Below are 144,179 nucleotides of genomic sequence, written 5' to 3'. Positions count from 1 at the left end.
TGCGCCTTATAATCCAGTGCACACCTTTAATCTGGCCCTCGGCTGAGTTTCTACTAAAATATTTGAGTTATATTTTCTATTAAAATATTGGTAATTTTCTGTGGTGTTTATCACAGCAGCGTCTCCAGCGTCTCTGTACGTGGCCCCTCCCACCAGAGCAGCACAAATGAAGACTTGTCTCTTTCCAAACGCTCTTAAAGGACGATCGTTTTGACTGTTGACCGTGACACCCTCATCAGCAAAATGTCAAAAATGAGTAAAGTGGAGCCGAGTGCAGGATTTTCCAAGAAAAACTGACTTATTCCTATTTGCAAACAAGTTCATGTTAAAATATTGTGTTGAATTTACATTTTTCTTAAAGTTTCAGGTTGTTCATAATGTTATAATATTTTGTAAAAGAAAAAGTTTATCTAATAAAAAAGATTTCTGTAATAGATTTGCGTTTCTCTGCACAAATATTTGAACTTATTGTTATTTTTGGGATTTATATGTCATGAGTTTTCTGATCCGGCCCCTTTGGGATTAAAGTATTTTGGATATGGCCCCCGGACCAAAATGAGTTTGACACCCCTGATCTACAAGAGCTATTGTGTGTTATATAGTTACAATTTATGACACTGGTGGATCATTATGTTATAATTTGGACATTTTAAATCAATCATCTAAAACGACTTAATAAAAGACACAAGTCAAACTGACATCAAGCTGTGGACTTTTTTCATTTGTACCAAAATGACTACGCAAATCCTGCCAAATCCTACGTGTGTCATCGATTAAGAAAATAAAATTGGAGAATGAAGTAAGTACGTCACAGTGGTCGTGTACCGGTGGTGGTAAAAGCATTGGCGGATCTGCAATGCGGCGTCTTGAAAATAAGCCATCAAAGATTACTCAAACCCGCACAAATCACTCCAAAACACAAGTTTGGATGAGTAAACGAAGAGCGGAAACAACTACGACATGGCTAAGAGTTACGTAAAAGGTTTGTCAATACACGTTTCGTTTCATTCAGTCATACGGCGTAAATCACATTGACAGTGCTAATCATTGGAACATTTGGTATAACATCTTGTATGACATCACTCTTCCAGACAGTAGCCGTAATGTCCAAAACCGAGATTACAACACATCTAGTTTTACCTGCCTCCCCGCTGCTTTTTATCCTCTGAGTATAAAGTAAATACCTGTGATTTATACTGTCTGCTCAGCTTTTCCTTGAGAGTGTGTCCAATTCTGACCATCCAAGGTAAAAACCCCTCTGTAGTTTTGACAAAGATTTATAGATACCGGGCTTTGAAGAAGATGCATGTTCCAAATGTCTGAGGAGCGGTGTGCGCAGTAAATTTCGAGTGCAGTCAACTGTCTGGAGATAATTCCTAATGCTCTGTTATGAAGAGCTTTGATGTGGGTTGGAAAGACAGAGTTTGGATGAGAATGAACAATATAGAGTACCCGGACCATATGCACTGGTTTGGTCTATAACTAAGTCCATAAATTTGTCTGGTAGATTAGAAAGAAGTAAATGAACTCTGTCATTTTGGACGGTTTGAAATTTGAATAAAGACATTTGTTGTATTCCTTGATTCTGGATTTACATTAGCCCAAGATGCTGCATGTAATCAGTTTTTTTTGTGTTATTTTTTTTTTCTCTAGGGAGGCCACATGGGAATTTGCTGGCCTTCAAGTGTTTCAGGCAACGTTTACACACAGCCGGGTATTTTGAGAAACGAATATTTCCCTCCCTCCGTTTTCCAAAATAACATTGTGCACACAGCATCATTTTCAAAAAAGTTTTCGTTTTTATCAGCCCGCATAAATCCTCCATCAAGCACCGTCAGAACTACACCGAGCCTCTGGGCGGCACCTGGATTAGATTCAAAACTGTAGCATTTATTTCATTAAAGATGTAAGTATTACTCAAAAATAATGAAAAACGTGCATTAGTGAGCTCGCCTCTCCACAGATCTGTTAAAGAAGTGGCAAAATCACTGACCTCCGAGCCCTTGTTCATTTCTGCTCATGGATATGATCCATCAGCTGTGTGCAAATGCAAACACATGAAAAGTGTTTGCACGAGAAGAAATAGATGAGCTGAAGTGGGGAGGGGTGCCTGGTGCCTCCACCTGAGAGGCGCTTTCCAAACAGGATTCATGCTTCTGTCCGGATGCTTTGCATCACCTTGGAACCAGCCGCAGGTCGAGCGCGGAGGACCGGAGCAGCTCACGCGGACCTGTAGTCCACAGTGCATTCTCGCTTTCCCCACAAGGAACCAGCGCACAAATGACGGCATGGAAGCACTCGGATCCAGTCCTTTGTGCGCTGGTCTTGCTCGCCCCCATCTGGAACCATGACATGGAGGATGGAGCCTACGGACCGATCTGACCAACACTAGACCCCCAGCCCGGTCTTGAGGTGACTGCTCCCGTGTGTTTAGCACTGTTGCCCGAACTCGTTGCTTCTGCTCCGGGCTGATGTGCAGTGAGACGATTTGTAAGAACTCCAGAAGTGCACTGGGCAATCAGCGAAGAGCTGTGAAGCCATGATTGTTTACTGTTGTGCTGTACCACAAAATGACCCAAAGCAGTCGAGGTGGATATAGATGAAGACAGACATTCTGTTTTGGCAATGGTTCCCGAGATCGAGGATTTAAAGCCAGAAGAAGGGAATATTTGGTGAATTTTATCAAGGGGAAAGACGTTGTTGTCTTTCTTCCTATGGAATTTGGTGTATTACATGCGCCACGACCAAATAGCAGCACTTGGTTAAATTCAAGAAAGTACCCGCCTTCGAGCAAACGAATCTTAATGCTGCAAGGTCAGACGGTTTCCACGAAGTGAAACCGGCTGATCCTAAGCAAACTGCTAAACTAAAATCTGCCATGTCACATTATATATACATTTATGTACCTCAGAGTGTTTCGCCATCTCGATGTAGCTGATGTAATTCAATGTTCAGTATCATAACTGAATCGTCTGCATTAGCCTACATCACATGGACATTATAACATAGTGACTCATTGATTTCACAGGCCCGTGGAAAACACCCGTACAGTATCACGTTGCCGCTGTACCAAAGCTGATTGAAGCTTCGTATTTCCTTTGCGGTTTTCGTCTAAGTCTTTGCAGTTTTGGTCAAATATAAAACATCATTTATCATTGTTATATGGGCCCTATTAGGCTGTAGCTCCCATTGATTTGATGAATAACTTATGCAAATTTGAGTGACATCCAAAAACCCCTCGGATACCACTGTCACCGCATAACCAGCTCTTGATTGCTCACACACTGAACGCATTACCAAAGAAAATATTTAGTTCTTTGTTCATTTTTCATTCTTTAACCGCACCGCAGTAGCCTTTTGCGATGACTTAGGCTAAAACAATGGTGCCACTGACACGGTGTAGCCCAGAGAGTCCCGTGGGGCGCAGACTCGTTGGAAGGGACCCCGTAAAGCTTTAATTCATGTGGTCGTAATATCTGCTGAGTCAATGATGGGGAGCAGATGGGTTCGGGATCATCAGAGGCCTCGGGTGGTGTCAGCTGAGTGCACTTTTTACAAGAGCGTCTTAATCACTGCGTATTCTCTCTGTGTGTCTATAGATACAGCGTACACAAGACTTCAAACTGTATCAACGGCTCATCTGGGGTTAGAACTAGAGCCCCACCCATCCAGGTTTTTCAGTTTCCAATACCGATACTGTGGCCTTGTGCTTTTCTCAGTGGAGATGTTATTATAGTGATGGGCAAATGAGACGGAGCTCAGGAGCACGTCTCGTTCTTTCTGAAACAAATTGCTCCGAAGCGCTGCCTCGGAGCTCGTCTCGCAGCAGCCGCTCACGTGACCGAAGTGTGGAAGTGTCGGTCCCTCCCCCTACTGCTTCACTCAATCGCGTTTCATTGGCTCAGCGAATGTTCCGCTCTGTGATTGGCTCAGAGTGCTTCAGAGTGTTCAGCGCACTTCCGTGGTTTGACAAGCGCTAAACTGCTACAGTATAAAAGATGCACCAATATTTCTTAAAAATGTTGGGTAGTGAGGAGTATTGTGTGACATTAGTGGTGATTTTGGCGACTTTTGGCATTTGTTTCATTTTTGATGGCATCTACAAGTGGAAAAAAGCGATCCATGGTTTGGGATCACTTTGATCTAATTCCACTGAACAAGGTAACACCTATTTTCTTATTCACAGCTGCTATTTATGTTGCTCTTTACATATTATTTTAAATCATCATTATTATTATTGTTGTTGTTAGGTACGGTGTTTGCTCTGCACACAAGTGTTGTCTTACACTAACAATACTTCATCGATGCTGAGACACCTGCGTGCCAATGGTTAAATTTGTCCACTAGAGGTCAGTGTTTCTCTGAGGCCTCAGACACGTCGAACCTAAGAGATGGGCATTTGATTAAATTTTCTTAATCGATCGTCGGGAGAATTAATGATCGATTATCGATTAATCATTCATGTTTTTTATATTAAAATCATTATTATTGCTATCTGCACTACTAATCTGCATAAATAAATTCAACTTTACGACATATAAACCGGAACGACTCAAGAGCCACATCAGCCCTTTTGACATTATAATGTGTTTAATGCAGATTTGCGCAACTCTCACAGAAACAAAATTTAAAACAGCATGGCTAATTTTCATAAATTAATTGAAGAAAAAAACAGCTCTTGTGTGCTGATGTGACACGACTCAGTGGAATACAGGTTAGTGTGACCATATTTGTGTTTGTCAAAAGCAGGACACCGTACGGGGGGTGGGGCCTCGTCATCGATATTGCGCGACTCTCACCTGGCAAAACTTTTTCCCTCTGGACACTGAAACATATGTGCTGCTTTGTACACTGTGCACATGGTCCTCACATTTGTCCCAAACACAACGGAAAACGTGGAATTTCTTGTACAAATCATCGTTAAATATGCATTTGTGCTTCGGAACGTTTCAGACTGACCGACTGTTTGTGTCTCGCTCCTTCTGAGTGCAGAGAGCTACTTATACAGACCCATGTTTGGTCACGCTACGCACAGCAACCTACATTCGGTTTGTCGATTAAAATGAACGTGATCGATGAAATCCTTAATGATCAATTATCGATTAATCGACTGATCACGCCCATCCCTAATTGCGACTGAGGTGTCAATGCTTAACGAGGCCCCATTCGCCCATCACTACTTGCTTTGACTAGAATGCTCCACAGTATAGATTAAACCAATGGGGTAAGAGAGCTTTCAGAAATGTTTGTGTGCATATCTGGGAAATCTGTGCACATTTGTTTGTAGTTGAGCATAAAATAAATATTCGTAAACTCTCGAATGAGTCCACTTGCACATAAGATGTATTGTGTGTATTTTATCCATCAGAATACCAATTGAAAAGTTACGACATCAAGAATTACAATCACCAAATGAAAATTTACGAGTTTGTTTTCTTCAGATACAAATTCGAAGAAAAAATATGTCATCACTTCACAGGCGTTATTTATTGACCCGAAGAAACATCATTCAAGAGGCTGGACTTTTGCGCCACACACAGACTAAACTATGACTGAACTATGACTGAACCAGGACTAAACTAGGACTGAACCAGGACTGAACCAGGACTGAACCAGGACTGAACCAGGACTGAACCAGGACTGAACCAGGACTGAACCAGGACTGAATCAGGACTAAACCAGAACTGAACCAGGACTGAACCAGGACTGAATCAGGACTAAACCAGAACTGAACCAGGACTGAACCAGGACTGAACCAGGACTGAACCAGGACTAAACCAGAACTGAACCAGGACTGAACCAGGACTGAACCAGGACTGAACCAGGACTGAACCAGGACTGAACCAGGACTGAACCAGGACTGAACCAGGACTGAACCAGGACTGAACTAGGACTGAACCAGGAATAAACCAGGCCCATCTTGACAGTCAGTCCTGGGTCTGTTTGTTTTAGTCCTGTTTTAGTCCTGGTTTAGCGCCGTACGACTGAACTCATTCGAGAGTTTACGAATATTTATTTTATGCTCAACTACAGACAAATATGTACGAATGTCTATCCTATGCAGAAAATATTTCTGAAAACTTTCTTACTCCATAGAAACCGATCTATCACCAGGGAGACCAGCAGGTTACCGCACTACGCTACATTATAGGTCAGATCTGTGGAGAGTCGCCGCTATTCACAGAAGGAATTCATGTATTTTAGAGCAATAGAAACATCTGTAATGAATACATGCTAAATGGATATGTTTAATGTCATATCATGGAACATTCCAGATAAAGCAACAACATCTCCATGGACACAAGTAGGTAGCGGACCCTCCACCAGAAAAGTTGCGCAGTGCACCTTTAAGCATTTGCTAATATTAAAGGGCCCATCTCATGCAAAATCAACTTTTCAGAGCTTTCTACCTTCTAAGAGTGATGTGTGGGTCTTGTATATGTCGCTGAAGTGGTTTTTAGGCATTTTTTTACCAAATTGCAGCGTATTTCTGCCACCCTCCCACGTGACAACGAACTAAAGCTGCTACAACAATGATGACAAACCTATGACACGTTTGACGTAGCAGAAAACGCTTCACACCTGCTCCGTCCCCCGCTCCACCGCCTCCACCCACATTAACACCTCAACAAAAGCAACAGCATAAACTCATTGTTCTACACTGCAGTGAACACGATATAATAAGCTTATCTACTAGTGTTTGTTAATACTTTACCAATCAGTGGGCGGAGGAAGGGCGGCTCACTTGTCACGTTTGGAGGGCGGAGCCTGTGTTTTCTCAGGACGGACGGGGGGATGAGCAATAGTCGGCCTTTCATAGTTCCTGGTCTGTGACTGTCTCCAAGAAATCAGTAAGATTTCAGAACTATTGTGTCATGGATGTTCCAAAACCCAAACTGTGCTTCTTTATGTGCAGAAGATACAATGTGAAAAGAGTTATTTTGCATGACATGGGCCCTTTAACAGATATCAGTGTAGGAATTAAAAATGGCTTTTTTTCTATCTCAAAATACAATCAACTGATTACAAAATGTATCTGATTATTTACGTAACTGTTATGTATCCTGCAAGTAACAACTTTGTATGAATTAACACCACCAGACGTCCTGGGCCTACAACAGCCAGTAATGAGTTCAACCAGGATATCGATGGAACTCGATACTGCAATTTTTCCTGGATCGGCAACGATATTAAATACCAGTAACAGTATCGGTGCATCATTGGTGGACTGGTTATCTGCTTCCAAATATCGGTTCAGTCGATATCCTGGTGGAGCCTTTCATTGGATGTAATGGGAGTATGTACAGGCTGATTTTGACCTAAAATGTTTCATAATGTTTGAACTTTTATTCATACAAAGCTGTTCAGTAGTGGAGACGAAGGATAAATAACAGTTACATAACACAACTGAATCTCTTGTGTAATAATTTAATTGTGTTTTAAGGAAATCAGTGCCACTCCCCGTCCCTGCACTGGTATTGGTTAATATCGGGCACCGACACGTTATCTTCTGATCTATGTTATAATGTTGTGTCCTCACCAAAAACATTTCCAGAGTTGTGTTTTGTTTCATTCACACATGTTTAACACACAAATCCGGCACATCTAGGCTGAGTTCTTCTCTCAAACGGAATACAGGAAGTGCTCCACTGTGTTTTTAAAACGCGTACACGTCCACTATTATTATTATTATATTATTATAACCGGTGATTTTAATTTGCACATAGATAATCCTTTAGATCCTGTTTCAAATGAATTTTTAAATGTTCTTAATTACATGGATTTTACTCAGCACGTCACACAGCCAACTCACAACAGAGGACACACTCTGGATCTGGTCATCACCTATGGCCTGACCACTAGTGTGTCCTCTGTTGTTGACCTGGCTGTGTCTGACCACTACTGCGTGTTTTTTAACATCACTGGTTTTATACAGCGTGAGACGTCTGTGAGAACTGTGAGGAAGCACCGTCTGACCCCTGAAGTGGCTGCAAATTTTATCGAAGTTTTAGATAAAAATCCCCCAATGGTTTTACCTGCCCCTTGCGATTTTATCACCGACTATTTTAACAGTAAACTACGGTCAGCTCTGGATCTGGTTGCTCCACTAAAAACTAAAAGCATAACCAAAATAAAACCTCCATGGAGAACTGAAGAGCTGACAAAATTCAAGAGAGAGTGCAGGAGGGCAGAACGGAGATGGAGAAAAAACAAAACTACAATAAACTACCAATTATTCAGTGATCAACAACGTACATACAACAACGCAATAAGAAATGCAAGAAACCATTACTTTTCCACAATAATCACCAATCACAAGAATAATCCTAAGGTCCTCTTCTCAACCATTAACAACATTTTAAACCCTGATTTTAGCACATTTTACTTAACACCCACTGACTCTCTCTGTGAGCAGTTTGCAGACCACTTCACGGGTAAGATAAACACTATCAGATGTGATATTTTATCTTGTCAAAACTCTGTTTTTAGTACATCTGAGTGTTTGTCTAGTCCAGAGGAAACACTGGACAGTTTTGTCCTGGTTAATGCTGAGATGCTTGACAAAGTTTTCTCCTCAGTGAGGCCCACCACATGTCTTTTAGATCCAATTCCCACTCAATTTTTTAAGTCATTTTATGGATCTTTTAGGGATGAGCTTTTAACCATGATGAATTGCTCTCTTCAGACGGGGGTCTTTCCCTCTGCCTTCAAAGCAGCGGTGGTGAGGCCCCTGCTGAAGAAGAGCAATTTAGATTTTAATGATTTTAACAACTACCGACCAGTGTCTAACCTACCATTTTTAAGCAAAATTTTAGAAAAACTCGTTTTTATCCAACTAAACAATTTCTTAGACGATCACAACATCTTGGAAAAATTTCAGTCTGGTTTTAGGGTGAACCACAGCACCGAGACCGCCCTGGCAAAGATTTTAAATGATTTTAGATTAAATTATGATTCACAAAAGGTGACCGTGTTGGTTCTACTGGATCTGAGCGCTGCCTTTGACACAGTAGACCACACTATTCTTTTAACTCGCCTAAAAGACCTCGGCCTCTCCGGTGCTGTTCACAGATGGTTCACATCCTACCTCACAGACAGAACATTTATGGTGAGTGTAGACACATGCTCCTCCAGGGTCCATAAAATCACATGTGGTGTGCCCCAGGGCTCCATTTTAGGCCCTGTGCTTTTTAACTTGTACATGCTCCCGCTTGGTGGTGTCATCAGGAGACATGGAATTAACTTCCACAGCTACGCAGATGATACGCAGCTTTACATCTCCATGTCTCCTGATGACACCAGACCAATGGATGCCCTTTTTAACTGCATTCTAGAAATTAAGTCCTGGATGGCAGAAAACTTCCTCCAGCTTAACCAGGACAAAACTGAGGTTTTAGTCATTGGTCCTGAGGCCCAGAGAGAGAAACTTTTACCCAAATTCCAAACACAGTCCTTTAACCCATCTCCTCTAGTGAAAAACCTGGGCGTCATTTTTGACTCTGAGCTGACTTTTATCCACACATTAAGAACATCACAAAAATTGGTTTTTTATCACCTAAAAAACATAGCCAGAGTCCGCCCCATTCTCTCTCTGGCCAACACCGAGACGCTGATGCATGCTTTTATCACCAGTCGAATAGACTACTGTAATGCCCTGCTCTCTCTGGTCTTCCCAAAAAGAGTATTTCAGGTTTGCAATTATTACAAAATTCAGCAGCACGTGTCCTGACGAGGACCAGAGGGCGGGACCACAGTTTTAAAATCACTGCATTGGCTCCCTGTGTGTTTCAGGATCGATTTTAAAGTTCTTTTACTGGTTTTTAAATGTCTTAATGGTCTTGGGCCTTCTTATCTTTCAGAACTGCTTTTACCTTACGAACCCTCGCGGACCCTGCGCTCCTCCGGCAGCAGGCTCCTGCTCATTCCCAAAGTCAGGACACACACTCACGGAGAGGCGTCTTTTCAGTATTATGGCCCCCGTCTATGGAACTGTCTGCCAGAGGAGCTCAGGGCTGCAGAGAACGTTCATGTTTTTAAGAGTAGGCTCAAGACCCACCTTTTTTAGCTTAGCTTTTGATTGAAATCTTATACTTTTACTTGTTTTTATTGTACACATTTTACTATATTTATTTATCTTAGGCATATTTTTTTAGGATTTCCAGTGTTTCCTCTGTAGGAGCCCTCTGCATCGGGAGTGGAGGTCAGCTGTGGCTGCTGGGTCTGTCATGTGGGCTCCTGGTGGAGGGATGGTGCTTGGCCTCAGGTGCCTGGGCTTCATCTCTCCCCTGGACCCTGTGGTGGTTCCTGGTGGTGGTGGACGTCTCTCTGCTCCCGGTGCAGACGGCTCCTCTGATGGTGCTTTCTCAACTGGTTCGCCTGTATTCAGCCTCACATTTTATTGTGTCCGGTTATGTATTTTAGCGTGTGAGTGTGAGTGTGTGTGTGTGTGTGTGTGTGTGTGCATGTTTGTGTGTATGTGAGTGTGTGTGTTTGGGTTGTTTGACTATGTGGGGTTGGGGGTGCGGGGGTTGGGTTGGTGGTTGGGTGGTTGGAAATGCGGGACTGTTTTTAATCACTGTAAAGCACTTTGTGTTGCATTTTGTATGAAAAGTGCTTTATAAATAAAGTTTGATTTGATTTGATTTGACTAGAATCATCTGAATAATTTCGGCTCTGGAATTGTCACTGTCTACTGAAACTAAAGGAAAAAGGAGCTATTAACATGACAACCTCTGCTTCACGACATCACAAAGTGGAACAGAGCATTTTAAGCTATGGACATCGAGCACACAGCATCGTATTAAAAAAAACCTGCATAAACACGTATGGAGTAAAAAAGCTTTCAAAATTATTCGTGCACATAGAATAGAAATCTGTGCATATTTGGCTGTAGTTGCGCATAAAATAAGTATTTGTAAACTCTCAAATGAGTCCAGTCGTACATAAAATATATTGCGTGTATTTTATCTATCGGAACACGAACTGAAAAGTTACGACGTCAAGAATTACAATCACCAAATGAAAATTTACGATTACGCTTTCATCAGTACGAATACGAATTCACAGACGGGACTTTACTGTCAAAAATACGTCATCACTTCACAGACATTATTTATTGAGCAGAAGAAACATCGATCAAGATCAAGACTGCGCATGCTCAAGTTTGTAGCAGAGGGTAAAAACAGAGACACAACAAGGAGCTACAACAGCGACCAACAAGTGGGTTCATTCAAACTGATCGTAAAAATGTCTTGTCTTGTCACAATGAATTCAGGAACCGACTGCTGCTGTGTAATATTGTATAGAAACACCTCCTCTGAACGGGAAATTGCACCGATATCTTAGTAGAAACATAGTGGAGCCAGTTGGCAAACATCAGACATCAGTGAGTCTTAACCTTCATCTCAGCTGCATTTCTCGCATGAAATGTGACCAAAAGTTCCCCGGGATGCTGAAATGTCCCAGTTTACACCAAACACTACCAAACTGTCCTGATTTGTATTCTGATGGATAAAATACACACAATATATTTCATGTACGACTGGACTCATTTGGGTGTTTACAAGTATTTATTTTATGCTCAACTACAGCCAAATATGCACAGATTTCCCAAATATGCATGGATTTCTATTCTATGCGCATGAATATTTTTGAAAGCATTCTTACTCCATAAATACACCACTGAGCGCCGTCATAATTACACCAAGCCTCTGGGGAACCTAACCCTGGATTAGATTCAAACCTGTAGCATTTATTTCATTACAGTTGTAAGTGTTACCCACAAATACCTTGAAAAATGTGCATTAGTGACCGAACTCGCCTCTCCGCAGATCTGTTAAAGCCTCATTGGTCTCTGGTCCAATGATCCATCAGCTGTGTGTGCAAATGCAAACACATGAGAAGTGTTTGCACCAGAAGAAATGCGACTGCCGCTCTGATGCTTCATCATCATCATCAGAGCAAAAGGTAAATATTGGACTTTATTGCACTTTTGACACGTCAGCTTCTAAAATTCTGTTTATCTCACTTTACACGCAAACGCCAAACCGTAGTTTTAAAGAATCTCTACTCTAGCCGGAGTTTTCAGAAAGATTTGTTTTCAGAGGCGAACTCGCTGTTTGTGAATAAAAGATGGGAACAAACGAAGGGAAATGTCCCCCTTTTTAAAAAAAATACCCGTGTATGTGTAAACTGGGCCGTAGACAGTCCAGAGGTGGATGAAGTACTTGATTTTGTTACTCAAGTAAAATTACAGATACCAGAGCAAAGAAATACTCAAATGAAAGTAAAAGTATCACATGAAAAAATGAACTTAAAGAGTAAAAAGTAAAAGGATTTGCACATATTTTGAAATCTTATAAATCTTCAAATGTAATGTACAGATTTGTGCTGAATTTTTTCTGAAACTATTTAATCTTGATTTTTTTTTTTTCCCTAGCTGTTTTCATCTGTACATTTTAGTTTAAAAATAAACTCTCAGTCTTTTTAGCAGGTCTCAGACAATAATGCAAATACTTTTACTTTTCAGTCCTGTTGGAGTAGAAAGTACAGATACCTTCTCTCAAATGTCGTGAAGTAAAAGAAAGAAGCATCCACTTGAAAACTGAAAACTTAAGGAAAGTGCAGATACTCAAAGGCTACGTTCAGACTGCAGCCTGAAGTGACCCAAATCCGATTTTTTGGCCCCTATGTGACCTGTATCTGATCTTTTAATGACAGTCTGAACGACACAGATCAGATTTTTTTCAAATGTGACCCAGGACACTTGGATATGTGCTCCTGAAAACTGATACATATCTGATCTTTTGACATGCGACTTCAGTGTGAACGGCCAAAGCGCATTCATCCACCTACACGTTATCAACAAGCCACAAACGTCACTATTCTGCGCTGAAGTCGGCAAAAATTGTTAATGAACTCCGTGTCACTAAAGCGAAGCACATCACCACTCACCACTCTTGGCTCCGTCTCCACATCCACACGTTCCTTTCAACAGACGTCGCTGCCGCTGCCCCACAAAACACCACCGCCAAAAACCTCGTCCTTCTCCTTCTCAATCTCCTCTTTAAAACAAGTAAGTTGTTCATGTTCTGGCTCCGGTACGAGAGGAACTTTAAAATCACCAGGTGCTCAATGCTCGCGTCCATGTTTAGACATCTTCCGTAAACACAGAGACGCTCGCTGCGGTTGACGTCATCGTGTCTCCAGTGCACATGCGGGACACTTTCAGGCCATTTACTGTTCACACAGGGGATCACATACAAGTCACATTTAATTGGAAATGTGAACAACCTCGCAAAAAAATCAGATTTCACAAAAAAATCGGGATTGAGCTTTAAGCCCCGCAGTCTGAACGTAGCCAAAATGTATTCTTAAGTACAATACTTTACTACTTGAACTTCGTTACATTCCACAACCGAGACAGACTAATAATAAAGGATTACTCAAACAACTCCAGGTATGTTTTTGATGAGGTAACAACAATATAAGAGGCAATTTGGTGTATTATAGGACCCCGAAGAACCAAAGTACCTACTAATCTCTCAGTAATGGATCTGTACTGTAGTCATACTTTGCACAGTTGTAAATAATGCTTGCGTGTAAGCTTAAAAGAAAAAAAAAAAGTGGTTTCTTTCATTTGGCTGGAAAAACAGGAACTAAAGCTGCTTATTAAATTCTGCCGAACAAATCCGCAGTCTTTGTGTTGGTCGTAAAAGCATGAATATGTATGGTATTGCGGCACATGTGTTCCTGCGGCCTCCTGGGTAACGTAGTATTACATTTGGTCTGAGTGTGTCACGTCTTGTCTGGGCCTTTGCTTTATGTTTACAGCTGCAGCGGTGTTTAAGTGTGAGGAGGGACGGGGTCGGAGACGCTTTACGGTCTGAAGAACAGGATAAGAACAGGATTAGTGCAGTCTGAGTATGACACGGGGCTACAGGCATTTCTGAGGCTATTTTAAGATACGAGACTGAGCGACAAATGACAAACAAGAGGATTTGGGTTAATGTGTCAAACATTTAAAGTGGTGGTTCTCAAATTCTGCAGGTGTAATGTGTTTGGAATTTAGAATAAAACCAGGTCTATAACAAGACTATTCCAGGTCTATTCTAGGTCTAAACCAGGACTAAAACAGGACTATTCCAGGTCTAATGTAGGGCTAAACCGGGACTAAAACAGGACTATTCCAGGTCTAATCTAAACCTGGACTATTTCAGGTCTAATCTAAGGCTAACCAAGGTCTATACCAGGACTATTCCAGGTCTAATCTAAACCAGGTCTAAAACAGGACTATTCCAGGTCTAATCTAAGTCTAAACCAGATCTACACTAGGTCTATTCCAGGTCCAAACTAGGGCTAAATCAGGTCTAAAACAGGACTATGCCAGGTCTAATCTAAACCAGGTCTATTCCAGGTCTACTCTAGGTCTAAACCAGGACTAAAACACAACTATTCCAGGTCAAATCTAGGGCTAAACCAGGTCTGTAACAGGACTATTTCAGGTCTAATCTGAACCAGATCTATAACAGGACTATTCCAGGTCTAAACCAGGACTAAAACAGGACTATTCCAGGTCTAATCTAGGGCTAAACCAGGTCTATAAAAGGACTATTCCAGGTCTTATGATAGGGCTAACCAAGGTCTATAACAGGACTATTCCATGTCTAATCTAGTTCTAAACCAGGTCTACAACAGGACTATTCTAGGTCTAATCTAGGGCTAAACCAGGTCTAAAGCAGGACTTTCCAGGTCTAATTTAAACCAGGTCTATAGCAGGACTATTCCAGGTCTAATCTAAACCAGGTCTGTTCCAGGTCTACTCTAGGTCTAAACCAGGTCTATAACAGGACTATTCCAGGTCTAATCTAGGACTAAATGAGGTCTATAGCAGGACTATCCCAGGTCTAATCTAAACTAGGTCTATAACAGGACTATTCCAGGTCTAGTCTCGGTCTAACCCAGGTCTATAACAGGACTATGCCAGGTTTACTCTAGGTCTAACCAGGTCTAAAACAGGACTATTCCAGGTCTAATTTAGGTCTAAACCAGGTCTAAATCAGAACTATTCCAAGTCTAATCTAGGTCTAAACAAGGTCTAAAACAGGACTATTCCAAGTCTAATCTAGGTCTAAACAAGGTCTAAAACAGGACTATTCCAGGTCTAATCTAGGACTAAACCATGTCTATAGCAGGACTATTCCAGGTCTAATCGGGGGCTAAACCAGGTCTATAGCAGGACTATTCCAGGTCTAATCGGGGGCTAAACCAGGTCTATAACAGAACTATCCCTGGTCTAATCTAAACCAGGTCTAATCTAGGACTAAGCCATGTCTATCACAGGACTACACCAGGTCTAATGTAGGAATAAACCAGGTTTCTAACAGGACTTTTCCAGGTCTAGTCTAGGGCTAACCAAGGTCTATAACAGGACTATTCCAGGTCTAAATTTATAATTCTTTTGTCAGACATGAGAGCTCCTTAAAAGCGTCATGTGACAGTGTAGTGACGTGTCTTGTAGGCTTTTGTACTTGGTTTTATCAGACAGTGGGGGAATCTTACGTGCCCTACTCTGTCCTACTTCTCCAGGACTGCATGTGTGATGTGAAGGTGTACGCTCCCTCGTCATGACTTTTGGACCTCATTTGCAGATCTGGATGCAATGGCCTTTCTGATCCGGCACTGACATGTGTTGTGTTCCGCATGGCACTGTTCCAGTCCATGTACAGAGTGTTATTACTACACGTGGGCTGCAGTCTTGGAGAAGGTGTCACACAGCAGGGGGCATAAGCTTCTCTCGCTGTCTGACAAAACCAAGAAAAGCAGCCTACAAGACACATCACGACACCATCAGTGACACTTCTGAGGAAGATACAGGAAGGAGCTTAAACATGTACAGTAGTGTGGGGAAACTGGTTCGATGTGGTCAAAGTAAGAGACAGACTTCAGACAAAAAAGTGTCTTCAAAATGTATTAAAATTGAGTTCCAGTGTAAACTAACTTAACTTAATTAAAAATAAACTGTTAACTCAGGTAAACAGAAAATAAGTAACTTAAATTAAATCAAATGCCACAACCAAGTACACCCGACTGCACAGAAGTCTCTTCATAATTGACAAAACTTGCTTTTCTATCCCCCAGCAGTAAGTATCTTCCCCATGTCTCATTTCCTTTAGCGGTAACTTTCAAAACTCTAAAGCAACCCTTTTGTTTAAGAAGGGCGTAAGTCTCCTTAAACAGTGTGTTGAAAATAAAGCAAAATCTCTATAAACCAAAATACATAAAAGCAATGAAACAACACAGAACTTAAACCACTTCTCCCTCCATGTGGTTTGGCCCACATCCCACACGCCCCCTTTTCTGTCTCCAGACCATGTGGAGTAACAGGTCAGTAGGTGGAGTGTATAATTGAAATGAATTAACAAATAAAATAAATTTAAATTAACAGTGTCTGTGATCATTTAACTGAACTAACAAAACAGAATACAGGATTGCTACTACTACTACTACTACTACTACTATTTCTACAGGATTACTACTACTACTTACTTGTCACAAGTAGGTAAACAAACTCTAATGTCTGACAAAAATCAAACTGAAAACAGTATGAACATGTACCAGATCTAATCTAGGGCTACACCAGATTTAAACGTGGACTACATACATTTTGACAGTAGTTCTAGAGAAGAAATGATCAAAAGGAGGAGAAAAAAGTGGATAAGATTATGCAAACTCACACACTGAAGAGCTTTCCAAAACCACCTGAAGGAGCTCCCTACCGCAGATTGAGAAACGCTGGTATACAGTATGTGTGGAATTACATCTGGAAGTGCTCAAAAAGCCAAAAATCGTGTGGGTACTTCCAGCACTTCTAGACAGCATTACTGTTTTTCTTAACTAATTAGCGTGAACAATCCATAAAAATGTAATTGGCGAACAAAAACTTCATTAAGATTATATGTCCAAACATGCAACCATTTAACCAGTAGTGCAACTGCCAATCTTTGTTCATCAAACTTTCAACCACCAACCACAAAGTCACTCCAGAGCCAGGAGTGCATGCACCGAGTGTGTTGCCCGCGGAAACAACAGCAGTATTTCTTTAGCGGGCTTTGGACCACCAGCCGACATGTTTTGCTATTCATTGCAAATATAATTATCGAACATAAGACAGCAAAGCCCCTTCGGCATTTCGCAAAAACAATACAATTTTCGACGATATTGAAGCCACATTTGGTGAGCAGTTGCGGTTTCATACAAGGCCTCGGGAACCAATGTGATTTTCATTTTCTTTCCGAATATAACTTTATAAAGCTGTAAATGAGCGGCAGAGTCATAGGAAGCTTACGGACTTTCATTTAACTTTGGCACCGTCCCATTTCGATGCTGGTTTGTGTAATTATAAAGTAGAACTCCCCTCGCAGAGATGTGGCATAGATAAACACGGATACAATGACTTCTTTGTGCTCGTGAATGGCTCTTAAGTGAAAGTTTTCCCAAATTAACAGCACACAACAGCACATGCACTTCTGTTTACTGTAAACTAAAGACTCAACATTACCGCTTTTTTTTTTTTTTTAATAGAGCGAGACGAGGTTAACCGAGGACACAACGGTAGCTTCGAGAAGAGAGTTTCTACAACATCCTTCTGAAACGTTTAAAGAGTCTATACGATGCTATTTTCTGATGCTTTTTCTATGTTTTTTCTACTAACATAACTTTAGTTGTGTTTTGTTTCATTCACACATGTTAAACACACAAACTCTCCAGATTTAGGCTGAGTTTTTCTCTCAAACAGAAAACATGTGGGAATAAAATAAAACACAACTTCAGGTCTGTTTTTGACGAGGTAACAACATTCAAACGTGGCTTAAAGCTCACAAGAGGCGTGTTTAACAGATAATTCAGATAGGGAGTGTCGCTCTTGAGATCTGAAAACACTTGATCCCATTCCGAGATGTTATCTTGGGGTAGTCCACTAGTGCTCCTCTGTGTTTTTAAAGGTCCTATATTACACAAAATGGACTCTTGTGAGATTTAAGCCATGTTATGATGTTGTTACCACCTTAAAAATATACAGTATATTTCAGACTATAAGGTGCACTTGAATTCTCTCGTCTATTTCCATACATAAGGTAGGGTGACCAAACATTCATTTTTCCCCGGACATGTCTGTTTTTTGCGTCCTATCCTGAGCGTCCGGGTTTTTTTTTTTTTTTAAGTGATGAAAATGTCCGGGTTTTCATGATCTTTCATTGGGGACATTAAATTGAATGGCTCTCGTAGCTCTCTGTGACTCAGAAGGAGCGAGCAGACACAAACAGTCGGTCAGTCTGCAACATGCCGAAGCACAAATGCGCATCTTCGGTTTTCGGTCGAGACAAGTGGGAGGCCATGTGCACAGGTTGCGAGGTGAGTGTTTCGAGTGTCCAGGTTTTCACAAATGGAAATACGGTCACCCTAACATTAACACATTAAGTGAAACAAACGGACGACACTTGAGACTGATCCTTAGCCCAGGCGTCCATGATCCATTGATAGATCGTGGCGTAACTCGCTTGGCGTTGCATCCCTGTCTTGGTGAATAGCTGTAATGCTCCGACAATCCATCAAGTGGTGCAGCTTCGTAATAGAGCCCTGCATTCTTGCAGGACGCAACGCAAAACAGTGCAGTGCGGGACACATTTTGAAAGTTCATTGGGGCGTGGACGGGAACAGGACTGCACAATGCGGGAGTGATAAACTGCAGCCCCACAAACTAAATACGAGTAAAAAGTAAAATATACAAATGATTGATGCATGCCTATCATACATCATTTGTGCTGGATATTTTATTTGGCATTAATTAAAACATTTTAAGCAGCCTAAACTTGCAGACGTGGTCTAATCTCATGCACATTTTAGACAACTCCTTTCTACTTCTCCATGTTTGATAGAATTTAAGAAAGTGAACGTCCACATCTTGCTGGATTTGCGGGCAGGAGCAGGACAAAATATCACAGACACGGGAGGGAGCGGGAATGAAAATTACAATTCTTTGCAGGCGGGAGCGGGACTGAAAATTCTGTCCCACGCAGACCTCTAGCTCGTAGCTTACCAAAGTCGTACTCAAACATTTTGACAGATTTTTGAGCGCCGTGTACGACAGAAAATCAGTTTGAGGTCAGTAAGCACAACCGGAATTAATACATAAGGCACACTGGATTATAAGACGCACTGTCGATTTTTGAGACAATTAAAGGATTTTTTTTAAATGTGCGCCTTATATTCTGAAAAACACTGTACCTGGAGCTATGTTTTGTGTCATTCACACATGTTTGTAATCCTTTATTATTAGTCTGTCTACATCTCCATAGCTCCAAATGCTCTGTTCCACCTTGTGATGTCATGCAGAGATCATTTAAGATTTAAATGTGCAGGGTTTGTGTGTTAAACATGTGTGAATGAAACAAAACACAACTCCAGGTCTGTTTGTGATGAGGAAACATTATAACAAATCAGAAAATAATGTTCATACAACTCAGCGCTCAAATTGCCAACTTCCCTCAGATCTAATCAGATATCGTGTACTTTTATTTGAATAAATATTTTGTATTTTATGGGGGACGATTAGGCTCAGCGATTGGAACATTTGCCAAATCAGATTGGTTAGCGGTTCAAGCCTTGCACGAAAACAGATGCGTCTTTTGGCAAGACACTTCACCCACCTATTAAGAATGTGGTGTGGGAGTGATTGTGAGCGCGCCCCGGGGCAGCTTTGGCTTCAACCACCTCAACAGTAAATAGGGAAGTGCAGAGTGACTTTGACATACCGTGTTATGTAACATTATTTTAAAAAGAACCAGCATACATTTTTTAAAGGGCCCATCTCATGCAAAATCAACTTTTCAGAGCTTTCTGCCTTCTTAGAGTGATGTGTGGGTCTTGTATTTGTCGCCCAAGTGGTTTTTAGATTGATTTGGCTTTTTTTTTTAACAAATTGCAGCGTATTTCTGCCACCCTCCCACGTGACAACAAACTAAAGCTGCTACAACGATGACGCGTTTGACGGGGGTCAGTCTTATCATCAGAAGAGCCTCTAGTCAGAAAAACCATGTTCAGGTAGTGTTACAAATTGTTAGAAATGAAATTGTATTTGAAGTTTTAAATATTTAAAAAAATAAATATCAAAAGTAATAAATATATTAAACCCTTAAAATACAGCAAAAATGTTTGAGGAAATATTGATTTGGGTGGAAATGTCTGTCTTAAGTGTAACAGGGTTAATAATCGTCTGATTTTCAGGCAACAACTTGCAAAATGTTCAGTAATTTGAGCTCTACAAATTTCATTTCAATTTAATTTTAAATCTTTTTCTTTTAATATAGCATTGGTGGGTTTGTAAACCAACAAATTAAGTAATGCTGGCCTTAACTAATACTGTTATGCATGATTATGCGTTTTCCTGTCAGTATCTCTAAAAAAAATTTTTATGTTGCAGCCATTTTTAATTGGTATAACATCCAAAAGTTTACTAATTCTTCCCTGATATCCAGGGATTATTCCCTGTTGCTTTCATCAAATATACATTCAATTGTTCAAGAAAAATGTTGCTGACAAACCAATAGAAGAGGGAATGATTTTCTGACTAGTGGACCTTCTCAGTACAGGGCCTTCTGACTAGTGGGCATTCTGACTAGGGGGCCTTCTGACGATAAGGGTGTAACCCGTTTGACGTAGCAGAAAACGCTTCACACCCTCCCCCGCTCCACCGCCTCCGCCCCGCATCATCTGACAATTCCCACATGAACACCTAAACAACAACAAAAGCGACAGCGACAGCCGTCACGTTTGGAGGGCGGAGCCTGTGCTTTCTCAGGACGGGCAGGGGGATGAGCAATAGTCGGACTTTCATAGTTCCTGGTCTGTGACTGTCTCCAAGAAATCAGTAAGATTTCAGAACTATTGTGTAATGGATGTTCCAAAATCCAAATTGTGCTTGTTTATGTGCAGAAGATACAATGTGAAAAGAGTTATTTTGCATGAGATGGGCCCTTTAAAGAGGGTATTTGACTTCTATGAGGTATTAACTACAGAAGCCGAGAGGGGTCACAACAAACGCAAACGCCACAACAAATACAAATGCGACAAAACAATGAAGTAAAAGTGAAAAGTAAAGGAACGGAGAAGTTGGAAACGTAAGTAAAAGTAATTTATTGTTTTATTATTATTCGTTTCACGTTGTAGTTCTTCTTCTTCACTTGCCACTTGACTGGTCCGTCAGAAAATAGAGTCCCGCGGTCACTTCCATTGTGGCTTTTTAATGTGTTGTGGCTTTTTGATGTGTTGTGGCTTTTTAATGTGTTGTGGCTTTTTGATGTGTTGTTGCTTTTTGATGTGTTGTGGCTTTTTAATGTGTTGTGGCTTTTTGATGTGTTGCCGCATTTGCATTTGTGTTGTGTCGTTTGTATTTGTTGCAGCGTTTGCATTCCGTTGTGGCTTTTTTTGGTTTGTTGTGGCTTTTTGTTGTGTTGTCGCATTTGTATTTGTTGCAGCGTTTGCCTTTGTTGTGACTCGGCTTCTGTAATTAACAGCTAATAGATAACAGATTTAGATCATGGTGTTGCCTTTTATTGTTTTGAAAATGCTGTATTTGCTGAAAAAAACATATTAGAATGTTTTGTTTCTCCTCTTATTACTCGCTAATGAAACTACTACACATCGCACCAGGTTTGTGAAGTTGTAGCGCGTTGTTTTGTGTCATTCTTTTGCATAGGAATGGAAAGATTGGGTGAAGTCAAAGGTTCGTTCTGCAAACTATAAGGAAGGTTCATAAAGTAAAATTATCACATGAAAAAATCTTCTTAAGAAAAAGTATTGAAGTACCTGTTTAAAAATGTACTAAAAAGTATTTTGCTGAGAGTTTTAGGACAATTAAAGGATGAAATGTAGTGAGTTTGAATGAGTTTCGTAGAGTTTAATGATTCAGTTTAAAGCTAGAGTTTCTTTTATTTGAACATTTTTTAAAAAGGTATGAAGGCACAACATTTAGTCTCTGTACTTTCAGAACATTTTTGTATTTTTTTTTCTCACAAATGTTTTTATTAAGATTTTACATAGTGAAACATAAAATGACATTACACAAAGAATAAATAAATAAATACTCATGGGCCCGGTCAAGCAGAAGTAAACAGCAGGGTCAAAAATTCAAGTTAATGCATCTGATATAAAAATGTATTGAACAGATACATATGTACTCTAGTTTATGAAACTGTTGACCTTTTTTCTGTACCATTTTTGGTTCTAAAGTTACATACGTTTTAAACAGACCATGTATGAAACATGGAACAAAAATTATTTCCCAAATTTCAAAGACCTGCAAATCATGTAAATAAATGGATGTATTTCATCATATCTTGTGTTATTCCATCTTTGAACTGCTGATGAAGGTACATAATAAAAAAAAAAAAAAATTTGCTTGGAAGGACTGACATATTTTATAGAAATAGTTTCCTTTCATTTTGAAGTAATATAAAAGTATTAGGAAGTAAAAAGCTGACAAATTATGCGAAATCATGCACCTTCTACTTGCTTGCACAATTTTCCCTCCGTTACCATGACCTTTCTTAATAAAAAATCTCATTACTCAAAAAGTAAGAGGTTTTTCAACCTAATCTTGTACCATATGGTAGAAAACTATATGAAGCAAATATTCAAACCAGTTTGTTAAGGATATGTAAGTGAGAACCAAGAGTTATCACTGTTTGGATTTATTGCCCAAAAAGTGCTGCATATTTCATTCCCTCCGTTACCGACATGAGTTTTTTTTATTTTTTGTCAACAACTTGAAAGAATATCACAGGTTTAACTTGACCCTGTTGGAGTGTAACTCTTTCCTACATTCTGATACTTTACTTATTTCAATAGTCCCTCTAGTTTCTGAATAAGAGACATTTGAATGTCAAAAATCTGCCCCTGTTTCCCTCCATTACCGCTTGACCGGACCCTCATATACATTAAGACCCTCCCCCCACCCTAAAACACATACTTCACTCAATTTGAATGATCATTTCTACATGTCAAATTTCTTTACAATGCACAAAAAGGGCAAACAAATGTCTTTTAAGTTCTCAAATTTTCCTTTAGAAATGTAGCTCAATATGTCCAGTGCCAAATTGCTGGATATTTATTTAATCCACTGGTTTACTCTGGGTCTCTCTGTTTCCTTCCAGTTAAGAGCAATAACATGTTTGGCCTGTATCAAACCAAACAAATACAAGCTTCTTTCTATTTAAATGAACACTAAAGTCATTTATAATCCACATTTAGTTAGATCTGAAATTATAGTAGTGACTCTTTTCCCATTTCCCTACCATATTTTAGGCAATCATCTGGAATATTTGGATGAAAATGGTGAAGTTTCACAGGTGTAACACTGTGTAAGTCCTGTACAAACATTTACTGCAGCGACTTGAATCTGGTGTTGCCTGTTTGTTTTTGTGCCTGTAAACAGGATTTACTCCATTCATCAACCAAAATATCAGTTTCCAAATCTGTTCTCCAGACCTGTAGAGATGAGAAACTATTTCCTTTGAGGACAAAAATAAAATGCGGTAAAATTTCTAAAGGTGGCGTCTGGTTTGGTGATGGTTAACACATACACTACCGGTCAAAAGTTTTAGAACATTGCACTTTTTCCATTTTTTTTACTGTTTGCTGTTGACCAAAACATATTCTAAACTTTTGATTGATGAAAGTGTCCATCTTTGTCAGATATAACAGCTGAACACACTCATGGCTCGTTCTTTTTACAATAGAAATCAAATATTGTTCAGAAAAATTCCTGGAAGCCCAATCCAATTCCACACACTTTTGCATCACTGTATGCATGCAAATTTCCTCCCGAAAAATGCTTGTCTAAACACGGAATAAAAAGTGAAGACGCGATGCCACTTTTGCGTCTTCTGTTCAGACCTTCATCATATAAACGTAGCCTTAAAACTTTCCACTGTGGGGCTGTTGGGACGTGGGGAGGCAGAGTGTTCCAGAGCTCAGGTCCGGCCACAGAGAAGGCCCTACCCCCTGATTTTAAGTCTCATCTTGGGCCCCAGGAGCTGGAGCTGGCCCTCGGACCTCAGAGCGCACAGGGGAGTAAATCTGGAGGAGGTTCGAGACGGTACTGTGGGGCCAGTCCATTCAAAGCTTTAAAAACAAATAATACAATCTTAAAATCAATTCTAAAATAAACAGGATGCCAGTGCAAAGACGCGAGGATTGATGTAGCATGTTCTCGTTTTTTTAAAAAGTTGTCCCGCAGAGTTCTGGACTAACTGCAGACGGGAAAGTGTGTTTTGAGAGACGCCCGTGTAAAGTGTGTTACAGTCGTCCAGACATGACGAAATAAAAGCGTGTCAGACCTGTTCAAAAAGATTAAAAGATAAATAAGGTTTGACTTCGGATAAAAGCCACATACACTACCAGTCAAAAGTTTCAAGACTTTTTCCAGTTTTTTTAGTGTTTACTTTTGATCAAAACATATTCTAAACTTTTGATTGATATGTGTGTCCACCTTTGACAGATAGAACAGCTGAACACACTTGTGCCTCGTTCTTTTTACAATAGAAATCAAAATATTCTTCAGAAAGTTCTTCCCAAGTCTGATGCAGAAGTTTCCATAAATGTGTGGCACTTGTAGGTTGCTTCACTCTTCTGTCCAGTTCATCCCAAACCAGCTCCATGGGGTTTAAGTCTGAACACTGTGCTGCTGGACACTGTGTTTTCAACAAGATGTTTTCCATCTTGTTCTTTTTTCCTGAGGCAGTTTTGGCAGAGCTCGGAATTGTGTTTTGTTCTTTTATCTTTTTTTAACCTCTGTCTGTTCAGTTCTTACCTTTGGACCATTTCAAGCTCTTCATTGGACTTGCACAACTTGAATTTCAAAATATAACTGGAAAAACAAGGGTGTTCTAAAACTTTTGACAGGTACTGTATGTTCTCAATGGTAGAGAGGGAGGGAGAACATGTGCATTTGACAAAGAAATAAATATGAAAGAAACAGGAGTAGGAAGAAGCACATCTTATTTTAATTCTACCCCTAAAGTTTACAATATTTCATCTACCTGATATACATTAGATAAATTAGATGGGAAAAAAGCAAATACATATTACAGATAGACAAGGGTTTATAATATATTATCAATAATACTTTTTTAATAACAATTCATTAATATCTGCTTTCCTGGTGGTACATCTTTAAATGGTTGCCTTTGTAATAATAATTTAAATATATCTATATAGATTTCCTATTTTTCCTAGCTGTTTTGTGTGTTTGATTTGCCTAAAGTTGGGATGTTCACTTAAATAAAATGTGCTAAAAATATGTCTCAGCCTTTTCAGCCTTCTGCAGCTCTCAAACCATAAAGAAAAGTATTGTAATTTTCAGACTATAAGGCACACTTATAGTCTTCTCAAAAATCGACAGTGCTCCTTATAATCCACTGCGCCTTATGTATTAATTCTGGTTGTGCTTACTGACCTCGAACCGATTTTATGTGATATACGTTAAAAAAATCTGTCAAAATGCTTTAGTACAACTTTGGTAAACTACGAAGCTGCACCACTTGATGGATTGTCAGAGCATTACGGCTACTGGAGTCAGGAACCTTGTGGAGTAAATCCCAATTTTTTTATTAAATTTTTTTTTTTATTTAACCTTTATTTAACCAGGAAAAAGTCTCATTGAGATTAAAAATCTCTTTTTCAAGAGAAAAGAGTCTAAGGAGACCAGCTCCTTTAACTTCAAATCATTTTGTAAAAAGTTCCATGCCGAAGGAGAATAAAATTGAAAAGCCTTCTTGCCAAACTCAGACTTTACTCCGGGAACTGACAATAAAAATAAATCATGTGATCGCAGGCTGTAGGCCCCAGAACTTTTCTGAACTACATGCTTTTGCAGATAAGACGGGAGCAGACCAAGAATACATTTATAGACCAATAGGTACAAATGTTTGAGCCTCCGTGTGGCTAGGGAAGTCCAGCCCACACGTGCAGACAGTACACAATGGTGTGTGAGCTCTGAGACCAGTGATAAACCTCAGGGCTCCATGGTAAACTGTGTCCAGAGCTCGTAGACTCATTTATGGTCTTTAGTCCGAAAGAAGCAGACCGCATCAGCGCACAAGGAGCGAGCTGTTTTTTTCAGTTTCAGTTTCAGTTTATGCAAATGAACCATGTGGTTTTAAGTTTTGTTTCTGTTAAACATGTAAACAAATGTGCACAAAGCTGCATTAAACACATTATAAATCAATGTATATTTGAGTCGTCCTCGTAGGAAATAAAAAATCAAACTTGAATGATCCACCCACACTCACATTCATAATCCACATTCACCAAGACAGGGAGGCAACGCCGGGTGAATTACGCCACGATCCACGCCTGGGCTAAAGATCAGTCTCAAGTGTCGTCCATTTGTTTCACTTAATGCTCCTTATAATCCGGTACATCTTAAGTATGAAAATAGACGAGAGAATTCAACATTACTGATATTGCGCCTTATAATCCAGTGCATGTTATAGTCTGAAAAATACTGTAATTTTTACTTTTCAGTCCAGATCTAAAATGTAGTGGAGTAGAAAGTACAGATACAGTACACGCTCTCAAATGTAGTGAAGTAAAAGTAAAAAGTATCCACTGTAAAATGTACTTAAGTAGTGTACAGATGCTTAAAAACTGTACTAAAGTATTACTCTTTTACTTTTGTACTTCATTACCTTCCACCACTGCTTGGGAGAGATCACTAGATTACCCAAACATGCACAGATGACATCTAAAACCTCTCCAGGCACGTTTTTGATGAGTACAACAACGTTATAACCTGGTAGAAATCTCCAAAAAGTCAAGTGTGTACTGTTATTTTCGGCCTCGCGGGGCGTGAGTCAGTGAGCCGTATTTACAGTAGCGCCGCGCTCTCTATACTCGCTAATAAACGGCTCTTAAGGGATTTGAACGCCTCATAACCCTGATCCCCCGTCTGATTGTTGCGAGGAAACGTCACTTTTGTTCCGAGAAAGCGGCAAACCCCAGTCTGCGCCGTATCCTCAGTTCCCCTTTACAAGCAAGACATTTGTAAAACGACTTGTAAAGATCCCTTAATGCGGTGGATTGTTTAGCGCAAAACAATCAAGAACGTCAACCGAGAAAGTGTGAGAAGTGTTTTTTCCTGTGCATTTTTTCCGCACCGCCTCATGTTTTCACTTGCTTCAGAGGTTGAGCTGGAAAACCACTAACAACAGTATATATAAGTGTGTGGTTTGACTAAAGAAACAGGTGTGTGGAGCTTCAAGAGTTTAGATCCAGGGAAAGCCCAAATAATACACACTTCAAGGTTCTATCAATAAAATAAAAAGTATATATGCTAAGCTAAGTAATGCTTCTCCTAAGTGCATAAAAAAACATTAAAAAGTTAAAGGAACGCGAGTATTAAGGAGTACGTTTAAGAGTCTTGTAATAAAAGATGTCATATTTCATAATCACTATGATTAAATCCAGCAAGACCAGACTAGACAGAGCTGATGTCTGTGCAGGGAAATCATTGGAGGTGGGACTGTATATACAGAAGGCAAATGAATGTGTTTTACTTAAAGCCACAGTGTGTAACTTTAGCCAGAAATGTGTACTTTGCAGGTGGTGTTATTAACTAATGCTAACTGTAGGCACTGTCGCGTCTGAAGCGTCGTTACTCAAGTTAGACTGTAATCTGATGTAATCTGAGTTTTGTTTTATTTAAAGGGCCCATATCATGTAAAATCAACTTTCCAGAGATTTTTACCTTCTAAGAGTGATGTGTGGGCCTTGTATATGTCACCGAAGTGTTTTTTAGATTGATTTTAGATTGATTTCTGCCACCCTCCCACGTGACAACGACCTAAAGCTGCTACAACGATGACGCGGCAGCTACACCTATGACGCGTTTGACGTAGCAGAAAGCGCTTCGCACCCGCCCTCCTCCCCCGCTCCACCGCCTCCGCCCCGCATCGGCTGACAGTTCCCACATGAACACCTAAACAAAAGCGACAGCATAAGCTCATTGTTCACGATATAATAAGTTGATCTATGAGTGTTTATTAATACTTTACCAATCAGTAACGTTCAGCTGATGTGGACGCGGTGTTTGAGCTTCGTGCTCCTCAAAGTCCTCGTCCGATTCCGGGTCCAACACATGTGGCTGAACGCGCTGTATCACCATGATGAATAAAAGTTTATTCCTACCACTATCAGGGTGCACGCCTGTCTCCCCCTCCCTCCCTGAGATGGCGGAGGAAGCCTGTGCTTTCTCAGGACGGGCGGGGGGATGAGCTCTAGTCGGTCTTTCATAGTTCCTGGTCTGTGACTGACTCCAAGAAATCAGTAAGATTTCAGAACTATTGTGTAATGGGTGTTCTAAAACCCAAATTGTGCTTGTTTATGTGCAGAAGATACAATGTGAAAAGAGTTATTTTACATGAGATGGGCCTTTTAACAAAATCTGACCGTAAAGAACTGATTTAGCTGGGACTACAACAGGTGAGCTTATTCATGCTGTTAAACTCTCCCTCTCAAATAACATTAGTCATAAATTAGCAACAGCCAATAGTTTTTTAGTTAGTCACTCTCACCTTATTGTAGAGCATCAAACTCCTACACAGGACCATGAATCACAAACTCCTGAAAATGTGAATTTTTAACTCCATTTTGGATTTTTTTTTCTTATGAATTTGTGTGTTTCTTCTTTATGTGTGCATTGCTTCATGGTAACTACAGAAACACAGCCATATAAATACATGTAGAACACTCCCTGTGTGATGTTTATTTATTTATTTATTTGATTGGACAGAGCATGTTAATGAGCAAACATGACACAACATGAATGTAAACACACTGGATTGTCGCCTAAAACTCATTTCCATCCAGTGTCCCAAAGGGCTAGGGTCACAGGGGGCCAAACAATAAAATATTGTACACTCCACTCATTGCACAGTTCCCATTATTGCTCCCTATTATCACTGCAAAGTATCAATAGGCTAAGATAAAAAGTTAATTTGAATTTATTTTATTTTTATTTTGGTTGTGTTTGGTTGTGTGTATTGCACTAAAACTCTTATTTGGCCTGAAGGTGGGTCTCTTCCGGCTTATTTCCACAGAAACGTTGTTCCCTTGGCTATCAATATTTTGCACATTGGCGGGGTTCTACATGTATGTGTATGGTGGAATATTCAGCAGATACCATCGAGACACAAGGCACACATCAAACACAGTCAAAATAGTTTTCAACTCAAGAAAACATAAAAAATTGATTGAACAGCACATTTTCAGGAGCCTGTAACCGATACGAGCTCAGAGTTCATGGTTCTGTTTCAACAAAAAGGAGACAGTGACTAACTGAAAAACTGTTGACTGTAATGTTATTTGAGAAAGACTCTTCTAACATCATAAATCAGCTCACCTATTGTAGTTGCGGCTTAGTCAGCTCCTTCTGGTCACATTGTGTTTTAATGAAGCTCAGATTAAAGTTTGGCAAAGCTTCAGACAGAGCAGTGTCTACAGTTAACATCACACATAAAACATAGACCCTTTTATGTCCATGGAGAATGTTCCAAATTATGATTCTAAATTTCTGTTTCCTTGTAATCGTGCAGGTGACGTGCCAACTCCAGAATACTGTACTTTTAGACTTAGATTTAGACAAACTTTATTGAACCACAAGGGAAATTATTTGCATTATTTATTGATTTATTTTTAATACTATAAATAAATAAAAATGTAGAAGTATTTATGGTTTGCTCAGTCATTTTACCATATTATTTGGACTATAAGATGCACTTTTTTTCATGGTTTGGGTGTTTCCTGCAACTTATGCTCCGGTGTGTCTTATATTAAAATTTTCCCACTAACAGCCGTTTGTGTGTGAGTATCTGCTGCTCCTGTTTCTCCTCTACCACTGTCACTTCACTCTACTGAACATGTCTCCTGCAGAAAGAGCCTCTGTCCTGTCTGTATCATGTCAGTCGATCGCACCATTACTTCTGCACCACTTAAACAACCTTATAAAGACGACTGAGAAGACTGAACACAAATGCCCCCAAAAAGAAAATCATATTTTGCAGATTACAAGCTGTAAGTCGTGAAATCTGCAGCTGAAAACAGTGATCGAGCAGCAGAAAGAAAGTTTGGAGTGAGAGAGAAACTTGTGACACCGGGAGGATGCACCATGAAACTTTCCTGAAGTCACTGGATGGATGGACAAAGCCTGGACTTCAGAGACACCGAAACCATCAATTCAGTTCAGTCTTTATTAAGAACACAAGATATCTGGTTCATAGTATTAAAAAGACAATAGTAAGAATAAAAAGATAAATACAGTGCATGTTATAATGTAAACAGACAAGACCGCGGGAGTCTCCACAGCTTAGAGGTGAATCTGACAGAGCTCCTCACAGGACACACTAGAGCTTCAATGATTCGATTACTCAGATTCATTGCTCTACACACAAATGAATAAATACAAAACCTGATTATGACAGCGCAGGGTCTCACGTCACAGTTTACAAACATTTCACTGGCGCTACAAAACCTTGGCACCATCCTGTCGGGATTCAGAAAGGCCCGAATAATTCTAACTGAAACTGATGCTGAGTCTGACCACAGCGACACAGAAGAGGAAGCGGCGCTCTGTTTACCTCCGGAGGTCACGGAGTTGCTCAGAAGTGACACCGAGGATGAAGAATTGAATGGATTTAATGATCTGGAGTGAGATGGAGAGTTTGGTAAACTTGTTCTGTTCTGTTGTTTATGGCTACGTTCAGACTGCAGGGCTTAACGCTCAATTCCAATTTTTTTGTGAAATCCAGTGTTTTTGCGAGGTCGTTCACATTTCCAATTAAATGTGATTTGTATGTGACTCCAGTGTGAACATTAAACAGCCCGAAAGTGTCCCGCATGTGCACTGGAGACACGACGACGTCAACCGCAGCGAGCGTCTCTGTGTTTACGGAAGTTGTCCAAACATGGACGCGAGCATCGAGCACCTGGAGATTTTAAAGTTCCTCTCGTACCAGAGCCAGAACATGAACAACTTACTTGTTTTAAGGAGGAGATTGAGAAGGAGAAGGACGAGGTTTTTGGTCGTGGTGTTTTGTGGGGCAGCGGCAGCGACGTCCGTTGAAAGGTGGAGACGTAGCCAAGAGTGGTGAGTGGTGATGTGCTTCACTTCAGTGACACGGAGTTCATTAACAATTTTCGCCTACTTCAGTGCAGAATAGTGACGTTTGTGGCTTGTTGATAACGTGTAGGTGGATGAATGCGCTTTGACCGTTCAGACTGAAGTCGCATGTCAAAAGATCGGATATGTATCGGTTTCAGGACCACATATCCAAGTGTCCTGGGTCACATTTGAAAAAATCGGATCTGTGTCGTTCAGACTGTCATTAAAAGATCGGATACAGGTCTCATAGAGGCCAAAAAATCAGATTTGGGTCACTTCAGGCTGTAGTCTGAACACAGCCTATGTTATAGTTTATCTGAAGAACTGTTCATATGTGAAGTTAACAGTCTGTTGTTCTCTCTTCTATTGTTATCACTAGAACTTGACTTTAAAAGGTGAAATGTCGATTCCTGGTCTCTGATTTTATAAAATATATTTCCCCCCAAAAATGCGACTTATATATGTTTTTTCTTCTTCATTTTTGGATGGTGCGACTTATACTCCAGAAAATAATGTATACCCTTCTTCTGGTTATATGATTTTTTTGGTGAATGTGGCCTGTAGCTGGTTTGGACCTGGTTTAGTTCTGGTTTGGCCTGGTTTAGACTTTATTAATGAATAACTGAAGGGTCGGTGGCTTCGTCCCAGGAAGCTCCAGCCACTGCACGTCGTCGTCGTGTCCTCGGGCAAGACCCTCCGCAAACCTCGCCTATTTCGTGTGTAGCGGTCGGTAGAGGCGGTCGGCGCGGATTATTACCCAAGTCAAACATCGCCATTCTACGCCGTTAGCCCAGGACGTTGGCTCGCGATCCGTCTCCAGCGTGGCGTGTTTACAGATGCTGGAACACTGCTGACATGAATAAAAATTTGCTGAAAAACAGATTATACCGACAAAAGTCTGGAGTCAGCTGTTTTCCCTTTAATAGGCTAATACACGACTCCGGTTGAGGTCCAGATGGTGGCCACATTTGTCACGGTCTTGCGGTTTGTGCCTTGTAGCAGATAAGCTCCAATTAACTCATCTTAAGTAGTGCCATAATCACTTCCACCATTTTACTTATTAACTGTGTAAAACGATCCCCGGGCGCAGGTGTACAGGATACAGCTTTTTTTTTAAATGGGCTAATATACTCACTACTGCTTTCAAGTACTGATTTGATGGCCCACTGGAAAATGGAGTTGTTGTTTTTTTTTTAACTCAGCGTAGTCCAAGATTTCTCAAGACATAACAGCAGCAAACCAAACATATACTGGAGCTGGAGTGATTTCTTTTTGTTTTTTTCTCTCGGGATCTCTGAAGAACATCTGTCTGTTTTTGTTTTTTGTTTTTTTTAACCTTGTGGTCACACTGTAAAAAACAATATCTAGGTAAGTTAAAAATGATTTAAATTAAGAACGTTTGACTTTATTTGAGTCGATTCAACTTGACATGTACTGTAAAATGATCTACCAATGGAATAAGTTTCTTTTTCTTAATTCAAGCAGCATTCGATTTTGTTTCTTATTTTAAGTGCAAAGAGCTGTTGTTTTTCTTATTTTAAGAGTAACAAGATATATTTTCGTAGCCACGCTGACGCCGCTAAGGCTACGTTCAGACTGCAGGGCTTAACGCTCAATTCCGATTTTTTTGTGAAATCCGATGTTTTTGCGAGGTCGTTCACATTTCCAATTAAATGTGACTTGTATGTGACTCCAGTGTGAACATTAAACGGCCCGAAAATTTCCCGCATGTGCACTGGAGACACGACGACGTCAACCGCAGCGAGCGTGCTCTGTGTTTACAGAAGTTGTCCAAATCCATGTTTTAAGGAGGCGATTGAGAAGGAGAAGGACGAGGTTTTTGGTCGTGGTGTTTTGTGGGGCAGCGGCAGCGACGTCCGTTGAAAGGAACGTGTGGATGTGGAGACGGAGCCAAGAGTGGTGAGTGGTGATGTGCTTCACTTCAGTGACACGGAGTTCGTTAACAATTTTCGCCTACTTCAGCGCAGAATAGTGACGTTTGTGGCTTGTTGATAGCGTGTAGGTGGATGAATGCTCTTTGGCCGTTCGCACTGAAGTCGCATGTCAAAAGATCAGATATGTATCGGTTTCAGGACCACATATCTGAGTGGCTTGGGTCACATTTGGAAAAATTGGATCTGTGTTGTTCAGACTGTTATTAAAAGATCAGATACAGGTCACATAGAGGCCAAAAAATCAGATTTGGGTCACTTCAGGCTGCAGTCTGAACACAGCCTAAGTGCCTCCAGTTAATTTCATTTCTCCCCAGCGACTAGGACAGGAATCAGAAGACGGTTTGCAAAAACCCCAGAAGTTGTAGACTGCACACCGGCCAATCAGTGACGAGCTGTGAAGCCATGACGTCAAACTCGTCACATCTGTCTGGGTCCCTTTTGTAGAACAGCACAACAGGAAACAAAGTGGTCAAGATGGATGTAGACGAGCAACATCACTTTTTCGTGTGGTGCTCCAAGAAACAATTTTTATCCTTTGTAAACAACAAAACTACTTTGCACTTCTGGTAGGCCATTTGTGTGTAACCATTCTTGCACAGTCTGCATCGTCCATGTTTATCAGCATGGATGGGAGAAAAGGCTCCTGAGGAAAAAAGGCTCATAAAATATGGATTTGGAGTAAGTAGATAATTGGCATTTAACTGCTGTAAATCTGCAACGCCTGCCTGGAGAGGGTTAAGGCTAAGTAAGGTGTAGTTATTATAAAGTGTTACCCTGATTGGTAAAGTATTAATAAACTCTAGTAGATCAAATTATTATATCGTGTTCACTGCAGTGTAGAACAATGAGCTTATGCTGTCGCTGTCATTGTTTAGGTGTTCATGTGGGAATTGTCAGCTGATGCGGGGCGGAGGCGGGGCGGAGGTGTATCTGCCGCGTCATCTTTGTAGCAGCTTTAGTTCATTGTCAGGTGGGAGGGTGGCAGAAATACGCTGCAATTTGTTTAAAAAAAAATCTGTCTAAAAAACACTTTGGCGACATATACAAGGTCTACACATCACTCTTAGAAGGTAGAATGCTCTGAAAAGTTGATTTTGCATGAGATGGGCCCTTTAAAGAGAAAGCAGACAGAATGCACCATCAAAACAAAAATCGATATGTGTGAAATATGCAAAGAAATACTGACCTGAGCCTCTGTTCTTGTTTAGAAAAGCAGCGATCTATGTGTAAACTTCAAAATTTAAATCAGCCAGAAATCTACAATCTTTTTATTTTACTGTCAGAACTGGACTGTCACCAGACGAGTAAAAAGAAAAAAAAAAAACTTACCTTCCTTGTACAGGCTGTTCCTTCCTTGCAGTGCTGACATACTGATTTGATGGCCCCTCAGCACTGTTCCCTTTAGTGCGGTGATTTCTTAAAACCCGGCAGAGGGAGTCCAGCGCAGGTCCAGATTTCCTCCAGATGACCACACACAGAGGAGGAAGCCGGACATGAGGCCAGTCCAGAGGGTGCCACAAGCCATAAACAAGACACTTCAGAACATAAAAACAGGACTTTCTCTGAGAGGAGATTAACACAGCTCAGACTGGAGGCCTGGAAACATTTAAGAAGAAGAGCACAGTCCATAAATCTGCCTCATCATCGTCAACATTTATTTATTTATTTTGTCTGTTGGCTGTTACAACCCGCAACGTTTTCATCATGTTAACTTTGTTCCTTATTGATCATTTGCAGTTACGTCATGTCGGGTGTGTTCTACATGTATCTCTATGGTGGAATGTTCAGCAGTTACCATGGAGACGCAATGCACACACTGTCAAATGAGTTTAAGATAAGTCTGAAAACTCAAGAAAAAAAAAACATAAAATGGATTTACACAACGCATTTTCGTTCATGGATTTTCAACAAAAAGGTGAGTGACTGAAACAAAAAAAACAACTTTATTTATTTTATTTATATTTAATGTATTTTATTGGTTTTATGTATTTATTTATTGCTATTCTATGTTTTTGCTTTTATTTTAATTTACTGGTATTATTATTATAAGACTAGTATGATTAAATCTGAGGGTTTATTTTATCATTTTATTGTTGTTGTTATTATGTTTTTGTGCAGCATTTTGGAAACTGTTTGTTTGCGAAATGTGATATAGAATTAAAGTGGACTGGACTGGATTGGAACTGTCCACCTTCAACAGACTGCTCCAAATAGGGGTGTAATGCTTCATGTATTCGTGCCGAACCGTTTCAGTACGGGACATTCGGTTCGGTGCAGGGAGTTCGAGCAATTTGTGTGTTTACATTCCACCACTTCATGTGCAGCTTCACAGAACGCTCTTTAATACTCACGAGGGAACTTATTATCAGTAATTGGGGAAGTGTTTCCTGCAGCGCTTTATAGTTAGGGCGGTCACCTTCAAAACAATTGTCCCCCACCTTGACTACTTCCCTCTGAACCACATGAATCCTCGCAAAGTTACAGTCGTCGCGCCGCGGTCTTCACTGTCGCCTTTTGCCGGAATCTTTTATTTAACTTATGAGTATTACCTAGCTTTATTCATCAGACGGTTTCACTTCATAGAAACCGTCTGACCTCTCAATGTTGGAATTCGTTCGTTCGACTGTAGGCGGGTACTTTTTTTTTTTATTTAACCAATCGCTGCTATTTGGTCGTGACGTATGTAATGTGGCGCTAACGGGGCTAACTGGTATATTAAGCTTTTCCCAAATCCCGTAGGAAGAAGGACAATAACGTCTTTCCCTTTGATGAAATTCACCAAACATTCTTTTTATTCCGGCTTTAAATCCTCGATCTCAGGAATCGTTGCCAACATGTACGGCTCTTCGCTGATTGGCTGCTGTCCAAACTCACACTTTCAGGGTTTTTTGCGAACCATCTAGTGTATTCTGATTCCTGACTTACAGTATTTTCTGGACTATAAGTCGCTCCGGAGTATAAGTCGCACCAGCCTAAAAATGCGCAATGAAGAAGAAAAAACATATATAACTCACACCAGAGTATAAGTCACAGGACCATCCAAACCATGAAAAAAGCGCGACTTCTAGCCCGAAAAATACGGTAGTAGAAAGAATTACCAAGCAGCACTTTGCATTTATTTTATTTTCCTGTTTGTATAATGTTAAAACAAATTGTTGGTTTAATAAACACAGAAATAAACAACAAGCAAATGGTTTTTCATTTTGTTTCCAAACTGTACCAAAAATTAACCGAACCCTGACCTCCAAACCGAAGTACGTACCAAACCGTGATTTTTCTGTACTCCAATCCCATCTACTTAAAACCACTTTTAATGTCTTACCTGCTTTTAAAGTATGCCTATAGTTTGTCTCATTACATTGTCTTTTGTGCAGCGTCTTTGAGTGTTTAGAAAAGCGCAATAAATCAAATGTCTTATTATTATTGACTGTAATTTTATGTGTGAGAAACTTGTTTAACAGCGCGCCAATTTGTTCTGGTCCGATTGTGTAAGACCAGTGCTTCCAGTTAACTTTACACCCTTCGGGAATGTTGATGACATCTGTTGCAAAGTATCAGTACCATTACTTAAATCGTACAAATCTGCCTTTTTGACTTCAGGGTAACCAGGAAAAAAACTACGTAGACTGGCATGCAAACTCAGCACTGTTTTTAATAGTCCAATTTAACTATGGCAAATACCACGAGGTTTGGTTTTGCTTTAACTAATTCCTTAAAAGTTTCTGGGTGTAACAAATACCTAACGTTAACACCCTCCACTCAAACCAGAGCCGTTCGTAAAACACTATTTGATCAAGCTCCACCAATAAACCAAGAATGTGGAGTTAAAAGCTTCAGGTATGTCCACAAAGCCTTTATTCCTGCGCAGCTTTTTTACAACATCTGCAAATTAAACACGAGTTCGGAACACCCAAGTTTATCAAAGAAGCATTTGTTGATCCATTTGGTTATAATAAGCTGCAGAACGGCTCTGTTACGCTTTATCTGCTTGGCTTTAACTGTAGTACGATGTTGTCTTCTCATCAGTCGTGTTTTTAAATGTCCAGTATTACACAAAATGGATTCCAGTGAGCTTTAAGAATCTGTGTGTCATTCGTTCATTCATTTTTTCAGAGTAAAACCAAAATAAGTAAATGAAAAACAGCAATTTTCTTTATTATTTGTCTCCAAAACCCAAACCAAAAACCAAAAATCACAGAAAATGAATAATGTTTCCCTGACTTAAACTGCAATGCCGAACTTTTGCGCCGAATAGGGACTGAACCAGGACTGAACCAGGACTAAACCAGAAATGAACAGAACTAAACCAGGTCTAAACCAGGACTAAACTGGTCTGGTCTCAGTCCCGGTCTCGGTCCCGGTCTGATCCTGGTCTGGTCCCAGTCTCAGTCCCGGTCTGGTCCTGGTCTCAGTCCCGGGCTCGGTCCCAGTCTGATCCTGGTCTGGTCCCAGTCTCAGTCCCGGTCTGGTCCTGGTCTCAGTCCCGTCTCAGTCCCGGTCTCGGTCCCGGTCTGATCCTGGTCTGGTCTGGTCCCTGTCTCAGTCCCAGTCTGGTCCCGGTGTCAGTCCTGGTCTGGTCCCGGTCTCAGTCCTAATCACCTGACATGACAGTCTACGTGGGAGCACCTCCGGGCCCGTCCCGACAGTCGGTCCTGGTTCAGTCCTGGTTCAGTCCTGGTTCAGTCCTGGTTCAGTCCGTCAGTTTAAGTCACAGAAACGGGAAATGGTCGTTATCTGTTTTTTTCTCCATTATTTATTTTAACACAAAATCGAAAACGGAAAACAATTCTTTATCTGCTTTTTCATTTTGGTTTTGCAGACAAATAATGAAGAAAATTGCTGTTTTTTCATTTTCTTATTTTTGGTTTTATTTTCAAAAATGAATGAACAAAGGATACGCAGATTTTTAAGCCATGTTAAAATGTTTTTACCGCATTAAAAACATATCTGGAGTTGCGTTTTGTTTGAGTAATTCTTTATTATTAGTCTGTCTACATCTCATCACATTGTTTTTGTGTGTTAAACGTGTGAAAAAAAAAAAAACACAACTCTGCATATGTTTGTGAGGAGGAAACTACATTATGACACAGATCAGAAAATAGAGTATTGTAATTTCCAGACTATAAGCCGTTACTTTTTTCTCACAATTTTAACCCTGCGTCTTATACAACGATGCAGCGAATATGTGAACAAATTATTTGTTTATCGACAGCAGATGCGTACACCCTGAGCACAGAACGCACACACTGGTGCATGAATGTGGGTGTGAATGGGTGAGTAGTTCCTTGTTGTAAAGCTCTTTGAGTCTTGAAGGTGGAAAAGTGCTGTATAAAAATGTGATATTTACAATTTAGCTGATCGATACACCTATCCCCGCCCTTGGGAGAGCCTGAAATTCTACAAGACACTGACATGATACAGACAGGACAGAGAGGAGGAGCCTGTGCTTTCTCAGGACGGGCGGGGAGGTCTGTGAATCAGTAAGATTTCAGAACTATTGTGTAATGGATGTTCCAAAACCCAAATTGTGCTTGTTTATGTGCAGAAGATACAATGCGAAAAGAGTTATTTTACATGAGATGGGCCTTTTAAGCTTTCACCAGACGACATTCAAGCGATTTCACTGAACTGTTTTGTTGACAGGTTGTTCAACTGAGGCCATTTTTTCCAAGATAACTTTAAGCTATAGAATATATTTAACAGTACAGCTCAAAATGGCAGAATATAGGCTTTACATGCATCATTTTTGAGCACATGTAATCGTAAATATCGTTCTCGTTGCTTCCAGGCTGTCCTTTGCAGTGTGTACATGACGGGTTTGGCCTCAGAGGAACAGTGAAACTTTGTCGGAGTTGGAGCTACTGTAGAGCAGCTGCTGGACGCCCACGCACCACAGACACACATGTGCGTCCAGCTAACATAACCAACCGCACAAAACTCTGAGCAATATTTACACAGGCATTATAGTCCGGTCCCTGTAGTAAACATACAGAATCCATGTATTTATTTGAACCATGTGTAACCTCAGATACTCTTTCAATAAATAATACTAAAATAAAAATACAAAAAATACAGAATGTCATAGATAAGTTTGTAAATAAAAAGACAGTGACTTTAAAAGATGTAATTAAAATGTATTAAAATGCTAAAAGGAAATTGAAAATGATTTATTCTATAAAATCCAGGTGATGGTTAAAACAATAAAAAATGGAAAAAATTTATGAATCCATGACTAAAAACAAAATAAAACCTGCAGCCCCTGGGTGAAGGAACCTAGCCAGATTCATGAGCCGGTTTCACTTTGTGGAAACTGTTTGACCTCGCAGCATTAGGATTCGTTCACTCAACGGTAGGCGGGTACTTTTTTTATTTAAATAAGTCGCTGCTATTTGGTCTTGACGTATGTAATGTGCCGCTAACGGGGCTAACTGGTATATTCAGCTTTTCCCAAATCCTGTAGGAAGAAGAACAATACCGTCTTTCCTCTTGGTAAAATTCACCAAACATTCTCTTTGTTCTGGCTTTAAATCCTCGATCTTGGGAATCGTTGACATCACTGAATATGTGGCTCTTCACCGATTGGTTGGTGCCCGAATTCGCATTTCTGGGGGTTTTGTGAACCGTCTAGTGTATTCTGATTCCTGACCTAGTTGCTGGAGAGAAATGAAAATGAGTGGAGGCACTAGGTGGCGCCAGCCTGGCTAGAAAAGATCTGCCACCAGTTTACTTTAACTCTGACACCAGCCAACAGATGAGGAGGATGAGGACGAGGAAACTGACAATTCTTCACAGAGTAGTGAAGCTACCTCATCTCAAACCCACCCCCATCGTGGACACTACGCCCCAACTGGTGAATGTATTTTGTATATTCCTCGTAAACGCAAATGTCCAGTTTTCAGACTTAACACTGGCATTGGGATTAGTGATTGGGTTTTTAAGTTGTTCTATTGTGAATAGGTGGTAGCACGTATTTTAGTATTTTATCTGGGACCGGGTCGTGAGGACAGCAGTCTAAGCAGGGACTCCCAGACCTTTTTCACCCCAGACACTTCCTCCAGCTCCTCTGGGGGAAACCCTGAATCGTTCCCAGGCCAGCCCAGAGACATAGTCCCTCCTGCGTGTCCTGGGTCTTCCCCGGGGTCTCCTCCCAGTGGGACATGCCCGGAACACCTCCTGAGGGACATGCCCAGGAGGCATCCGGAACAGATGCCCAAGCCTCAGCTGCTCCTCTCGATGTGGAGGAGCAGCAGCTCTACTCCAAGCTCCTCCCTTGTGACTGAGCTCCTCATCCTGTCTCTAAGGGAGCGCCCAGCCACTCACTTCGACCTCTTCCGCAGTCTCGTCCTTTTGGTCATTACCCAAAGCTCATGACCATAGGTGAGGGGAGGAATGTAGACTGACTGGTAAACCTCTTCACCACAACAGTCCGATACAGCGACCGCATCACTGCAGACGCTGCACCAATCCACCTGTCAATCTCACGCTCCGTCCTCCCCTCACTCGAGAACAAGACTCTGGTCGAGAACCATGGCCTCGGACTTAGAGGAGCTGATGTTCATCCCAGCTTCTTCACACTCGGCTGCAAACCGCCCCAGTGCAAATTGCAGGTCCTGCTCTGATGAAGCCAACAGGACAACATCATCTGTGAACAGCAGAGATGAGATCCTGTGGTCCCCAAACCGGACCCCCTCCGGCCCCTGACTGTGCCTAGAAATTCTGTCCATAAACACAATGAACAGAATGAGATAAGCGGAAGAAAATGAATGGATTTTAGTATTTTAAACCTTATTTAATGGAATAATAGTATCTTAGGTCACACATGAGTTTTAAAAAAAGTTCGATTCGATGCTTTAATGCTTTTATCCCTGCTTATGTCTTGCTCAGAGACACAATAACAGAGTAGCCTATGCATTTCAGATGTGGGTGTAATATTTTGTCCAGAAAACAGATGGTAGCCAGTTTGACTCTCGATCAGGGTTACACTGTTGTTTTTGTTGCTGTGTCTTAGGGCAAGACACTTCACCCATTCCAGTAGTCACAAAAGCCTAATAATCAGTTAAACCTTCTGCAGCCTGAAGATCATCTGTTCCTCGCTTTGGGCACTAGTACGGAATGTTGGAGTTCAGCGAGGCCTTCCTGACACGAAATCCCGGTTCAACAAGTAGATTCGCAGCACGAAATCTGAAATATTTTGTTTAAATTTGAGATTAGTAAACAGTAAACAGATTTTTTCCTACTTGGTCCACTGGGATATTGCCAAACAGCTTTTAAAAAGTACCTACTCCCCCTCTCTGCTCCTCGGCCCCTCCACAAACACTCAGGAAATTACCTTCGTCTGGTTTTTGTTTCATTTATGTTACAACGGCTTGTTTACCAGGTTTCACTTTGTTTTTACATTAAAATTTATAATGCAATTTGATCCCGGTCCAACTTATTGCAAAATTCCGTTAACAGCAAAAAGTCCCCTGCTGCATCCCAGAAATAACTAATAATGAAAGTGAAAGTAAAATGATACTGTTGTTATATTTTCTTTTTTTTTGAGATGTTGCACTGAATACTTAAAAAATACTGATAATATTTTCTTTACTGGAATTCAAGGTTAAAGTTTGCTCATAAGCTACGATTTTTATTTTTTTTTTTCTGATGGTCATTGAAGTATTGGGAGCTGTGAGAAGTACAAAAATAAAATAAAAATGTTCTCTTCAATTAACAACGCAGTCAAAATGTTTTGCTTGTTTTGATCTAATCCATTTTATTTATTTTTACAGCACATTTTATAAACATGACCGTTTCCAAAGTTCTGCACAGACAAATTAAAGGTTTAAGTCTGGACACTTAAACATTTTCTGAATCCCTTGGTTACTGAACTGTAATACCTTTGTTTACCTGCAGGGGCCTAGTCCGCTGCTTCTGGATTAGTCCTGGTTCAGTCCTGGTTTAGTCCTGGTTCAGTCCTAGTTCAGTCCTGGTTTAGTCCTGGGTTAGTCCTGGTTTAGTCCTGGTTAGTCCTGGTTTAGTCCTGGGTTAGTCCTGGTTCGGTCCTGGTTTAGTCCTGGTTCAGTCCTGTTTTAGTCCTGGTTCGGTCCTGGTTTAGTCCTATTTCAGTCCTGTTTTAGTCCTAGTTTAGTCCTGGTTCAGTCCTGTTTTAGTCCTGGTTCGGTCCTGGTTTAGTCCTATTTCAGTCCTGGTTCAGTCCTGGTTCAATCCTGGTTTAGTCCTGGTTTAAACCTAGTTCAGTCCTGGTTCAGTTCTGTTATAGTCCTGTTTTAGGCCTGGTTCAGTCCTGGTTTAATCCTGGTGCGGTCCTGGTTCAGGCCTGGTTTAGTCCTGGTTCAGTCCTGGTTTAGTCCTGGTTCAGTCCTGGTTCAGTCCTGGTTTAGTCCTGGTTTAGTCCTGGTTCAGTCCTGGTTCAGTCCTGGTTCAGTCCTGGTTTAGTCCTGGTTTAGTCCTGGTTCAGCCCTGGTTTAGTCCTGGTTTAGTCCTGGTTCAGTCCTGGTTTAGTCCTGGTTTAGTCCTGGTTCAGTCCTGGTTCAGTCCTGGTTTAGACATAGTTTAGTCCTGGGTTAGTCCTGGTTTAGTCCTGGTTCAGTCCTGGTTTAGTCCTGGTTCAGTCCTGTTTTAATCCTGTTTTAGGCCTGTTTCAGTCCTGGTTTAATCCTGGCTCAGTCCTGGTTTAGTCCTGGTTCAGTCCTGGTTCAGTCCTGGTTCAGTCCTGGTTTAGTCCTGGTTTAGTCCTGATTCAGTCCTGGTTCAGTCCTGGTTTAGTCCTGGTTCGGTCCTGGTTCAGTCCTGGTTCAGTCCTGGTTCAGTCCTGGTTTAGTCTTGGTTTAGTCTTGGTTCAGTCCTGGTTTAGTCCTGGTTTAGTCCTGGTTCAGTCCTGGTTTAGTCCTGGTTCAGTCCTGGTTTAGACCCCGCTACAGCTCTGGGTCAGACATATGCAGTGATTAAATAACTATAAGATCCAGGTCCAGCTGTTAAAATCATCCATGAAACAGATTTTAAAGATCCTAAATTACTCTTGACACTCTTTAAGCCATGTTATAATGTTACTACCTCACCTAAAAACAGACTTGGAGTTGTGTTTAGCCTCAAATTAACCTTTAACCAGCATTTATGGACACAGTTATACATTACTTTGTCCATTAGTAGGATTTTGATCTAGACATAGTGTATAATTCAAGATGCCCATGATAAAATAAAAACCCTAACAACATTAAACGGTTAATTTTTCGAACAAAATGTAACATAAATAACAGTGGGTCTAAAAATACATTCTTTCAAAATGAGGTTATCATGTTTTTGTAAGGAAAAAAAGTATTAATTAATTAGAAAAATTGATTAGGGGGTAAAAGGGGAAGTTTTAATAGCAAAATTAAGAAAAAAATCCAGACGAGGACAAGGGTTTTAAAGGTGCATTGTGTAACGTTTCTTCATGGAGTTTCACAGTACGGCATTAAACCTTTCTGTCGTCATGGAAACCAAACCGGACAAAGTTACAGCTCAGATCTGTGGAGAGGCGACTTGACCCACTGTCAGAAAGTTTGTTTTTCTAGGCATTGTCGAGCTATGGAATTGAATAAATGTAAGGTAGATCTGTTTAAAGTCATATTCCTGGCAGGCATATCCGTAGAAACAAGCAGGTGACGGACCCCCACCCAAAAAGTTACACGGTGCACCTTTAAACTTTTGCAAACTTTGTATTTTTGCATTAAAGAAGACAGTGTGCTCTTTGTCTGCTGTCTGATCACACCCTTGGATGAGGCTTTTTCATGATATTTTGGACGTTTTAAATCACAATATTCATTAAAAACAAACTTCCAGATTGGAAAATTACGGCGCCTGGATCAAGCCAGCGGCAGTGTTTTTTTTTTTTTTTTTTTCTGTTTGTTTTGTATATTCATTTATGCCAAAATGACTATGCGACGCTGCCAAATCTTACGTGTATCACTGATTAAGAAGAAAATTGTACAGAGCGGTGGGTGTGTGCCGGTAGCCGAGCCATGACGTCTGAAATTCGGGAAAATTATAATTACTCAAACATGCATGAATCACTCTAAATACTGCTTTAAGAGAAGGGGAAGAGAAACAATTATGACATGGTTAAAAATGTTGATCTTGCATTATGGTCTCCTTGGAAACTGTCAATCACAATCTCTACTGATGCCATCTTTAGACACTGGATGGAGTCTCGAGGGGTTAAGACTACGTTTACACTGAAACAAATCACCGTATCACCGTATCGGAAAAGATCTGCGTCCAGACACGTCGTTTCTGTGTCCGCAATCCTTCCCTATCCACACAGCTTTGAGCATATTTGTTTACATTTTACAGAAACAAAACTTAAAACTCATTTGCATAAACTGAACTCAAAAAACAGCTCGCTATTGTGCGCTGATGCGGTTCAGCTTCTGTTGGACTAAAGCACACGACTCAGTGGAATATGAGTGTTCTTTCTGTGACAGAGGGGTGTTCTGCTGATGGTGAGTCTGTTCTGTGTTTCTATCGCGTTGGAGATGGTTCATGTTAAACTTTTCAGAGATTATACGTCTGCAGGTCGTGCACATAGACCGTATATATGAATATACTTTGCATCAATTAAATATTAACTTTTTACTTCAAGTTTTTTGAAAATCTACCTGGATAAAGCTCATATTTAATATTTAGTGTGTGGGTTTAAGGATCTTAGCATGAATAAAGACTGATGCATGCACATATTTCACTTATTCACTGTTTTGAGCATCAGTGTATGGCTTCGATCAACCCTCTGCTTCATCTGTGTTTAGATATGTGACCCTTGATGAAAAAAGTTTGGACACCCTTGCACTAGCCTCCGTTTTGGCGGTGAATTGCTTTGCGGCACATAGAAGTACATCAGCGTATCAACGTTTTCAGGCGTCTACACAGTGCCGGATCAGATCTGTACTCAGATGAATTCATAGGAGCTGGAGGCACCAGATCATTCTGTCTCTGGAGCCGTTTTCAGTTGGATTACTGTGAACGAACACTGTACCTGCAATGAAAACAACTCGAATACATACTAATGTGGACGAGGCCTAAGTGAAAAAAAGTTATCTGAGGTTGTCAGGTCCAGACCCGTGCGTGTCGTCTGGTCTCTTGGAGCTCTATTTCATGGGCAATCTTTGAGTTTATCCCAAAGTGAAATAAACAGTGGATGCCATGGATTTTTAGTTTGATCCTGGACCACAGCAAAGACATTCTTCAGCTTGTTTGTGTACAAGATCATTTCAAATAATCTGTATTTCCAACCGTTTGCATGCTTACTGACGATCTATTTTTGGATCAAAGTATTGTCACTCCAATTTACTGTAATATTCACCGCTGCAACACTCACAACTCTCAAATCTGTCACTTATTGAATTCAAAGGTGCTGTGTCTTATTTTCAACTTGACTGAAGAATATGTTTTATTTTTTTACTGAACTGAATGAAAACCCCATTTGAATTCCAGTTTTTGACACAGTAGCTGAGAGGCTACGCTCAGGTTTTACAGTGTGAAGGTCTCAAGTTGAACTCCCTTGCCGTCCCAGGCCTTTCTGTGGAGTTTGCATGTTCTCCCTGTGTCTGAGTGGGTTTCTAACGACACTTAGGTTCTTCAGCCAATCCAAAAACATGGACATTACATAGGGGTGTCAAATTATCGCGTTAATTGCGATTAATTAATTACAGTCATATTTAGCGCGTTATGTTTTTTAATCGCGTTAATCTCATTTTTAATCTCTAAATTTACTGTTTCTGTATGTGAGTTGCTTTATTATAAAACCTGTTGTTATGTGTTGTTGGGACAACAACACACACACAAAAACACATTTATAATTTTTTTTATTTCGGTAATTCCACTCATTGCCGGAAACCCACACAAAACGCGCGCAGTAACAGCGATGTAAACGTCATGTTAACGTTGGCGGCGTCAGTCGGACAATGGACGAGGTCGTAGAGCCACTAGAACAGAGCAGCAGCGCACAGGTAAAAACACATTCATGTCTTGGAAATTATTCTCCCGACGTGAAATATAAAAGAAAATAACAAATATAATATCGCCTACAACTTAAATGTCACTGGTGAAAACAACGTGCATAGGCTCATGATGTCTGCACTACTGTCCTATAGTGACCTGCCACATGAGGGGACACGCACACAAACACACACAAACACACACAAACACACACCTTCATCATCGTCATTAACCTGAGAACGCGCGGACCACGTTTCCTTCCGTAGACACTGCGCGGACACCGACGTGCTCCCGTGAGCCGCGTGTGGATCGTGTTTTCTCGTGTACACGGCGTAAACCGCGCTTCCTCCTGTGCACCTCTAAACCAGAACTAACACCAAGACTAAAACCAGGACTAAACCAGTCCAGGACAAAACCAGGACTAAACCAGGACTAAACCAGAACTAAAACCAGGTCTAAACCAGGACTAAACCAGGACTAAACCAGAACTAAAACCAGAACTAAAACCAGGTCTAAACCAGGACTAAACCAGAACTAAAACCAGGACTAAAACCAGAACTAAAACCAGAACTAAAACCAGGTCTAAACCAAGACTAAACCAGAACTAAAACCAGGACTAAAACAGGATTAATCCATTCCAGGACTAAACTAGGACTAAACCAGGACTAAAACCAGGACTAAAACCAGTGATCTCATATATAAAGCATTTCTCTATCAATAATATTTTTAATATGGTTAAGGAAAGACTGGACTTTTTATTGTCTTTAAGTAGACAAAAGTTATTATGTTCAGATTTCCTCGTCTTTGCTACTTTACAACAAACAGTTTCTTATTCATGGAGACTTGGGCTCAACAGCCAATTTGGAGAGATTTGTTAAACAATAAATGACTTTATAAAGTCACTTTTTTTAATCTATGTCAGTCTTTTGATCTGCCACAATAATGTAATAATGAATTTAAATGAAAATACCTCAAATTGAAGCTTTTCTCAGCAATTTTTAGGTGAGATTAAAAAGAGATTAATTAGATTAATTAATTACAGATCATAATTAATTAATCTCTCAATTTTTTTAATCGCATGACAGCACTAACATTACAATAGGCAATCCTCAAGCTAAGGTGGTCCTGACCACGACTAGAGTCTGAAGCCGTGTCCCCAGGCGCTGTGCTGCAGTAACTCATTGCTCCTGACAGTTCACCCAAGCAGCATTGAACAAAGGATGGGTCAGATACAGAGAATTAAAAATCATGGATTGGATTTAGTTTTTGGACGGTATTCATTTACTTTACACCTGGTGATGGTAAGCGACTATTCCAGTGAGAGCTCCCAGGTCAGACTGAAAGAATAGAGGCCAATCTGCACCACCAGCCCCTCCGACCATCATCAAAACTCACATTCCACCTAGGTAATGTGGGTGAAGTGTAGGGCTGGGTATCATTAAGAAGTTGCCGATACGATACATACCTCGGCACACAGGCCACGATACGATACATATCTCAATACAGTGCACTTTTGATTCGATATGATATATTTCAAATCGATTCGATACGGTTCAATAAAAAATAAAGGCTAAGTCGTGGCTGTGACACTAAAAGTCTTTGTTAAACCACTTCTTGTGCAAAGTTCATATGAAACACAAACATTTTAATCATCAAAACAGTAAAAATGTCAAATGTGTCACATAAATGAGTTTCCTTTCTCTCCACAAGCAACAAAACTGTAGCTCTGTATCAAAATAATTTAGTAAATCACACCTAAAAATACTCTTGGTGACATAAAGATACAGCGGCCCACGATATCGATACTGTATCATCACATTAAACAATATTCCGATACTTTTGCACACCCCTAGTGAAGTGCCTTGCCTAAAGACACAACAACAGTTCTTGCTCTGACAGCGGGTGTGGCCACATTCATTTCTCTCATGGGGGATGAATGAAGTAACTGAACTTAATTCACAAATGGTTGTTATTACATGGTTCTTTTCACCTGCGTGCCTGGACGTCATCCTTGGCAAATAATGATAATGATAATAATAATTCATAATAATTAATTAATTAATTATTAGGCAATAAACAAACAAAAAATGCAAACAAAGTTATATATAATTATAAAACATACAGTTAAAGTGAGACAGTGCAGCTCTGGTCTGGTGGAGTGAATAGGTCAGTCTGAACAGGTGTGTTTTGAGTTTGGATTTGAAATGTGGGAGTGAAGTCAGGAGGGAGAGTGCTCCAGAGCTGAGGAGCAGAGCTGGAGAGAGGAGGACGAGCAGAGGGAGCGGGCGGGCGTGGCGACGTGGAGGAGCTCTGACAAGAAATATGGAGGTGCCAGGTTATGGAAGACTTCGAATGTGAGGAGCAGGATTTTGTCTTGAAGGCAGCCGTTGTGATGTGGTCGATGGAGGGGGTGCGTGCGATGACGCGGGCACCTGAGTTTTGGACCAAATGAAGTTTATGGAGAGTTTTTTGTGACAGACCAAATAGAAGGGAACTGCAGTAATCAAGACTCGGTGACAAGGCTGTGAACAAGAATAGCAGTGGAGTGTGGAGAGAGCGATGGATGTTGCAGAAGTGAAAGTAGGCGGAGGGAGTGATATTATTGATATGAGAGGTGAAGGAGAAAGCGCTATTGAGGATGACACCCAGACTCTTTACCTGAGGGAGGGAGGGAGGGACAGAGGAGCAGTTAGTGGAAATGGAGAAAGGGTCGAGCTTGTTTAGGGTGGATTTGGTGCCTACAAGGAGAAGTTTGATTTTATTGCTGTTGAGTTTGAGGAAGTTTGAGGTGAACCAGGATTTAAATGTTTACATGTTTGTAAGTTGCACCTTTTTTTCATGGTTTGGGTGTTTCCTGGGTGATTTATACTCCAATGCAACTTATACAAATGTTCACACAGAGGTTCTAGTCTTGTGTGTCAGTATCTGCTGCTCCTGTTCCTCCTGTACCACTGTCACTTCACTCTACTGCGCATGTCTCCTGCAGAAAGAGCCTCTGTCCTGTCTGTATCATGTCAGTCGATTGAACCATTACTTCTGTACCAATTTAAACAAACTTATAAAGACACTGAGAAGACTGAACACAAATGCCTCCAAAAAGAAAATAATCTTTTGCAGATTACAAGCTGCAAGTCGTGAAATCTGCAGCTGAAAAATCGAGTAGCAGAAAGAAAGTTTGGAGTGAGAGAGAAACTTGTGACACCAGGAGGATGCACCATGAAACTTTCCTCAAGTCACTGGATGGATGGACAAAGCCTGGACTTTAGTGACACCAAAACCATCCTGTCGGGATTCAGAAAGGCCCGAATAATTCTAACTGGAACTGATGCTGAATCTGACGACAGCGACACAGAAGAGGAAGCGTCGCTCTGTTTACCTCCGGAGGTTGAGGCCGAGTTGCTCAGAAGCGACACCGAGGATGAAGAATTGAATGGATTTAGTGATTTGGAGTGAGATGGAGAGTTTGGTAAAGTTGTTCTGTTCTGTTGTTTATGCTATAGTTATCTGAAGAACTGTGAAATATGTGACATTAACTGTCTATAGGCGAGTTTAAGCTGACGTCATTGTTATTAAAAGTCCGCGTTGCATGCTGGGAAATATTTTGGTTGGAGGCAAGAAACACGATAGCGTCAAACACAGTGCGTAACCTCGCGTATTTATCCCCGATAATGGTAAATTCCTGCTACATTATTGGATGCACAAATAGAAGAACGGAAGAAGGAAAATGTCTTTTTCGGATTACGAGTGAAAAGAACCGCTAACGGCGAATTAAACGGCTTTCAAACATTCGCAGATCAAACGTAGAAGATCCTAACAAACCGTGGACTCCAACAAGTTCAACAACACATCGAGACTCTTGGAGGATTTCATCTTTTCTGCTGTGAATGGCCCAGGAGTTTCCACCAAGTCATTGTGGATATCACCGAAGTGAATATTTGTCCAGGTAGTTGGCGATTCCGACCAGAAATTTGGTTTGGTCCACCTTTTGTCGGGGTTGAAAAGGGTGATTTGGCGTCCATCGATGCTTATGACCAATTTCTGGTCAAATCGTCTTGGGTCCTCTGCCGTTAGAGTGGATAAATAACCAGGATCAATACCCTTTACGTGCTTTCTCGCTCCGTCCGTCATGTTGAATTAGTGTTTATTGCCGCCGACCAAAATAATTCCCAGAATGCAACGCGCGCTTTTGTCAACAATGAAACTCGCCTATTGGTCTCTGATTTGATAAAATAAATTTCCCCAAAAAAGTACAACTTATAGCCCAGTGCGACTTATATATGTTTTTTCTTCTTCATTACGCGTTTTTTTGGCTGGAGTGACTTATACTCCAGAGCGACTATAGTCTGAAAAATACGGTGTTTCTAATATTACTGTTAAACCTTACAATACTAAACAGTTTTCTGACACTAATATATCCTCTTTGCGCCTCAGTAGCGGCTCTTTCCCTGTGAGATTCCATGAGCCTGTTGTCTTTGGCCCCTGCTGTGTGGTAATTGAAGCTCTTTCTTCTCTCAAACCTAATTTCATTACAGGTGCACTCCGGCTTGGGGAAGTGGGAGTTTTTATAGCTACTTGAGGCGTTTCTCGTGTTGTCACTGACATCATGTCTGCTTTTAAATTCTGACCAGAAGGAGAGGGGAGGTAAAGCACATTCCACTTTATTTTGAAGATGTTACGATTACATCCAGAAGTCCAGTCTCTCTCCGGTCTCATGCTCATATCTGATTGGCTCGGCTCTATTTTTCCTCTTTAACTGCCTCTGTCCCTCAAAGCAGGATATAACTTACTGACATTTAGTGATGAGAATTTTCCATGCTCTATTGTACCAAGGACACATCCAGTTTGATTCTTGCTCACACGTCATTGCTCTCACTCTGACCATAATAGGTGTAATACAAAACTAACTATTGTATTTACATTTTAAGGATTTATGGGGCAACAGCAGAAAGGAGAAGTTAGTGAGTGAATTAGCTGAAGGTTTGGTACTTTTTGGTGTATGTAAACAGTCAGATTATACTCATGATTCACAAATTTAATCTGTCTTTATATAAATACATTGTTTTCTTGTATGTCTGTCTGTCTGAACAGTAGTTTTTGCATGAACATAACTTTAGTCTTGTGAGTGCAGTCAGAGAGTGGGTCAGATACAGAGATACGTAATAGTTTTGAGAGCTTTTACCACGCCCCCTTTTTAATAACAAATTGAAGAACTTCTTTAGTCGACTACAGCCCTACATAAGTTATTACATTCTGATATATAATAGAAATATAAAGATGAACTGATGACAAATAAAATAAACCTAGGGTCATACTGTTCAAATAATATTCTGAAAACAACCAAACGCACTAGCACTTGCATTCTTACCCGCTCCCCTTAACTCCTCCATCTTCCATTAAGGTTCTACATCAGGGGTGTCCAAACTTTTTTCATCAAGGGCCACATATCTAAACACAGATGAAGCAGAGGGCCGATTGAGGGCCGTAGACTGGAGCTCAGTACAGTGAATAAATGAAATATGTGCATGTTTAACACATTAGAATGAACCATCAGTCTTTATTCGTGCTAAGATCCTTAAAATCACACACAAATATTCCTCCCATACACTGGATAGTCCTCCCATACCAGGACTAACCAGGACTAAGGGGGCAGGACTTGTGCATGGGACACTACAGGACTGTGTCAAAATAAAAAGGGATTGTTTTGGGACGAGATCACAGTCCGAGTATAAGTGTGTCCTCTTTTTAACTGTTAACCTTGCATTGCCGTGGTTACGGACGACAGCAGCCAATCCAATCCAGTCCACTTTATTTCTATAGCACATTTTAAAAACATGACAGTTTCCAAAGTGCTGCACACACAAATTAATACAATAAAAGACAGTAAATCATAAATAAAAATTATAAATAAAAAGTGTTAAAATTGCTAAAAATTATAAAAAATGAACACAGAGTAAAAGTGGATCTTAAAACGCTTTGTGGGAGCTGTTTGGAACCAATTAATTTCTCGCAATAAAGCATCATCTTGTGAACTACTCTCGTCCATTCATTACCTACAGTAAGACACTACAATACAAAGTGAAGTAGAGCCGGAGTCGATGGAGCCAGAAGCGCACCCATGCTCACTTCCTGTTTGGACAGTCTATGACACGCAGAGACACATAATACTGAGACAAACCCACAAACTGAAGAGCGGTCCAACCCGAAGGAGCTTGCATACCGACAGTAACGGCAAAATTAGAGATTCCATTTGTCAACTGTTCATCAGTTCTTCAGCTTGGATGAGCTACGAAAAGATTTTAACCTAAATAAACGTTTGTCCAGTTGATAAATGGAATCTCTCCTTTGCCGTGGATTCTACGTGGACGACTGAGGGATTTTACACATACCACGAGTAGTACACGCAACATAGTCTGAGAAAAACTGCTTTATGGAAATGTACATTATCGTTTCTGTGTTTGTTATTTATTTTATTTTGGTTAAAACTGAACGTGAGAAACTAACTGAGATTGAAACTATCCCCTCTGACCTCTGTAGCTCTCAACTTTTCCTCACTAAGAACCATCGATCTTTCGGCACATTGGAGCGAGTCTTCGTCCAAGTATTCAAATAAAAAGTGAACATTTAAACAACATGATTTCAATTTATTATTTATACGGAAAATTCTGGAAATATTATACTAGTTTGGAATGTTTGGAATAGAAATAAACACATTTATCTTGCTGGTGTTCGAGGTGTTTATAGGAGGTTTAAAAAATGACATTTCCACAGATTTAACTAGTGATGAGACTTCCGGCTTTTTTACGGAATCTGAATCTTTTGGATGTGTTTATGGCCAAGAGCCGTTTAAAAGACTAGCTCTTTTACTATTTATTTATATGACGGAAGCCAATGTGAGAACTTCTACTTTATCTATAAACTAATCACAGAGACAAATGGCCAAGGCTCAGATTTGTTTGAATGGCTGACTGAGAGTGGGAGTGTGTTTACCCGGTCAAATGATGGATGATCTAAATAAAACGTTGTACTACTATAATAATAATGTCAAAACTAACTGTTATTATGATGCCAAATACAGGATTTTTTGTTCACCAGGCTCTCACTCGTTTTGGTTTCTCTGCTTCTGTGCTCAATCTTGTAAAAATTTGAAAGAAAAAGATTTGGTTCTTTTAAAAAATTAGATCCAGTTCCAACTATTCACCTTAAAGGGCTCGTTTTACTCACTTTTTCTCATCACAAACAGACCTGGAGTTGCATTTTGTTTCATTCACACATGTTTAACCTGCATATTTAGACTTTATTCTCTCAAACAGATTCTCTCTGTTACACCTTGTGATGTCATGTTGTAATACAGGAAGTGCTCCACTGTGTTTTTTCAACTCTGTAAACCTTCACTAGAATCATTTGGATCATTTCAGCTCTGGAATTACCATTATTATCTCTATGGAACTAAAAGAAAAAGGAGCTGTTAAAGGTCCTATACTGTATTACATAAAATTGACTCTTGTGAGCTTTAAGTTATGTTATAATGTTGTTCCCTCCTCAAAAATATACCGTATTTTTCAGATTATGAGGCGCATTTAAAAATCATCAGTGCGCCTTATAATCCGGTTCGCCTTAAGTATTAATTCTGGTTGTGTTCACTGACCTCGAACCGATTTTATGCGGTACGCGGCACTCAGAAATCTGTCAAAATGTTTTAGTACGCCTTTGGTAACCTATGAAGCCAAACCGCTTGATGGATTGTCGGAGCATTTCAGCGACCGTAGTCAGGAGCCTCACAGAGTCGTGTCCTTCAGTCCGACCGAAGCTGAACCGCGTCAACGCACAAAGAGCGATCTGTTTTTTTCAGTGCTTATAGTTTATGCAAATGAGCCATGTGGTTTTAAGGTTCATTTCTGTAAAACGTAAATAAATGTGCGCAAAGCTGCATTATTTGTGTATTTGAGTCCTCCTTTTAGGAAATAAAAAAAAAAAACAATTTAAATTATCCACCCACATTCACATTCATAATCCACATTCACCAAGACAGGGAGGAAACACCGACTGAATGACGCCACGATCTGTCGATGGATGGTAGGGGTCAGTCTCAAGTGTCTGCGCCTTATAATCCGGTGTGCCTTATAGTCCGAAACATACGGTACCTGGAGTTGTGTTTTGTTTCTTCCACACATGTTTGAGTAACACTTTATTATTAGTCTTTCTACATCTCCAAAAGTTAAAATACTTAATATCCTTGTATTATGTACTCTGTATTATATGTACGCCTATTTTGGTTGCACCTTATAACTTCTAGTTCGGTTATAGTTAGGGATAGACAAACACATGTGGTATTAATGGATTCAGTTGATTTTATGCTTTCCATTGATATATAACTTTCATATGTACAGATGCATTAGAATTGTTTTTTGCAAAAGCTTATTCAAAAAAGCCAGCATTTGACAGTGTGGCTAGGTTGTGACATTTGGGGACATACTTGCTCTTTAATTGATCTGTGTTCATTTAATCTGAAAATGATTGATGTAAGAGAATTTAAGTAATTTATTCTCCACCTACATCTATCAATTTAACATGGATTCACAAAATATGTATATGTATTTACGCCATGATCTTCTCTTGGCTCATTAATTGTGGCATATTGCTGTCTACACTGCGATTTTTGGCCCCTTTTGAGCAGTTTTTTTTTACTTGTGCGACTGTTTTTAGGATCAGGCCGAGTTTTGGCTTAATCGTGTGTCGTGCTTCGTGTAGTAAACATGGCGTAATGAGAGCTGATTAATACCTCACGACCAGCTCCCGTTTGGCAATCGTAGGTCGCGAGAATCCAGTCGCCTCTCGTGAGGTTTTCGCTCTGTTAAAGTAGTTACATGAACTTTTAAACCCTGCAATTTGGTCGTACAGTTGGAGCTAACTAACTGCCTACTGGCCGTCATAATCTCACTAAATGCTGATTAACTGGTGCCTACAGGCCTACATACTTTCACCACACTTGCTTTATAAACCTCCTCCTTTGGAAGCAGAGTCAAGGGGCTTGAACACTCAAAGATCATATAATACTATAATCACTTTTGAAATCATACTATGTTGACTTTTCCAGTTCCCCCGGACCCGTATTATTGATGGTAAATAAACTTCTCGTGCTTAAGACATCCAGTTGGTCTCTAGATTTTTAATTTCACTCTTTCTTGGACAAGCTGAAAACTTCTACAACTTTCACACTTTTTCAGCATGCGAGCTACTTACAAAATGACCAAGTCAAAATGATCTACCTAATACAAAGCCAAACAAACTGCACTGAAACACTCTGTGCCCCTTTTTTGGACCCTCACCCACAGTTTGAGAACCTCTTCTTTAAGAGAACTTCCTCTGGCACTTTACACAAAACTGTGAAAAAACTGAAGGAAGTAGGTAAGATTTTTAAACCTGTTTTTTAAAGTTCCAAACTGGAGTTGCATTCTTTTCTGGTTTTGCAGTGATATTTACCAGCCTCTGCACGTTTACCAAACCAAACGCACATCGTGACAAACACAGATGCATTTGTGCACTTTTGTTAGGCAAACTTCAGCCAAATGTGGCAGTAGGTCTGTTCTGTAGATCTGCTCTATGCTGTAGACCTGCTTTGTGCCAACACTGGAACACAAATTTAGACTCATTTTTGCGTCACGTTTGGTCTTGCTCTTCTAATCAGCCGCACTGTGGGAGGGGCTTGTGTTCGCTGTACGCAGGAAGGAGCGAGAGCGTGAAAAGGCGAGGGGCGGCGTGCTGACGTGAGGCAGATGGACAGGTAGGGTGTTTAGGAAGTTGAACCTGCCCTGTGATGCACGCTGGTACACGAGGGCACATGCTGTTGCAGACGAGCCGTGCTTAGGGAGCGTGTGTGTTTGTGATGCGCCGTAGAGTCTCCGCGGGTTTCAAGTGAGCGCACAGGCTGCACTGAGACGCCCCACACGCTCCTGCACCCGCTACAAGTTTATTGCCAACAGCAGCGGCCGTAATGAAATATGATCACACTTGTTGAGTGTCAGACCTCGAGTGAGAGACAAGACCGAGTCTAAATGCGATCGAGTCCGAGACGAGTACTAAGACACGGCGATCTGCCCACACGACCTTGGCGATCGACTGGTAGATCGGGATCGACGTATTGAGCACCCCGGTCTACAACAACTGATCTGGCTGTTCTGCTGAGTTCCTTCTGATTACAGACATATATGGCATGTTGAGGTTGCTATTATCCGAATTTTTATGGGCATGGTGGGCGTGGCAGTGGGCAGGATCTGGGCCCAATTTTTACTGAACAAATGGTACTACTACTACTTCATGACATCACAAGGTGGAACAGGGCATTTTGAGCTTTGGAGATGTAGACAGACTAATAATAAAGGATTACTCAAACACGTGTGAATGAAACAAAAATGCTGTTGTCTGTCACAGAACAAGAATATAACATTCCAAAGCAGTTGACTGTGATTGGTCAATTTAAATTTATTCTGCGCTCTGATTGGTCTGAACCAAGTGCAACTTCAAAATGGAATCTGTTTTTGCTCATAAATTGTTCAGAAAAGGGTTGGTATAGTGTACAGTAGGCACCCGTGAACAAGAATATATGAAAACTCAATTTTGTCAAAAAAGTCAAATAGAACTTTTGAATTCTAAGGGGACAGTGTGATACAAATGAGCAGCTGTGGTTGGATCGTCTCAAGTTTGTTTGGAGGTTTGTCAAGCTCTGGTCTTCTTCCAGTCCCTTCTGGATTCAAACAGAATGTAGAATGTAGAATGGACTGGCAGGTCTGGCAATCAAAACACAGAAAACGGCATTCTGTATTTGGAGTACAATGTGAATGCACAGTGAGGGAAATCTGGAAATGTTGGAAGTCTGGGTCAAACCAGCCTAAAATACCATACATGTCAAATTCTCATTAGTACATTGACCTGCTGAGTTTATTGTTGCTGAAAGAATCTTGTTACAGGCACTTGCACTCTCTAATCATTTGTATATGGATTTGCAATCGCAGATGGTTCCTCAAGAGAGTTTGCTGTGACATTATAAAATAATTACAGACAGAAGCAGATGCATTGGAAAAGCTCCACGAATCGTGCTTGTACCAAACAGACCGTGAAGAAACTATTTCCAAATGGGTCAAGGAGGACAGCGGCGGTTTTGCAGTGTAAGCAGAAGTCCAGGCCGTGTCGCTGTGATTCTCATCGGAGTCTTTTACTACGATGGGAAATGGTTAAAAAGCAACAGAAGCAGAGCCAAATCTCAGAGGGGCTGTGAATTTAAGAGGTCGTGTACTTCCTGATCCCAGGTGATCTCTGACTTGTTTGGACCATAAACCATCTGAGCTTGGAGAGGCTGGTGCTTGGGCAATTGCTAAACAAATCACAGTAAAGGACAGGACCCTGTCAGTGAACCGTGACTGAGGAGTATATGAGGCGGAACATGGAAATAAGCTGTTCAACTCCTCGTCTGTGCTTTTTTTTGCATTACACTGTTGTGTAATGTTTCTTTAACCCCAACAGTGACAGATAAAAATCAATGGACCAAGGTTAGAAGATGCCTGTAATTTTGACATCTGATATCTAATAGTAGAAAGTGTCCTCTCTCGTGGATCTATGCATATGAAGAATATTATTATTTCATTATAGGTATTACACTTTTATGGAGTTTAACTTTTTTGGAGTTTCATTAACCCTCAGACTTCCCTTTAAAAAGTCACACTTAGGACCCTAAGGACATACATGTCTACTTACAAAAACAGCTGTAAACACAGCATAAATCAATATCTTTTCATACTTTTTTCAATTAAATCCAAAGATCTATTCCTGCTCAAATTTAAAATGATATGTATGTATTTATTTATTTACTTATTTTAATTAATATATATTTAACCCTTTAATTTACTAAATCTTTAGGGTCATTAGTAGGTAAGTGTGACTAGTGACTAAGAGTTTTAAAAAAAAAAAAAATTTATTATTAATTAATCATTACATAGCACCTTTCAAGACAACCAAAGACGCTTTACAGTTCATTATTCATTCACTCCACACAGATGGTAATCTACTATTGTAGCCACACCTGGAGCAGACTGACAGAAGCGAGGCTGCCAATCTGCCCCATCGGCCCGTTCAACCACCAACACGCATGCACACACCACTTTCAGACTAGGCAATGTGGATGAAGTGTCTTGCCCAAGGACACAACAGCAGTTTTTGCAACTGGTGCCCCCATGTGGCACCTGATTTTCCCAGTGTCTCCCATCCAAGTACTAACCAGGCCCGACCTCTGAGCTTCAGAGATCTGATGGGATCAAGCTTTGACAAACCGGTATGAATACTCTAATGCAGAAACAAGAAAATTTGGTGGGAGGGGGACTAAAAACAAACAAAAATGTGGTTTAGCATTCACTCAACTGAAACAGTGGGCCAATTAAGTTTGAGCAAAACGGCAAAATGGACAAAAAGGGTGGTGTTTGCTTTTTTTTTTGCACTTTGGAGCCTGTCCTCCCTTTGCTCCCTGTGCTAAGTCAGTCACGCTTCAGAGCGCCATCACAACACCATGGACATGCATTCTGCTAATGACACTACTGCACATCACATCAGGTTTGTCAGCTTGTGCTTTTGTGTGTGTGGAAAATGACCCTCTGTAAAGAACGCACATTCTCACAGTGAACTCGGTCACATTTCTACAGATCACACCTCTCAGATAACTTGACCTGATTGCGCCAACTTCTTGTCCCCATGGAAACAGATCAGTTTAATTCCACATTGTGCAACATTCTAGACTGAACCGCTTCACACTTACACAAACAAATGACAGACGCAGCACCTGCCAAGATTCACAAATGATTTCACTCACCCTCTTCAAAACTATTTTCCACCCTCTTTATGTCAACTGTCTTATAAACCCTTTTATCTCCCTGACAGGTGGCTGAATAAACTAGACAAAATGTGTTGTGTAATTGTGCTTCAAACGAATATTTAATCACTGTTGTATCAGATGCCCCGGAGGATGAACAGTGGATTATGCATGCAGCTCTTAAGGCCTCACCTAACTGAATTTTTCCACTGCAGTCTCGATTGTGCGTCTGCGATCGGAGTGACACAGGCTTTGTCAATATTATTTGAGCTGTAATTCTCTGTGTATTGAACGCTGAGGTCATGCTTCGTCGAACGGGGTGAATAGTCAGAGAAGGTGTGTGCAGACAGAGACACTTCCGTTATCTGTTACTAAAGTACAAGCCACGGCACGTACAGGAGAGAGACGGGAGAGGCTGAGAGGGCCAGGGATGAGCACGATCATGTTTGGATTGATTTCATGATAGCAGTTTACTTTACATTTGTGTGAGAAATCGATCAAAGAAACCTGAACTCTTAATTTTTGTTTTAATTATGATGTTTATCTAATAATGACGGGGAATACATTATCATTAGGCTCACGGAACGTTCAAAGGGTGTGTGCGTTTTAGAGTTTTGAGGTAGGTTGAGTAAGAAAAATAATTATGCTAAATTGTCTTGTGAGCTTTTAAAACCATCTTAGAACGCTCTGTCCCACCTTGTGATGTCACGAAATTGTAGTTTACAAGTTAAAGGGCTCATATTATGCTATTTTCTCAGATACAGGGCCTGTTTACAGGAGAACGGCTGCAGGTAAAAACGACAACATATTTTACTGGAAGTGTCTTTTGTTTAGACGGTGACGGCGTTTTTGGGGCGTAAAAGCGCAAAAATCTGAAACCACCCTGCAGAGTGGAAAGGTTGAATGCGCTCCACTGTAGTGTTTCTGTCTACACTGCCCAAGATGCAAAACTCTGGTCAGATCTGCTCATGTTGTGTTTGTGTTTACGTCACATACGTACAGTACACAGAAACAAACATGTCAGATGGCATGCATAACCAATCGAATTCCACACACTTTTACATTACCGTATGCACGCAGATTTCCTCCTGAAAACGCTCGTCTAAACGCGGAATAAAAAGTGAAAACGCGATGCCACTTTTGCGTTTTCTGTTCAGACCATCAGCATATAAATGTAGCCTCAGATTCAGAAAACTTTATCAGCCCAGAGGGAAATTCCTTTGCAGCAGTTCTCACTTCACACACACAGAACACAACACACACACACACAAACGTGCACATCTATGATCTGTGTTCTAATGTCGTTTCCTTCATCACAAAAACACCATGGAGTTGTGTTTTGTTTCATTCACATATGTTTAACGCACACTAATCCTGCACATTTAGGCTGAGTTCTTCTGTTCCACCTTGTGATGTCACATATTAATACAGGAAGTGCTCCACTGTGTTTTTAAACTCCATACAGGTCCACTAGAATTATTTAAATCAGGGGCGTCAAACTCAAATTCACAGAGGCCAAAATTAAAAACTGGGACTAAGTCGTGGGCCAAACTAAATATTTACTGAAAAATTTCATCTGCATGTTTTCTCTTCTTTTGAGATATGTAATATTAAACCTTTTCTTATTAAAATAAATGTTTAATAATAGTTTTGTTTAAACATTGAATCCAGAACAAGCAAAATATAAAATCATAACAAATTTTAAATAAATCATGTCTCTATAGTTTATCTGTAGTCGTTGAGCAGCTCTAATACATATTTGATCTGATCTCGCCGGCTATTATTATGACGTGGGCCAAATTTGGCCTGAGTTTGACATGATTGATTTAGATCATTTCACCCTGAAATAGTCAGTCTCTAGTGAAATAAAGGTAAAAAGTAGCTATTAACTTGAAAACTTCCGCTTCATGGCATCACAAGGTGGAACAGAGCATTCTAATATGGTTAAAAGCTCAAAGAGTCAATTTTGCATAATTAAGTATTAAGACTAATTGGTATTAAGTCTAATAATAAAGTGCTACTCAAAACAGCTCCTTTTTACCTTTAGTTTAGAGACTGGCAATTCCAGGGCTGAAATGATCCAAATGATTCTAGTGAAGGTGTGTGGAGTTTACCCCATGACGTCACAACGTTGTACAGTGGTAGTGCTTTTCGTTTCAGAGAAGAACTCAGATGTGCAGGGTTTGTGGGTCAAACATGTGTGAATGAAACAAAACACAACACCAGGTTTATTTTTGAGAAGGTAACAACATTATAACATGACTTAAAGCTCACAAGAGTCCATTTTATGTAATATGAGACCTTTAACAGCTCCTTTTACCTTTAGTTCAGTAAAGATAATAATGGTTATTCCAGAACTGATATGATCTAAATTATTCTAGTGAAGATGTATGAAATTTAAAAACACAAATGTACACTTTCTGTATTAGCACATGACATCACAAGGTGGTACAGAGTGTTTTCTGTCTGAGAGAAAATCTCAGCCTAAATATTTAGGGTTGGTGTGTTAAACGTGTGTGTAACATAGATCAGAAAATAATATAATGTGTGTTCTATACTTAAGAAAATGTTTACTTCAAAATAACTCAAATATAAATAAAAGATTGAAAAAAAAAAAAAAAAACTCAAGAGTTACCAGAATAGTTCCATACTTACTCTCTGGATATAAAATCAATCTGAAATAGAAAAGATTGTATATATAAATGGACAAATTAACCAGCTAGTGTTCCAGATAGGAAGTGAGCATGGGCGCATTTATGGCTCCACTGACTCTAATTTGCTTTCTACTGAAAAACCGCAATCTTTCTGTTTGTAATTGGTGCTGTCAGAGTCCGAATTTTGGTCTTCAAATAATCGTATTAACCCGCTCTACATGCTAAGCGCTCTGGATTGGCTCTTCGGTTGCTGTGATACTCGTGGTCTAAATTCCAAACTCGACTCCGAATTCGTCCTTGTAACCTTAGCGTCAATGAGCTTCATTTGACTGAAGCCGAATACTGTGGGCGACGTGTGGGAGACCGCTGAGAATATGTTGGGCCAGCAGTGACTCAATTTCCAAACCAGTTACCAAAAATATTATCTGTTATACTAATTTCGTCGGTTTACTTTGTTCATCTGTGGCCTGTGTTTTGGTGGTTCTCAAATGTTTGATTTAGGATTTTTATTTTTACCTGACTCACTCAAGAAAGTTCTGCACACAATTACTACAACTATAACATTAATTATCTGCAGCTGTAGCTATTCCTGGTGATAATAAAATAAAAACAAAAGTCATTAAAAACCTGAACTGGAGGTAGTCAGCTTAGTCATCGCACACGTGTATAGAAAATTAGAAAGCGGCCCGTCTCTCAGCAGCCTGTATCACTGCAGATAACAGCGTCTTTCGTCCCTGTTATTACGGCCATGGCCCTTTAAATGTGATGGATGGACTCTGAAGTGTCGGAGTGAAAACGGTGTGAACCGCTCCATCTCCAGGGGCTCGTTCGCAAAAGTGCTGACAGACTCTGCAACCCGATCTCCAGCCTCACACCAGAGCCGTCACAAACAGCAAAATTCACCATGGATTTCACACATGTACTAGTTTATACGGTGCTACTTCTTAAAGGGCCCATGTCACTGTATTTTCTGATCAATGTTGTAATGTCGTTTCCTCATCACAAACACGGAGAAGGCGTGATTTGAACTTTTTCTGCCATGTGGTATTAAAGACTTAACTGTGTTGTACTTTTTGAGTGTCTCAGCTTTAGGGGTGACCAGACGAGATTGGTTGTTTGGATGTGACAATATTGAAATCCCTCAATATGATATGTAAGCGATCCCCTTGTTACTTACCGAATCCGTTCTGGCATAAAAAAGGACAAATTTAATCTTCTAGACCAGGTGTGTCAAACTCATTTTGGTCCGGGGGCCGTATCCAACCGACTTTGATCCCAAAGGGGCCGGATCAGAAAACTCATGTCATATAAACCCCAAAAATAACAATAAGTTCAAATATTTGTGCAGAGAAACACAAATCTATTACAGAAATCTTTTTTAATTGATGAACTCTTTCTTTTACAAAACATTATAATATTATGAACAACCTGAAACTTTAAGAAAAATGCAATTTCAACACAATGTTTTAAAAATAACTTGTATGAAAACAGGAATAAGTCAATTTTTCTTGTAAAATCCTGCACTCGGCTCCACTTTTCTCATGTTGGACATTTTTCTGATGAGGGTGTCACGGTCAACAGTCAAAACGATCGTCCTTTAAGAGCGTTTGGAAAGAGACAAGTCTTCATTTGTGCTGCTCTGGTGGGAGGGGCCACGTACAGAGACGCTGGAGACGCTGCTGTGATAAACACCACAGAAAATTAACAAGATTTTAATAGAAAATATAATTAAAATATTTTAGTAGAAAATCAGCCGAGGGCCAGATTAAAGGTCTTGGAGGGCCAGGTCTGGCCCCCGGGCCGCATGTTTGACACCTGTGTTCTAGACATTTAAAAGCTATTTCATTTTCTTGTTCCCTTCTTGATACACAATTACACACCACTCAACTGTCATAAATGCAGGATTCAACCCAACCTCAACTAAAACACAACAAATCAAATTAGTAATCACAAACCAAGCATTAATACAAAAAAAAAAAAAAACAAACACTAAACCCTACATTTACAATAAGTTAAAGTGCTAGTGCTCCGTAAACCTGGATACTGCTGCGAATGGATATTTAAAGTGCGCGCGCCAAGGTATTTGAGGTAGGCTTCGTTACGATAAAGGGCATAGAGTTCAAGCTGGTGAAAGTGCTCGTGCTAAGGGGGCCTATTTGAGCTAAAGTGACTTGTGCCAACCCTGAGACCTAATGTTGCATTGCACTGACCCCCTGACCAAATACTGCACTTTCCTCCAAGACCTCAGCTACTGTTCCACAACATTCAATTAAAACCAACACTGAGAGTAAGGATAAAGAATAAAGAGCAAGAATAATGCAGCAGTGGCAATCTGTTACACAGAGAAAGGCTCAGAAATGTTGATGTGTTGTTGCTTTGCTTTACAAAAACACAAAAATCACATTAACTATTAAAATGTAGACGGCAAATCGGGGTCTTGAACCCAAAGCCCTGAACTACATGATGTAAGGGGAAGACTTGGTTGTGGCACTGCCTCACCTGCCTCCCCTGACCATATGTCACTGATACTCCACGTTGCTGATACTCCACACCGTTGTCTCCCCTCTGCTCTCCACTCGTCTCCAAACAGGGCGGCTGCTGTGTACTGTCTTTCCGCACCTTTAGACAGATATTCTTCCCTTGAGGTAAATGTACACCTTTCAAACAGAACATTTAGAAGCCGTCAGGGGCTCTCTACAAACAGTTTTTAATGTTTATCAGAAAATAACTTCTCAGATATAACTTCTATCTGCTATCTGTTGAATACATTTTTATATCAGATGCATTAACTTGAATTTTTGGCCTTGCTGTATAGTTCTGCTTGACCGGGCCCAGATATAGACAGACTAATAATGCAGGATTACTCAAACATGTGGAAATGAAACAAAACACAACTCCAGGTCTGTGTTTGAGGAGGTAACAGCATTAAAACATGACTTAAACCTCACAAGAGTCAATTTTGCATCATATAGAACCTTTAAAGTTGCTGTACCTGATTTTACTGTTTTAAAAATTTGGAACAGAACTAGGACAATAAAACACTTTTCGATGCCGACATATTTCGACCTCAAGAGCAGCTTATATAATACATCTGTACTGCGGAAAATTTCAGGCAAAGCAGTGACATTTCCAAAGAAACAAGTAGGTGACGGACTCTCTACTGGAAAAGTTTCACAATGTACCTTTAGCTTTCAAATTTAACCTCAGAACAGCTTTCGTGATCTAAATAGTACACACCGAAAAACCTGAAGTGTAAAGCTGACAATCCTTGTGTTGTGATGAGTCAAAGGGAACTGTGTGGAGCTGGTAAACGCTTTAAACTCTACCCACAATCAAATAAATACACAAACGCAACTGGGTATATTTAGTTACACTGGCAAAATAAACATATGATTCGCTCTGCCATCCTTTGTAATCCCACTAAAATATTTTAAACCTTGGCAAAGAAATCACTGACCAAGTAATCTAAACTAAAGGCGTACAGCCATAACATGTTGCGTGGGAGGAACACACACTCTCCACACACACTCCAGTACGTTACAAAGATGTGAGTCTGGTCCCTGAATCTCCCGGAGCGCAGACCGTGTGATTGACAGGTGGATTTAAGTGTCCGATGTAAAACTAAACTTGAAAATCTGGTAAGGAAAGAAAGAAAATAAGGAAAGAGTTCCCTTCTCTGCGGGTTGTTTTTCAAACCTCTGTTTTCGCTCAGGCCAGATGGACTGTGCTAGCCTGATTCATCAGCCAGTTTCACTTCGTAGAAACCGTCTGAACTCACAGTGTTAGGAGTCGTTCGCTCGACGGTAGGCGGGTACTTTTTCATTTAACCAGTCGCTGCTATTTGGTCGTGATGTATGTAATGCGCCGCTAACAGGGCTAACTGGTATATTAAGCTTTTCCCAAATCCCGTAGGAAGAAGGGCAATAACGTCTTTCCCCTTCATAAAATTCACCAAACATTCTCTTTATTCTGGCTTTATATCCTCGATCTCGGGAATTGTTGCCAACACAGAATATATGACTCTTCGCTGATTGGCTGGTGCCCGAACTCACACTTCTGTGGTTCTTGCAAACCATCTAGTGCAGGGGTGCTCACACTTTTTCAGCATGTGAGCTACTTACAAAATGACCAAGTCAAAATGATCTACCTAATACAAAGCCAAGCAAACTGCACTGAAACACTCTGTGCCCCTTTTTTGGACCCTCACCCACAGTTTGAGAACCTCTTTTTTAAGAGAACTTCCTCTGGCACTTTACACAAAACTATGAAAAAAGTGAAGGAAGATCTTTAAACCTGTTTTTTAAAGTTCCAAACTGGAGTTACATTCTTTTCTGGTTTTGCAGTGATATTTACCAGCCTCTGCACATTTACCAAACCAAATGCACATCATGACAAACACAGATGCATTTGTGCACTTTTGTTAGACAAACTTCAGCCAAATGTGGCAGTAGGTCTGTTCTGTAGATCCGCTCTATGCTGTAGACCTGCTTTGTGCCAACACTGGAACACAAATTTAGACTGGTTTTTGCTTCACGTTTGGTCTTGCTCTTCTAATCAGCCGCACTGTGGGAGGGGCTTGTGTTCGCTGTACGCAGGAAGGAGCGAGAGCGTGAAAAGGCGAGGGGCGGCGTGCTGACGTGAGGCAGATGCACAGGTAGGATGTTTAGGAAGTTTAACCTGCCCTGTGATGCACGCTGGTACACGAGGGCACACGCTGTCGCAGACGAGCCGTGCATAGGGAGCGTGTGTGTTTGTGATGCGCCGTAGAGTCTCCGCGGGTTTCAAATGAGCGCACAGGCTGCACTGAGACGCCCCACACACGCTCCTGCACCCGCTACAAGTTTATTACCAACAGCAGCGGCCGTAATGAAATATGATCACACTTGTTGAGTGTCAGACCTCGAGTGAGAGACAAGACCGAGTCCAAACGCGATCGAGACGAGACACGGCGATCTACCCACACGACCTTGGCGATCGACTGGTAGATCACGATCGACGTATTGAGCACCTCTGGTCTAGTGTATTCTGATTCCTGACCTAGTCGCTGGAGAGAAATTTAATTGAGCGGAGACACTAGGTGGCGCCAGGCTGGCAATGACAAGGGGAAGTGCAAGGGGAATATGACAATCTTCCTTCAGGCAAGCAGGAGTGCTATCGAGCACAAAACTCAATTGTGTCAACTTCTTTCGCACTCTTGAACAAACCTGCACAAAAAAAAGCACATTTAAGTCACTTTACTTCCTGTGTGCTTCAGCTGAATTTGCTGAATTTAATGTGTGAACTTTATGGTTGGTATGAATTCTATTTGTGCAGTAACTCGGACACTTTATGGTTAGGGCTGGGTGTCATTAAGAAGTTGCCGACACGTATCGTACCTCGATATATAGGCCACGATACAGTGCGATGTCAAATGTGTCACATAAACGAGTTTCTTTCCCCTAAACAAGCAACAAAACTGTAGCTGTAACAAAATAATTTAGTAAAATATACCAAAAAATACTTGTTGATATATCGATACAGCAGCCCACAAAATCAATACTGTATCATTGCATTAAACAATACAATATATCAGTATTTCAATATTTTTGCACATCCCTACTCACAAGTCGGGCTGTAGTCGAATAAAAACATGTCCTGATGATTGATTTTGTTGTGTCAAAAAGGGGATGTGGCAAAAGCTTTTAAGAGTTCATGCAAAACAACAATTTATGCAGAAAAAAGTACTAGTATACAGGAGAGCTGGGTATCATTAAGAAGTTGCCGATACAATACATACCTCGATACATAGGTCACAGTACAATACATATCTCGATACAGTGCACTTTTGATTCAATACGATATATTTCAAATGGATAAAAAATAATGGGTAAATCATGGCTGTGATACTAAAAGTCTTTGTTAAACCACGTCTTGTGCAAAGTTCATATGAAACACAAACATTTTAATCATCAAAACAGTGAAAACGTCAAATGTGTCGCATTAATAAGTTTCCTTCCACCAAACAAGCAACAAAACTGTAGCTCTGTAACAAAATAATTTAGTGAAATATACCAAAAAACACTCTTGGCGATATATCGATACAGCAGCCCACGATATCAATACTGTATCATCACATTAAACTGTACGATATATCAGTTCAGTTCAAGTTGTTATACAAAAGTTCATGTTGTTATATAAACACGTGGTCTGGTCACAGTATAAAGAAAGTGGGTCTTAATATTAGAACAATACTTCCTTCTGTAGTGCTGTTTTATGCTTGTCGTTTCCGCACTATTGCTGGTATGTGCTGTTTGTTACCATTGTTTGTCTCCTTATGTATTATTGCAGTGCAGTTGTGTTATCAAACTATAACAGTGACGCTTTGTCCGCACTTGTAAATAGCTCATATAGTTTAATTAATTCATCATTGCATTTATATATTGCCTTTCAAGATACTCAACGCGCTTTACAGTTCATTGTTCCATTACTCCACACTCAGTGAGGATAAACTACTACTGTAGCCACAGCTGCCCTGGGGCAGACTGACAGAAGCGAGGCTGCCAGTCTGCACCATCGGCCCCTCCGACCACCACCAACACTCACGCACACACACCACTTTCGTACTGAGGACACAACAACAGTTTTAGTGACTGGCGCCCCCTGTGGCTCCCCAGTGGTCTCCCATCCAAGTCCTGACCAGGCCCGACCCTGCTGAGCTTCTGAGATCTGATGAGGTCAGACTTTGACAAGCTGGTATGGCCACACAATGGTTTATTGGTTATGGTTTAAGAAGAGAGGGTGGGATTAAATAAGTTTTCATCTTCCCACTCCTTTTTTGGCCGATTTGTTGTTGTTATTTATGTTATGATGTCATTAATGTTATATATTCTTGTTCCATTGTAAAAGAATATACATTTCTTACTTGTCCAAAGCAAAATACATAAATCTCACTCTCAAAAGATCGATATTTTTGCATTCTCCTGTTTATTGTTGTGCAGTGAACAAATAAACAAAGGACAATGGACAATGGACAATATTACTGTACACATAAGTATCTTATGATGAGCTCTGACTGTTGTGTGACTGCAGTGTGATGTGTGAGTGTAACTGTGTTTTTAAGCTGCGGACATTGAACCCAAGACAAATTTCCTCTCGGGGATAATAAAGCTGATCAGGGGCACGCACGGCTCGTCCATATCAAAACAAATACGGCTGTTTATGAGGAAAAAGGAAAGGAAAACAACGTCACAGGGGATCGAAAAACATTGCGGATTTCAGCAGAATCTGTAAACGAAGACCAAATCTGTTGATCGTTTGTTTCACACGCATGACTGAAATAAACAAATCTGATCACAAGGTACGATCTGAAGAGAGAGATACTATTCTGCGCAGGGGATAACATGTGAAATCAGCCAGAAATGAGCTGCAAAGTGTAAAAAAAAAAGAGTTGTTCCCTTCTACGGGTCGTCTCTGTCACTCTGTTTACCGCTGGGGCAGAGTAAATGGACTGCAGGCCAGAGTCTGTGTCAGAACCTGCTCTCCTCAGACAGCTTTGATTAAAACCAGTGTAACTTTAGACCAGAGCAGTGTGTGTGTGTGTGTGTGTGTGTGTGTGCGTGCGTTCGTTCCTATTCAAAAGCGCAGGTCAACCCCAGCTAAAAGTGTCCTATCATGTTCCCTAGCTCGTCTCCTACACCCTCCTCCTGCGACCTTTGGTCCTAGACCTAGTGTCTGTGTGCACTGGTGCCCAGGTTGACAACGGAACCGTATAACAACTCACATTTATGTAACAGATAATACTCCCTACAACTGTACATCTCACTCTTATTAAACACATAATGCTCCCTACAACTATACAATTCACTCTTATGTAACAGATAATACTCCCTACAACTGTACAACTCACTCTTATGTAAACAGATAATACTCCCTACAACTGTACAACAACTCACCCTTATGTAACAGATAATACTCCCTACAACTGTACAACAACTCACCCTTATGTAACAGATAATACTCCCTACAACTGTACAATAACTCACATTTATGTAACAGATAATACTCCCTATAACTGTACAACTCAATCCTATGTAATAGATAATACTCCCTACAACTGTACAACAACTCACTCTTATTTAACAGATAATACTCCCTACAACTGTACAACAACTCATGTTTATGTAACAGATAATACTCCCTACAACTGTACAACAACTCACATGTTATGTAACAGATAATACTCCCTACAACTGTACAACAACTCATGTTTATGTAACAGATAATACTCCCTACAACTGTACAACAACTCAAGTTATTGTTCCTTATCAAAAAAGTGTGCCTGGAGTTATGTTTTGTTTCCTTAACACTTTTGATACACAAATCCTGCATCATTAAGGCTAAGTTCTTCTTACAAACAGAAAACACTCTGTTCCACCTTGTGATGTCATGTGGTGATACAGGAAGTCCTGCACTGCGTTTTTGAACTCCACACACTTTCACTAGAATCGTTTGGATGACTTCAGTTCCAAAAGTGCAAATCTTTACTGGTAAAAGGTAACTCAGAAAGTACAACTGCATGACATCACGAGGTGGAACAGAGCATTCTAAGCTTTGGAGATGTAGACAGACTAATGAAGAGTTACTCAAACATGTGTGAATGAAACAAAACACAATTCCAGGTCTGTTTTTGAGGAGGTAACAACATTCTAACATGGCTTTAAGCTCACAAGAGTCCATTTTGTGTAATGTAGGACCTTTAAAAAAGATTAGCTGTTTCCGTTCATATATATACACACATATATATGAAAAATATAATACAAATGGACCGGGGTGGGAGGTTGTTCTTTTTTTTTTGTTTGTTTGTTGGTTTGTTTGTTTTTGTTTTTGTTGTTTTTTTTTGTTTTTTTTTGTTTTGTTTGTTTGTTAGCTTTTTCTTTCTTTTTGTATTTGAAAAAACAAATAATTGGATTGCTGTATTTCCGACTATGTATGTATATAAGCAAGCTGTGCTCATTTTGGAACTCATAGATGTACAGTCAAAGTAATTATGCAGCATTTCAATAAAAAAAAAAAAGTTGATCACAAAAAAGAAAAAAGAAAAAAAATATAATACAAATTACATAATAAATACTTAAATTTGCACTGTTTGTGATCTAAGTCTTGATTTTATATGTCAGAATATGGATATTTTAAACCATTGTATTTTCTTGCATATATACAACTGTGTTAGGGCTGGTATCATTAAGAAGTTGCCGATACGATACATATCTCGATACACAGGCCACGATACAATACATATCTCGATACAGTGAGTTTTTGATTCAATACGATATATTTCAAATCAAATCAATATGGTTTAATAAAAAATAAAGGCTAAATCATGGCTGTGACACTAAAAGTCTTTGTTAAACCACTTCTTGTGCAAAGTTCATATGAAACACAAACATTTTAATCATCAAAACAGTGAAAATGTCAAATGTGTCGCATATACGAGTTTCCTTTCTCTAAACAAGCAACAAAACTGTGGCACTGTAACAAAATTATTTAGTTAAATATAGAAAAAATATTCTTTGCGATATATCGATACAGCAGCCCATGATATCGATACTGTATCATCATATTAAACGATACGATATATCGATATTTCAATATTTTTGCACAGCTCTAAACTGTGTAATTATGCCTTATTTGACACCAGTCTCTTGTTATTTTTGCTATTTATTTAGAATTTATTATTACCATTTATACTTTTGTTCTGGTTTATTATATTATATTGTGATGTGTCCAAATCATTTCCCTTGTGGATCAATGAAGTTTCTCTAAGCCTAAGTTCTTATGCCTTATCCTGAACATGTTTCAAAACAACTACAGCAGCACAGAAGCATCTTGAAAAGGTGAAAATGACAAGCCTGAGTACACAATGTTTGGCACTGAGCACATTGTGAAGAGCTGACATCATTTTGACAAAGCAGCGCCATAAAGCATTTGTGAAAGATGGCCGCCGCATTCCAGGCCCGGGTTCTGTCGACCTGCTGCTCTCTCATTATGTTGTAAAAGTGTGACATACCACGCTCAGCTGACTGAGCACTAAATCAGACCTACAGTCAGGTACTTTTGTTATTCTTCAGGTGTGAAGACATCAGCACGGTTTATGACAGAGGTGGAACAAGTCATGTGTTCAGGTAAATGAGTTTAACAGCAGGTGTGTAGAACTGTTGTGCAAAACGGACTTTTCACAGCTTTTAACTGTGTTATAGTCAGGCACGTCCACAGAATTTTGGGGGCCCAGGGTAAGAAATCTCAAGGCTTGTTCAGACCGGGTCCAGTTTATATGCAAAGTCTATGTCAGGGGTGTCAAACATACGGCCCGGGGGCCAGATCCAGCCCTCTAAGACCTTTAATCTGGCCCTCGCCTGATTTTCTACTCTCCCTCTGTGCATGGCCCCTCCCACCAGAGCAGCACAAATGAAGACTTGCCTCTTTCCAAACTCTCTTAAAGGACGATCGTTTTGACTGTTGACCGTGACACCCTCATCAGCAAAAATGTCCAAAATGAGAAAAGTGGAGCCGAGTGCAGGATTTTCCAAGAAAAATTGACTTATTCCTATTTGCATACAAGTTAATGTTAAAACATTGTGTTGAAATTGCATTTTACTTAAAGTTTCAAGTTGTTCATAACATTATAATATTTTGTAAAAGAAAGAGTTCATCTATTAAAATAGATTTGCATTTCTCTGCACAAATATTTGAACTTTTGCTGTTTTTGGGGTATATCTGCCATGAGTTTTTTGATCCGGCCCCTTTGGGATCAAAGTAGGTTGGATACAGCCCCCGGACCAAAATGAGTTTGACACCCCTGGTCTATGTGGACGTCCGTTTATTGCGTCCTGTGTTTTTGTGGAGCATCTTCGGACGTCTGCATGGCACGAATCTGGTGTTGAGGCGGTGCATCTTGAGCGTTCTGGCGTCAACACTCTAGACGCACGTCCAAAGAGTCAATGACAGAAGTTGAAAATGCTGAACTTTTCACATCAGACGTGTCACGTCAACCAATCAGGGACAAGTATCCAGTAACACAGCGACAATATTATCCAGAAGAGAAAGACCAAGAACCAGAGCAGGAGCCACAAACATTAGAGGAGTATAAATATATACGCCACAATCACCGAACCGATCCAGCAGGACTAGTCCAGGACCAGACCAGGACCAGACCAGGACTAACCCAGGACAAGACCAGGACTAGACCAGGACTAGACCAGAACCAGACCAGGACTAGACCAGGACTAGACCAGGACTGGGCCAGAACTAGACCAGGACTAGACCAGGACTAGACCAGGACTCAGAACTTCAGAAACTAGAGGGACTATTGAAATAAGTCAAGTATCAGAATGTAGGAAAGAGTTACACTCCAACAGGGTCAAGTTAAACCTGTGATATTCTTTCAAGTTGTTGACAATTTTTTTTTTTTAAACTCATGTCAGTAATGGAGGGAATGAAATATGCAGCACATTTTGGGCAATAAATCCAAACAGTGATAACTCTTGGTTCTCACTTACATATCCTTAACAAACTGGTTTGAATATTTGCTTCATATAGTTTTCTACCATATGGTACAAGATTAGGTTGAAAAACCTCTTACTTTTTGAGTAATGAGATTTTTTATTAAGAAAGGTCATGGTAACGGAGGGAAAAGTAACGGAGGGAAAATTGTGCAACAAGTAGAAGGTGCATGATTTTTGCATAATTTGTCGCTTTTTTCTTCCAAATACTTTAATATTACTTCAAAATGAAAGGAAACTATTTCTATAAAATATGTCAGTCCTTCCAAGCAAATTTTTATCATTTTAAATACTTTTTTTTTTTTGAAAAATCATGTACCTTCATCAACAGTTCAAAGATGGAATAACACAAGATATGATGAAATACATCCATTTATTTACATGATTTGCAGGTCTTTGAAATTTGGGAAATAATTTTTGTTCCATGTTTCATACATGGTCTGTTTAAAACGTATGAAACTTTAGAACCAAAAATGGTACAGAAAAAAGGTAAACAGTTTCATAAACTAGAGTACATATGTATCTGTTCAATACATTTTTATATCAGATGCATTATATAGATATATTTATATAGATGCCTACTATATATACATACATATACATTTTAATTTAAATCTTTATGATTATTTATGTTTTGCTTTGTTTTTATTATGATTTTAATGTATTTCTTATTCTGTAAAGCACTTTGAATTACTTTGTGTACGAATTGTGCTATACAAATAAACTTGCCTTGCCTTGCCTTACATTGTTAAATGAATGAATAAATACATGACATTTTTAGAGTTATGCAAGTGTGCTCTGTGTTACAAACAAAATAATCTCCCCTTCACTAAAAGCCAGTTTTAAACAAATCATGGTCAGTACATGCTGCACAGGAAGAACAGCTGATACTTAAGGTCAGTTAAATACAATCAGTCAATGAACCTGAAAGGGACTACAACCTGACACAAAGCATCTCTCCTGTTAAAGTTAATGTAGCTTGTGCACTGTCAGTGTTATTAAATAAATAAAACTTAACAGATATAGGCCAAACATTTGTGTCAGTTGAACGAAAGTTAACGAAATTAACTGATTTTTATAAAGTGTTCAATCATAACTGAAAAATGTCTAAAAATGTTCTGCGTATGACTTTTGTTTGTTGAAATGTGCTGACCTCTATTGGATTAAAATCAGAACTACAACCTGTGATACTGTTTGTGGTTTACAGTGTAACAGTGACACCTGGTGGACATTTATGCGCAGTACACTTCTAAACTCAGATTTGCATTCATGGAAATGTTCTTTAACCTTGAGCACACAAATAAAACAGAGGTGTGTGTTTTTGAACTATAAACATGTTCAATGAATCCCTCTATTTCAGGAAAAAAGAGCAGATATTTTTTTGTTTTGGTTTTTTTTTCTCCAGAAGTGACACAGACCGGGTCTCTGTGGAGTCTAATCTTGTGGAGATTTAAACCTGGTCCAGACGACTCCATGTGAAAACACTCTTCGTCTGTGTATATTGCCTCTGCCGCCTGTGAATGGAAACGTAAGCAGTTTAAAATCTTTCTATTTACAAATCACAGCCACAGCCAACATGTAAACATCCAACAGTGACGCCTGGTGGTCAAACAAACCAAGGCAATGTACAAGTCTATCAATAACATGTATTGATCAGAACAGATTAGCTCATTGGTGTCATCAAAGCAATTAGTAGTGTTATGTTGGTGGTGTAGAAGAAATACAAAGGCTGAGTCACTCTTCTGTAACTTTTAAAGCAGATGTGTACAGATTCAAGGCGTGGATACATTATCAGTGATGGAAAAAATACTTGAAAAATACTACTTTATTTTACTTTGTAGCCACTGAATACCTGCAGTAAAATGTATTTCATAAGATATTCTGATACACGGTCCAATCTGAGTATTCTGAATCCTTAGAATACTTTCTCCTTTTTTTTCCTTTTTGTAATTATTATTATTTTTTGTGCGCACAAATCAGATGTCACAGAAGAAGAAGGAAAATAATAATAATGATAATATAATATAATTAACAGTAATACAATGTGACCATCCTTCTTCCCCCGCCCCCCCACCCACCCTTCACCTCCCCCACCCACTCACCTCTCCCCCAGTCTCCAGAGAAAAGAAAAATAAATAATAATACATAAATAATAAAACACACACATATATACACATACATATACATATATATACATACATATATACATACATATATACACACCTTAGGACACTTTCATGCAGAGTTGCTCATAAATTACAGTCTTAAGATGTAACAAAGGATTAAAAACAGCTTTATGTTTGTTTCACTGTTTGTTGTGCATTTTCTGTCTCTGATTAGAGAAGGAAAAATGACATAATACATTCTTATAGTTTTTCTCACTCATTTTGTGCAGTTTGAAGCCTACATTGTGTAATCAAGTACCTCCAAGTATTCCTTCCTGTTTTCTGCCACCAAATGAAAAAGCAACTGTAGCAGAATACAGTTACTCATACAGAATGATTCATTAGTATCTGAGCTGTTCTTACACTGTAAAATGTGATGACTTGAACTGGGAACTGAGTTTTTACTCCTCACAAAAGATCTGAAACATCTGTAGGTTATCTTCAGTGATGACTGGACATTGCACGAAATGCACTCAACGCATTAAGACACGAATAATGACCTTTATTTGTCATTTTCTTCACATGTACATGTACATACAAAGGAACTGAAATTGGACCACTCCCCGTCCATATATTACAAACAAACAATACTTGGGGAAGACCACATGAACCAGACCGGGAGACAGCAGATATGGAATAAACAGTGAAGCACTGAGGGTAGGGACTGTGGGAAATATTATGTGTTGGTTATGCTAATTCACCTAATATTATGGACTTTGGAATGACAACAGGGTGGAAAACACGTATGATTATCTGTAGGTCTACATAACATGTTTTTTCTGTACTTTAAGTGCCATAAAGAACATGTTTTTCTGGACTTTGAGTGCCACGAAGCAGAAAAACTGACATATGTGGACCCCGTGGCATGTTCCCACCCATGATAAGGTGTACTGGGTCAGCAGTATTGTTCATTTTCTTGCTGTATATGCTAAATCAACAAGTTAATGTTTTGTCAAGATGTAGTATAAAGCTACCCCTGATTTTGAGTTGGTCAGAGACGTCGTTCCGGGGTGGCAGTTGTACTTGGTAATCAACTTGAATCTCTCTCAATGGAAATGCTGAAATAAAGTGGCCTGTTCTCTCGGATTCTCCATCTCCTGTGCTTCTTTTTAGGACACGCATTGAACCTTCCGAAAAAACCCACAGGACCATGCTCCGATATCAGTGGATAGTTTGGGGGAGTGCACAAGATTGATTGATTATTTATTTCGGTCAGAGGTATATTCTGACATTATTTCACAGACAGTCATATTTAACATACACAGACCGAAAAGGTGCAGGCTGAAGCTTCAGCTTATTATGCCTAACCTTTATTCCTTTATCAGAGCGTCATCTTGACATCAGTTCATCTTCATAAATACAGCGAGAGGAAACAGCACAACAAAGTACTACAGCACAAACTAAGTATCATAATTCATGTATCTGTCCAGAGTTAAACTTTTAAACTTCTTTATAAAGTGAAAGAGACTGTTTTCTGTACATTGTTCCAGAGCTCCACCCCTTTAACAGATATGCAAAATTTCATAATGTTTGTTCTGATTTTCTTTTTGATAAACAAACTAACAAGCACAAATCTAAGCAAGTCACAGAAATATCAAGTAAAACCTATTCATTAAATAATAAAATAAAAATGCTACTTACAGCAAATGCACACTTAGGAATGTGGTTTTAAACAAACAGGTCAAAATGGAGAATAATGGCTCTATGGCAGTACAGATACCTGCAATTTTTATTTTGAAGCTTATACTAAGTGTAATAAACCTTACCAGAACACATAAAAGTACAGAGAAATGTACTATTTCCATGTATTTATTTGTGTCAGATCTTCTCTATTAACTGGAATGGTAAAATGCTTTGTATTTAAGTGTCACATATTCTAAAATTTCCAAGAAAATTTTCGTGATGACACAAAAAGGGCAAAAAGTTATGCCATCTGTTTCACTTTTATGATATCCTCTCATTTGTTTTTGATTTAGTTAGAAAACATGTTAAGGATTTCAAAATGGCACAGTAAGTCAATATAGGGGACTGGGAAGTTCTAATAAAATTATGTCAAATTTTTGAAAATAATGTCCCAGATTATCCAAATTCATCCAATATCACACATCCATCTATAGTGTGACATTGCTTTCTGCAGGTGAGCTTTGTAACATTGATAGTAAATAAATACTATTACATTTACATATTTCTATTTCTTTATTTTATTTTCTCAAACCTGCTTTAACCAATAAGAATGCACAGACTGCGTACTATGACTGAATGACGCAAGGATACATCACTCTCCTCAGACTCTCCAGCCTTTTACGCGTTTGCTTGTTCCTATGGCCATAACAGAGGCGCATTTAAACACCAGGATGAAAATGAGACGCCCATAAAATCACACGTGGCTTATAAAAAATGCGTTTTATTTCAAAATCCAGGCCCAGATGTTTTGTGTTTCATCCACATGTTCTGCTCCTCACATGTTCCACACATCCAGCGAACAGAACCATTCATGATCCGAGCTCCAGAGCCCACTGTAAACGTGACGAGCTGCATGGGTTTATTACCATAACCACTGCGTAAAGGCGCACAGGGAAACCGCGACCCCCTCTGTAAATACAGGCCTGTAAACTTGATGACTTTATGAACTGACATTAGGCTATAAAAAAGGTTAAACTGGTATTGTTTGGGTCATTTTAAACCTTTATTGAATGAGAAAAGTGCAGTCACCAAAATGATCTCATCTCAAATCTCAAACTATTCCCAATGCGTATTTTCTCGTTACGCATTTATGCTGTATTCATGTTAAATATATTAAGTATTTCATAGCTAAAAGTGATAAATATTCACGTTGGAGGTATTTAAATAACATATATATTTTTAGAAGCTATATATTTTAATTCATAATTAATAAAACAACAACAGGATACACAATATTTGAACGGTAACTATAAAATCACTCAGTATTTACAAACTTTTTGTTGTTGTTGTTTTTGAGTTTAAAGTTTAAATTTAAAGGATGTGGGGGACGCAACATTTACCTTATGCAGAAATGTCCTCTTAATATTCTTTTTTTTTTTTTTTTTTTTTTTTTTTTATCATCCAAAGGGGTGGGAGACGCAACGTTTATCTTACGTATAATGCAAAAATATCCTCTTAAGATTATTTATTTATTTATTTATTTAGTTTATTGTCTAAAGATGTGGGGACGCAACAGTTACTTTACTTATAATACAAAAAATGTCCTCTTAAAATGATTACTTATTATTTTTTTAATCGATTAAAGGGGTAGGTGACGCAACGTTTACCTTACGTACTTACGTATAATGCAAAAATGTCCTCTTAAGATTCTTTTTTCTTTTTTTTTTTTTTTTTTTTTCTTTAAGTTTATTTTCGAAAGGGGAAAGGATGCAACATTTACTTTACTTATAATACAAAAAAAAAATGTCCTCTTAAGATTATTAGTATTATTATTTATTGATTAAAGGGGTGGGGGACGTAACGTTAGCTTTACGTATAATGCAACAATGTCCTCTTAATATTTTTTTTTTTTTTTTTTAGTTTATCGTCTAAAGGGGTAGGGGACGCAACATTTACTTTACTTATAATTTTAAAAAAAATGTATAGAAAAGATTTTTTTTTTTTTTTTTACTTATCTTCTAAAGCAGAGTACCCTTGCCTACGTGATAAATAGTGAAAACGTGGCTATAAGAATGACTAACATTTGCAAGGAGGCGTGTTTTTTTTCTCACCAAATAACCACACGGTGAGGAATGTGCTTGCGCCTGTGCTGCCGCCATTACGGGACGTGCTCTGCGGGACCCTGTACGTGGCAACGATAAAACATCCTCCGTGTGCGCTATTCATAACCCCGGAGAGCCGAGCTGTCCTGCGCCTGGTGACACGGTGTGCCCTCAATCTTCCGACACCGGGGAAATAAAGGTAAGACAAGATTTAATACTTCAACAGATTCGCTAAAAACACGTCTCCCCTCTCATCGATGCAGCCTGGGACGTGTTAGCGTGCGCCACCAACATGTTCGGCTGTCAAAACAACGTTCCAACAGGTTTTTGTAGCGGATAGCGGTGCGTTAGAATGATTTTTGCACGTCTGATACAAAAATTCTAAGTGAAATGTCATAATTTGGTCAATTAAAGTCGTATTTGTTTCATACTAGACATGTTACACGCGTTCTGCGAATCTAGGCTATCCATGCGTAAAAGCGAAAAGTTTCAAAAGTTTCCCGCTAAACCTCACATTTTCAAGCTGAGACATTACTTAAAATTGGCGTGGCTGTTTATTTACTACGCAAATTCTCTGTTAATGACCGCATAGCCTAAAGGAAAGAGCGGTGGTTGTGCCAGAAATGCGCAAATGTTCGGAGTTTTCTAGAAGACACATTTGGCGTAACGTCACGTCCCAAACATCCAGCTGGAGATGGAGCAACTGGGGTCAGCGAGGGAAAAGTGGAGTGAGGAAGTCAACACGAAAAACAAGGCTTCAAGTCATTCACCTTTGCTGTCAAGTATCCAGGTATTCTGATCCCTGTTCAAATCTGGTTTCCTCATCACGAACGTACCTGGAGTTGTGATTTGTTTGGTTTCATTAACACACAAACCATACAGGGTTCTTCCCTCAGACAGAAAACACTGTTCCACCTTTCAATGTCATGCAGCCTCATAGTACAGGAAGTGCTCCACTGTGTTTTAAAACTCCGTACACCTTCACTAGAATCATTTGGATCATTTCAGCCCAGGAAATGCCAATCTCTACTGAACAAAAGGTACCGTAAAATACTGGTACATTAGGTGCTCTGGATTATAAGGCGCACTGTCATTGAATGGTTTATTTTAAAACTTTTTTCACAAATAAACCGCACCGGACTTTAAAGGAAACACAACAGTTGGATGGGTCAGTTGGACTTTGTTTGTTGCGTTCACGGTTGTGGCGTGTAGGGAGGGTGCTGTCTGGGACCGCTGGATTGTCGGCGTGTTCGCAGTGACTCGGTTGTTCAGTTGTGTCTAGAAGTGGCACATTGCACTCGCTTTTTCGGTTCGTTCCTCCGTTCCGTTCCTCGTGGGCGTGGAGTGATGAGTGTGTCTGTGGGTGTTTTTCTCTGTGCGGTCGCTGTCTGCTCCGTGTGTGTTTGCGTGCGCTGCGGGTGGTGCGGCTTTGTAGTTTACTGAAGTCGTGCTGGGACACCCGAGTGGATTCGTGTATAGGGCGCTCTGGATTGCGGGGTACGCAGTCGTTTTTTTGATGGGGTTGGAGGCTTAAGAGCGCGCCCTCTAACCTGGAAAATACGGTAAAAGGTTTGGAGCTTCAGAAATGTAGACAGACTAATAATAATGTGTTACTCGTGTGAATGAAACAAAACACAACTCCAAGTATGTTTTGAGCAGGTAACAACATTATAACATGACTTAGAGCTCACAAGAGTCAGTTTTGCGAAATATAGGACCTTTAAGAAGTCAAAGCCATTCAAAAAATCCAGAAATTCCAATAAGTAAAGTTTGTGCATCTGGTTTAGTCTTCCAAGGCATCAACTAAACTAAAATACGTCTTCAGAAATGAGTTAACATCACTATAAATACCTGGACAATACTCTTTTCATATCAGTCTAGTTCAAACATTCATTTAAATCCAAATGGGACGTGCTCCAGGCCACGTCCCATTTGGTTTGGGTGTGAGGTGGGGTCCTCCCTGGATAATCACAGGGCATTTACAGCCCCATAACCTTTCACACAAATGAGCCTTTATTTTGGTTTATAAAAATCTACACATTCCTTCAAATTGGTGTTGAATTGGAACACTTGGCCAACCAAAATGTGATTTCAATGGATTGCAAACAGTTGTCACAGTAACCGAAATATCGTGATATTGTACAGTCAAAGATAACAATATATTGTAGGGTTGTGCAAAAATATAGAAATATCTCATCGTGTTGTTTATTTTGATGATACAGTATCGATATCGTGGGCTGCTGTATCAATATATCGCAGTAGAATATTTTTAGGTGTATTTTACAAAATTAATTTGTGTAAGAGCTACAGTTGTGTTGACATTTTCACTGTTGAATCTTTTTAAAATATATCTTATCGAATAGTATTGAATCGAAAGTACACTGAATCGAAAAACGTATCGTATCGTGGACTATGTATAGATAATATATGTATAATAATATGTATAATGATATTTGTTGTATTGGCAACTGCTTAATTATACCCAGCCCTGATATATATAATTACAAGACTCTTTCCTTAGAGTTGGCAGCAGTAGCTAAAAAAACAGAGGGAACTACATAGACCATGATCCAATTCAGTGAAGACTACATGAAGAAATAACTGTTATTAGCGCTTTTAAATATTAGTACTTTAAGCTGAGTTTTGTCAAGGCATTTTAAGATGGAAAAAGTAGTGTCTTCAGACTTTTGTTGGCTTCCACCAAATATCGAAGTAAATATTGTACCGTGAGCTGCATATCGTGAAAATATTGTAACGAGAGATTTGGATATTGCTACATCCCTAATTGAAAGTAGTAGACGTTGCTTTTTCCATTCCAATAAGACTATAAACATGTGATAGTAGTACTTAAAGATAGACTTCGATGAATTGGGCAGATCCAGCACTTTTTATCGAATCAGTTATCGGCCTTAAATCTTGAACACAGACCGATATTTAGTCTTGGCCGACCTGCTGCCTGAAAAGTACACACAAAGCTTTATTTGAATACTTAATTGCAGATAGATGACTGCTCAAACTGTGACTTGCAGGCTTGTGGTAAAAAGGGCGGGTAGGCGAGTTTGTCGTAAATTAAAATGACAATTTGGTAAAATAGTCAAAATCAGCCAAAAATATCACCCCACTGGCCTACGGTTGCTATGGATTCTTAACAATCGGTATGAGCATCGGACATGGAAAAAACCCATTAAGTTGAGAACAGTTGTTAGAGTTGGCAAAAGTATCGAAAATCAGACACTTAAACTAGGGATGCAATAGCTGAAACATCGTTATATCATATCATCATAAGTCTCACAATAATATCGGAGGCCATTACAATATATCAAATTACACGTCTTTGCTTAAATGAATAGTTACGGTGATTTTAATGTCTTTCTTTGTGATTTTAATGTCTTTCATATTCTGTAAATCACTTTGAATTACTTTGTGTATCAACTGTGCTATACAAATAAACTCGCTTTGTGTTGCCATGGTGCAGCAACAGCTAAAAAAAAACAGAGCGAACTACATAGACCATGATCCTTTGCTGTTGTCAGTGCAGATGAACGTGAACAAATAAATATAATTATTAATATTAAGCACTTTTAAATTATAATCCTTCAAATTATAACGTACCAAAGTGTTTTCAAGGTTTTTAAAAGGAAAAAAAAGCTGCAGATTGACGATTTTGTTCGCCTCCACAAAATATCGGAATAAATATCAAACCATGAGATGTATATTGTGAAAATATCGTATTGAGGGATTTTGATATTATTACAGCTAGGAGTGTGCAAAAAAAACTGAAATATCGATATATCGTGTCGTTTAATGTGCTCATACAGTATCGATATTGTGAGCTGTTGTATCGATATATCGCCAAGGGTATTTTTTTTGGTATATTTAGCTAAATTATTTTGTTTCAGAGCTACAGTTTTGTTGTTTGTTCAGAGGAAGGAAACTCTTTTATGCGACACATTTGACGTTTTTACTGTTTTGATGATTAAAATGTTTGTGTTTCATATGAACTTTGCACAAGAAGTGGTTTAACAAAGACTTTTAGAAGCACAGCCCCATCATTTAGTTTTTATTGAACTGTATGGAATCGATTTGAAATATATCGTATTAAATCGAAAGCTCACTGTATCGAGATATGTATCGTATCTGCAACTTCTTAATGATACTCGGCCCTAGATACATCCCTAACTAAAATTAATACTGAAAATTAAATTAGGGTATTGTAATCGGTATCAAAAATTACTTTGTAGTAATTGCGTTTGAAATTTTAGTGTAGTAGTATATTTTAAGTAGTCATACTCTTTAAATTTTCTTTTAATGTTTTTTTTTTTAGGGCTTTCGAATGAGCAACCACTGCTTTACAACATCAAAACTTGGACTAAACCTGGATTAGAACCGGGCCAAATGAAATCAGAATAAATCAACCTAAATCGACCTTTTATTCAAGAGCACGCAGCCCATTGTAACGGTATAAAAGCCTAATACCGGCTACAGCACAGATGCCCTGCAGGAGTGGATGAGTATAATACAATGTGGCAGGCTCTGGTCTGGTTAAATGAATAGGCGCAGAGCTAGATTGGGTCTGTAATCAGGCAGAGATCTGGTGACGTGGTTAGAAAAGGTCTGTCGTTTCAAAGCTGAAGCAACATTTGTACATTGGCAGACATTTCATTACAAAATTCCCATCTGAAATAAAACACACCATTGCAAACACGGAACTGTCAAATGAACTAGAATTTACGAAGACATGGATTGATTTAGTCCAGGTTTAGTTTTTACTGAATATTCACAATATAAATAGGCCTGTAACGATAACAGATTTTGCTGGACGATTAATTGACCAAGAATTTATTGCGGTAAACGATAATATTGACATTTTGAGACCAATTTCAACTATTATAATGACCAAATGCAAACACATTCTTTCAAAGATCAATAAACTTTACTTTCTAAATAACATTTAACACAGGAACTGTAAGACAACCAAAAACAACAGGCCTAAATAAAACAGATTTGTTAACACAGGATTTGTCTAATGTAATCTGGCTCACATCAAGGACTTGTTTCCAAAAATGCACTTGAATAAACCATTGCTGAACCAAATACAACCAAAGCATTAAATAAAATGGATTATTAATTCTCTCTAACAAAATTGTCCTTAAAAGTGATTTTAGTCGTTGACTTGCATTGGAATATTCTGTCATCTCTCTTTGTGGCTGCTGCTGTGAGCCTTGTCATTTTGGTCATTTAAATGTTATTATGAACCCGCAACACAGGATGTTATTTTGCTCTGAGGGAGTCACTGTCCTGTCTGGTGTCGTGTCGGTGTCTTGTGGGATTTCAGTGGATTTCGGGCTCTCTCAAGGGCTAGGCTAATTCTTTTGCTCGGGTTTGGGTGTGTTATGACCCGGAAGAAAAAGAAAACAGGAAAAAACCAAAAAGTACCCAAACGTTAACAGGGTGTATGTCGACTGCTGGGGTTTGAGACATTTCTTTTCATTGTTTGCGTGCTCGCTGCATTTGACACATGTGGCTGTTGAGACGTGTCCCTCTCACCAGTGTTGATTTGGCATCGTGACTTGTTTTGGCACTCGGCGATGAACTGTTTTGGTTCTGTCTGTGTGTGGCTTCATGTAAGCCACACAGACAGCGGCGCTTTCTACACTCAGGTTGCGCGCACATCCACTGTGTTGATAAACACAGAGCACATTGGTTCAAGCGTCATTACACTTGTTAAACGAGCGGAGTCAGAGAGCGATAGAAGCCTTCTAACATTCACCCTCTTTGAGAGCGAGAGAAAGCGAGGAAAACAAACAAGTATGCAAATAGGATTTATCGCAGCCAGAAAAGTTATCGAGCTCATTAAAAGTTATTGTACGATTAACTGATTTATTGATTATCGTTACAGGCCTAAATATATATAGTCTATCCAGTGCTCCTTTCTGTACCGAGTGTGAGTTTAAATGAATGCAAAGGTTCTGAAATGAGATCTAAGGTCTGTCACCGTTTGTGCAAAATCTACTTTTTCAGAGCTTTTAATCATGTTTCCCTTTCTCATTCACCCTCTCAAAGCTGTATGTGGAGTGATTCGTGCACCTTTGAGTAAGCTTTAGGGATGGGACAAGACATGTGCAACGAATACCGGCTTGAGTTTCCCCCTGGCTTGAAAGTCCCAGCTCGAGCGTCCCATTCTCTCAGTGGGAATGTCCACTGGGTGCCCCCTTCTCTTGGGCAGCATAGGGGTAACTGCTGTGTCCGGGCGAGGGGGGACATTCTCACCAGCCTTTAGTATGTGATGTATTGAGTTAGAAAATCATCATTCTGTATCATAAAATAAAATGTTGTTTATGTCATTTTACTGATCTTCCCAAAGCGGCACACATTTTTTCAGTTTGCAATATCAATATAATCTTCATTTACTCGCAGAAGTTTGCTGTGAAATCGTATTTTAAATCATTTTATAGCATCTATAGCAGGCATGTCCAACTCATGGTCTGTGGGCCAAATGCGGCCCTCAGACAAATTTTTCTTGGCCCTTTGGCTTCCAGGTGAATTGGCCCAAATTACCTTGCATCAATTAAAAAAATGAACTTTTTACCGCAAGTTTTTTGAAAATCTACCTTGATAAAGCTAATATTTAATATTTAGGATAATATGATATATATAATATAATATAATTTAAGGATCTTAGGGGTGAATAAAGACTAATAGCTCATTCTAACATGTTACATGCACATATTTTAATGATTCACTGTACTGAGCATCGGTTTACTGTGCTCGATCAGCTTCTCTGCTTCATTTGTGTTTAGATATGTGGCCCTTGATTTGGACACCCCTGATCTAGAGCATCTGTAACTGTTGATTAGGGAAGAAATATTCATTATTTCCTTACCTGCTGCCATGAACATACTGTAATTTGTAAGCTGTGCAACACAAGAAACTCAAAAAGCAACAGAATTTGTTAAAAAATCATTCAGACTCATTTTTAGAAAGGTCTTAACTATGTATTTTTGAAATAAGTCAGATTAAGCCCTGAAATAGTTGTGGCACATTTATTGAGCTCACAGGAGTTTCTGAGTCAGTGTGTCTTGAGGTGGACAATTCCTGAGGAGGAATTTGACACACTGGATTTACTATGTGTTTGAGACCACATCATTTTTGCATGTTTTGTTCGTATGTATGAACAAATGTGTTGAGATATATTGTAACTTGTGTGTAATTAATACAATATATATATGATGATATTTTTAAAAATTTATTTATATGTATGTAGATTAACTTTCATAAAGGGTACAATTCAGGGGGACTTTCCAGCTTGGGGACCTTCTAGCCAGAGGGACTTTCCAGCTGATTCTTGATGAGATTCAGTCCATGAGACCTAGACGAGATGAATTTTTGATATGCCATTCAGTTCAGAATTTTTACTTTATTTATTTTTACAGTTGTCCTTTTATTGTAGCAATGGTTTTTGGTATTACAGCTTCTCAAGAGGAGTTACTCAGCGAAGTGAACCCCTTTTTCATTCAAGGCAAATGTAAAAATTTTAAGGAAAAAAATCTCACGAGATAATTTTCCTTATGTGTGACAATTTTGTCTGCGAGACTTTGTGGCACGAGATCTTGTCCCATCCCTAATCATCTTAAATCGCTTATTTTTAAGACGCTATATTGCAGATCATCCCCTGTTTTCACTGCCCCGGTACACACCCACTGCTCTGTACTTACTCTGTTCTCTAATTTTATTTTCTAAATCAGTGATAGGCGTAGGATTCAGCATGGTCACGTAGTCATTTCTCTCGCTATAGTGTGATCTGCAGATTTTCCCTCGGAGTTGCAGACCCTTTGGTGTGCAGACATCAGCTCCCATTGGAAAGTCTGGACTTGTTTTTTATTAATTTGTTTTAGATGAATGTTGTGATTTTAAACTGTACAAAATAGAACACGTGTCATAGATTATAACTATATAGAGCAGACATGAGCACAATATGTGTTCTTTAACTAACACAGCCTTGTAAGTGTCTAAATGTGTACTGATGTAATGATGATTAAATAATGCAAAATGTGTTGTGTGCAGTGAAGAACAGCAGTTTTTGTCGTCAAAACTAACGAAAATCAGACACTAAAGCTATATTGAAACTAAATTTGGGTATTAGTTGTAGTAGTAGTTGTTGTAGTAGTTGTAGTAGTTGTTGTAGTTGTTGTAGTTAGTATTTGTTGTAGTTGTTGTAGTAGTATTTGTTGTAGTTGTTGTAGTAGTATTTGTTGTAGTAGTTTATGTTGTATGTAGTATTTGTTGTAGTAGTATTTGTTGTAGTAGTAGTTGTTGTTGTAGTAGTGTTGTTGTTGTAGTAGTTGTGGTAGTTGTTTGTTGTAGTTGTTGTGGTAGTTGTTGTTGTAGTAGTAGTAGTAGTTGTGGTAGTTGTAGTTGTTGTAGTAGTATTTGTTGTAGTTGTTGTTGTAGTTGTGGTAGTTGTTGTTGTTGTTAGTTGTTGTAGTTGTGGTAGTTGTGGTAGTTGTGTGTAGTTGTTGTTGTTGTAGTAGTTGTTGTTGTAGTAGTTGTAGTTGTTGTTGTAGTAGTTGTAGTAGTTGTTGTTGTAGTTGTTGTTGTTGTAGTAGTTGTTGTTGTAGTAGTTGTTGTAGTTGTAGTTGTAGTAGTTGTTGTTGTAGTTGTGGTAGTTGTTGTAGTTGTTGTTGCAGTAGTAGTAGTTGTTGTTGTAGTTGTTGTTGTTGTAGTTGTTGTAGTTGTTGTTGTAGTTGTTGTTGCAGTAGTAGTAGTTGTAGTAGTTGTTGTTGTTGTTGTAGTAGTTGTAGTAGTTGTTGTTGTAGTTGTTGTTGTTGTAGTAGTTGTTGTAGTTGTAGTTGTTTGTTGTAGTTGTTGTTGTAGTTGTGGTAGTTGTTGTAGTTGTTGCAGTAGTAGTAGTTGTTGTTGTAGTTGTTGTTGTTGTAGTTGTTGTAGTTGTGGTAGTTGTTGTTGTAGTTGTTGTTGCAGTAGTAGTAGTTGTAGTAGTTGTTGTTGTAGTTGTTGTTGTAGTTATTGTAGTAGTAGTAGTTGTTGTAGTTTCTTGTAATGTTTTACATTTGTGGGGCGTTTGAATGAGCAACCACTGCTTTAATCTCAATGGGACTTTTCCGATTAAATAAATTAGTAATAAATAAATAAAACTCGTTCTATAGGTTCCCCATTTAAACACAATCTGGGTTGTTGTCCAAATGCAGCTGCAGTGCGTCGCCGTGCTCTTGTTCACCCCTGCCCTGGCCTGGCCTGTGTAAACTAATGCATGAGCTCTAATGCTAATATTTGCCTCAAACAGGTCTTTCTGTGTAAACACCGAGTGTTGGTGAATGAGCTCCAAACCCACTGTATTTAACCTGCTCACGTCTACAGTAAAACACTGTGATGGTGCACAGACGCGCAGAGTCCACCCACAGCAGAGTGACATGATGGTGACACACAGGAACACAGCAATTACACACTTAAAGAGATTACACAGGCTATTTTCAAATCCCGTCATTAGATCTGAAGTTATAAAAGAGCTATTGTTGGTATCAGCACAAGAACAGAAAATAATCATAGGTGCAATGTGTAATTTCATTCTGGGGGAGGGTCCGATCCAGCTTTTTCAGTTTCGATACCAATTTCGATACTAATGCTTTAAGTATCAACCGATACCCGATATCAACTGACGCCAGTGCAGAGACTGAAAACAGCATTTATTTCCTTTAAATAAAAAATAAAATAATAAGATATTTGGAATTACTCTGTTTAGCAAATAAAATAACTAACTTTTTTTTAATGTATGTTTTATATTCAAATTCTCAAAGTAACCACCCCTTTTGCTTTGTCAAAAAAATATTTAGTATTTACTCTAGTAGTATATTTATGTTATTTAAAGGCGCATTGTGTAACTGATGTCCGTCAAATGCTTTTCTCCCTGGGGAAGTTATTGTACTTTATCTAGAATAGCAAATGGAGAAATTAAATTTGTCAGTTGGACAAAAGTTTATTTTGGTGGAAAACGTTTCGCAGCTGGGTCAGTCCACCTCAGTTCACCCAATGAGTTAAACCCTACTTTGTAAAATTCTGATGAAACTTGATATATAAGTAAATCATAGCCAGAAAAGCCAAACATTCAAATTGTAGTTTGATCAGACCAACGGTTTCCAAGATATCGCAATTTCATTTTTTCACTTTTTTACCTTGGTTTTTGATATCAGACCAGTAGTTGCTGAGTAAATGTAATTTGAAATTCAGTGACCATACGAAAAAGTGAAAAATTTAAATTGCAATATCTCAGAAACCGTTACTCTGATCATGCTAAAATTTGATATTTTGGCTTTCTTGGCTATGACTTACCCATACCCCAATTTTCTTTGCAAATGGACAATGTGAGCGTTCAAATTGCAATTTTTTGGGGTGAACTGAGGTGGAATGACCCAGCTCATCCAAGCTGCTTCTTCAGTTCTGGTCAGTTCTGGTCAGTTCTGGTCAAAGAAGCAGCTTGGATGAGCTCTGATCCAGCTGACAAATTTAATTTCTCCTTTTTCCCTGGATTCTATCTAGACAGCTGAGGGATTTACTCATTTATCTGGAATGTTTCACAGTATGGTATTAAATCTTTCTATCTTCATGGAGACCAAACCAGACCAAGTTATAGATCAGATCTGTGGAGAGGTGACGCGGCTCAGTCAGAACGCCTGTTTTTGAGCTATAAAACCACCTGTAATTGAATAAATGTATGGTAGAGCTGTTAAATCTCTACAGGCAGAACAGATACATATTCATAGAAACAAAACCTCCACTGGAAAAGTTACACAATGCATCTTTAACTCTTTTACTACATTATTCCATACATCTTGCTTTGTATATTTGTTGTCTTCTGTACACTTAAAATGTAGACTGTAGTAAAATAAAGAAGAAAGAAAAACACTGAATGAGAGGGTGTGCCCAAACTTTTGACAGGTATATTTAACCAAAATTCAGCTTTTAGGCATTTGTTTGCTCATAGTGCTTACGTTTGACAGGCTGTCCTCCTCTGCAAATCAACACGTGTACATTTGAGCTTACACTTTTGCCTTACAGTTTACTCTCAAAATGAATGCACTCATGTCTGGACCATTTAACCCTGCGTATCTACTTTCAAAATACACGTACAGCTTGAGCCATGCCACTATAGGATATCTAGCTCACTTTTAATAACAGATAGAGGAGTTTGCTGTAAGTCGTTGCTTTCCTGCCAAGAACATTCTCAGATAAGTCTTCAAGTGAGAGGCGCATTCATCTTGTGTGTGGAATCAGCTCTTGTTGGATTCTAAAGAAATCTCTCTCACATGACATGGAACTGAGACATGTGGAAAAAATGTATCTGTATTTGAGTGAGCAAATTGTTTTCATGTTACAATTTGGCTCTTTAAGGTCCTGTATTGTGCAAAATGTACTCTTGTGAGCTTTAAGTTGTGTTAGAACGTTGTTACAATCTCAAAAACAGACATGGAGTTGTGTTTGTGTTTCAGTCAGTCATGTAGTGGTACTATCATAACAGTGAATGATTCTAGTGAAGGTGTATGAAGTTTAAAAACAGAGTAGAGTGTTTCCTGTATTACCACGTGACATCACAAGGTGGAACAGAGTCTGAATGAAACCAAACACAACTCCAGGTGTGTTTCTGTGGCCTTGTCAAAGCTTGTCAAAGCCTGACCTCGTCAGGTCTGGTCAGTACTTGGATGGGAGACCCCTGGGAAAATCTGGTGCCATAGTGGGGGTGCGAGTGGCAGACACTGTCATTGTGTTCTTAGGCACTTCAGCCACATTGCCTACATTCCCACCATCATGGGAATCCTGAAAAAGTCATGGAAATTGAAAATATTATTTTCCAGGTCTGGAAAAGTCATGGAATTTTGTAAATTCAATGAAAGTTTTAGAGAAGTTATGGAATATTAGTATCTCTTTCACGCAGCTACATCATTCTGTTAAGTTCTCATTAGACTATTATGATTATTTCTGAACGTCTGCGCCTTTTGTTTAAAAGAGACGACAATAAATGCACTGACAGGATTTTGAATGTTAAAAACTATAATCCTAAACCATAAGGTGAGTGGAAAGAGTTAACATTTCATATTTAGAACTAAAAGTCTGATCAATTCTACACATGCACGTGCTGTAAAGTTATGGAAAAATTTTGAAATTTTGTCAGTGAAAAAGTGGGAACCCTGTGTCTTGTATGAAAGTGGTGTGTGTGTGTGTGTGTGTGTCGAAGGGGCCGATGGCGCATATTGGCAGCCATGCTTCCGTCAGTCTGCCCCAGGGCAGCTGTGGGTATAGACATGTATGAATTACTCCGGACACAACTTCAAGAGGGTAAATGAGAAGGGAAACTACAGGGAACTATAACATGGCTATAAACTTTACAGTAGTGGATTCACAGACTTTGGAATCTTTTCAAGTTAAACCATTTGTAATTTTCGTTAGTATATCTGTGTGGGTGGTGAGATGAACTTTATGTAACCTATTTCATAGGGAGTAATCGGGAATAATCCTGATGAGTCATGGTGAAGAAGGGGATTTTTTTAATAACTGAAATGTGGCCTTCTTGGATTACCCTCACCAAATGAATGACATCACTAAGTGGAACAATGCTTTAAACTCTGGAAAAGGAGGCAACTTAAATTTAGAGAACAACTAGAAAAGCACTCAGAGAGCGCAGACCTCCACCAAGGACTACCCACATTTTTTATATAAATTGCGATAAAATCAGTCTTCTGGATCAGATCCGGATCAGCCTTTGGAATATGAAAGAGGATCCCATTGTCCATCCCCGAGTCAAATTTCATGGGGTTTGGTCAATAATTAACCGAGATATTGAGAAACAAAATTTTTTGGCCCCATTTACCACAATGTTAACTAAAATTTCAAAGTGATCCAGAATCCAGGATTTCTTCCGGATCACCCCCAAAATGAAATCAGTTCTTCCTTTTCACATTTCCAACAAATCCTGAAAATTTCATCAAAATCGGTCCATAACTTTTTGAGTTATGTTGCTAACAGACAAACAAACAAACGCCGGCAAAAACATAACCTCCTTGGCGGAGGTAATAAACTGAAACTTTGATAGCGTACCGTCAGAAGTCTCTCAATAATACCGTGGGCCATCACAATATATCAAATTAAAAGTCTCTCTTGCTTAAATTCATTGTTATGGTGCAGCTAAAACCAGGGAACTACACAGACCATGATCCTTTGCTCTGTTTCAGTGCAGTCTACATAAAGAACTATTATGAAGCACTTTTTTAGTTCTTTGGATTATGGCAGAACCAGAATCTTATCAAGGCATTTTAAAAGGGTAAGGTATCGTATTCACATTTTAATTATAATAAAGTTTATAATACTTTAGATAAATATAATAGTGCAAAACCAAAAATAAAGAAACTTGCTCTAACTTCACCACTCCTGAGCTGTGTGCTAACGTTAACAGTCAAGTGTTGCAGCATGTGGCCGGTGAAGCTCCGGGTCGGGCTCAGAACATGTTGATGACAGGTAAATATATATAGTATTTTTCCAGGACAGTGTCAGGAGAGATCTGCCTGTTTAAACTCGGATGTACAGACACACACACACACACACACACACACACACACACAGCTGTAATGTGATGGGAGGCGATCTGGTACTCTCATTTGTGTTCAAGAATTTACAAACTGGGAGCACCTTCTGTAACAACAATGCTCTAGACGAGGAGGACTTGTAAAACTCATGAAACAAATACATACCATATTTTTCGGACTATAAGCCACACCGGATTATAAGGCACATTAAACAAAACAAACGGACAACACTTGAGACTGATCCTTAGTCCAGGCGTCCAATGGATCATGGACGTCGTGGTGTAACTCGCCCGACGTTGCCTTCCTGTCTTGGTGAACGTGGGTTATGAATGTGAATGTGGGCGGATCATTTAAGTTTTTTTTTTTGTTTGTTTTTCTTATGAGGATGAGTCAAATATACATTGAGTAATAATGTGTTTAATGCAGCTTTGTGCACGTTTGTTTAAGTTTTGCAGAAACGAAAAATTAAAACCACACGGCGTATTTGCATAAACTATAAGCTCTGAAAAAAACAGATCACTCCTTGTGTTGCTGATGCGGTCAACTTCTGTCGAACTAACTTACTCCGTGAGGCTCCTGACTACGGTCGAAGTAATGCTCCGACAGTCCATCAAGCGGTGCAGCTTTGTAGTTTAATGAAGTCGTACTAAAACATTTTGACAGATTTTTGAGCGCCGTGTACCACATAAAATGGGTTCGAGATCAATAATCACAACCAGAAATAATACATAAGGCACATCGATTTTTGAAAAAATTAAAGGATTTTAACTGCACCTTATAGTCTGAAAAATACGATCATCTTTTTGTCATTGTGAAGGATAAAAGGTTTAAAGGTCCTATATTACGCTAAATTTACTCTTGTGAGCTTTTAGTCATGATATAATGTTGTTAACTCCACAAAAACAAATCTGGAGTTGTGTTTTGTTTCTTTCACACATGTTTGAGTAATCCTGCATTATTAGTCTGTCTACATTTCCAAAGCTCAAAATGCTCTGTTCCACCTTGTGATGTCATGAAGTGGGAGTTTTCAAGTTAACAGCTCCTTTTACCTATAGTTCATTTGATATTGGCAATTGAAATGATCCAGATGATTCTAGTGAAGGTATATTGGTAGTTTTCAGATTCTAGAATGTGTTGAACTTAGGACAGATTTTAAAAACATTGTACTTTGTCCTGGAAACATCCAAAAAGTTTATTAATCTTTAATCTTTATTATCAGTGATTAAACTCATGAACGTGCGATATTACAACAAAAATCTATATTTTAACTGTATTCATTTTAGCTGCCCTCTCATCTATATTAAGTATAATTGACCTATAGAATGTTGTGCTGTCATCTGAAGTTGAGTGAGTTTAAAAACACAGTGGAGCAATTGCACATGACATCACAAGGTGGAACCAAGTGTCTTGCATCTTAAAAATGTGTTAAACATGTGTGAATAAAACAAAACCCCAACTCCAGGTCTGTTTATGATGAGGAAACAACATTATAACATAGAGAAAATAGCATCACATGGGCCCTTTTTAAAGCTCTATTCAGAAACATTAAATTTTTTTTTGTAGTGCAACATTTTATTTAGATTAAGCGTAATTTCAAAGAGTAAACACAATCCCATTTTCAGTATGAACCTTTTAATCAAATCTTAACCTTGGTCATTTCTCTCTGTTGTTAGTGTGTAAACTGTCATCACTTTGGCTTCTGTCGTATAAATAAATAGAACAATAATGTCTTTGAACATTTCTTTCAAATGAACAGATCCAAAAGATTCAGATCCCATGAAAGGGCCGAAAGTCCCATCGCTAAGACACGAGGCAAACCCTGTCCTCTACCAGAAAAAGTTACGCAGTGCACCTTTAAATCAGAAGATACAGAAGTAAAATTGTTTTAGAACTTTGGGGGAAATTTCCAAAAGAATATAGTAGTTGATAAAGTAACAAGTACATCTACCAAGAAGTATCTGTAGTTGTATAGCTGTATTCAGAAACTTGCATTCATATTTTAGGTGACTCACACCGATTATTTGAAAGGTATTTTAGTACTACAAATGGACTCTTGTGAGCTTTAAGCAATAGTTATAATCTTGTTACCTCCTCAAAAACAGACCTGGACTTGTGTTTCGTTTCATTCACATATGGGTAGTCCTTTCTAATTAGTTTGTCTACATCTCCTAAGCTCAAAATGCTCTGTTCCATCTTGTGATGTCAAGACAGGGGTGTCAAACTCAACTCAAATTCACAGCGCACCAAAATTAAAAACTGGGACTAAGTCGTGGGCCAAACTAAAATTAATTGAAAAATTTCAACAGCATCTGCATGTTTTCTCTTCTTTCGAGATATGTACCGTATTTTCCGGACTATTAGACGTGCTCTTAAGCCTCTAACCCCATCAAAAAACGACTATCGCAATCCAGAGCGCCCTATACACGAATCCACTCGGGTGTCCCAGCACGACTTCGGTAAACTACAAAGCCGCACCACCTGCAGAACACACAAAGACACACGGAGCAGACAGCGACCGCACAGCGACAAACACCCACAGACACACTCATCACTCCACGCCGACGAGGAACGGAACGGAGGAACGAACCGAAAAAGCGAGTGCAATGTGTCACTTCTAGACACAAGTGAACAACTGAGTCACTGCGAACACGCCGACAATCCGTTGGTCCCAGACAGCACCCTCCCTACACGCCACAACTGAACAAAGCCCAGAGTCACCGTGAACGCCACAAACAAAGTCCCACTAACCCATCCAACTGCTGTGTTTCCTTTAAAGTCCGGCGCGGTTTATTTGTGAAAAAAGTTCGAAAATAGACCATTTAATGACAGTGCGCCTTATAATCCAGAGCACCTAATAGCCCAGAAAATACGGTAATGTTGAACCTTTTTTTATTAAAATAAATGTTTAATAATAGTTTTGCTTAAATACTGAATCCAGAACAAGCAGAATATAAAATAATAACAACATTTTAAATAATTAATGTCTCTATAGTCTATCTGGAGCCGGCGGGCAGCTCTAATACAGATTTGATCTGATCTTGCGAGCCAAATTTGGTCCCTGGGCTTGAGTTTGACATGTCTGATTTAAGAGAACATAACATAGAGGAAATAGTGTAATATGTTCCCTTTTAATGGCTCTATTCAGAAACATTTTTTGAAGAGGAACATTTTATTTAGATTAAGCGTACTTTAGCGTAGGGGTAAACACACTCCCGTTTTCAGTTTGAACCTTTTAATCAAATCTTAACCATGGTCATGTCAGTTTGTAGACTGCACTCGCATTGGCTTCTGTCATATAAATATAACAAGAGACGTCTTTTGAACAGCTCTTTCAAATGAACAGATCCAAAAGTAATCCCTTTACCAGAAAGTTATGTAGTGCACCTTTAAATTAGTAAGTGCACAAGTATGTTTTTTACAGTTTGGGGGGGAGGGTTTCTAAAGCAAAAATGATATCTTTGTGAACTGTAAATCTACCAACTAGTATTTCCAGTTGTATCTCTATGATCAGAAACTTTCATTCATTCATTCATATTTTAGACAGCTCACAAGTCAGGCTGTAATCGATTAAAAACATGTCCTGATGATTGATTTTGTTGTGTAAAAAAAAAAAAAAAAGGGGGACATGGCAAAAGCTTTCAAGAGTTCATGCAAAACAGCAATTTATGCAGAAAAAAGTACTTGTATACAGTAGAGCTGGGTATCATTAACAAGTTGCTGATACGATACATACCTTGATACAGTGCACTTTCAATTCAATTCGATGGGGTTCAATAAAAAATAAAGGCTAAATCATTCATACTGTACTAAAAACTATACTAAAAGTGTTTGTTAAACTACTTCTTGTGCAAAGTTCATATGAAATGCAAACATTTTAATCATCAAAACAGTGAAAATGTCAAAAGTGTCGCATAAATGAGTTCCCCTTTACCCTAAACAAGCAACAGAACTGTAGCTGTAACAAAATAATTTAGTAAAATATACCAAAAAGTACTCTTGTTGATATATCAATACAGCAGCCTGCAACATCAATACTGTATCATCACATTAAATGATACGTTATATCGATATTTCAATATTTTTGCACATCCCAACTCACAAGTCGGGCTGTAGTCGACTAAAAACATGTTCTGATCATTGATTTAGTTGTGTAAAAAAGGGGACGTGGCAAAAGCTTTCAAGAGTTCATGCAAAACAACAATTTATGCAGAAAAAAGTACTAGAGCTGGGAATCATTAAGAAGTTGCCGATACAATACATGCCTCGATACATAGGCCACGATATGATACACATCTCGATACAAGGCACTTTCGATTCAGTTCGATATATTTCAAATCCATTCGATACGGTTCAATAAAAAATAAAGGCTAAATCAATAATACTAAGTTCATATGAAACACAAACATTTTAATCATCAAAACAGTTAAAATATCAAATGTGTCACACAAATGAGTTCCTCTTTCCCCTAAACAAGCAACAAAACTGCAGGTGTAACAAAATAATTTTGTAAAATATACCAAAAAATATTCTTAGCGACGTATCGATACAGCAGCCCATGATATCGATACTGTATCATCACATTAAATGATACGATATATCAGTATTTCAATATTTTTGCACATCCCTACTCACAAGTCGGGCTGTAGTCGATTAAAAACATGATGATTGATTTAGTTGTGCAAACTAAACAACTAAATCACGGGGGACGTGGCAAAAGCTTTCAAGAGTTCATGCAAAACAACAGTTTATGCAGAAAATAGTACAAGTATACAGACAGATTCAACTTGTGAATCAAAGAGTTTAATCTGAATTTTTACGTAGAAATACAGAAATAATCTTCAACTAAACCACATTTTATTTACGTAAAATAATTAGTTGATACGAGTTTTGACTGACTAAGACACTAAACGACTAAAGCACACACCCCCAGTCAAAACTATAACTAACATCTGGCTAATGTATAAACTTGCGGTGTATCATTTGGACAGGCCAGTTACAGATTCTTGCTTTTCCACGTCAACAGTCTCTTGGAGAGTTGGAGTCCGTGCACATATTTGCCCTCTCATTCGCAACCTGGCGACTTCCAACATGTCTGAACAGCCTGCCCTCGTCCTCCTCGTCCCCTCCAGCCCCAGAGCACAAACTTTTGACAGTGTTTTCAGTTCATACAAGCTGATAAAAGTTCAGATCTCCGGGTTGAATCTGCATCTGTGAGTTCTGATTCGACCCACATACCAAAGCCGCTGTGGTGGAGTCAAGTCGAAATCACTATAATTGTGCAAAATTTCATTCTCAAATTAAACTGCCGAGTATAAGCTTTACAATCGCGCTTGATTGTTGCTTTGACTGCCACGTATTTGCATATTGTGTTTTTGGAGAGTTTAGAGGGTCAGTATAAAGCTTTTTTTAAATTTTATGTTATGTTTTTGACAAGAAAACAACATTATATCTAGAGTTGTGTTTTGTTTCAGTCACACATTTTTAACACACAAATCCTGCATATTTACATTGAGTAGGGCTGGGTATCATTAAGAATTTGCTGATACCATACATACGAGGGATGGGCATGATTAGTCGATTAATCGATAATTGATCATTAAGAATTTCATCGATTACGTTCATTTTAATCGACAAACTGAATGTAGGTTGCTGTGTGTAGCGTGACTAAACGGGTTCGTACATGTGTCTCTGCATCAGAAGGAGCGAGACACAAACAGTCGGTCAGTCTGCAACGTACCGAAGCACAAATGTGTATTTAACGATGATTTGTACAAGAAATTCCACGCTTTCCGTTGCGTTTGGGACAAGTGTGAGTCCATGTGCACAGTGTACAAAACAGGCACATATGTGTCTGTGTCCAGTGGGAAAAAGTTTTGCCAGGTGAGAGTCGCGTAATGTCGATGACGAGTCCCCACCTCCCTCCCCCCGTACGGTGTCCTGGGTTTGACAAATGCAAATCTGGTCACACTAACCTGTATTCCACTGAGTCGTGTCTTTTAATCCGACAGAAATTGACCGCATCGGCGACACAAGAGCTGGAGTTTTATCTTTGCTGAGTTTATGCAAATTAGCGATGTGGTTTTAAGTTTTGTTTCTGTGAGAGTTGAACAAAACTGAATTAAACACATTATAATGTCAAACGGGCTGATGTGGCTCTAGAGTCGTTACGGTTTATATGTCGTAAAGTTGAATTTATTTATGCAGATTAGTAGTGCAGATAGTAATAATAATGATGATCATTTTAATATAAAAACATTAATGATTAATCGATAATCGATCGTTAATTCTTCCGACGATCGATTAAGAAAATTTCATCGAATGCCCATCCCTAATACATATCTCGATACATAGGCTATGATATGATCCGCTTTTCGATACAGTGAGCTTTTGATTCAATATAATTCGATAATATATATTTTAAATCAATTCAGTATGGTTCAGTGTAAAAAAGGTTAAATCATGGCTGATACTAAAAGTCTACTAAGCTCATGAAGTTTGTGAAAAGTTATGACAAACGCCAATTTTACTCATCAAAACAGTGAAAATGTCAACACAATTGTAGCTTTTACACAAAATAATTGAGTAAAATATACCTAAAAAATATTACTCTTGGTGATCTATCGATACAGCAGCCCATGATATCGATACTTTATCATCACATTAAATGATACAATATATAAATATTTCAATATTTTTGCACATCCCTAATATTGAGTTCTTCTCACTAACAGAAAACACTCTGCTCCACCTTGTGATGTCATGTGGTGATACAGGAAGTGCTCCACTGTGTGTTTAACTCCAGACAATTTCACTAGAATCATTTGGATGATTTCAACCCCAGAATTTTTTGAACTAAAGGTAAAAGGTAGCTTAAACTACCACGACATGACATCACAAGGTGGAACGGAGCATTTTGAGCTTTGGAGATGTAGACAGAGTAATAATAAATGTTTACTCAAACATGGAAATAAAGCTCAATTTTGCATAAACTCAGGCATCTGGTAGAGCTGCTTAATTATAGAAAAAAATCATTATCAAAATTATTTTTGGTCAATATTGAAATCACGATTATTCAAACGATTATTGTTTTTGTTACACAATGCATTTATTCAGCATTTTTCTCTTAAAAAAAACCCCAAAAACCCACTTTGTTACTGATAATTTATGCAAAACTTTCAAATTGAAAATAAATATAGGCTACAAAATGAACCTTAGAGCAGTTTTGCGATGTATAAAACAAAAAATGAGTAAAATATACTAAGGCAGAAAAACATAAATGTAACCAAAATAAACTATATATCCAGCTGTTCTGCAATCTCTGTATTAAAATATACATATTTATATGATAAATATCCCAAAATAAAATGTTAAGCTTTAGTGTTTCGATTCGATTATATGAGATTTGAGATCGTTTGACACAAAAATCGAAATTGCGATTAAAATTTGATTAATTACACAGCTTTAGTATCTGGCATTAAATGTAAGGCATGTTTTTAGCTTCCTTGTTTATTCATGTACATAATATTTATTTGTCTTGTAATTACATTTTTATGAGGAGTTTAGAGAGTTGTAATATTTAGTTCAGCTGCCACTACATGATGTCACAAAGTAGAACAGAGCATTCATTTTGAGCTTCAAAGATGCAGACAGACAATGAAGGATTACTCAAACATGTGAATGAAACAAAACTCAACTCCAGTTATGTTTTTGATCAAGGAACAGCATTAGAACACGACTTAAAGCTCACAAGAGTCAATTTTGCGGACCTTTAATTCAACGCATGCTGGACGGGAACAGTTGTAAATAAAAGAAGACATGCACTTTTAGTTTGAACAAGTTCCAAAACCCCATATTGCAAACAGCCCAGCGTCGGTTCCCAACTTTGCTCCACCTTCTGCTTGTTGTGGTCCGGAATTTCCCTTACAAACATCGCCACAACTTCTTTATGCAAATTCACAAAGATTTGCAAACTTGCTTTAGTGTGGCCTCCCGTCTGTTTGATCAGCTTGTGTTGACAGTGGAAAGTGTCCCGACTCGACTCCCGCTGGTGGAACGCAGTGAAAGTAATGTATGTTTTGAGTCGTCCCCTTTGGCGCATTCTTCAAAGTCCCATTCACTTGAACATAACAGCAATTTCGAACATAACGGCGATTATAAAAGCCGGGCGTCCGCATGATTACACGCGACTGGGGCTGAAAGTGCAGGTTTTGGATGCTGCGTTTCTTGCATTTGCCGCTACACGTCGAAGGGAAAGGTTTCGTTTAGATATGCAGTGAAACGGCGTTGGCGTTTTTGGCAGCGGGTTTGACAGCGCGTTTTATCTCTGGGCTATAAAAGCAGCAGACATGTGAAAAGAGAACAAAAAAGTGAAAGCTGATGTGTTCTGATTTTGTAGACTTGGTTAGTTACAGTTCTGGTGCTGGTCTAGTCTAGTTTTTACAGTTTTAGTCCCAGTTTACAGTGATTACAGTGTTAAAGCAAAGTATGTCTTCCCACAGGGTGTCCCAAAAAAATTTAGATCATAATTTAGGAAATTCTTGTCAAAATAACCTCAGATTTTCACCGAATGTATAGAAACAGATCAAGACTTTATATTTAATGTTTTATTTCCAACTTCACCCATAATTTGTTTGAGAGTTGGTGAAGTTTTTCCAAATTTTGCGTTGAAGGCATGCACACGTCTTGGGTGAGTGTGTGCGAGCAGATTCCAAAACGCAAAATGATTTGTGTTTGGGAATGAACAGCATGACTCAACCTGAAAACAGAACAAAAATAAAACATTAAATATAAAATCTTGGTCTGTTTCTATTAGGAATGTAACAGTAAACGAAATATTGTGACTTCGTGCCGTCAAAAGTCTCACAGTAATATCGTGGACCATCACCATATATCGAATTACAAGTTGTTATGGTGCAGCAACAGCTAAAAAAAAAACAGAACTACATAGACCATGATCCTTTGCTCTCTTTCAGTTCAATCTACATGCTGAAATAACAGTTATGAAGCACTTTTAAATCTCCATTATTTGGATTGTGGCGAGAGAAAAGTAGCGTATTCAATTTTGTGAGCCTCCTTAAAATGAGCTGCATATCGTATCGAGAGACTTGGATATCGTTACAACCCTAGTTTCTAAACATTCTGTGAAAATTTGAGTTTTTTTCATCAAGAATTGCCAAAATTATTGGCCTATGAAGTTATGTCAAATTTTTTAGGACACCCTGTATTGTATAAGCAGCTCAAACTAGTCTGCTGTGTTCTGTCCGATTGGAAAGAGGTTTACTGTTAGGTACTCAGGAAGTGTGCTGTTGGCCTGCTAGTTGCCATTAGCTTTGCCATGACAGAAGAACTCAGCTCTGGTCTCTGAAAGTTGTAAAACATGCTTACAAACTCGTCGTGGTGAGTAAGGATGCTCTGAATGCATTAAGTACTTAATTCTTAATACTTAGGGCAAACCATTTATCCCTTTTTAAAGTTCAAATGTCAAGTTAGAATATACCTTCTGGCAAAAAAAAAAATGCATACTGAAAGGTCTGCGTACTGGAAGAGGTGCACATTAAATAACATGAATACATAAGTGCCTCTTTATATGAGGAGATCTACACAAGATGTAACACGCTGAAACAGTACAGAAAATGCCACATGAAAGGGTTTTCCTCTAACTTGCATTTTTTCCCTAAAATATATTGAAGAGATCATCCGTGCATGTTTGAGTATTTTGGTGATCTCTCCCTGTCCCTGTTCAAACCCTCAAGTCTACATCAGCCATGTTCCCACACCACAATTCTCTACAATTATACAAAAACAGACATGCATACAAAACTACTCAACAAACTTGACAAACCTAAAGCAATGTGCAGTTGTTTCATTAGCAGTATGCACACTGATTGTGTTGTGATTTAACAAGTGTTAGGGGAAGGGGGAGAGACTTAGGTTTCGTTCAGACTGCAGCCTGAAGTGACCCAAATCCGATTTTTTGGCTTCTATGTGACTTGTATCTGATCTTTTAATGACAGTCTGAACGACACAGATCAGATTTTTTCAAATGTGACCCAGGACACTTGGATATGTGCTCCTAAAACCGATACATATCTGATCTTTTGACATGCGACTTCAGTCTGAACGGTCAAAGTGCATTTGTCCGACCTACACGTTATCAACAAGCCACCAGCGTCACTATTCTGCGCTGAAGTAGGCGAAAATTGTTAATGAACTCCGTGTCACTGAAGTGAAGCACATCACCACTCACCACTCACGTCTACGTCTCCACATCCACACGTTCCTTTCAACGGACGTCGCTGTTGCTGTCCTACAAAACACCATGGCCAAAAACCTCGTCCTTCTAATCTCAGTCTCCTCCTTAAAACAAGTAAGTTCATGTTCTGGCTCCGGTACGAGAGGAACTTTAAAATCTCCAGGTGCTCGATGCTGCGTCCATGTTTGGACAACGTCCGTAAACACAGAGACGCTCGCTGCGGTTGACGTCATCGTGTCTCCAGTGTCACATGCGGGACACTTTCGGGCCGTTTACTGTTCACACTGGAGATCATATACAAGTCGCATTTAAGTGGAAATATGAACGCCCTCGCTAAAACATCTGAATTCACAAAAAAATCTGAATTGAGCATTAAGCCCTGCAGTCTGAACGTAGCCTTAGAGCACAGGTCTTCAACAAGGGGGTAGTTTTTTTTAATATATATTTCTTCATTTTTGAAGGATGAGGATGAAGTAGTTTTCAGTGGGTTCTATCCGTTCGCTCTTTCATCACATGTTTGTCTCTCTTCATTCCCTCGTCTCTCGCTCCCTGTCAAACTGCAAACACGTCAGCGCGGATTTTTTCATTTCTTCTAGTCTACATGTGAACATTTCTGTTACAGCTTCACTTTTACGCACGTACTACCACACATCGAGAAGGGGTAAGGGAGCTTCATTCCCCGGCCGTATCATCCAGGCTCCACACTCCGCAGCCGCCTCCTCTCTGTCCACGGAGCGACCGGGAGAGGAGGGGGAGTCGTGTCTTTCCTCTCGCTCCTCAGATCATAATGACCAGAAAATTTCAGTGTCCCAAATCAAACTCTTGTCCGTGTGCGCTGTGGCTCCTCTCTCATTTAATCAAATCATTTATAAAAAGTCACACTTCTTTGAGACCATTTTTCATGATGTTTTTACTCCATTGCTCTGGTCTTCTCAGAGTCACCACGAGCGAACAAACTGCAGCTTAAACTTCAGGCCTGAGTTTAGCTTTGGTCAGACTCAGGATTATTTCTGTCATGGAACAAGTTGAGGCTTGAAGTGGAGATGCAGTTGGATTCAGCTCAAGATTTAAGGATAAGCCTTATTAAGCAACTTTGATGGAAATACCCTCCAGTACTGAATGTACAATAACAGAAGAATATCTGTTTATGTTAAAATTGGGCCTAGTGTCGTGTATAAACACAATTGCATGCCATATATATAGTAGTGTATATATAGTAGGGGGTCCCTGCTCCAGCTCTCTATCAGTTTGGGGGTCCCTGGCCTGAAAAACACTCAAGACCCCTGACTTGGCGTGTCAAAAAACTGAAACTCATAAAACATGTCAATGCTTTGTTATCGGCAAATACAGGATTTTCAAGACAGTAAAAGGTAACATGGTGATCTGAATGTTATGTGATGGCAGTTAATACCTCGTAGAAGTTAAACCAGGGTAGCCGCAGGGTCTTAAAAGTCTTGAAAAGGTCTTAAATTTCATGTTCCTGAATTAAGGCCTTAAAAAGTCTTAAATTATGCTGTCCAGGTCTTATTTTTTTTGTATACTGCAGTGCAATGTTAAACAGAGGGAGCAAAAATAAAACGCAAACGTGAAATGAACGTCTAATTTGGAGTATGCACCAACAATAATTTGGTTTCTGGCGCCGGTGGCAGTAGAATGGAGGAAGACGTTGGATGGATCATGGGGAAGTGTCGGTTTAATCCACAGTGGCTCTTAGGCTATGTTCAGACTGCAGCCTGAAGTGACCCAAATCAGATTTTGGCCTCTATGTGACCTTTATCCGATCTTTTAATGACAGTCTGAACGACACAGATCCGATTTTTTTTTTTCAAATGTGACCCAGGACACTTGGATATGTGCTCCTAAAACCGATACATATCTGATCTTTTGACATGCGACTTCAGTCTGAACGGTCAAAGCGCATTCGTCCGACTTACACGTTATCAACAAGCCACAAACGTCACTATTCTGCGCTGAAGAAGGCGAAAATTGTTAATGAACTCCGTGTCACTGAAGCGAAGCACATCACCACTCACCACTCTTGGCTACGTCTCCACATCCACACGTTCCTTTCAACTGACGTCGCTCCCACTGCCCCACAAAACGCCACGGCCAAAAACCTCGTCCTTCTCCTTCTCAGTCTCCTCCTTATAACAAGTAAGTTGTTCATGTTCTGGCTCCGGTACGAGAGGAACTTTAAAATCTCCAGGTGCTCGATGCTGCGTCCATGTTTGGACAACTTCCGTAAACACAGAGCACGCTCGCTGCGGTTGATGTCATCGTGTCTCCAGTGCTCATGCGGGACATTTTAGGGCCGTTTAACGTTCACACTGGAGTCACATACAAGTCGGATTTAATTGGAAATGTGAACGACCTCGCAAAAACATCAGATTTCACAAAAAAATCGGAACTGAGCGTTAAGCCCTGCAGTCTGAACGTAGCCTTAGATTCTAGATATAGTAGCGTAGTTGGTTGGTCATTATTAGAACTGGATCTGCTGGTGTTTTTCGCCCACATAATGGATGCAACGTTGGTCTTAATTTTCATTTACGTGGTCTTAAAAAGGTCTTTAAAAAGTGTTAAATTTGGGGTAGTCAAACCTGGGGATACCCTGTAAACACCCCCTCTTTAAATTCCATGTCTAGACTACAATTTCGCTTTTCTTTGTTTAAATTTCGTGGACATCTGCCTTTGCATGAGCTTCAAGTTTTTTGGGGATGCATTAACAAAATTTGACCGTAATAGCTTGAAAATGGCCAATATAAAACCATTACTCTTTCTCCAAACATTAATATCATGTGAAAAACCTCGCGAAACCCGTCTCCAGCCGACCACTATGACTCATACATTACACACATAATGGAAAGAACGGATTAGGTTTGGACGCAAACACTCATTACAAAGGATCGTACCCCCTGGAAAATCTGCCCGACTTACTTTTTGTTATGTTTAAGGGGGAGTTCTAAATATAAAGTACTGTCTGACTGTTCCATTATGACTGCAGTTTGTCCTGTAAAATGTCTATGATTTGAAAATGACTTAATGTGATTTTGTTTTTTCGTTGCAGACTTGAGAGAAACGATGCGGGAACTCGTGGGCTTCTGTTCGTGGGTCTTCCTCTGCTGCTTCTGGACCACACAGGCTGAGATCTTCACTTCCATAGGTACCACAAAATACTTAACTCTTTAAATTTGGTGAAATAGCAACTCAGGCAAATAACTGTCTTGGATGTATTCAGTGGCGATTGTGTTAAAATACATTGACAAAACCTCCACTTTCCACAGATCTGACCTGTTTGCCTTTTTAGAAAGAGATGAGTTTAAAGGAGTATGATATTTTCTGATGTTATGTTGTTTCCTCATCAGCTTTTTCAGTCCCGATACCGATTCCGATACCATGGCTTTACGTATCTGCTAGGGATGTAACGATATCCAAATCTCTCGATACGATATTGTCACGATATGCATCTCACGGAACGATATTTATTGTGATCTTTTGGAGAGGCTGATATAATTGTAGATAGACACTTTTTTGCATTTAAAATAGCTTGACAAGATTTCGGTGTCAAAATCCCAAGAATTTAAGTAAAAAACCTATTTCTTCATATTGTCTGCGCTGAAATGAACCATGGGATATGTAGTTTATTAGGTGTTGCTACTGTAAAACCATGCATTTAAGCAAAGGAACTTTTAATTCCATATATTGTGACAGTCCGTGATATTATTGTGAGACTTTTGACAATATGATATCACAATGTTTTGGTTATTGTTACATCCATAGTATCTGCCATTATCAGTGTTTCACATACATAGACCAATCTGTGGTTCAGCGTTACGGAAAGAAAACAGAGCCCCACAAATTGATACCGTCTTTTTTTTTTTTTTTTCTCACACAAAGAGAGACAGAGCGAGAGAGAGAACAGCCGCACATACATATCAGTGGGGGTACACTTATAAAACACGTGCACCATTTGCTCTCTAGACCAGATTCTCTCTGCCTGCGGCGCGGTGGTGGGACGGGAAACTGTTCCTCCCAAGTCTCTGGGGACGGGACCCCGAGCGAACCAGGGTATCTGCAAAGCGCGATCGGGCGACGGCTGCGCTTACCCATCACCTGTCAACCGATGGTCTACGCGGGTGCACTTCCGGGCTCGTCCCGACGCTCTGAACTGCAACAAAGCACGGTGCGGTTTGGGGTTAGCCTGGCCCCGGCTTCCCACCTTGCAGAAAATGGACCAGAAAGCAAAGAGGTCCCTTATGAGAAAGCGACATGAAATGAGGTGTTCTGAATGACATGCAAATGCACCTGCTAATGTTGTTTCATTATTTCATTTAGTTGCCTTGTTGTACCTTTAGTAGTTTCTTAGGTCTAATTATAGTATTTCATTTATTTACTTTGCATTATTATATAATTATTGCATTATACTATTTATTTAGTTTTACCAAAAAGGGGGTCCTGTGGGAAACACTGATCTGTGGGAAAGACTGACCAGTGCAGGAATTAAAAATAGACTTTATTCCCCTAAAAATAAGAAATATTGCACCATAATGTTAGTCTTATTTACCTCAAACATTATGAGACTTTCTGGACCAAATATAACCAATAAAAAGTGATATTCATAAATTCATAGCCCCAACCAGAATATCTGTAGAACCGATATTTTGGAGCCGATACCCTATCCTGCAAATTTTCATAAACTGGTGCCGATACTCGATACCAGTATCAGTATCGGTGCATCCCTACAAAACATACAGCACCTGAACACACAAACTCTGCATATTTAGGCTGAGTTCTTCTCTCAAACTGAAAACACTCTGTTCCACCTTGTGATGTCATATGGTAATACAGGAAGTGTTCCACTCCACACACCTTCACTAGAATCATCTGGATAATTTTTAGCACTGGAATTGTCAATCTCTACTGAACTAAAGGTAAAAGGAGCTGTTAAAATAAATGCAGCTTCATCACAAGGTGGAACAAAATATTTAGATTTTTGTAGACAGGTGTGGACGAAACTAAACACAATTCCAGGTAAGTTTTTGAGAAGTTAACAACATTTAAGGCCAAGTTCACACAGCGTTTGAAAGAATTAGCAGCAAGTGAAATATTGGGAACGTTTTTGCAAAGATGGTTAAAAACAATCAGTTTCTAGTCGGTTCTATTCAGTTCTAAATATCCGTTTCCGATGGAAGCTGAAATTACAAAGTGACTATTGAAGTCTCGAATGCGCACCCTACCCAGTGTTTTAGCTCTCTCCAAACTGCAATATCAAGTTAAGTATCGTTTCCCCTTTGTGCACAAAATACTGCTAGAATGAAAGCGGCTTTGTTTTAAACTAAACAAAAACTGTTTTCAAGCCACAAGTCTGCTTCCTGAAATTCTTCTCTCAAATTGACCTTGTGCTGTGTGGTGGTTTGTTTTGGCTGAGTGCTCGTGTAAGAATAGCACCATTTACAGACCCATGGAAGCATGTTAAAGTCGGGTCTGTTCTGCATCATAAAGTAGCTTAAAATAGAAGATATAGGATGTTTAACCCAAAAACAATGCACCAAAGAAATACAGTATATGGACTCCTAAAATGGATGTGTTGGTAATGGTCTTAATTTTTTTTTTTTTTTTTTTTCTCTCGACCAGTGCTGCTGAATGAGTAATATTGTCACCAGGACTTTTATATAGTTAAAGGTGTTCTGTATGTATGTCTATGATGTAGTGTTCAGCAGTTACCATGGTGACACATTGCCCACATTAGCAATAACTACCAAAAAAAGTTTTAAGATCATCTGAAAACTCAAGATAAAACACAAAATGGATTTAAACAGCACATTTTCAGGAGCCTGCGATCAATACGAGAGTTCGTGGTTCTGTTTAGGAGTTTTAACACTAAAAACAAAAAGGCGAGAGTGACTAACAGGACTTGTTTAACAGCACACATCGGCTCGCTTGTTGAAGTTCCAGTTACTATAAGTCGGTACTTTGGGGTCTGATTGTATTGAAATAAAATTCAGATTAAAGTCTAACAAAGCCTAAAACAGAGCAGTGTCTCCAATTAGCATCACATCCCCAAGAAATGCTGATGACATCAGCTGCAAAATATTAATATTGAGTTAAGCTAAAAATTAAATCAGGTACCTCTGCTTCAGTGAATGTGTAACTCACTACACCACTGTCATAAATGTGCTCATAATCAAAAAAGATTTTCAAGGTTCTATTTTTTAACACTTAAAAATATGAATTGTTTACTTTTTGTCACTTTTTTCCCCAATTTAATAGTTGCATATTTATCCAAATCAAATATTTTAGTTTTTGAAGGTTTGTTTATTTAACTTTCAATTAGGTCTGGGTGATATGACCAAAAATGTGCCACTTTTTTCAGTTAATCAGAATATTCAATTCATTTTTAACATGGAGTTTTAACATAAGTTTCAATATTTATTTTCCATAAATAATAACTTTATGTAATGCGTTAGTCTTATACAGAGCTTTTCCAGATGCTCAGTGTGGCGTTTTACACTTTTGGTGTAAAACGTATTCTTTCATTCCATACCTGGAGGTGGTAAACTACTGCTGTAGCCACAACTGCCCTGGGACACAGTGACAGAAGTGAGGCTGCCAGTCTGCACCAGCACTCATGCTCACACCACTTTCATGTGGGTGAAGTGTCTTGCCTAAGGACACAATGTCAGTTTTTGACCACTGGCCCCCTATGGTACCTTATTTTCCCACTGGTCTCCCATCCAAGTAGTAACCAGACCCAGCCCTGCTGAGCTTCTGAGACCTGACGGGATCAGACTTTGACAAGGATTTTTGGCCACACATTTACTTTATTGTCTTTTAACACTAAAAAATAGTCAGATTTCTTTCTCCATATTCTTTTACTGACTAGAAATAACTGAATGTATCACAGCCTTACATCAACAAACATCGGAAACAAATGTATGTAAAAGTTTCCAGCGTGAGTTTTCAGAATGGTTGGCTTTGCACAGTGACCCTTAAATCCTCATCTAAAACCATCTGTGGATGTGGTGTGTGCTGAGTAATGCTATACTATTAAAGGACCACAGGAATTGGCCAGCGTACGCTATTTTTATTGTGCTACTGGCCAGTTTAATGGGCTTAAATTCATAGTATTGCACAAGTTAAAAACACTAGAGAACAGTATATTCTAATTGGAACATGGAAATAATGAATCCAGACATACAGAACACCACTGCCACCCGTAGTATTTATTGCTGTCTTGTATTTTACAGCCAGCCTAAAAATAGAAATGACAGAATTATTACTTTATATCACATTGCTTTTATTACTCTTCTAAAATCACCTAAGATCAGCCTTTTGATTAACAGTTTTACAGTCAATCCTTAATATATTCTAATTGCAATAAATGTTTTTGAAAGACATTTTGTGTATTTTTTTTTTAAAAAAAGGGGGTATTATGCAAAATCAGAATCTTAAAAAAATAAAATAAAAGCAAAAGTATAGTATAATACATATAAAACATGTTAATACTTGACAAATATAACAGTTTCAAAACTATAAAAGGTCACATCTGGATCTAAATGTGTTATGTGTCAGCAGTTAATACACCATAGACCAGATCTGGGCATTGTCCAGCTCCCAGGCCACATATGACCCTTTGGTTGATTCTGACTCTGACTCTGATTATTTGGAATCACAAAATAAACCTTTTAGATTTTTTTTTTTTTTTTTTTTTAAATGACATGTTTTGTAAGGCAGCTTCAGTTTTTCATTGTTTCATCATAACATAAACTCTTCCCAGTCTGACCAGCTTGTCAAAACAATGATATTTACTGCTTTTTATAAAGAAATACAATTCATATTATGCAGAACTGAGTTAAACATTTTGGCCCTCCACAATATTTTCTGTTTCTCATGTGGCCCCATGGAAAAAAAATATTGCCTGTCCCTGCCATAGACAAATTTAAAGTTAAACACCACCATTTTATAAGAGGAAGTGACCGCAAAAATAATATTGTACAACTTTAAAGGTGCATTGTGTAATTTTTATAATGAAGGGTCTGTCGTCTTTTTTTTTTTTCCCACAAAATGCTATTTCTTTGCCTGGAATGTTTCACAGTATGACATTAAACCTTTCTATCTCCATGGAAACTAAACCAGGCCAAGTTACAGGTCAGATCTGTGTCAGAATGCCTGTTTTTCTGGGTATTTTTGAGCTACAAAAGCAGCTGTAAGGAAATAAATGTAGCGTAGAGCTGTTTAATGTCACCCTGTGGAACATTCCATAGAAACAAATCCACAGAAACAAGCAGGTGACCGACCCTCCACCATTAAAGTTACACAATGCCCCTGTGAATAGTCAGGAAAAACACTTTGCGTGGTCTGACTTTTGTCCGTCTTCTCTGTCCAGGTCAGATGACGGATCTGGTGTTCACGGAGAAGGAGCTGGTGCAGTCTCTGAGGGACTACATCAAAGCTGAGGAGTCCAAGCTGGCCGCAGTCAAAAGGTAACTCCAGGCTGAGGTTTTGGGTCACCGAAAGACCACGTGAAATCTGAGCACCTTAATGGTCAGAGGTTGGATGAGGGTCACAGACTCGGTGTAAGCCTTTTACAATTGACTTTATTGTGCATGCTAACAGGAGAAATGCTATAGTAATGCAATTTATTTTATTTATTTATTTAATTTAAAGATCCTACATTACGCAAAATGGACTTTTATGAGTTTTAAACCATGTTATAATGTGCCTCATCAAAAATATACCTGGAGTTTTGTTTGGTTTCATTCACCCGTGAGCTTTTCTCTCAAGCAGAAAACACTATGTTCCACCTTGTGATGTCATGTAGTAAAACAGGAAGTGCTCCACTGTGTTTTAAACTCCCTAAATCCTCACTAGAATCATTTGGATGATTTCAGACCTGGAATTGCCAATCTCTACAGAAGTAAAGATCAAAAATGTAGCTGTTAACTTGAAAACTACACACGCACTACATGACATCACAAGGTGGAACAGAGCATTCTGAGCTTTGGAGATGTAGACAGACTAATAATAAAAGGGTTTGAGTGAAACAAAACGACAACTCCAGGTCTGTTTTTTGAGGACATTCTGACATGACTTGAGTCAGTTTTGCGTAATATAGAACCTTTAAAATACTATTCACAGGGTTCCCACAGTCATGGACATCCTGGAAAAGTCATGGAAATTGAAAATGTCATTATCCAGGCCTGGAAAAGTTATGGAATCTGTTTCAAGCAACTACTGTGTTCTGTTAAGTTCTCATGTGGCTATTATGATTATTTCTGAATGTCTGCACCAACAATAAATGCACTGACAGGATTTAAATGTAAAAGAAAAACAAAAAAACTATAATCCCAAACCATAAGGTGAGTGGAAAGGTTTAACATTTCCTATTTAGCCCTAAATCAATTTTACACATGTAGGTGCTGTAAAGTCATGGAAATTTCACTTTAGGTCATGAAAAAGTCATGGAAAATTTGTCAGTAAAAAAGAGTGGGAACCCTGTATAAATGATAATGGCCTATTCTTTTTTTTTTTGCATAATGTTAATGTTACATTATCTTCTGTGTCTGTAGTTGGGCCAACAAGCTGGACTCCCTGACCAAAATCTCCACCTCGGACCCTGAGGGCTTCCTGGCTCATCCCGTGAACGCCTACAAACTGGTGAAGAGGCTGAACACCGAGTGGTCAGAGCTGGAGAGCCTGGTGCTGCAGAACCCCTCCGACGGTACGCTACAGTATAGACAGTTATTCCTATTTTATATTCATAATAATGTCTCACAAGTAGGAAGAAATGTTAATGACACTTCCTGAGACTTGGCAGCTGATGTTGTTAATATTCCCTGGGGACAGTCTGAACAACACAGATCAGATTTTTTTTAAATGCGACCCAGGCCACTTGGATATGTGCTCCTAAAACCCATACATATCCGACCTCTGAACTCTCAACAGGTGCTTCACAATAGTCGGGTCGGATGAATGCGACCCGGCCGGCTATTGTGCAATAACAAGCACCTGTTGTGAGCCAATACAGCCCAACACCGACACGTTTGCTCACTGAAATAGGCCGCCGAACACGTGATTCCTCCCGCGAGAGTGGTACAAGTAGGCGCACAAATGTTCTCAGTCCTCTCGCTTAACTCTTTCCCCCATGAAGACGACATTTGACGACCCCCCCTGAACCCTTAATGACGACTTTTGACACCTCCGCTGTATCACTAAAGACGAGATTTGACGACCTTTAGAAATGGCTCGGTTTTTCACATTTAAACAGAGACTGTGATAGGTGGGGGCCACTACAACCCACACTAGACTGACCAATAGGATTCAAGGATATGTTTTCGCCGATTTTTTCTGAAGTTAATCGAAATAGTGACGATGGTAGCTTCCGGAAAAAACACAACACGAAACACGTGCAATGGAAAGATCGCGGCGCTGCGGCGCACAGTTTTAGAAATAATGAGGAGCGGACGTATTTTATGGATAAGTTTAGAGAAAGTGACTTTTATAGATTTCAAAGTGATGATGTTGAAGTTGATTATAAAGTGGAAAACAGCGACAGCGACGGACTTTCGGGGAGAAGGTGAGAACGCCGCTGATGCGTCTGTGTGGAGTCCTGCGATATCCGAACAAACTATCTGAGCTTTATACTCGATTATGAACCAAAATTGCCCTGAAATCTGGATGTTGCCCGGTGAGTCCTTTAAAATATTTCAGTCTTTTTTTCCAAGATGCGAAGTATAACAGAATCGCTACAGAAAAAAACGCTTATGCGGAGCTCTGAACATGAGAAATTAACCAAGATGACAAATACTGGAACACACCACTGACGGGGAAGAGTTTTATTATTATATTATTATATTATAATAAGCTAAATTAGTTGAATAAATAAAATGAGTTGAATAAGTTAAATGGAAAAAAATGAATTAGGTGCACACAGGTGAACAACAGGTAAAAACAGGTGTACACTTGGCTATACTGTATCTGGTGATATGAAATCTGTTTAAATACTTTGACAAAGTATATTTTTTATTTTTTTATGAATATAGTTGTACTCAGAACATGTATATATCAAATGCTGAATGTAGTTTTTTTGTTTTCAATTTTGCACCTGACCAGGTAAACTCTCATTTTCAGTGAGCTGTTATACATCTATAAATGAGTTGAATCACATTTAAACATCCATAAATGAATAGTTCAGAGTCTAAGGTTTCCAGAGATACAAATATGTCTGTGTTACAATTAAGTTAATGAGTGTAAAAATCATTTATAATCACTCGTGGAAGTCTGTTTTCTTTTATGCAATTATGCTCTATGGGTGTAGCCCTAGTAACATATGTATGGGTTGTTCCTAGTAGACGTCCAGGGGGGAAAGAGTTAAAGCAAATAGTTTGTACATGTTCTGGCTCCGGTACAACAGCAAGTTTAAAATCTCCAGGTGCTCAATGCTGCGTCCATGTTTAGGCGACTTCCGTAAACACTGAGCACGTTCGCTGCATGTGATGTCGTGTCCTCCAAAGAGCATGCGGGACAGTTTTTGGGGCATTTAAAGTTCACTCTGGAGATCACATACAAGCCACATTTAAGTGGAAATGTGAACGACCTCGCAAAAAAAACGGATTTCATAAAAAAATCTGAATTGAGCATTAAGCCCTGCAAGTCTGAACGTAGCCTTAGTTGGAGCTGTGAAGGTGAGATGATTTGTGCTGTTATCAATCCCTCTAAAAACAAATAACAGCCTTAGCCATTAGTTTTTCTGTCACTCTCACCTTTTTGTCGAAAATCAAACTCCTAAACAGAACCATGAACCACCAGACTGCCCAAAAATCCATTGTTTAAATCCATTTTGTACTTTTTTCTTGAGTTTTTAGACTATTTTAAATCTTTTTGGCAGAATTTTCTAGTGTTTTTGTTGTATCTCCATAGTTACTGCTGAATGTTCCACCATATAGATGCATGTAGAACACCCCTTAGTGTGTTGTTTTGTCACTTTGTGCTTGATTCCCACACGACACTGTGCCTCTGTTTATGGCGTGTGGTCATATTATATCACATGATGACCTTAAGTTCGGGCCAATTAAGACTGAAATGCATTGGATTCTTGGATTAGTGTGCAGTTCATATTTCTCTTCTCTCAAATGTGAATGCTCTTGGGCCTGTTTAGAATGAGGACACTGAACAGGCTCCTACTTTCCAAACGTAAATCAGACACTTTATTATACTTCTTGTCCAAAAAAATATGCAATGTCTGAATTTTTCCCAAGTTCTGCCCTATTAGATGTTGACATAACACATAGACCAGAGCAGCTTGTATAGATAACGTGAAGGGTGGATTTCATCTGGTCTTATATGATAAGAAATTGACTCTTGTGACTGTTAAGTAATGTTAAAATGCTGTTACCTCATCAAAAACAAACCTGGAGTTGTTTTGTTTCATTCACACATGTTTATTATTAGTCTGTCTACATCTCCAAAGCTCAAAATGCTCTGTTCCACCTTGTGATGTCATGAACCAGTAGCTTTCAAGTTAACAGCTAAATTTTGGTCAGTAGATTGCCATTTCCAGGGCTGAAATCATCCAAATGATTCTAATGAAGGTGTATGGAGTTTAAAAATACAGAGAAGAATTTTCTGTATTATCACAGTATCTAGTTTCAGCATGTTTAAAAACTAATTAAAGCTACAAGAAACCATGATAAGTGTTCTTTAGAGGTCCTATAATACACAAAACGGACTCTTATGAGCTTTAAGCCATGTTAGAATGTTGTTACCTCCTCAAAAACAGACCTGGAGTTGCGTTTTGTGTCATTCACACATGTTTGATTAGTCCTTTATTACTAGTGTCTACATCTCCAAATGTTAAAATGCTTCTGTTCCACCTTGTGATGTCTTGAAGTGATAGTTTTCAAGTTAATAGCTAAACTTTTACCTTTTACGTTCAGCAGAGATTGGCAATTCCAGGGCTCAAATCATCCAAGTGATTCTAGTGAAGGTGTATGGACAGGGGTGTAGTGGGCGTGGTCTGCCGGGGTGCACCGTCCACCCACTTCTCCCAACGTGAGATATAAAAAACAAAACAAATATAAAATAGCTACAACCTAAATGTCAAACCGGAGCAAGTGGCACTGGTGAAAACAACGGCTTATGATATCTCCAATAGTGTCCTAAAGTGACCTGCGACATTAGTGAATCGGGACTGAACGTCCGGGGCTGAACGTCGGGGCTGAACGTCGGGGCAACGTGAACGTCGGGGCTGAACGTCGGGGCTGAACGTCGGGGCATGATTAATTGATGAATCCATAATTGATCATTAAGAAGTTCATCGATAATGTTAATTTTAATCGACAAACCGAATGCAGGTTGCTGTGTGTAGTGTGACCAAACAGGGGTCTGTACATGTGTCTCTGCACTCAGAAGGAGCGAGCAAACAGAAACATTCGGTCAGTCTGCAACGTACCGAAGCGCAAATGCGTATTTAACGATGACTTGTACAAGAAATTCCACACTTTCCGTTGCGTTCGGGACAAGTGTGAGTCCATGTGCACAGTGTATAAAGCAGCACATATGTTTCGGTGTCCAGTGGGAAAAAGTTTTACCAGGTGAGAGTCGCGCAATGTCGATGACGAGTCCCCACCTCCCTCCCCCCGTACGGTGTCCTGGTTTTGACAAACGCAAATCTGGTCACACTAACCTGTATTCATCTGAGTCATGTCTTTTAATTCGACAGAAGTTGAACCGCATCAGCGACACAAGAGCTGTAGTTTTATCTTCGCTGAGTTTATGCAAATTAGCGATGTGGTTTTAAGTTTTGTTTCTGTGAGATTTGCACAAAACTGAATTAAACACATTATAATGTCAAACGGGCTGATGTGGCTCTAGAGTCGTTACGGTTTATATGTCGTAAAGTTGAATTTATTTATGCAGATTAGTAGTGCAGATAGTAATAATAATGATGATCATTTTAATATAAAAACGTTAATGATTAATCGATAGATAGAAAATTTCATCGAATGCCCATGCCTAGTCGGGGCTGAACGCTGGGGCTGAACGCCGGGGCTGAACGCCGGGGCTGAACGCCGGGGCTGAACGCCGGGGCTGAACGCCGGGGCTGAACGCCGGGACTGAACGCCGGGACTGAACGCCGGGACGGGCCCAGAGGTGCGCCTGTGTAGACCGTCGGGTGACCACAGGAGAAGGGACCGACGCAGAGCTCTGCACCTCATGGGGCTAAGAGCAGCTGTCACCCGATCTCACTTTGCAGACACCCTGCTCCACAGGCTCAGGGTTCTCCCTCTCGCGCTCAAGTCCAAGATTAGTCCAAGATTAGTCCAAGATTAGTCCAAGATTAGTCCAAGATTAGTCCAAGATTAGTCCAGAGTCCAGGTTTAGACCTGGTTTAGTCCTGGTTTAGTCCTGGTTTAGTCCTGGTTTAGTCCTGGTTTAGTCCTGGTTTAGTCCTGGTTCAGTCCTGGTTCAGTCCTGGTTCATGTGTTGTAGTCCATGATTTATGTTCTGTAGGTGATTATGAATGGAGTTGGGGGGGGTTCGTCACATTGATGACGTCACAAATCACGTACTCCCACTCAAAAAATCCCCACTACTACTGTGTATGAAGTTTAAAAACACAGTGGAGCACTTTCTGTATTGTAACACATCTCCAGGTGGTGTGTGTTTGTGATGAGGAAACAATATTACAACCCGATCAGAAAATAGTGTAATAGAAGCCAGTTAAACAAGTCCAAACAAAAGTGGAACAACTGTTTGGCATTACACGAGCACTCTCTGGTCTGGTCTCTATGGTAACTGTCATCCTAGTATTTTGTACACTTGGATTTGCCTCATGTCTAATGCGTTGTCTTGGAAATTGATGACTGGAGGGAAAGGAAACGACTCTGTGCTGCCTTCAAACAGCCGCAGCGCCAAACAGCTCGAGCACACGGACCGCAGCTGTTCTGTGCTTCACATTTTGGCCGAGTGTAAAACAAGTTTATTTGATTTAGGGCTCTGTGTGTGTTTGTCAGGGAATCTGTAAACGTGGCAGTGGAGCCAAAGAAGCAAACCAAACTATTAAGCGGTTAAATAAAGAAATGGCCTGTGAAAGTGAATGTCACTGATAGATGTTACAAAAGTTTTTAGTTTTTTTTAATGCTGAATTTAAAGAAACGTTTTGTGGAGAGATGCTTATTTTTAGATGTGTAATTAACATGTTGCACACAGCTTTATGCACATTGGTCCATCCATTCCATTTCTATAATAGTCAGGACAACTTATTTAGATCATCTTATCTTGTGTTATTCCATCTTTGAACTGTTGATGAAGGTACATGATTTAAAAAAAAAAAGTATTTAAAATGATTTTTAAAAAATTCTTGGAAGGTCTGACATATTTTATAGAAATAGTTTCCTTTCATTTTGAAGTAATATTAAAGTATTTGGAAGAAAAAAGATGACAAATTATGCAAAATCATGCACCTTCTACTTGTTTGCACAATTTTCCCTCCATTACTTTTCCCTCCGTTACCATGACCTTTCTTAATAAAAAATCTCATGAGTCAAAAAGTAAGAGGTTTTTCAACCTAATCTTGTACCATATGGTAGAAAACTATTAAACTACTAAAATATTCAAACCAGTTTGTTAAGGATATGTAAGTGAGAACCGCTAGTTATCACTGTTTGTATTTATTGCCCAAAAAGTGCTGCATATTTCATTCCCTCCGTTACCGACATGAGTTTTTAAATTTTTTGTCAACAACTTGAAAGAATATCACAGGTTTAACTTTACCCTGTTGGAGTGTTAACTCTTTCCTACATTCTGATACTTTACTTATTTCAATAGTCCCTCTAGTTTCTGAATAAGAGACATTTGAATGTAAAAAATCTGCCCCTGTTTCCCTCCATTACCGGTTAACTGGACCCTCAAGTAAATCTAACTAGTACTAGTATCTAAATGGAAGCATGTGTGTTTGTGTGCTCCAGGCTTCATCTCGAACATGACGGTTCACAGGCAGTACTTTCCAGACGAGGAGGACGAGACGGGGGCAGCCAAAGCCCTGATGCGCCTCCAGGACACCTACCAGCTGGACTCCGAAGCCTTCGCCCAAGGGAAACTACCCGGTAATCAGTCCAGATCAAATAAATACTCCCATAAAAAGTTTTACAATAGTGTACAAGATGATGTACCAGATTTTTACTGTCTTGTAAACGCGTGAAAAACAGAAATGGATCATTTTAAACAGTTTTCGGTGGTTCAAAGTTATTCCTCACTTATCTTATGCATTATGAGAATCTTAATAACTCACTGTGATCACTTTTTCACAATATTTAGAGCAGAGAGATGGTAAAGCTAATTATTATGTGCACTTCCTAATAATCAGACAATAAATGATAGTACACAGCATATATTGACCTCAAGAGCTGCTTAAACGATACATCTGTACTGGAGCCAAAGACCAATTTTGCTCAGTTAATGAAAAAAAATCTGACAAAGGCCCCTGAAAGTGTGATTCAACAAACAAAAGCAATGTTATCCAACACTTTTAACCAAAATCACATGTAAAGCTATTTTTATCTAGGAATGGCAGGAATGGTCGATACTACAACACAAGATTTCACAATATTGTCGGAGGAGGAAGACGTCAAGCCACATTTTTGCTGTTATCCTTACTTTAAAACATTTTTTAAGTTCAAAAGATCATACGTTTTACTGTATATTTTTAAGTGTAGTTTTATTTTCTGATTATTATTACAGATACATTTTATTTATTTATTTATTTAATTCAGGGTTCCCACGGTCATGGAAATCCTTGTCATGGAAATTGAAAATGTCATTTTCCAGGCCTGGAAAAGTCATGGAATTTTAGTATCTTTTTCACGCAACTCCAGTGTTCTGTTAAGTTCTCATGAGGCTATTCTGATTATTTCTGAACGTCTGTACCTTTTAACTGAGACGACAATAAATGCACTGACAGAATTTTGAATGTTAAACTTGAATCCTAAACCATAAGGTGAGTGGGAAGAGTTCACATTTCATATTTAGCTCTAAAAGTCTAATCAATTCTACACATGTAGGTGCTGTAAAGTCATGGAAAATTCACTTTAGGTCATGAAAATGTCATGGAAGTGTTGAAATTTTGTCAGTGAAAAAGAGTAGGAACCCTGTTAATTCTGTATGTATTTATTTTACCTGGTCATGGGTTTAGTATTCTACTAAACAGAAATATACTATTCTGAAGTCATCAACATTCCCTGGGGTGTGAAGCACTGCTCCATCTGCAGCTGTATCACTCAAATTTAGACTTTAATCTGAGTTTTATTTTAACATAATTGTACAGAAAAGGCTGGTTTAGCTGGAACTACAAGAGAGCAGTTTTTAAGTTAGTAGCTGTCACCTTTTTGTTGAAAACTCCTAAACAGGACCACGAACACTCTCACAGGCTCATAAAAATGTGCTGTTTAAATCCATTTTGAAGTTTTCAGACTAAACTTTTTTGACACTTTGCCAATGTGGGCCTTGTGTCACCATGGTAACTGCTGAACAAGGCCATTCATATTCATGCAGAACACCCCCAGCATGATGGCGTGATCAATATGCACTGTTCCTTTTTTAAAACCATCCTAAAAGTAGGCACTGGAGTGTGGCTTGGGCTGATTTTTTTTTTATTTTTTTTCTGTCCCAGCCCGGCAGGTCCGACAGAGCAGTAATAGAACCCGACATGTGCTGATAGGCATTAAGATATTTGTGTTCGAGCCCGACTGAACATGACACAATTAAAATCACACTATTTTCATAGGCCGACTAAAGACACACGTAGGATATTGTTTGTGTGGCCTCTAAACAAACTCAGGATATAGCGAAAATAATGAAGACTTGATTGCTCACCTCTTGTAAAGTGGTAAATTTAAAGAGCAACATCTCATCCACATTAATCATAGAATTTGTCCTGCCCAAATAATGACATCCAGTCCACAAAACTGCACTGTTGATTAGGGCTGGGCGATATGGATCAAAAAATATATCTCGATATATTTTGCTATATCTCGATATATATCGATATACGATATATATCTCAATATATGTTCAAGAAAAAATAATCCCCTAAAACTGAAAACTGCAAAAACAAATCTGCTAAAATAATTTAAAAAATTTTATTGAAGTGTAAGAGGTCGGCAGTTCATATAGGAACATTTAAGATTACAAAAAACCTAATTACATAAATAATAATTTAACTGTAAAATAAAATAAATAATACACATTTCCTTCTTTTCATTCATAGATAAAACAACTCAAGACAAGCTCATCTTTGCATTAACTCTGTTATCCAGACCAGAACCAGAACCATGAGCTCCTTCAGCAGAAGAAACTCAGGATGTTCCTTATTTTAATAGATCCATGTTCCAGCAGTGAGGAGCTCTGAGGTTTAATCCACACAATCCACTGCTGCAGATCAAACCCAACGTTTCCAAACACTATTGTACAAGTGACACTGCAGCAGATTATTCATTAAAATCTTCTCCATAAATAAACTTTACATTACTAAACTTTACAATATATAAAGCATAACGACTCTAGAGCCACATCAGCCGTTTTGACATTATAATGTGTTTAATGCAGTTTTGCGCACGTGTGTTTACATTTTACAGAAACGAAACTTAAGCGCATGGCTCATTTGCATAAACAGCACTTCTCCTGCAGCTCAGCTCGTTTAGCTTCTTTCGGGCTAAAGGACGCGACTCGGTGGAATATGAGGATGTGCTGCTGATGGTTTTGTCTGTAAATGGTTGAAAAGGTTCGTGGTGCTTGAAGCTTTCCGTTTCCGCACCAACTTTCGGCGTTCAAGGCGATAGTGAGGAGTGAAGGAGACACGAGTGAACAAAATCAGGGAGGCGGGGGCGCGGAGGCGACGAGAGAGAAGACAAACAAGCGAAGCGGCGAATTCTAAATTTAATATAAGCATTATATCGATATATACGATATGTCAGAATTCATATCGAGTTTAAAAACTATCTCGATATATTTAAAATATCGATATATCGCCCACCCCTACTGTTGATCCAGTTTGAGGCGTTTTTTTTTAAAGGTAAAAAGGTGAAAGTAGTTCACGTGTGTCTGTTTACATCCACACAGCACATGGATCGAGGTGAAGCTGCAGATTGGCGATAGTGACTCTACTTCCTGTGGACTTCATCGCCAAACTTTATTCACGTATCTGAAGTTTTGCACCACATTTCACAAATAATAATAATACAGTTTTGATTGATATCTAGAAGTGCAGTGTTCTGGCCTTTTGAACACTTCATAGTCTCAAAGTGACAGGAAACAGCTGACGTGCTGATGTGTCGAAGTCTGACCGAGCCCAAATATAAGTTCTAAACATTTGTCCAACCGGGTCAGCTTTCCATGCTTTAGTAGTCATGGGACGATATAAAAATTTGGTGCCACAATTATCAGAAGAATTAACGATTATATCATGATAATTATGAAAGTTGCTGATCAGTGGGTCCCATATTTAAACATCTGTTATAGTCTTGTACTTTGTAGTGGAAGTGAAAACGACGATCATCTAGAATAAATCATCATAAATAATAAAGTATAAAAAGTAAACGAAGTATCTTTTTTCTGCACATTCTTCTGATAAAATGGTGATTATCATGATTAAATAAAATGCCCCACAAATGGTTATTGTCCACCCTTTTCATCACGATAAACGTTGTTATTTATTGTTGTATCCGTACTTCCAATATAACAATCCTAACTGTGTGATTGGTCTTCTCCAGGCACCCACTCTGACGCTCGCCTCACTGTGGACGACTGCTTTGGGATGGGGAAAACGGCGTATAATGAGGCTGACTATTACCACGCCGTCCTGTGGATGCAGCAGGCCCTCAGGCAGCTGGACGCCGGGGAGGAGGCCGAAGTACCGAAGTCGGACATCTTGGATTATCTGAGCTACTCTGTTTACCAAATGGGAGACCTGCCCCGGGCCATAGAGCTCACAAGACGACTGGTGGCCATCGGTAAGAATAAACCCACACTGAAACAGGGTGACTTTTTGGACTAGATATTGTGTGTGTAAAGTAAGTTATCATTTTAAAGATGCATTGTGTTACTCTTCTGTGGGGTCCGACACCTGTTCGTTGCTTTGCCTAGAATGTTCCACAGTATGGCATTAAGCATAAACTTGCTTTTATTTAGTTGCATACTTTTTTATGTGTAGAAACCATGAATCTACTAGTATAATAAGAACTGGATACTAGGGTGGTCCAATTTTTTTATATATTTTTTTAAAGATTCTCTAGATTAGAAGCCTGCATTTGGTTCCATATTTGGCCAAAATATTTGGGTCCAAATTTTATGCTAATTAATTAATATTTAGAGGTTGTGCAAGACACTTGAAAACTGCCCCATAGGACCTCTACTATAACATAGAACCAAATAAATAAGGCATGTTTGAATAATTTCACTCTGCAAACACAAACTGAAACGTGCATAAAATTATTTAGAAAATCTATATAAGTTGTTTAGAAAGTTCATAAAGTGATACTTATAAAGCCCAGCTCCACTGTAGCCTTGTTGGCATCACTAAAGATGAGCCTGTGTCCCAGACATCTGCAGTAGATTCCGTTTATGATCTTCATTTTTTGTTTGGCCGCAGTTCTTGAATAAGCTGCACTTCCTTTCAGCGACATCACTGACAACTTTCCTGGAATGCACAATTGTAGCAGCCTTCTGAAAGTCTGCATCATCAGCCAAGATCAGATCAAGAGCTTCGAAGAAACATCATTTGCAGAAGCCTTTTTCAGGAAACTTCAGCTTGAGCAACCTTTTAAAACATCTCCTTTTTCTTCCAAATCTCTTCCTAAATCATCTTTTGGTGGATAAAAACCTAATGCAGGTTCTAAAAGAGGTTATCTGAAACTAAATTTTTTTACCATGCTTTGATGGACCCTACTGGACACTCCCCCTCTGTCCTGGTGCAAGAACTGTTAGAAGGTGCTCCAGGTTCTGCAGTTCCCAGAAAGAATTATCCCATAGAGCACATTGTATTTTTATTTACACAGTGTATCACAGAGTACCCGTGTTTGCTCTACAAGGCATCAGCAGCTTTCACAAAGATCAGATTTTTCAAAAGCACCTAAAATTTAACTTCATAAGACTCACCCTAACCCTGCTCTGAGCCTGTGCTACTCTGTTCTACTAACTGAAGAGAACTGCAACTGCATTTGTGACGTCACAGTGGCTGATACAAGGCCAGTAAGTAATTGCAGAAGAAAAAAATGTTTTTTGGCATTTCGCACCAAAGAGTCCAGGCCATTGAAAACAACACAACACCATCTTTGGTTCATCTTCCAGATTTATTATACTTCTGTCGTAAAACACACCATGAAAAACATACATTCTTAGTGTGAGCAGGGTCACCTCTCCACAGATCTGACCTATAACTGGTGCAGTCACCTGAAAGACAAGTCTAAAGCCATACTCTGGAACTCTAGGCAAAGCTATAACATCATAACAGAGACAAGGAAGTGACGACCTCCAGCAGGAAAGCTGCACAGTGCTTTTATATTATCTTATCATCTTTGTAATGACAGATGCACAGCACGGTGGCCCCTCTTATCTTCAGTGTGTTTCCTCTAAGCTCCATGTTGCCAAAACAGAAGGGTGTAGTCCCACCACAGACTCACCAGCGCTGACCACAGACGAGGCCCGCTCACACTCACGGCCAGTGGAGCTAAGAGTCCGGAGAGGAGCTTTTCTATGCTGTGCTATTTCCAGCTGTCTTGACCAGAGCAAATGTGCAAATTACAGTGCAGGTGCTTCCTATGTCTGCAGACTCTATTAAATAAGTCTACAAACTATATTGAAATGATGGATTATTGAAATTTAACTTAAATTTAAGGCTGGTAATATAGTTCTCTGAAAAAGGATATTAAATTATACCTAAATAATAACAAATAATGACACGTTTTGTGATTTGCTCATTTCCACTCACCAAATAAAGTAGTGTCATCATGTCCTGGAATAAATCTCTCTTTGTGCCGACAGACCCCAACCACCAGAGGGCAGGAGGGAACCTTCGTTACTTCGAGGTGCTGTTGGCCAAGCAGATGAACGAGCAGAACCAGGTTTTTGAACAGGCCACGGAGGAGCCCATCCAACTGGGGACCTACACCCGCCCTAAGGACCACCTGCCCGAGAGAGAGGCGTACGAGGCCCTGTGCAGAGGAGAGGGGGTGCAGATGGTGAGAGGGCTGTGGGACTAAATGACATGCAGACAACTTGTGTGAAAATGTGAATAAAACGCCATTTAAATAGTTTTCAATTCAAAAATCTGTAGTAAGGTGGTTTTATTGTTTAGATCAGGGATGGAACTTTTTGACTCGTGGGCCACAAAAGGTTCTAAAATTTGACGGAAGGGCCGGACTGGGAGCAGGTGGATGGAGTTTTTTGGTAATCTACCTCCATAAGAGAAAAAAATAACATGGGATATAGGTGAGTTTCATTGTTGACAAAAGCGCGCGTTGCATGCTGGGAATTGTTCTGGTCGGCGGCAAGAAACACTAATTCAACATGACGGACGGAGCGAGAAAGCACGTAAAGGGTATTGATCCCGGTTATTTATCCACTCTAACGGCAGAGGACCCAAGACCATTTGACCAGAAATTGGTCATAAGCATCGACGGACGACAAATCACACTTTTCAACCCCAAACCAAATTTCTGGTTGGAATCGCCAACTACCTGGCTAAATATTCACTTGGGTGATATCCACAATGACTTGGTGGAAACTCCTGGGCCATTCACAGCAGAAAAGATGAAAACCTCCAAGAGTCTCGATGTGTTGTTGAACTTGTTGGAGTCCACGGTTTGTTAGGATCTTCTACGTTTGCTCTGCGGATGTTTGAAAGTCATTTAATTCACCGTTAGCGGTTCTTTTCACTCGGAATACCGAAAAAGACATTTTCCTTCTTCCGTGCTTCTATTTGTGCATCCGATAATGCAGCAGGAATTTACCATTATCGGGGATAAATACACACTGTGTTTGACCGCTATCGTGTTTCTTGCTTCCGACCAAAATATTTCCCAGCATGCAACACGGGCTTTTAATAACAATGACGTCAGCTGAAACTCGCCTATACAGAAACAACATTATTGAAATATCCCATAATAGAAAATCATTACAAAGCAGTCCCACGGTATTAACTATTTATTGAAATGACTTAAAAACACTGAAAACTATTATTATTATTCACGTTCGGCGGGCTAGATTTAAAAGATTAAAGGGCCACATATGGTCCCTGGGCCGTAGATTCCCCACCTCTGGTTTAGATGCGTACATGAGAAATTGTACTTGTTTTTTGTAGGTCATCCTGAAACTTAATAGGCTCTATTCACGCTTACGTCACAAACCAGGAAGACGTTTTAGAAATATGCAATGACAACTTCCGGAGGGCTCTTTTCGCAGTAGTAAGTCTGACAAAATCTAGGAAAAATTTGAAAATGTCCCAGTTTTCTTCATCTCCATGTCATTGTAGCGTTCCGTTATATTCGACTAATCAAAAGTTACAACTAGGGATGTAACAATAACCGAAATATTGTGATATCGTATCGTCAAAAGTCTCACAATAATATCATGGGCTGTCACAATATATCGAATTACAAGTTCCTTTGCTTAAATGCATTGTTTTATCGTAGCAACAGCTTATAAACATAGGAAACTACATATCCCATGATTCATTTCAGTGCAGACAACATAAAGAGATGTTTTTTGACTTGAATTCTTGGGATTATGACTGAAATAATTAATCTGCCTCTTCAAAATATCGCAATAAATATCGTATCATGAGATGCGCATCGTGATATTGTACTGTAGTGCACTGGGTACATGTGAGAAGAGAAGAGACGAGGCGCCAAATTCCAGATGATTCCAAACAGCACATACGTCTGCAGTCTTCATTTTACCACTGATCACATTTACTTGAATCAGTCGGTAGGGGAGCCCAGTATCAGGAACTACACCAGAAGTTGTCATTGTATGTTTCCAAACGTCTTCCTGGTTTGTGACGTAAATGTGAATAGAACCTATTTAACTCACTCAGAACAGTAGATCATTGTATTATGGTACAATGCTGCCCTCTAGTGGAAGAATTTAGCAACTTATCATCACAAATGCACAACTCTAACCTCAAATAAAAGACTTACATTTAGGAATAAAACTACAAAATAATGAAATATACAATAACATATATATTTATAACTTGCACATATATATCTAGAATTAGTGTGTAGTACATTTACAAATATCTATTCATGAATTCAGTCATGCTTTTACATTTTTAAGGCATTCAAAACACTTTATTAAAGAACCACTCACACTTTCATACACCAGTGTATATAGGCGAGTTTCAGCTGACGTCATTGTTATTAAAAGCCCGCGTTGCATGCTGGGAAATATTTTGGTCGGAGGCAAGAAACACGGTAGCGGTCAAACACAGTGCGTAACCTTGTGTATTTATCCCCGATAATGGTAAATTCCTGCTGCATTATCGGATGCACAAATAGAAGCACGGAAGAAGGAAAATGTCTTTTTCGTATTCTGAGTGAAAAGAACCACTAACGGTGAATTAAATGACTTTCAAACATCCGCAGAGCAAACGTAGAAGATCCTAACAAACCGTGGACTCCAACAAGTTCAACAACACATCGAGACTCTTGGAGGTTTTCATCTTTTCTGCTGTGAATGGCCCAGGAGTTTCCACCAAGTCATTGTGGATATCGCCGAAGTGCATATTTGTCCAGGTAGTTGGCGATTCTGACCAGAAATTTGGTTTGGTCCAACTTTTGTCTGGGTTGAAAAGGGTGATTTGGCGTCCATCGATGCTTATGACTTGAGGTCTTGGGTCCTCTGCCGTTAAAGTGGATAAATAACCGGGATCAATACTCTTTACGTGCTTTCTCGCTCCGTCCGTCATGTTGAATTAGTGTTTCTTGCCGCCGACCAAAATAATTCCCAGCATGCAACGCGCACTTTTGTCAACAATGAAACTCGCCTATAGACAACTGGGGGCGAAGGTGGGTTAAGTGTCTTGCCTAAGGACACAACAACAGTATTCATCTATGGGAGCTAGACTTGCACCGCCAACCTGTGGGTCAGTGGATTTGACCGCTGAACCTATGATGTTTATGTCGAGAGCGGGATTCGAACCACCAACCTTCAGATCAGTGGACGAATATCACTTTCATGATAACCCCTCGATGTCCGTGGTTGTCTGTTTTATCTGTTGTATTTTAGAAGATCTTCTGATGATATTTTCATGTTTTTTCTTATTAGAATGAAGCCCGCCGCAGCCGCCTGTTCTGTCGGTACCAGGACGGACAGAAGAACCCCCGGCTCCTGCTGCGCCCCCTCATGGAGGAGGACGAGTGGGACAGCCCGCACATCGTACGCTACATCGACTTCCTGTCTGACGAGGAAATAGACAAGATCAAGGAGCTCGCGAAACCCAGGGTCAGTCATGATAAATGCAAAAAAAAATGGGAATTTGTAGAAGAATACCCCAAAATGTACTGAAGTAGAAATACTCAAGGGTGTCAGATAGAAATATTGGGATGTTGCAACGGTAATGGTCTGTTAGTTTCAAAATTCTATATACATTTGTCTTTTTGGGAGTTATACTATGTGAATTTGATATTTGACAGCTTGCTCGAGCAACAGTGCGAGATCCCAAAACAGGCGTCCTGACTACAGCCCAGTACAGAGTGTCCAAAAGGTAAGACATTAAACACACACTTTTCAATGTATTTCATCATAAATGGCCTGTATTGCTCTGTTTTCTGTCTATGTTCTAATGTTGTTTCCTCATCACAAACAGACCTGGAGTTGTGTTTTGTTTCAATCACACAATTTTAACACACAAATTAATTCTGGGTAATATAGGACCTTTTAATAATTTTACAAAACCTCCATTTTTGTTTCTTTCAGTGCATGGCTGGAAGGAGAAGAGGATCCAATCATTGAAAGAGTCAATCGGAGAATAGAAGACGTGACTGGACTTACAGTAGACACAGCAGAGTTACTACAGGTACTATGTTGTATTTTAAGCATTTTAATTAAAGTACATTTATTTATAATGAGATGAATCAAAGTGATGTGAGCACAAATATTCAGTAACATTACATGGTATTAAACTGAAGAAATGCAGTCAAAATTACCCAATAAATTGTAATAAATAAGTTTTATTCTTAACCTCCATTGGGTCCCTTCCTGTCGACATGATGTGAACAGTTACATTTCGAACTCTGGAATCTGATCTTTCCCATCATGCATCTGTGCAGGTCGCCAACTACGGTGTTGGAGGACAATATGAGCCCCATTATGACTTCTCCAGGGTAAGAGGGTTGTGTGCGGTGCATGTCCAGAAGATTCCTTTCAAAAGAAATGCTTTTATTTTTACTTCGAACATTTAAGATGATGAATAATTAAGATTTTATATGTTTACTTTGACAGTTTGATTTTAATTTTCTTAGTTAAAATTGACTTTATTTTTAATTCACGGGCGTGTGTCTGTGTACACTCTGCTGTACTACTTTCTCTTGGACATAAAGGAGAATATTTACTTACTCTGACTTTAAGTATTTCCAAACTTTATTTATTACATTAAAGTTGCACTATGTAATATTTCTGGTGGGACATTCGCCACTTGTTTGTTTACATGGAGATGTTTGTTTTTCATAAAATGTTCCACAGTATGGCATTAATCTTATTTATTCACTTAGCGATTCCACAGAATTGACCTGTGACCCAACCTGGTGTCATCAGCTTGTCTCTATGTGATAAGTTAATGCCATACTATGAACATTCTAGACAAGGCAATAATGTTTCCATGGAGACAAGCAGGTGATGTACCTTTTTCCTGAACAGATCCATAATGCACAACACATTTGTTGTTGAAATAGTGAGTAGAGTTGTATAGTTAAATGTAAATGTGTGTTGCAGCGTCCTTTTGACAGCAATCTCAAGGTCGATGGAAATAGACTTGCCACGTTCCTGAACTATGTAAGTAACAGTGTGCAGCCTCTTCTCAAAGTGTCCTGTTTGTGAATCTTATCTTTGTAGAAAGATGAGCCCGATGCGTTCAAAAGGTTAGGCACTGGAAATCGTGTGGCCACAATGTTAAACTACGTAAGTACGAGTCCAGTCGCCGCCAGGAGAGTGGGAGACGCCTTAAACTTCACCTTCTGTTTACCTTCATGGGAAAATGCACAAGCTCTGTCAATCTGGGACTCGGACTGATCCACTCCACCTAAGCTGGGTTTCAAAATGGGACTAAAGTCTTTCCTAAATGGGAAATGGGCAAATTCAATCTTTAATGGTTTTCACACTATAGAAACCTTCTGCACTTCAGTAGAGCCTGTGGGGGCGTTCACATCCTAGAATCTGATGTCATCATATTAAATGAGCAGGTGCCTGTGTAACTCTGTGGGAGATTTTATGTTTTTGAAAGAAATATCTTAAATAAAACCTAATGTTTATATGGTCAGGACTGGGACCACCAACCTGCAATATTAATCTCATGTCTTAAAATATTTTCAACAGACAATCACATCTGTGGCATTAAACCCACTGAGTGTTACACTTAGCCAAAAAATAGACTAAAATTAAACAATTTTTGTTTTTTTTCCAATTTGGTTGTGTGTATTCCACTGAAAAATCTAGAAAAACTGTGTCCTTACTTGGGCTTGCACCTCCACAAACCTGACACCTCCTCCTGCTTGACGTCACGTGAACGCAGCCTATTCACACACAGTCCCAGGACGAGGCTCCAGAAGGTCCCTAGAGCGTGAAAACCACCGCTCTGTGATCAGTTCCAGTGTCATTACGGAGAGTTTTGTTTAGCCGTCTCCCATTAACACGCTGATGTAGAAGTCACTCTCTGTTTGTTTCACTCTGTCTAACAAAGTCCGATGAAATGCAAAGAATGTGTGCATGTGGTCAGTGCATCCCAGGGCCTGTTAGTTTACAACAGTGGGGCCCAGATCTGTGGCAGGACTGTAGACACAGAGATACTGCTCATGCTACTTTACAGTTCAATAATGACATGGGCATAGGATGGTTATAGCCTGATAATTGGTGTAAACTACCCCCCCCAAAAAGTGATTGTATTTTCCAGCCTATTCCATCCTATCCCCATATAACAGAAGTATGATCCAAATAAGAAAAGTTGCCCGTGTTAGCCGCAGACATGCTGTCGTCTGAAGTAACTGCAAGTGGGACTGCATGGATTGAATTTTTTATTTTTTTTTACTGTTTTAGTTCTACAAAGAGATGTTCATGTGCTTGTGAAAGAAGCATGAAAAAGCATCGTCGTGGAACCTGACAAAAACATATCTTTAGAACATGAAGGGAGTTAAATAAATGGACAGAATAGGTTTGTGAATGTCATGACTGTGCAACTCCAGTGTTTATAACTGTTTAAATCCGTTCTGTACTAATAGGGAATAGGGTGACCCAGAGTCCTGCACGGGTCCATTTTTGGAAACCCGCACCCGCTGTTAACCCGTGATTATATTAAAGTTAAACCCGCATCCCACCCGGACACGTTAACATTCCACCCTTAAAAGCATTCTAACCGTAGAGCATATATATGAGTGGACATATCTAACGCTGTAGCCGCCTCGTGCCAGATAGGAAGTTCTCCAGGAGGCTCTTCTGGCTCCTTATGACTCTGGCGCCAATTGACTTACATTAGGATCTTGTCGCCCCTCTCTCTGTAATTGCTGCTGTGAGCCTCGTCATTTTGGTCTTAAAATGTTCGTATTAACCCACGACACATGATCCTGATTTTTTTTTTTTTTTCGCTATTTTGTCCGTCAAAAAAATCCATAACAGAGCCTGGCTCCAGATTCGCTCCTGTGACCGTGAGCATCGAGAGCTTCGTTTGAGCGGCGTTGAACACTATGGGTGACTTCACTGACTTCTCCACTTTTTTTATACAGTCTATCGTTCTAACTTGAAGCCTCCATCAGAATAGGAATTACGAATTACGACTTCAAGAGGTACAGTCGTGAAATGAAATGGTTACGCTTTCTTCAATATAAATATGAATTCACAGACGTGATTCGACTGTCATCACTTCACAGGCTTTATTTACTGAGCAGAAGAAACACTGATTGAGATGCCAGACTTTTGCGCCACAGACTGAACCAGGAGACCAGGAGGACCAGGACTGAACCAGGAGGACCAGGACCGAACCAGGACCGAACCAGGACCGAACCAGGAGACCGAACCAGAGCTGAGCAGGACCAACTGTCGGGACGGGTTTGGAGGTGCACCTGCATAGACTGTTGGGTGACCGCAGGCGAAAGGACTGGCGCAGAGCTCCATGCCCCACGTCGCTCGATCGCACTTTGCGGACACCCTGCTCCGTGGGCTCGGAGCTCTCTCTTAAGTCCAACGTTAGTCCTGGTTTATTTAGTCGTGGTGTAGTCCTGGTTTAGTCCTGACCGCCCGTAAAATTCCAGAACGTTAAAACCCACCGGTTTCAGCAACTATTTGCCCGTACCGCAGCAGGACTCTGGGGTGACCACCGCAAAATGTAGAAAAAGAGACACGTTGAATGTGGTGAGACAGGAAAGGAAATTTAAAAGATGCTGGATCTGATTTTTACTGTCTTTAATTAATAAACTATTTCTGTTTTTCTCATTTTTAACCGTTTCGTAATCCCTGAACTTTCAAACTTTTAATATTTTAATATTTTTGTTTTGTCTTTGGGAAAAAATGTATGAGAAATGTACTTCTGGAACCAAGAGGTGGGCAGTCACTGTTGAGCCCCATAACACAATTTCAATTTCTATCAATCGATCTAGAGGGATTGAAATGGCAAGAAGAACCAACAAAATACAACCCCTGAAAGCCAGTACACCCTGAAAGTTTTGCATAGTCCACAAATCGGGATGTTCTCTAAATATGTGGGACAAAAAGCAAGGCCGAAATTGTGAAGCTGGATAGGTGGTCATCATATATCAACATGAATCACCAATAATTATTCAACTTACAACGTATCTATTCTTCAACAAAATATTAACTTTTGGCATCACAGGAATAAAATATGACCAAATATTTCTAACTGTGGTTATCTTTTTCCTTCTGATCTATGTATAATGTTGTTTCCTCATCACAAACATACCTGAAGTTGTGTTGTTTTGTTGCATTCACACATGTTTAATAGGGATGTAACAGTATTCAAATTTCTCGGTACGATATTTTCACGATATACATGTCATGGTACGATATTGCGATATTTTGTGGAGGCAAACAAAATGGTGAATATGCCTTGACAAGCTCTTAATCTGAATTAAGATTTTAAAGTGCTTATTAATAAGTTATTCCTTCATGTACTAGTAATCAGCACTGAAATGGAGCAAAGGATCATGGTATAAGTAGTTCTCTCTGTTTTTAGCTATATTGCTGCATTATAACTATTAATTTTAGCAGAGAGAGGTGTAATACATGCATCCTGAATTTCGGACTTCTGGTCATCCCGCAATGCATACTGGGAAGGATCCTCTGAAAAAGTGAGCATCAAACCACCATGTTTGATTTTCCAGTGGGATGCGTCTATTGATATAGCTTTTGTTTCTGATATTGTCATATTTGATTTAGTTAGATTCAGGCATCATAATTGTGTGGTTCTTGGGTGTCCTTACAGCGGAAAACGGGCTTTGGAAGTTTGTGAACTCCAGAACTGCAAAAGGGAATCAGATGTGTGTGACTGCAAACCTCTGTTCAAACTGTTTCCCTTCCCAACGGAAATGAAAAATAGTGAAAGGCGAAGGCGATGGGCAGGATGGATCCACAGGAAGGACGAAAAAGGAAACTTTTCACTGCCGAAGAAATCATCTCAAGTTTGCAGCGAACATTTTACAGAAGACACACAGGCCGAGCTTGCGCTTTCTTGTTCTTGTGGCATCACGTCTGGGTCGCTTTGCAGTGGAAGGTGTTTTTCGGTGAACAGCTGGTGCCTTTCGCTTTGGCGTTGACTTTTTTAAATCGTAACCAAGGTGAAGCGAGGGATCGGGATTTTGCTTTGTTGGTGCTGCACATACAAAATGTTCGCTGCAAACTCGGGATGATTCAGGCAGCCATCGCTTTCACCTTTCGCTGTTTTTCAATTCCGTTGGGAAGGGAAACAGTTTGAACGGAGGTTTGCAGTCACACACATCTGATTCACTTTTGCAGTTAAGGAGTTCGCAAACTTCCGAAGCCCATTTCTCGAGCCGTTTTCTGCTGTTAGGACATCCAACAACCACACAATTACGATGTCAGAATCCCATAACCAAAATATGACAATATCAGAGGCAAGGCAAGTTTATTTGTATAGCACAATTCGTACACAAAGTAATTCAAAGTGCTTTACAGAATAAGAAATGCATTAAAATCATAATAAAAACAAATAAAAACAAATAAAAACATAAATAATCATGAAGATTAAAATAAAAAAAAGAGAGACATACATTGGAGAGAAGAGTGCGGAATGAAAACCTTTCAGTTATTTGCACAGTTAAACAGAAATGTTTTGAGTCTGGATTTAAACAGCGTCACAGAAGAGTCTGTCTCACATGTTCAGACTGTTCCAGGTTTTAGCTGCATGAACCTGAAACTCTGACTCCCCTTGTTTAGTCGTGACTCTGGGCAGCAGCAGGAGGCTGGTCCCTGAGCTCCTCAGAGTGTGAGATGTTCATATGACACTAACATGTCACAGATGGACTTTGGTGCTCGGCCATGGAGACACTTGTACAAACAGAGCTGCTTTAAAGTCTCTGAGCCACAGGAGCCAGAGCAGAGACCTGAGCACAGGACTTATGTGCTCGTACTTCCTAGTTCGAGTCAGGACCCGAGCTGCAGCGTTCTGGATGTTCTGGATGTTCTGGATGTTCTGCAGCGTCTCACAGCTCGTTTGGAGAGACCAGTGAGCAGAACATTACAGTATCTAACCTACTGGAGACAAACGCATGGATAAGTTTCTCCAAGTCTGCTTTAGACAATAAACCTTTGATTTTTGCTATGTTTTTTTAGATGGTAAAAGGCTGCAGATGTTATTGATTTGATGTGACTGTTAAAGTTCAAGTCTGAGTCCATTATTACCCCGAGATTTCTTGCCTGATTTGAAGGTTTTAGAGAGAGAGACTGGAGGTGAGGGCTATAAACAAAAGTGATATGGTTCAAAGGAGTAGAAAAGATCGGCTTTGACAATCCACGCATCCCACAACAAAAGCGTGGAGGTTTGATGCTCACTTTTTCGGAGGACCCTTCCCAGTATGTATTGTGCGATGACCGGAAGTCTGAAATTCGGTATGCATGTATTGGACCTATTGTGATGGTCCACGATATTATTGTGAGACTTTTGACAATACAATATCATGATATTCAGTTATTGTAACATCCCTAATGCTTAACCCACAAACCTGCAAATTTAGAAATCTCGTAAACCGAAAACACTTCCACCTTGTGATGTCATGTCTGAGGAGAGAAGCAACACAGCACAGGAAACGCCTCACTGTGTTTTTAAACTCCATACGCTTTCACTGGAATCATTTCTATAATTTCTGCCTTGGAATTGTCAATCTCTGCTGAACTAAATGTAAAAGGTTGATGTTAATTTGAAAACTACCACTACATGACATCACAAGGTGGAAAAGAGCATTTTGAGCTTTGGAGAATGTAGACAGACTAATAAGAAAGCTTTTCCCAAACGTGTGAATGTAACTAAACTTTGGGTATGTTTTCGAGGATGTAACAACATTATAACATGGATAAAACTTCACAAGAGTCAATTTTGTGTAATATAGGACCATTTAAAGTAAAAAATGTAGTTAACGCCATGGGACAAATTTCTCTTTTTCTTGCAACATGGAGTTCAGTGTTGATTCAGGAAACTACCTTTCGAAGAACACAAGGCTGAACGTTTGTAAAAGAAACTTATAAATCAATTTTAGGGCGTGCCAAAACACATTATTTTCAATCAGAGCTCTCATTGTCAGTGCAGTTCTGTTTTGTCCCGTGTTTTTCTTCACTTTCCGTTGAGTGTGTTTTGACTGTCCAGCTCCAACACTGTGTGAAATGCATAACTGAATCATGTTTATTGAGCCATACAGAGTTCGTGTCCTTACAGTTCATACATCATACTACGTGGGTCTGTTGCTGTAACTCTGAGCCAAAAGGAATTCTGAAAAGCCTGTAGAAGAACGTGACTGTGTTTATCATTATTTGTTCTTTATCCAGATGAGTGACGTTGTGGCTGGAGGTGCAACAGTCTTCCCAGACTTTGGAGCAGCCATCAGTCCACGGAAGGTGAGACACGAGCACAAGCTGTAAATGGACATGGCTAACCCGGTAGCCGCTATAATTCTTAATAGGAAGTGAGCATGGGCGCGCTTCCAGCTCCATCAACACTGGTTCCTGTTCAGATTGTATTGAAAAACTGTTGCCCCTCTCTTTGCTGTGCCTCATTTTGTCCTTAAAATGTTCATATTAACTCACTCTACATGATCCTTGTGTTTTTATTTTTGCTATTTGGTCCATAAATCAAAGATATGAACATGAATAACAGACAAATCACACACTTTCTTTCCCCGTGGTCAGGTTTGATTGACAGTTGCTAAGAACCTGCTCCCTGTTAGCAGGGATTGGCTGTTCGGGGTCTATGTCTACGTTCAGACTGCAGGGCTTAATGCTCAATTCCGATTTTTTTTGTGAAATCCGATGTTTTTGCGAGGTCGTTCACATTTCCAATTAAATGCGACTTGTCTGTGACTCCAGTGTGAACGGTAAACGGCCCGAAAGTGTCCTGCATGTGCACTGGAGACACGACGACGTCAACCCCATGCGTCAACCGCAGCGAGCGTCTCTGTGTTTACGGAAGTTGTCCAAACATGGACGCGAGCATTGAGCACCTGGCGATTTTACAGTTCCGGTTTCCGCCTGCTTCAGCGCAGAATAGTGACGTTTGTCGGTTGTTGATGACGTGTAGGTCGGATGAATGCGCTTTGGCCGTTCACACTGAAGTCACATGTCAAAAGATCAGATATGTATCGGTTTCAGGAGCACATATCCAAGTGGCCTGGGTCACATTTGAAAAAATCGGATCTGTGCCGTTCAGACTGTCATTAAAAGATCAGATACACGTCACATAAAAGCCAAAAAATCGGATTTGGGTCACTTCAGGCTGCAGTCTGAACGCAGCCTTAGATACTCATGGTGAGAATTCCAAATATGGAACTTGGCTCCAAATTTGCTCCTATAATTGCCTGCCCTTAGGAGCTTCATTTGACTGAAGCCGAATGTTACTGGTTACGACATACTCACATAGTTCACTGCTCTACAGTCTATGGACATGAGGTGTTCAGCGTTTACGTAGTATTATTCATTTGTCCTATAAGTACACAGCTTTACATGACACAGAATCTGTCGCATTCTTGTAGCTTCAATTCTCTTTCAAACATGCTTTTTTTAAACGACGTGACGGCAACAGTTTCATTGGTTTTAAAATTGCATAGGAGAAGTCCAGGGTTTTATCAGTGATGCAACTAAACTGGAAAAATGCAATCAGAGTATTTTTGAGTGCCCAGAAAAGATGACTCCAGACCTTCCGGCAGAAAGGTATTTACTAAAAATGTCTGAAACTTAAAGTGCCCATATTACTGTCTTCTGATCTGTCATCGTATAATGGTTCTTTATCAAAAACACACCTAGAATTTTGTTTCATTTCATTCACAAATGTTTTACACACAGCCTGCGTATTTAGAGTTCTTCTTTCAAACAGAAAACACTCTGCTCCACTTGTGATGTCATGTGCTAATGCAGGAAGTGAACCTCTGTGTTTTTAAACTCCACACACCTTCATAATCATCATTTTGGATAATTTCAGCTCTGGAATTTCCATTCTCTACAGAACAAAAGATAAAAGGTAGTTGTTAAATTTAAAACTACCATTTTCAGCCATCACAAGTTGGAACAGAGCTTTCTGAGCTTTGGAGATGTAGACAGATTAATAAATAAATTACTTAAACATGTGTGAATGAAACAAAACAACTAGATAACACAGGGGTGTCAAACTCATTTTGGTCCGGGGGCCGTATCCAACCAACTTTGATCCCAAAAGGGCCGGATCAGAAAACTCATGTCATATAAACCCCAAAAATAACAAGAAGTTCAAATATTAATATTTTATAATATTAAATAAATGCAAATCTATTACAGAAATCTATTACAAAACTCTTTCTTTTACAAAATATTATAATATTATGAACAACCTGAAACTTTAAGAAAAATATAATTTCAACACAATGTTTTAACATGAACTTGTATGTAAACAGGAATAAGTACATTTTTCTTGTAAAATTCTGCACTCGGCTCCACTTTTCTCATTTTTGACATTTTTCTGATGAGGGTGTCACGGTCAACAGTCAAAACGATCGTCCTTTAAGAGCGTTTGGAAAGAGACAAGTCTTCATTTGTGCTGCTCTGGTGGGAGGGGCCACGTACAGAGACGCTGCTGTAATAAACACCGCAGAAAATTACCAATATTTTAATAGAAAATATAATTAAAATATTTTAGTAGAAAATCAGCCTAGGGCCAGATTAAAGGTCTGTATTTTTGCAATATATTCAGTAATTTATTTGTAATATACATATACAAATATGGACATTAAACGTGCTTCACACTTTCACATAATTGTCAAAGCACCAGTACGGCCCATGTGATTTGTGCGATGGAGTAATCAGCCTCTGTCAGCAGGAGTCCAGGGCAGCGCCGGAGCTGTCAAACCCTCCTCACCGCTTGTTTTCCTGAAGAGAGTTAGTGAAGTCCTCCAGTTCACCTTTGCCCTCGTGTCTCCACAGGGAACCTCAGTGTTTTGGTATAACCTGTTCAAGAGCGGAGAGGGCGACTACAGGACCAGACACGCAGCATGTCCCGTTTTAGTGGGGAGTAAATGGGGTGAGTGTTGTGTTACGGCTGTTGTGCTACTTTTATTTATAATGTGTACGTACATAGTTAAAGTGCCCATATTACTCTATTTCTGAACTTGTTATAATGTCATCACAAACATGCCCGGAGTTGTGTTTTTTGTTTCATTTACACATGTTTAATACACAAAACCTGCATATTTAGACTTGAGTTCTTCTCTCAAACGGAAAACACTCTGTTCCACCTTGTGATGTCATGTGGTAATACAGGAAGTGCTCCACTTTTTAAACTCCATACACCTTTACTAGAATCATTTCGATGATATCAGCTCTGGAATTGCCGATCTCTACTGAACTAAAGGTAAAATGGAGCTCTTAATTTGAAAACTACCTCTTCATGACATCACCAGTTGGAACAGAGCATTTTGAACTTTGGAGATGTAGACAGACTAATAATAAAGTGTTACTCAAACATGTGTGAATGAAACAAAACACAAGTCCAGGTCTGTTTTTGAGAAGGTAACAGCATTAAAACATGACTAAAAGCTTACAAGAGTCTATTTTGCATAATATACAGTAGGACCTTTTTAATTTGTTAATTTGTTTTTCAAAATAAAACCAAAAATAAGAAAATGAAAAAAGAACTATTTTCTTCATTATTTGTCTCCAAAACCAAAATGAAAAACAGAAAACGGTTTGTGTTTTCAGTTTTCAATTGTGTTTAAATGAATAATGGAAAAAACTGATAACTTGTCTGTGACTTATACTGCGATGCCGGACTTTTGCACTGCATACGGACTGAACCAGGTCTAACAGGTGGAATCTGGGACTAATCTGGGACTTGAGAGCAAGAGAGAAAACCACAAGCCCGTGGAGCAGGGTGTCCGCAAAGCGTGATCAGACGACTGCTGTTTGAGCTCCGAGCCGAGTCCGAGTCGTTTCACCCGCGGTTTAGAACTAGTTCAGGCCCCGGTTCAATCCTGCTTTAGTCCTGGTTTAGTCCTGGTTTAGTCCTGCTTTAGTCCTGGTTTAGACCTGGTTTAGTCCTGGTTTATACCTGGTTTAGACCTGGTTTAGACCTGGTTTAGTCCTGGTTTAGTCCTGGTTTAGACCTGGTTTAGACTTGGTTTAGACCTGGTTTAGTCCTGGTTTAGTCCTGGTTTAGAAATGGTTTAGTCCTGGTTTAGACCTGGTTTAGACTTGGTTTAGACTTGGTTTAGTCCTGGTTTAGTCCTGGTTTAGTCCTGGTTTAGAACTGGTTTAGACTTGGTTTAGTCCTGGTTTAGTCCTGGTTTAGACCGGGTTTAGTCCTGGTTTAGTCCTGGTTTAGTCCTGGTTTAGACCTGGTTTAGACTTGGTTTAGACCTGGTTTAAACTTGGTTTAGTCCTGGTTTAGACCTGGTTTAGTCCTGGTTTAGACCTGGTTTAGACTTGGTTTAGACTTGGTTTAGACCTGGTTTAGTCCTGGTTTAGACCTGGTTTAGACTTGGTTTAGACTTGGTTTAGTCCTGGTTTAGACCTGGTTTAGTCCTGGTTTAGTCCTGGTTTAGTCCTGGTTTAGAACAGGTTTAGACTTGGTTTAGTCCTGGTTTAGTCCTGGTTTAGACCTGGTTTAGAACTGGTTTAGAACTGGTTTAGTCCTGGTTTAGTCCTGGTTTAGACTTGGTTTAGTCCTGGTTTAGACTTGGTTTAGTCCTGGTTTAGTCCTGGTTTAGTCCTGGTTCAGTCCTGGTTTAGTCCGGGTTTAGACCTGGTTTAGTCCTGGTTTAGTCCTGGTTTAATCCTGGTTTAGTCCTGGTTCAGTCCTGGTTTAGTCCGGGTTTAGACCTGGTTTAGACCTGGTTTAGTCCTGGTTTAGTCCTGGTTCAGTCCTGGTTCAGTCCTGGTTCAGTCCGGGTTTAGTCCGGGTTTAGACCTGGTTTAGACCTGGTTTAGACCTGGTTTAGTCCTGGTTTAGCCTGGTTCAGTCCGCAAAAGTCCGGCATCGCAGTTTAAGTCACATAAACGGGAAACGGCCGTTATCCGTTTCTTCCATTATTCATTTAAACACAAAATCGGAGAAAAAAACTTATCGTTCTCAGTTTTTTCATTTTGGTTTTAGAGATAAATAATGAAGAAATTTTTTTATTTTTTTTTTCATTTTCTTATTTTGGGTTTTATTTTGAAAAATGAATGAACTAATGATACACCGATTCCTTTTAAACTCCTTACGAGAGCAGTACTGACACTTTGTTTTGTCCATTTCTAGTTTCAAATAAATGGATTCACGAGAGAGGTCAGGAGTTCAGGAGACCCTGCGGCCTCACAGAAGTCGACTGATGACAACAGAAATCCGTCTAGACATTTTTTTACCAACAAAACTAATTTTCTGATTCTTTATTTTTTACAAACATCTTTGACTTAATGTTGCTAAATGTTTTCTGATTCTTCTACAGGATAATCTCATTTTATGAAACTTAAAGAGGGGGTATTATGCAAAAACAACAACACGACAATTCTCCGTAAATCTACAAAAACATGGTACAAAACTGTGCACAACAACTTGACAAACCTGATGTAATGTGCAGTAGTTTCATTAACCAGATATACGCTGATTGTGTTGTGATGGCGCTCTGAAGGGGGAGGGACTCAGCCTGTGAAGAGCTAAAGTGCAAACATGTTAAAGGTTGTATGGAGGATTTTTTTTTTTTTTGTTTCAAATTGTCAATGATAGATTATAGAGATGCAGTAGCCTTGTAATTATGATGACCAAAAAAAAGAGAATAAAAATTCATCAACTCTGGACGTGGTGGGGCTAAACATTTGCCAATAGATAACGACACTGCCTCGTTATCTGTGAGCTGACAGGCTGTCAATCAAACTCCCTACGTTTCTAGTGTAACTGACTTGCCTGCGCGCCGCCGGTACGTGGTTTACGTACGACTGTCACGCAGTCCACAGACGCAAGCCGCACAGACGCTGTTTACTCCACCAACGCAACAGTTCTTAGCGGCTTTTTTTGACCTATATCTTCCTCGCAGTTCGCACAAAGTTTGTTGCAATGGCGACAAGAATCCAGGAGCAGTTCGCCGCAAAAGAAAGTCCGTTTTTGAGGTCGCTGAAAGAAGAAGACAAGGGGAAAAGCAGCGAAGCCAAACTAAGGTGATTCTTGAAGATTCATTCCAGCGATGGCGCGACTGAAGCAGACGCTCTAAAGACTGACACTGGTCAAAATTACTCCTGGACAGGAAACTTCTGCTTATTATGAAAACGTACTTTATTTCCAAGAGCTAGTCAAACGTTTTTCAGGACACGAAAGCGATATCCTATGTCTGAAAACGTAATTTTCAAGGCAAAGAAAGAGTCCGCTTGCTGCTGCGTGTTGTAGCTAGTTCATTCGCACTGAATCTCCGCGCACTCTTCTCTGCACCCCTTTCCTGCTCCTGTCCCCGCCCCGCTGCCCGATCCGCTCTTCCCCCTGCTCCTCACTTCTCCGGGCACGGAATCTCCGCGCACCGCTCCCCTCTCCTCTCTCTCCTCTCCCTGCTCCCTGCTCCGCTCTTCTCCCTGCTCCTCACTTCTCGTCCGCGAACGAAATGTCCGCGCACCCGCTCCCCCCGCTCCTCACTTCTCCGTCTTGCCTAACCAACACTGTAGTTAGTTGTTTACAAGTCATGTGCAGCGCACCGGCTGTAAACAAACCTGTTTCTGGCGTAAGGAGGAGGAGGGAGGAGGCGTTTCTACGTAGGAGCTGTAGGGGAGGGGGGGTGGTTTCACGCATGCGCAACATTTGAAAAAGGACAAACAGTCGCTGGATTTCTCGTTCCTTGGAAAATCCTCTATACAACCTTTAATACATTGTTTCCATGGGAAACAGCAATTTCTAAACAATAAAAAGTAACATGATGATCTCAGTATGTTATGTTTAGCTGTTAATTCCCCAAAGATGTCAAATACCCCGTCTTTAAGAAGTTGATTTTCTTTTGTGAGTAGGAAATCTTTTTCAGTAACTCCTCATGTAAAACAACTTTGGGATAAAATTCACTGAAAACAAACGTGTTTCACTGTGATGCCACTTGTCCATGTGATGTTTTATTTATAAAGTGTTATAAATTATTATGCCAATCACAGTTTGTGGTCTTCATCCAAAGCGGTGGAACCAAAATAAATGTGTCTTTTGATAAAATTGTCTCTTTTTTTATTTGATCACGTTGTAAAAGTTAGTGTTGGGGAGTAACAGATTACATGTACCAGAGTTACGTAATCAGAGTACGAATTATGAGTAACTGTATTCAGTTACAGTTACTGTTTCAGTGAGCGGTAATTGGATTACAGTTACTTTGTTGAAATAAATGGATTACACAATGGTATTTTCCTGTTTTCACATTTTGGGCTATATCCCTTTTTCTTTTTTTTTTCCTCAGTAATTCCACTCATTGTCGGACACTAAATCACACTAAATCCTAAACCAGGACTAAAACCAGTTCTAAACTAGATCTAAACCAGGACTAAACCAGGACTGAAACAGGACTGAAACCAGGTCTAAACCAGGACTGAACCAGGACTGAAACCATGTCTAAACTAGATCTAAACCAGGACTAAAACCAGGTCTAAACCAGGACTAAACCAAGGACTAAAACCAGGTCTAAACCAGGATCTAAACCAGGACTAAAACCATGTCTAAACTAGATCTAAACCAGGTCTAAACCAGGACTAAACAGGACTAAAACAGGTCTAAACCAGATCTAAACCAGGACTAAAACCAGTCTAAACTAGATCTAAACCAGGACTAAAACCAGGTCTAAACCAGGACTAAACAAGGACTAAAACCAGGTCTAAACTAGATCTAAACCAGGACTAAACCAGGTCTAAAACAGGATTTAACAGGACTAAACCATGTCTTCATGTCGTCTTCTATCAATAATATTTTTAATACGGTTCAGTAAAGTCTGGGCTTTTTATTTTCTTTTATCAGACAAAACATCTTATATTATGATTTCCTAGTCTTTGCTTCTGTACAGCAAATCAAGTAATCCAAAGTATTCAGATTACGTTACTCACCAGAAGTAATTTAATGGATTATGTTACAAACTACATTTTGGGGTATGTAATCTGTAATCTGTAGGGGATTACATTTTAAAAGTAACCCTCCCAACACTGGTAAAAACACACAATTATGACAAATATTTAAAGATATATGACCTTATTTTCTGATCTATGTTATACACTGTTAGACTTATCAAACTTTACTGAGTCATGAGTTAAATGATTTGGACACAGTAACTCACACATCACAAGATAATAAAAAAATAAAGAGTAAAAACTATACA

General features: G+C 39.5%; 1 protein-coding gene across 2 annotated transcripts; it reads left to right on the top strand.

Annotated features, from left to right (window-relative positions):
* Nucleotides 1-79,025: 79,025 nt before the first annotated feature.
* Nucleotides 79,026-141,826, top strand: p4ha2 (procollagen-proline, 2-oxoglutarate 4-dioxygenase (proline 4-hydroxylase), alpha polypeptide 2). 2 transcript variants are annotated; one of them, XM_055148338.1, is made up of 15 exons: nucleotides 79,026-79,276; nucleotides 105,983-106,078; nucleotides 111,302-111,398; nucleotides 112,485-112,636; nucleotides 118,884-119,021; nucleotides 122,682-122,921; nucleotides 124,951-125,147; nucleotides 128,236-128,412; nucleotides 128,604-128,674; nucleotides 128,887-128,986; nucleotides 129,240-129,293; nucleotides 129,901-129,960; nucleotides 136,186-136,254; nucleotides 138,805-138,901; nucleotides 141,119-141,826. In XM_055148338.1, exons 2-15 carry the CDS (start codon nucleotides 105,997-105,999, stop codon nucleotides 141,187-141,189), a joined length of 1,605 nt encoding a protein of 534 aa, XP_055004313.1. In that variant the 5' UTR covers nucleotides 79,026-79,276; nucleotides 105,983-105,996; the 3' UTR covers nucleotides 141,190-141,826. The 2 variants fall into 2 exon arrangements, with proteins under 2 accessions (XP_055004313.1, XP_055004312.1); XM_055148337.1 differs by lacking the exon at nucleotides 129,901-129,960 and adding an exon at nucleotides 130,021-130,086 and having other exon boundaries at nucleotides 79,027-79,276; nucleotides 141,119-141,825.
* Nucleotides 141,827-144,179: the final 2,353 nt, after the last annotated feature.

This window comes from Boleophthalmus pectinirostris, unplaced genomic scaffold, assembly GCF_026225935.1.
Source record: "Boleophthalmus pectinirostris isolate CB_2022bp ecotype Guang Dong unplaced genomic scaffold, ASM2622593v1 HiC_scaffold_12, whole genome shotgun sequence".
NCBI lineage: Eukaryota > Metazoa > Chordata > Actinopteri > Gobiiformes > Gobiidae > Boleophthalmus > Boleophthalmus pectinirostris.
Note: the sequence above shows the minus strand (reverse complement) of the source record. Positions and strands in the feature narration are given on the sequence as shown.

Coding starts and splice junctions, on each gene's coding strand:
- p4ha2 (XM_055148337.1), top strand. CDS start 105,997: ATGCGGGAACTCGTGGGCTTCTGTTCGTGGGTCTTCCTCTGCTGCTTC. Junction 122,922..124,950: donor AAGACGACTGGTGGCCATCG/GTAAGAATAAAC, acceptor TTGTGCCGACAG/ACCCCAACCACCAGAGGGCA. Junction 129,294..130,020: donor CCCATTATGACTTCTCCAGG/GTAAGAGGGTTG, acceptor TTATCTTTGTAG/AAAGATGAGCCCGATGCGTT.